General features: G+C 41.8%; 1 protein-coding gene across 1 annotated transcript; it reads left to right on the top strand.

Moving 5' to 3' along the window:
• The first annotated feature begins 13,105 nt into the window (after positions 1-13,105).
• LOC139159655 (alpha-2-macroglobulin-like) lies at positions 13,106-118,216 on the top strand. Its single transcript, XM_070736968.1, has 36 exons — positions 13,106-13,850; positions 20,498-20,684; positions 23,245-23,434; positions 25,129-25,181; positions 27,680-27,700; positions 39,779-39,947; positions 44,494-44,578; positions 45,801-45,918; positions 47,143-47,257; positions 50,953-51,062; positions 52,909-53,064; positions 54,723-54,938; positions 59,035-59,095; positions 61,405-61,550; positions 62,629-62,778; positions 67,307-67,462; positions 71,249-71,336; positions 75,479-75,641; positions 78,600-78,828; positions 80,510-80,636; positions 84,970-85,091; positions 88,229-88,280; positions 89,446-89,529; positions 93,025-93,201; positions 95,067-95,154; positions 97,560-97,716; positions 99,923-99,997; positions 102,722-102,887; positions 105,388-105,617; positions 106,236-106,448; positions 110,409-110,536; positions 111,777-111,867; positions 114,572-114,640; positions 116,548-116,650; positions 116,893-116,934; positions 117,943-118,216. The coding sequence occupies exons 1-36, from the start codon at positions 13,756-13,758 to the stop codon at positions 117,963-117,965; spliced, it is 4,455 nt and encodes a 1,484-aa protein (XP_070593069.1). The 5' UTR covers positions 13,106-13,755; the 3' UTR covers positions 117,966-118,216.
• The last annotated feature ends 3,680 nt before the right edge of the window (positions 118,217-121,896 follow it).

The following is a 121,896-nucleotide window of genomic DNA, read 5'->3' as shown; positions in this document are numbered from 1 at the left end:
TAAAAAACCCTTATTATAAAACCAAACATACATACAAACATACCATGAATAAAATTGTAAAGGCCTAGGGGGAAATAATATCTCAATTCCCGCATGCCTGGTGGCAGAGGTGGGTTTTAAGAAGCTTACAAAAGGCAAGGAGGGTGGGGGCAATTCTAATCTCTGGGGGGAGTTGGTTCCAGAGGGCCGGGGCTGCCATAGAGAAGGCTCTTCCCCTGGGTCCCTCCAAACGACATTGTTTAGTTGACTCTGTGGGACCTAACTGGTTGCTGGGATTCGTGCAGCAGAAGGCGGTCCCTGAGATATGGTTCCACATAAAGAGCTGATAGATAAGTTAGTGAAGATTGGACTTAATCCCTGGATAGTTCCGTTGATTTGCAGCTGGCTGAAGCGTAGACATCAGAGGGTTGTTGTTAACAGCGAGTATTCTGAGCAGTGACTGGTTACAAGCAGTGTGCCACAAGGGTCTGTTCTGGGTCCTATTCTTTTTAATATGTTTGTGAGTGATATAGGGGAAGGTTTGGTAGGAAAGGTTTGCCTATTTGCCAATGACTCTAAAGTGTGCAATAGGGTTGATATTCCTGGAGGTGTCTGCAATATGGCAAATGATTTAGCTTTACTAGATAAATGGTCAAAGCAATGGAAACTGCAGTTTAACGTTTCCAAATGTAAAATAATGCACTTGGGGAAAAGGAATCCTCAATCTGAGTATTGTATTTACAGTTCTGTGTTAGCAAAAACTTCAGAAGAGAAGGATTTAGGGGTAGCGATTTCTGACAGTCTCAAAATGGGCGAACAGTGTGGTCAAGCAGTAGGAAAAGCAAGTAGAATGCTTGGCCGCATAGCTAGAGGTATGACAAGCAGGAAGAGGGAGATTGTGATCCTGCTATATAAAGCGCTGGTGAGACCACATTTGGAATACTGTGTTCAGTTCTGGAGACCTCACCTACAAAAAGATATTGACAAAATTGAACGGGTCCAAAGATGGACTACAAGAATGGTGGAAGATCTTAAGCATGAAACCTATCAGGAAAGACTTAATGAACTCAATCTGTATAGTCTGGAGGATAGAAAGAAAAGGGGGAACATGATCGAAACATTTAAACATGTTAAGGGGTTAAATAAGGTTCAGGAGGGAAGTGTTTTTAAGGGGGCACAATCTGAGGTTAGTTGGGGGAAAGATCAGAAGCAACATGAGAAAATATTATTTTACTGAAAGAGTAGTAGATGCTTGGAACAAACTTCCAGCAGACGTGGTTGGTAAATCCAGAGTAACTGAATTTAAACATGCCTGGGATGTCATATATCCATCCTAAGATAAAATACAGGAAATAGTATAAGGGCAGACTAGATGGACCTCATCAATCTTCTATGTTTCTATGAAATGATGTAGTCAAAATGCAGGAAGTTTTGCATTCAGAAATTGGATTGTCTCAATCATTCTTGCTTTGGTTGAGTTTATCAGTTGGAATGTTGACAGGATGAAATGAGGAAAGTCAGTAAAGTGACAGCAAAGAAACTTTTTTAAAAAGAGGAACATGATAGACTTTTGTTTTATTGAAAAATTCTGATATATATATATACACACACACACACAGAGAGAGAGAGAGAGAGAGAGAGAGAGAGAGAGAGAGAGAGAGAGAGAGAGAGAGAGAGAGAGAGAGAGAGAGACCAGGCATCTGCAGATACTTTAATTGCTGTTCTGTTCGAAAAAAGTTACAAATCTTCTGTTCGGGTCACATACGACCCGGACCGAAAACTCTTCATTTGAAGTGCTTATGTTTGGTCAATTTGAAAACTTTTTTCACTTGGAAAGTAGTCTGAACATTTCTGCACACAATGATATGAAAATTGAACTGAGAAAATTAATCCTTATTGGTTTATTTTGCACATAAATGTGCCCCCCCCCCTCGGGTCTATTTGACCCGAACTGCAAATTGATCATTTTAGGTACTTATATTTGGTCTTTTTGAAAGCTGTTCACCTGGAAACAAGTTTGAACATTTCTGCACACAATGATATGAAAATTGAACTGAGAAAAGTAATCCTTATTGGTTTATTTTGCACATAAATGTGCCTCCCCCCCATTTCTGTGAAATAGTCTTCACTTTATGGATAGTTTTGCTAGCAGAATACATTCAATTTTGCTAAAGTTGGTGTGGGATTTGTAGCTTGAATATTTCTGAACATAATGATATGAAAATTGAACTGGAAAAATTGATGCATATTGGTTTATTTTGCACATAAAGTTATTTCAATTTATATAAAAATTATGCTGTTAATTTCAAACTTACATACTTTTTTTTAGTAAAATGGATTTCTTTCATAAAATTAGTTATCTGGCTACAATGTGGTTGATTTTCAAAAGGATATTCCAAATATTTCTAGACAAATATGTATAAACAGTGACAATAATGGCACATAGCAAGGCCGGGGGGGTGGCCCTTTTGTGGCAAAAATAAACCAATAAGAACCATTTTTTTCAGTTCATTTATATTTTTCTTATATTCAGAAATTTTCAATTTAGTATATCAAACCTTTTGGGGGAAAATTCCTTAGGGATTTGTAGCCTTAAAAAATAGAAATTGACACGAAATTCAAAAAGGATGGGGGGAGTGGATTTATGATCAAAATAAAAATATAAGTCTCAATTTTTCCAGTTCAATTTTCATATCATTATGTTCATAAATGTTCAAACTAGTTTTCCAGTTGAAAAAGTTTTCAAAAAGATCAAATTCAAGTACCTAAAAAAATTATTTTTGGTCCGGTCATATACGAACAGAAACAGACTCGAAGTTATGATTTTTTTTTGCCCAGAAAACAATTAGCCACCACCCCAAAAATATTTTTTGATGATCAGCATTGTTAAATTGAGTAAATGAATGCCTAAGATTTTAAAGAATATTTCGGATTTGGAGCATAAAAAAATAAAAAGTGAAAATGGTTGCAAGCAGCCAAGGGGGGGGGGAGGCCTTATTTCTGATGTTAAAAAACCAATAAGAATCATTTTTTTCAGTTCCTTTATATTTTTCTTATATTCAGAAATGTTCAAGCTACCAATCTCACACCAACTTTAGTAAAATAGAATGCATTTTGCAAGCAAAACTATCCATAAATTGAAAAAAATTTCACAAAAACGGGGGGGGGCGTGCATTATATCCGCAAAATAAACCAATAAGATTTACTTTTTTCATTTCAATTTTCATATCATTGTGTGCAGAAATGTTCAGACTACTTTCCAAGTGAAAAAAGCTTTCAAAAAGACCAAACATAAGCACTGCAAATGAAGAGTTTTCGGTCCGGGTCGTATGTGACCCGAACAGAAGATTTGTAACTTTTTTTGCCCAGCAAAAACTAAGCCCCCCACCCCCCCAAAAAAATTCTCATAGAGAGAACCCCTGAAATGATAAATAGTCATGAAATTTCAAGTTTCAGATATGCAGGGAAAATTTTTTACAGGGACTCAAACTTGGCTTCGGGTCACATACGACCCGAACAGAACAGCAGGGTTAAGAAATTCAGAATAAAGACTTGAAAATGTGTACAATAATAGAATAGAAAACAATTCTTTATTGGCCAAGTGTGCTTGGACATACAGTGTTCCCTCGATTTTCGTGGGTTCGAATTTTGCGGAAAGTCTATACCACGGTTTTTCCAAAATATTAATTAAAAAATACTTTGTGGGTTTTTTCCCTATACCACGGTTTTTCCCACCCGATGACGTCGTATGTCACCGCCAAACTTTTGTCTGCCTTTAATAAATTTTTTTTTAATAAACTTTAATAAATAAACATGGTGAGTAATAATTTGAATTGTTGCTAAGGGAATGGAAAATTGCAATTTAGGGGTTTAAAGTGTTAAGTGGAGGCTTGTGATACTGTTCATAGCCAAAAATAGTGTATTTACTTCCGCATCTCTACTTCGCGGAAATTCAACTTTCGCGGGCGGTCTCGGAGCGCATCCCCTGCGAAAAACGAGGGAACACTGTACAAGGAATTTAGCTTTGGTGCACATGCTCTCAGTGTACATAACAGATACATTATTCAAGAATCATGTGGTACAACACTTAATGATTGTCATAGGATTCAAGTAAGCAATCAGGAAACAATCAATATTAATATACTGTAAATCGTAAGGATGCAAGCAACAAGTTACAGTCATACAGTCAACATGGGAAGAAATGGGTGAAAGGAATTATGAGAAGACTAATAGTAATAGTAATGCAGCCTTAGTGAATAGTTTGACAGTGGTGATGGAATTATTTGTTTAGCAATTTTCCCTCCTTTTCTTTTTTACGACCCTGCAATCTCTTTAGAGGTAATCCTTTATTTACAACATTTCATTTAGTGACTGTTCGAAGTTACAATGGCACTGAAAAAGAATGACATGACTGTTTGTTTTTACACTTACGATTGTTGTAGCATCCCCATGGTCATAGGATCAAATTTCAGATGCTTGGCTCATATTCATGACAGTTGCATTGTCCTGGGAACATAGGATAACCATTTGTAACCTTCCCAGCTGGCTTCCAACAAGCAAAGTCAATGGGGGAAAATTAATTTAATGATTTAATGATTGCATAATTCGCTTAACAGATTGTCCCCCAAATCTCCAGTTTTTAATGCTTTTTTTTCGAAGAAACTAGAGTTTATTTATTTATTTATTTATTTATTTGTTCGTTTATTCATTAATTCATTAATTCATTAATTCATTAATTCATTAATTCATTAATTCATTAATTCATTAATTCATTAATTCATTAATTCATTAATTCATTAATTCATTAATTCATTAATTCATTAATTCATTTATTGGATTTGTATGCCGCCACTCTCCGTAGACTCGGGGCGGCTAACAACAGTAATAAAAACAGCATACAACAATCCAATATTAAAACAGTTAAAAACCCTTATTATAAAACCAAACATACATACAGACATACCATGCATAAAATTGTAAAGGCCTAGGGGGAAAGAGTATCTCAGTTCCCCCATGCCTGGTGGCAGAGGTGGGTTTTAAGAAGGTTACGAAAGGCAAGGAAGGTGGGAGCAATTCTAATCTCTGGGGGGAGTTGGTTCCAGAGGCCACCACAGAGAAGGCTCTTCCCCTGGGCCCCGTCAAGCAACATTGTTTAGTTGAAGGGACCCGGAGAAGACCCACTCTGTGGGACCTAACTGGTCGCTGGGATTCGTGCAGCAGAAGGTGGTACTGGAGATAATCTGGTCCGGTGCCATGAAGGGCTTTATAGGTCATAACCAACACTTTGAATTGTGACCGGAAACCGATCGGCAACCAGAGTTATGTGAGCAACAGGTCTGAAAATGCAAGATCTGAAAAAATAAATTGTCCCCACGTTTTTTGGCTGACACACAAGTGCGATCGGGAAATTGCTGGCTGGGGTTAGTCTTATTGATTTTAGCTGGCTTTAAAAATCAAAGAAAACCAAAGTCCATTCTTTCATTGCACCACCATTGCACATGCAGAGGGGGGAAAAGCCCTTCACAAAGTAGAGGGAATGGAGCACAGGCACCAAATGGGTTAAGGATCTTTGCTTACTGTGAAATGAAATGTCGCAGGTGACCTGGATAGACCCCTTGATCTTAGCATAAGCTGGTCACAGTTTAGAAACATAGAAACATAGAAGACTGACAGCAGAAAAAGATCTCATGATCCATCTAGTCTGCCCTTATACTATTTTTTGTACTTTATCTTAGGATTTATTTATTTTTATTTATTTATTTGTTTGTTTGTTTGTTTATTAAATTTGTATGCCGCCCCTCTCCATAGGATGGATATATGTTTCTCCCAGGCATGTTTAAATTCAGTTACTGTGGATTTACCAACCACATCTGCTAGAAGTTTGTTCCAAGGATCTACTACTCTTTCAGTAAAATATTATTTTCTCATGTTGCTTTTGATCTTTCCCCCAACTAACTTCAGATTGTGTCCCCTTGTTCTTGTGTTCACTTTCCTATTAAAAACACTTCCCTCCGGAACCTTATTTAATATTTAAATGTTTCGATCATGTCCCCCCTTTTCCTTCTGTCCTCCAGACTATACAGATTGAGTTCATTAAGTCTTTCCTGATTTTTATGCTTAAGACCTTTTTATGCTTAAGACCTTCCACCATTCTTGTAGCCCGTCTTTGGACCCGTTCAATTTTGTCAATATCTTTTTGTAGGTAAAGTTTCCAGAACTGATCACAGTATTCCAAATGTGGTCTCACCAGCGCTCTATATAGCAGGATCACAATCTCCTTCCTCACCCATTTTGAGACTGTCAAAAGTCACTTCCCCTAAATCCTTTTCTTCTGTGCCTTTTAAAACCTAACAGAAAAAGAGCCTCCTCATTCAGAAGGATTTTTTTAAAAGAAAAAAGCAAAGAGAAACAGCCTTTGTGCTGGTAAAATAGAGGGATATCTAGCTTGGATTAAGACAGTGATGGCGGACCAATGGCACAGGAGCCCTATCTGCTGGCAAGTGAGTGTTGTCCTAGCTCAGCTCCAATGTGCATGTGTGTGCCGGCCAGCTGATTTTTGGCTCACACAGAGGCTCTGGAGGGCATTTTGTGCTTCCAGAGAGGCTCTGGGAGGATGGGAGAGGGCGTTCTCACAGTCCCTCAGCTCCAAGGAAGCCTTTGACCCTGGGGAGGGTGAAACAGGAGCCTACTGTGCCCACCAGAAGTTGGGAAACTGGCCATTTCTGGCCTCCAGAGGACCTCAAGGGGGGGGCAGGGGGCAGGGAAAACTGTTTTTGCTCTTCCCAGGCATTGAATTATGGGTATGGACACTCAGGCATGGGCTCATGCCCACGTGAGAAAAAGGTTTGCCATCACTGGTTTAAGAGATGTTTCTTTAAGAGATTGCATTAGGGGTGAAGTAGCCAGAGATTGCACTCTGGGTTATGTAGCCCATGACATGTGATCATATCTGTGTGTTCTTATTGGCCATTGTCGAGCTATACCTTGGTTAATTGTGCAAGATTAGATTAGATTAGATTAATTGGATTTATATGCCGCCCCTCTCCGCAGACTCGGGGCGGCTCACAACAATGGTAAAAACAGTACATAGTGACACATCCAATACCCACCAATCCAATTACAATGTTAAGTTAAGAAATTCATAAAACAACCCCAATATATATAAAAACAAGCACACAATCAATCAAACACCAAAACAACATGGGCAAGGGGGAGATGTTTCAGTTCCCCCTTGCCTGACAACAGAGGTGGGTTTTAAGGAGTTTACGAAAGGCAAGGAGGGTGGGGGCAATCCTAATCTCAGGGGGGAGCTGGTTCCAGAGGGTCAGAGCCACCACAGAGAAGGCTCTTCCCCTGGATCCCGCCAGACAACATTGTTTAGTCGACGGGACCCGAAGAAGGCCGACTCTGTGGGACCTAACTGGTCGCTGGGATTCGTGCGGCAGAAGGCACACCAGAGGGCATTTTAAGTCCCAACAAAGGACTATGTGGCAGTGGGAAGATGGGAAGGAATGAATCTATTTTCACCTACATGTAATGGGACAGATTATGGACATAATGTCTGTTGTGGTTAGCTCTGGCCTAGCTCCTGCCCCAAGGAATGTGCAGGTGGATGTGGGAGAGGCATGTTTTGCTCCCGATGGAATCTGCTGATGAAGCCTCCTCTGACCGAGGCAGCATGAGTGACAGGGAAGAGGGGAGTTTGGCAGACAGCTCAGGAGGAGATCAATCATCTGAATCATCTTTGGATTCTGAACAAGAATTAATGACACATCCATGCATGCATAGAGTGATGCATAGGAGACAACAACTAAAGGATTATTACAAGAGAAAATGAGGCCACCTGTGGTTGGGTGGGGCTCCAGTAATTAGGGCTGCTGCTATAAATAACAGCATGTGGATTTGGTCGTTATGAAAGAGTATCTGATCGCAGTTCTTCAAGGATCGTGTGTTGCTGTTTTCTGGACTTTGTTTGTTGATTTTTTTCACGCCTTTGAAACCAAAGAAGAGCAACATGTATGTGTGCGTGTGTGTCTCACTTCGTTGGAAGAAGAAGGGGTGTGAAGTTTCTTCACAGCTGCTAGCTAAGTACTTAATGACTGCTTAAGGGACATTGTACAGACTACCTGGTTGTTTTGGGACGAGTGCTCTTTGCAATACAAAAAGAGCGCTTAGTTTATTTTGAATTTTGTGATAAAGAACATTGTTTTGAATTTTCAAACGTGTGTGTGTCTGCAATTTGTACCCTTGAATTTTCGGGAGGCTCCTACCAGAGAGAAAAATGTCTGAGGAATTTCATCTCTGACTAATTGATATGAAGATACCAGAGAAGAAATGTAATCTGTATGTTTTACCCATTTGCGTGGAGTTATATCTGACTGAGAGAAGCGCTAAGCTTGGGCCAGAACAGCTTTCCTAACTCCAAGGGTGACCAATGTGGCTTGAAGGCTGCAGAACAAGAAGTACAGTGTTCCCTCGATTTTCACGGGGAATGCGTTCCGAGACTGCCCGTGAAAGTCGAATTTCCGTGAAGTAGAGATGCGGAAGTAAATACACAATTTTTGGCTATGGACAGTATCACAAGCCCTCCCTTAACACTTTAAACCCCTAAATTACCATTTCCCATTCCCTTAACAACCATTTACTCACCATTATTGCTGGTACTCACCATTAAATAAGACACTTAGTGATCCTGATATTTATAAACATAATTATTTATTAACAATAATTTTTTTTTTGCGATAACAACGCTGATTGGCTGAGATTTCGGCCAATCGGCAATGGCAGACGAAAGCTTGGCGATGACATATGACGTCATCGGGTGGGAAAAACCGTGGTATAGAAAAAAACCCAGCAAAGTATTTTTTTAATTAATATTTTTTGAAAAACCGTGGTATAGGCTATTTGCGAAGTTTGAACCCGCGAAAATCGAGGGAACACTGTAATACTATATGTCAGAAGCACTGAGGAACTTCAGTGATGAAAAGGTTAGCCAGTTACATCACCGTTCCTTGGGGGATGCCCAGTTGGGGGTTCCTTTCATATGCCCATTAATAAGCCCATCAAAATGGTACCTATTTATCTATTCATGTTTGCCCACTTTTGAACAAATAAGTCGGCAGGAGCTGGAGAGAATGATGGGAGCTCATCTAGTCACACAGCAGCATTCAGGTCTCAAATATGGAACTGGGCATGGATAGTCTAGTAAAAAGAAGGGCTAGGGGGGACATGATAGCTGTATAAAGGTACTTAAGGGGTTGCCACGGAGAAGAGGGGGGCAAACCAGGGCACCAGAGGGCCGGTCGAGAAACAACGGTTGGAAGCTGACCAAGAATTTCCTGATGGTGAGAGTGATCAACCAGGGGCACGGCCTCCCAGCGGAGGTTGTGAACTCCCCAACTTTGGACATTGTCAAGAGGAGATTGGACTGTCATTTGGCTGGAATGCTGTAGGATTTCCTGCTCAAGCAGGGGGTTGAACTTTTATTTATTTTATTTATTGTTAGAGTTGAAAGGGACCATGAAGGCCATCGAGTTCAACCCTCTGCCCAAGCAGGAACCCTATAATACACCAGTCAAGTGGCTGTTCAATCTTCTCTTAAAAATGTCCAGAGTGTTGGAGTTCACAATGTCCACTGGTAGGTTGTTCCATTGGTTGATCGCTCTGACTGTCAGGAAGTGCCTCCTTATCTCCATGTTGAATCTCTCCTTGGTCAGCTTCCAGCCGTTGTTCCTTGTCCGGCCCTCTGGTGCACTGAAGAATAAAGTGATCCCCTCCTCTCTGTGACACCCCCTCGTATACTTGTAGACTGCTATCATGTCCGCTCTGGCCCTCCTTTTCTCTAGGCTATCCATGCCCAGTTCCATCAGTCTCTCTTTGTAAGTCTTGGTTTCCAATCCCTTAATCATCTTGGTTGCTCTTTTTTGCACCTTCTCCAGAGTTTCAATGTCTCTTTTGAAGTGTGGTGACCAGAACTGAATACAGTACTCCAGGTGTGGTCGGACCAGCGCGTAGTAGAGTAGTATTAAGACTTCCCTGGTCTTGGAGTGTATTCTCCTGTTGATGTAGCTTAGGATTGTGTTGGCTTGATGACCTGTAAGGTCCCTTTCAACTCTAATAATAAATAAAAAATAAATATGGGCTTGCAAATTGTCAATCCAACATCCTAACCATGTGAGTCACCACATTCTATTGAAAGAAGTTTAAAAACACTGTAATGATTTTTTTTAAAGAAAATCCTTTAGGTGGCAGTGGTCACTAGGAGAGACTTTGCACAACTTCCTGTTGTGTGCTAGTTGAACCCTTTCTAATTTCACAATTTACTACACTCAGTCACTCAAGCCCTAGTCATTTCTTGTTTGGATTACAGTAATGTTCTCTACATGGGGCTTGAATGTATTTGGAAGGTAGAGTTGGCCTAGAATGTGACTGCATGGGCAGTTCTGGGAACCTTAGGATGCTCTCTGTTCTGTCCCCGCCAAGAACATAACACAACAACCAGTTTGTATGCCCTTATTTAATTCAAACACCATTACTAATAGACATCTTAGCAATGAATATGTAAACCCCAAGCTACAAACAGTCCTTTTTTGGCAAGCAACCAGCTACTGATTAACCTTCATTAATAGCTGGTATCAGTTCAAAGAGTTTTAAAGCCAAGAAGAGCAATTAGGTTTTGATATCTTACGTATCTTCAGAGAGTTGGCAAAACGCCTAGAGGTAGTTTTTGATAACTGAAACGGCATCAGAGATAACAAAGCAGAAATCTTTCAGACACTATGATCAGATGGGTTTCACACAACAGATTCAAACTCAACACTAACCGCTCCAAACTTGACTGTAAAAAATATGACTTTAACAATCGAGTCGTTGAAGCGTGGAACTCATTACCGGACTCAATTATGTCAACCCCTAACCCCCAACATTTCTCCCTTAGACTCTCCACGATTGACCTCTCCAGGTTCCTAAGAGGTCAGTAAGGGGCGTACATAAGTGCACTGTTGTGCCTTTCGTCCCCTCTTCAATTGTCTTTCCCTTATCTCATATATCATATATATTTTCTTCCTTTCATATACCCTCTGCTCTATTTTTACATTTATCTCTATATATATTACTTCATGTCTATTCTCTTCCTATGTATTTGTGTATTGGACAAATGAAAAAATAAATAAATAAATAAATGAAATAAATAAACGTTGTTCTCTGCAATTGATGTCCTTAAGTAGACCAGGGGAATGGCCAATTAGTCCTCAGTCTTACTCCCGAGGAGACCTCCTCTGGAGTAACCTTTCCTGTCTCTGCGTGCTCTTGCATTAAGAAGAGTCTCCTCCTCTTCTTCCTCATCACTGCCAAGAGGTGCTGGAGGTTCCAAAGGCCCTGACTGAACCGCTGCCTCTGGCACCAAGTCCCTGCCAGCCCCCTCACTATCTGACTCAGGTGGCAGCTGCACCAAGTTGGTCTCCTCATGAGCAGGATCCACTATCAGCTGCATGGTAGCTGTTGGCGGGCCACGACACCCTATGTAATATCTCTTACACGAGCTGCTGTGGGTGGCAGTTTGCTTCCTAATGCAATTCAAGGTGTTGGTTATTACCTATAAAGCTCTTTATGGCATTTGTTTGTTTGTTTGTTTGTTTGTTTGTTTATTTATTTATTTATTTATTTATTTATTTATTTATTTATTTATTTATTTATTTATTTATTTATTTATTTATTTATTGTTAGAGTTGGAAGGGATCATGCGGGTCATCAAGTCCAGCCCCCTGCCTAAGCAGGAACCCTATAGCATCCTAGCCAAATGACAGTCCAATTTCCTCTTAAAAATGTCCAGAGTATTGGAGTTTACAATGTCCGCTGGTAGGTTGTTCCACTGGTTGATCGTTCTGACCGTCAGGAAGTTCTTCCTTATTTCCAGGTTGAATCTCTCCTTGGTCTAACTAACATTGACTAACAATCCTCGATCTAGAAAGCTTAGAACTACGGTGTCTAAAACACGATTTAAGTATTGCCCACAAGATCAGATGCTACAATGTCCTGCCTGTCAATGACTACTTCAGCTTTAACCGCAACAACACAAGAGCACGCAACAGATTCAAACTTAATATTAATCACTCCAAACTTGACTGTAAAAAATATGACTTTAGCTATCGAGTTGTCGAAGCGTGGAACACATTACCAGACTCAGTAGTGTCAACCCCTAACCCCCAACATTTCTCCCTTAGACTATCCACGATTGACCTCTCCAGGTTCCTAAGAGGTCAGTAAGGGGCGTACATAAGAGCACTAGTGTGCCTTTCGTCCCCTGTCCAATTGTCTCTCCTTATCTTATATATCATATATCTTTTCTTACTTTCATATATCTTCTCCTCTATTTTTATATCTTTTCTTCTATCCTTTTCTTTATATATAATACTTCATGTCTATTCTCTTCAATATATATTGTGTATTGGACAAAATAAATAAATAAAAATAAGGACCTGTCTCATTCTAATATTATTGGTCCACTCTACTCACATTGGTAGAAGGAGAATGCTATGGACCATATGGGCCAAGGAATTTCAGCTGATGGGGTCCAGGAAAACACAGTCCATAGACCACAGCCATCAGGTTGCTGGAGCTACCAAGAGTTAATGACCTTTTAGGCAGGGGTAGGTTCTAACTTACCTCGCTGCTGGTTCACTTTCTCCTGCACCACTTGGTTGTGTCTTATGGGTGTGCACATGCACAGTGACAAAAAAAATAACAAAAATTCCAACCCCTCCAAAACAAGATGTATCTCATGTAGGTGGGCAGTGGCACCTCTCATAATTGATTGCTTATCTAAGTCTGCTGATACTAAAGGGGCTATAAAATAACAGGGCTGGAAAGACAAGTCAAGTAGCAAACCAAACTTTATTGTGTCCCTGACCTGGGCATCTGAGGAGGTATTTTCCTAGGTGGCAGCAAACAAGGCCAGCTTGCCTCCAATAAGTGGGTCAGGGGCATTGTCACTTATGTCTGCAATGGTGCTCCCCCCTGAAAGGCCGCTTAAGGGACCAGCTCCAGTTGTTTCTATCTGAGGGGCCCTTATATCTGCCCCCATAACTTTAGGCATCTCTGGAGTAGGGAGGGGGTACTTGAGGGGGTTGCCACAGAGAGGAGGGGGACACACTGTTTTCCAGGGCACCAGAGGGCCAGACGAGGAACAACAGTTGGAAACTGACCAAGGAAAGATTCAACCTGGAGATAAGAAAGAATTTCCTGACAGTGAGAGCGATCAACCAGTGGAATGGCCTGCCAGCGGAGGTTGTGGACTCCCCAACTTTGGACACTTTCAAGAGGAGATTGGACTGCCATTTGGCTGGGGTGATGTAGGATTTCCTGCTCAGGCAGGGGGTTGAACTTGATGACCTGTAAGGTCCCTTTCAACTTTAATAATGGGTTTTAAAGGGTTACAGTTGGAAAATCATGACATGAAGTTAGTTAGAGGGCATGCACAGAAAGTGGGCAGTGTCGCTGCTAGGCAAATATGAGCTGGTTGGAAGGTAACCTACACAGCCAATTTCTCTAACTTTCACTTCTAAGGCATAGCAGCCGCTGGAAAAGAATTTGGCAATTTAGTTATCTCAATTTTATTCTCTTTTTTTTTCTCAGCAACCGGAAAGATCAATGAATGCAAACAGATATTGGCTGTTGCAATGTGTCTTATCTTCTCTGTTTGCAGATAGTCAGTATAAGTAGCAGCAGGGAGAATAGTCAGAGGCCTTTGCTTTGTACACCACCAGCCATCCAACCACCATGGAGAAGAGATGGATCTGGAGGGTTCCCAGCCTCCCCCTGCTGCTGCTATTGACTCTTCTTCCTCAGACGTCCTTGGCAGATAACACTGCACCGTAAGATGCTTGTTGGACTTTCTTTTTCTTTTTTATTTATTTATTCATTTGTCCAATACACAAATACATAGGAAGAGAATAGACATGAGAGAGATAAATGTAAAAATAGAGGAGAGGATATATGAAAGGAAGAAAATATATATCATATATGAGATAGATAAGGGAAAGACAATTGGACAGGGGACGAAAGGCACACCAGTGCACTTATGTACGCCCCTTACTGGCCTCTTAGGAACCTGGGGAGGTCAATCGTGGATAGTCTAAGGGAGAAATGTTGGGGGTTAGGGGTTGACACTATTGAGTCCGATAATGACTTCCACGCTTCGACAACTCGATTGTTAAAGTCATATTTTTTACAGTCAAGTTTGGAGCGGTTAATATTAAGTTTGAATCTGTTGCATGTTCTTGTGTTGTTGCAGTTGAAGCTATAGTAGTCATTGACCAGTAGGACGTTGCAGCATATGATCTTGTGGGCAATACTTAAATTGTGTTTTAGGCATCATAGTTCTAAGCTTTCTAGACCCAGGATTGTTAGTCTGTTTTCGTATGGTATTCTGTTGCGAGTGGAGGAGTGAAGGGCTCTTCTGGTGAAATATCTTGGGACGTTTTCAAGGGTGTTGATGTCCGAGATGTGGTATGGGTTCCAGACAGATGAGCTGTATTCAAGGATGGGTCTGGCAAAAGTTTTGTAGGCTCTTGTGAGCAGTGTGAGATTGCCGGAGCAGAAGCTACGTAGGATCAGGTTAACAACTCTAGAAGCCTTTTTGGCGATATTGTTGCAGTGGGCTTTAGCACTTAGGTCATTTGATATTAGTATTCCAAGGTCTTTTACTGAATGTGGGTTGGCTGTGAGAATTTGTTTATTCAATTTATATATGAGGTTTGGATTCTTTTTTGGATTCTTTGTCTTCCTTCTTTCTTCACTGACTCTTCACTTGCGGCTTTGTCCTTTCTTTCTTTTTATTTATTTGTTTGTTTGTTTGTTTGTTTGTCGAGGTTTGACTAGTGCAATGCTCTCTATATGGGGCTATCTCTGAAAAGTGTTCCGAAACTTCAGATCGTGCAGAATGCGGCCACGACAGCAATCTTGGGCTTCCCTAAATATGCCAATGTGTCATCAACACTCCGCGGCCTGCACTGGCTGCCGATTAGTTTCCAGTCACAATTCAAAGTGTTGGTTATGACCTATAAAGCCCTACATGGCATCAGACCGGAATACCTCCAGGACCGCCTTCTGCCACACGAATCCCAGCGGTCGGTTAGTCCCACAGAGTTGGTCTTCTCCGGGTCCCGTCGACGAAACAATGTCAGCTGGCCCAGGGGAAGAGCCTTCTCTGTGGTGGTCCCAGCCCTCTGGAATCAACTCCCTCCAGAGATTCAAACAGCCCCCATTCTCCTCACCTTCCATAAAATGCTGAAGACCCACCTTTGTCGCCAGGCGTGGGGATAATTACCACCACCCCTTTGTTATGTTTTCAACCTTTATTGTATGATGGACTGGGTTGAATGTGTATGATTGTGTAGTTAGGGCTTTTATTATGTTATTAATGTTTTAAATTGGTTTTAAATTTTTACTATTGGATTTGTAATGCATTGTGTTACTGTTATGTTGTGAACCGCCCCGAGTCTTTGGAGAGGGGCGGCAAACAAATCTAATAAATTATTATTATTATTATTATTATTATTATTATTATTATTATTATCAATACAACACAGCAAACAAGATCACTATGCTGGATTTCGTTTTTCATCACCAGTCGGGCACTTCCCAAGCACCTAGGACTGCGTGATGTAGCGGCGAATTATGTTTGCCGATCCCAGTAAAGCGGCCTTTTGCAATTGACAGGTGGAGATTTTGTCAATTCCGATGGTTTTCAAATGTCCGCTGAGATCCTTTGGCACTGCCCCCAGCGTGCCAAGAACCACTGGTAATAATAATGATAATGATGATGATGATGATGGTAATGATCATGATCATTATCATTATCTATCATTATTGTCAAAATGTGTAAAAGGTAATAGGTATGGTATAAACGGTGAAATATTTATACGTTCTGAAGAGAAACCAGAGTTTCTCTTCAGATCATATGAAAGAGGTATGTCATTAGACTGGTAGACTTATGTCCAATTACAAGATAAATACCAAAAAGATAAAAAAAGGTCAAAGTTTCCAAAGAGAAAGGAACGATCTCGACGGTATACTCATGGGTACCGAGGAAAAATTAATTGGTAAGTCTTACAAATTTTTAATTAGATATGAAACAGAAGAGAAGATAGTGAAGGACAATATGATTAGTTGGGCAAAAAATATCGGACATTCAATTGATTTAGATATGTGGGAAAAACTATGGACATTCAATTGGCAAATTAAAAAAAAATTATTTTATTATTTATTTATTTATTTATTTGTCCAATACACAATACATATTGAAGAGAATAGACATGCAGTAATATATATAAAGAAAAGGATAGAAGAAAAGATATAAAAATAGAGGAGAAGATATATGAAAGGAAGAAAAGATAAAGGAGATAAAGGACAGATAATTGGACAGGGGACGAAAGGCACACTGGTGCACTTATGTATGCCCCTTACTGACCTCTTAGGAACCTGGAGAGGTCAATCGTGGATAGACTAAGGGAAAAATGTTGGAGGTTAGGGGTTGACAGTACTGAGTCCTGTAATGAGTTCCACACTTTGACAACTCGATTGAAAAAGTCATATTTTTTATAGTCAAGTTTGGAGCTGTTAATATTAAGTTTGAATCTGTTGCTTGCTCTTGTGTTGTTGTGGTTGAAGCTGAAGTAGTCATTGAAAGGCAGGACGCTGCAGCATATGATCTTGTGGGCAATACTTAGATCGTGTTTTAGGCATCGTAGTTCTAAGCTTTCTAGACCCAGTATTCTTAGTCAGTTAAGAGATGGCTTGTGATACTGTTCATAGCCAAAAATGTTGTATTTACTTCCGCATCTCTACTTCGCGGATGACATCCCCCGCGAAAATCGAGGGAACACTGTATTACATTTCTGTTCACGCTCAAGGATATATTTGATGAGTAAGGATATATTGTTTGCATGATTGGTAGATGTACAGAAAGGTTGCCTATTTGCAAATCTGCAAAGAAGGTTCTGTACGTATGTACACAACCTTCTTTGCAGGTTTGCAAATAGGGAATTCATACAATCAACACTGGAGTCATTGTATAACAGTTGGCACCAGCATGGCAACAGCTGGTTTTGTACAGCACACAGAGAATTAGAGAAATTAATTGGAGATCTGTCCACAAACTCTGGGGCTAGAGAGATTGAGCTAGAGTTTTCATGATTTTTTAAAGAATAGAATCTGTCATCTGCACCTTTACAAATGCCCAAAAGACATTCAAGTTGGTCTTTGTAGGTCATCAAAAACTAGTTAGAGGAACCAGTGTGTTTTTTCATTAGGTTAAACAAACATTCCTCATGGGTTTGCTATGGCTATGCAATGCTCAACATTCAACGGCAAAAAGCTGGGAGTGATTGGGTATTAGATCAAGTCACATCTGCAACTCTTTAAAGTGGCCGTGTCTTTTTGCTGGATTCTGTTTGCAGATAGTACATTCCAAAGCCCCTTTGGGAATTTCAATCTCAAATGCTTCACACCTGCCTTATCTGATAGGATTTTATTCCAGAGCCCAATGTAAGGAGGAAGGTCTTTTTCCCTTCTATATGTTTAGACATTGGTGTTCATGCTTATTCTGCTTTACTCTGGGTAACTTTTAGAAACAAAGAGTTGAAGCATAATATTGCAAATGCTCTATGTATTTGTCATTTATTAATCACACAACAAGTGTTTACTTCTTCTGGTTTCTGTGGATATCCTTTATATTGATTGGTGTAACATATAAAATGATATCGATGTGCAAGACAACAATATAGGTATCATTACATTGGCTTATTACATTTATTTATTTATTTATTTATTTATTTATTTACTTACATACATACTTACTTACTTACTTAATAGGACTATTTATAGTCATTTACCTTATATCAAATTTTGGGTGGGTCCCATTCCACAATATGTTTACCACCTGCTACCGCACGAATCCCAGCGGCCGATAAGGTCCCACAGAGTTGGTCTTCTCCGGGTCCCGTTGACCAAACAATGTCGTTTGGCAGGCCCCAGGGGAAGAGCTTTCTCTGTGGCGGCCCCGGCCCTCTGGAATCAACTCCCCCCGGAGATTAGAACAGCTCCCACCCTCCTTGTCTTTCGCACATTACTCAAGACCCACCTATATCGCCAGGCATGGGGGAACTGAGACACCTCCCCCAGGCTTTTATATTTTATGTTTGGTATTTATGTGTTGTATGGTTTTAATATATGTTTTTTATGTTGGATCACCCTGGTATATTGAAGGAACGTCACAGCTCCTTTTTGCCTCTAGGCCCAACCCAGGACCATTTCAAGGCAGTTAATTTATTCATAGCTGACAACTATATTCTGTATGTTTCAGCTAAAAATATTTTATATATATGGGTATGGCTAGCTGATGAGGCCAAAATAAGGCCGAAATAGATCTTTCCTAGTCTCCCTTAATTTTCAAATTCAGCAAAAAAAACCATGTGACATATATTAATATTACACGGGGCAAAACCCGAACTCAGAACAATCTACATACATATACCCGTGAAAATCTACGAAAACGAATACAGTATATACATACATATATACATACATACATACATACATACATACATACATACATACATACATTCTTTTAATATTAGATTTGTTTCACTGCCATATTGTCTTTTATTATTGTTGTGAGCCGCCCCGAGTCTTCGGAGAGGGGCGGCATACAAATCTAATAAATTATTATTATTAATTATTATTATGATGGGGTGACTTAGTTTTGTAATAGCCGCCTCTAATTCAGTGTTAGTATTGCTCTAATTTCCCATGGTTGGCTGGGGAATTCTGGAAGTTGAATTTCACACATATGAAGTCCACCCACAGGTTGACAAACACAGCTGTAATCCAATTTGAGGAGGCAGCCTTAGATTAACTGTGTATACAGTGAAGGGCTATGAAAATTTTTACTACCACACTGTGGGCGTGGCTTATTGCAGGACACCCTGCATTTTCTTTCAACGTCTTTCAGTGCAAATTGGGTGCTCCATTTTTCGCTTCCCCACTGCATTCCTCCCCCATCCGGGCAGTAGCCCACCCCTGTGTGTATACCTAGAATAAAGAATTATATGTATAGATAAGGTACAAAAAACAATGAGCTTAGAAGGGACACCGAATTTAAAGATACGTGGGATTATATTATTAGTCTGTTAAACAAAAGATGAATTAGCATTAAAATCACTCGGGGAAGTTAAACAGGGAGAAAGAGGAAGTAGAAAGGGAAGGGAGAAGAGAAGGAGTGGAGGAAAGTAGGCAGGGGGAGAGAAAGAGTATGAAGATAGAGGGAGAAGATGAAGATAGAGGAAGGGGAGTGAAAAGAAAAGAAGAAAAACAAATGGATAAATAACAGCATAAAATAGGTGCCAAAATAGTATATTGATTTGTTCTGCCGGGATCTCTGGTAGGAGCCTCCCGAAAATTCAAGGGTACAAATTTCAGACGCGCACACATTTGAAAATTCAAAACAATGTTCTTTATCACTAGATGGACCATGAGGTCTTTTTCTGCCGTCAGACTTCTACGTTTCTATGTTTCTATCACAACATTGAAAATAAACTAAGCACTCTTTGTATTGCAAAGAGCACTCATTCCAAAACAACCTAGTAGTTTGTACAAGTCCCTTATCAGTCCTTAAATACTTAGCTTGCAGCTGTGAAGAAATGTCACAGCCCTTCTTCTTCCATGAAGTGAAACACACACACACTTTGCTCTGCTTTTGTTTCAATGGCATGAAAAATCAACAAACAAAGGCCAGAAAAACAGCAACACACAATTCCTGAAGAACTGCGATCAGATACTCTTCCACAAGGGCCAAACCCACATGCTGCTATTTATAGCAGCAGCCCTAATTACTGGAGCACAACCCAACCACAGGTGGCCTCATTTTCTCTTGTAATAATCCTTCAGTTGTTGTCTCCTATGCATCACTCTACGCATGCGTGGATGTGTCATTAATTCTTGTTCAGAATCCAAGGATGATACAGATGATTGATCTCCTCCTGGGCTGTCTGCCAAACTCCCCTCTTCCCTGTCACTCACGCTTCCTTGGTCAGAGGACGCTTTATCAGCAGATTCCATCGGGAGCAAAACAGGCCTGCGGCATGTGGGTGTTTCCGCCACATCCACCTGCACATTCCTTGGGGCAGGAGCTGAGCCAGAGCTAACCACAACATGATTCAGGACTGATGGGATAAAGAAGCAGAATTATGTATGTTATTGACATGTTTTAAAGTATATGCATTGATGTATAAATGGAAAATGTGGAGAAATTCCTTGTGTGTCCAATCACACTTGGCCAATAAAGAATTTTATTCTCTTCTGTTCTATTCTATTCCTTCCTTCCTTCTATAAAATTGATTAATCCATCTTGAAAATTATTTTAAATGCATGGATGGTAACTTTCTGTAGTGAAACCTGCCCCAGTTAAGCGGGCATCCATGTCACTCACTTGATAAATCCTTTTGACTTTCCCTATTTCCAGGCAATACTTGATCCTGGTGCCCGCTGTGATCCGCACAGAGACCTCGGAGAATGTTTGTGTCCAGATGATCCATTTGAATGAGACTGTGACTTTAAGCATCGAGTTAGAATTTGAGAACAAGAACATAAGCTTGGCTAAAGTGGATGTGGAAGCTGGAAAGGACATCTTCCAATGTGTTTCCTTCCAGGTAGGACTTCCTTATTTGTATGCATCATATAACAATGATGTACAGTATGTATTCCACTTTTCTTCCCAAAGTGGCTAAATAGGAGCCAGCAATGTGATATGGTTGCAAAACCAAAAACATTCAATGTTTTTATTTATTTATTTATTTGTTTATTTGTTTGTTTGTTTGTTTGTTTGTTTGTTTGTTTGTTTGTATGCTGCCCCTCTCCGTAGACTTGGGGCAGCTAACAACAGTGGTAAAAACAGCATGTAGAAATCCAATACTAAAACAGCTAAAAACCCTTATTATAAAAACCAATCATACATACAAACATACCATGCATAAATTGTAGCAGCCTAGGGGGAAAGAATTTATCAGTTCTCCCATGCCTGACGGCAGAGGTGGGTTTTAAGGAGCTTACGAAAGGCAAGGAGGGTGAGGGCTATTCTAATCTCTGGGGGGAGTTGGTTCCAGAGGGCTGGGGCTGCCACAGAGAAGGCTCTTCCCCTGGGTCCTGCCAAATGACATTGTTGACGGGACCCGGAGAAGGCTCCCTCTGTGGGACCTAACTGGTCGCTGGGATTCGTGCGGCAGAAGGCAGTCCCGTAGATAATCTGGTCCGGTGCCATGAAGGGCTTTATAGGTCATAACCAACACTTTGAATTGTGACCGGAAACTGATCAGCAACCAATGCAGACTGCGGAGTGTTGGTGTAACATGGGCTTTTAACTTCAGAATCATTTCAGAAGAAGCACAGAGAAATGCTGATTATTAATAGCAAATCAAATTTGGAAAAAATATAAAGTATAATTAAGTAGATATTAGAAAACACTAGCATAACAAAAATAAAACAACAAATTAGAGAAGATTAGCTGTAATAATCATGTACCAATTGTGGAAGGCTAAATCTAAGCTATTACAATTAGTGTTGTGCGAACCGAACTTGCAGTTTGGGTTCATACCGAACTTTGTGGTATTCGGCATGCCGAACCCGAACATTTTAAAAAGTTCGGGTTCGAGTTTGGCATTCATGCTGAACACCGCAAAGCGCCGCTGCCCAGCTGTCATCTGCTGAGAAGAGGAGGAGGAGCCGGGCGCCGGTGGCGGTGGAGGAAGCGAACACTGGGGAGCTGTTGGCTGATCGGGAGGCTGGGAGGGAGGCGCCTAAAGGAGGCGGGGAATCCCACGATGGGATTCCAAGGGCGGAGCTTTGATATCACAGAGACTTCTTCCTGGTGCGTGGCTTTATTTCGGCCGGCCAGGAAGAAGTATCCGTTACGTCAAAGCTCTGCCCCCAGAATCCCTTTATGGGATTCCCCACCTCCTTTTGCTTGCAGCGCCACTACGGTGTCCTTTTCCGTAAAAATAAAAGCCAAGTTTGGGTAAGTTTGCCGAACACAAACTTTGTTGGATTCGCCCAACACTAATTACAATCTATTGTAGAGAATATTCGTAGCTCGGGTTGTAGATTTAGGCAGAGGTTTGTCCTCAGAATTTACCGCTTGAATCCTGAATATTTTGTTACCCAACTAGATAACAACTTCAGCAGGATTTTAGGGGAAGTGTCTTATTCATTTATATAGGTCTCAGGCTGGTCTTGTGATGGTTGAATCATAAGACTCTGGTCTTGTGACTTCTGACTGGGGCAAAATCCAACTAGTGAGGTGATGGTCAGTTCTGTCTACAATTTGGATGGCCTGGTTCTAAGTCAATGTTTTTGTTAATGGACCCCTTGGTGAAATGCCAGGCTTTGATAAACTCGTATGTCTGACAGGTTTTGGTATGGCCGATTACTTCGGCTCATAGAAACATAGAAGACTGACGGCAGAAAAAGACCACATAGTACTGCCCTTATACTATTTCCTGTATAACAATGGATATATGTTTATCCCAGGCATTTTTAAATTCAGTTACTGTGGATTTACCAATCACGTCTTCTGGAAGTTTGTTCCAAGGATCTACTACTCTTTCAGTGAAATAATATTTTCTCATGTTGCTTTTGATCTTTCCCCCAACTAACTTCAGATTGTGTCCCCTTGTTGCGGCTCAGTCCCAGTTTTCAGCTTTGTCACCTAAAATGAGATTGCTACCTCATGTATTGAACCTGAAAAGGTAAACAAAGTGAAAGTGGTCATTTCTATGACCAGCTGTGCCTAATTTCCCCCTTGCTGTACATGTGTTCACAATAGCCTAGTAACACAACAATTAGAATGTAGTATTGCAGGCTAATGCTGCCGACTACCAGCTGCCAGCAGTTCGAGTTGATTCCTTCAAGCTCAAGCTTGGCTCAGCCTTTCATCCTTCCGAGGTTGGTAAATTGAGGACCCAGATTGTTGGGAACATGATTTTGTAAACCACTTAGAGAGAGCTGTAAAAGCACTGTGAGGTGGTATAATATAAGTCTAAGTGCTATTGCTAGTCAGATAAAAAAAGGGCAGGGCTTCAGTGGCATTGTGTCCTCCTTCTTGTCTTTTTTTTCCCTCCATGATTATTGACAAGGAAGTGAAACAAGAGATTATAGTTCCTTGCAATAGGAACTGTGGAAAATCCTCACACTGCTACCTTTGTTTCTTCTCCCAAGTTGAATCGTTCCTCAAGCAGTCCGCCAAGCCATTTGATAAGCCCTACAAACTCTCCTGTGGGTCTTCTCAGGGCGCTATTGAAGGGACAAACATTGAACATCAGGCAATACGATGTGGTCACGATCAGAAACCCACGTGACCTACTTTTTGTTCAGACGGACAAGCCCATCTACAAGGCAGGACAGGAAGGTAAGTGAGGTCCTTCCAGTGAAGAAATTGTAAAGAGAGAAATATGATCACAAATGAGATAAAAATTTCCATTGCTAAGCAAGTTAAGTGAGTTGTGCATGATTTTACTACATTTATTTATTTATTTATTCATTTATTTATTTATTTATTTATTTATTTGTTTATTTATTTGACTTATATGTCACCCCTCTTCCTGGACTCGGGGCGGCTTACAACATTTTGATAAAAAAGATACAATATATAAAACATTTCTAAGCCAATTAATAGAATAGTTAATTTAAAAATTATCTTAAAACCAATCATTTAAAAATTGAACAATCACATACATAGTGTCACATCCAATACATTTACTGGGCAGAGGCCGGGATCTAGTGACCCCAGGCTTGATGACATAAGTGCGTTTTCAAGTTTTTATGAAAGGCAAGGAGGGTGGGGGCAGTGTGAATTTCTGGGGGGAGTTGATTCCAGAGGGCCGGGGCCCCCACAGAGAAGGCTCTTCCCCTTGGACCCGCCAAACAACACTGCCTAATTGACGGGACCTGAAGAAGGCCAACTCTGTGGGACCTAACTGGACACTGGGATTCATGTGGCAGAAGGTGGTCCCGCAGGTAATCTGGTCCTATGCCTTATAGGGCTTTATAAGTCATAACCAACACTTTGAATTGGGTCCGGAAACCAATTGGCAGCCAATGCAGTTTTTTGTCATAGTTCTTAAGTGAATCACTGTAACTAGAGATAATCCTCAAGTTATGAATGTAATAGAGCCTGCCAATTATATTCATAACCTGAGAATTCATTTGATTGAATCATGTTAAATAAATGTGATCACTCTCAATGCGTTTGCTAATTGAATGCACATGTCACCAACGTGGTGTGAGAGGAAGCGAACCAACAGTTAGGTAAGTTAGAACTCACCACTGCAATAAACCGGACCCTTGGTGCCAGTTAATCTGCAGATTCCATTGTACTCATTAGGGGTCAGAATAAATGACTTCTCCCTTCATTCCAAGGCCATGAATGGATGATAGAAGTCCATCTGGCCACAAAGCCTATATATATATATATATATATATATATATATATATATATATATATATATATATATATGTGTGTGTGTGTGTGTGTGTGTGTGTGTGTGTGTGTGTGTGTGTATGCATTTATTTATTCATTCATTCATTCATTCATTCATTCATTCATTCATTCATTTATTGGATTTGTATGCTGCCCCTCTGCAGAGACTCGGGGCGGCTAACAGCAATAATAAGACAGCGTACAATAATAATCCAATACTAAAAACGATTAAAAACCCATTAATATAAAAACCAAACATACATACAGACATACCATGCATAAAATTGTAAAGGCCTAGGGGGAAAGAGTATCTCAATTCCCCCATGCCTGGCGGCAGAGGTGGGTTTTAAGTAGCTTACGAAGGACAAGGAGGGTTGGGGCAATTCTAATTTCTGGGGGGAGTTGGTTCCAGAGGGCCGGGGCTGCCACAGAGAAGGCTCTTCCCCTGGGTCCCGCCAAGCGGCATTGTTTAGTTGACGGGACCCGGAGAAGACCCACTCTGTGGGACCTAACTGGTCCCTGGGATTCGTGCAGCAGAAGGTGGTCCCTGAGGTAATCTGGTCCGGTGCCATGAAGGGCTTTATAGGTCATAACCAACAATATTGTCTCTCTTCCTTTCACAGTGAAATTTCGCATCGTTTGCCTGCATGAAGACTTCCGCCCTGCAGATACGAAGGTAGGCTGTGACCAAGTGCAATGGCTGCTCACCCCCTTCTCTTGGAGGTTACAGCCTTCACTGAGGCTTCACCTTGGCATAATAAGCAAATAAACCTTTCCTATGTTCATGTAATTCTTGCAGGCAGGAATAGTAAAAAAAATAGATAAATCAAGATGACATCTATGCCCATGAGAAAATCCTGGTCTACAACAATATCAAGAATTTGCACGCTCATCTTACACATATATAAACCCAATGATCTTCTGTGTCTGTAAAAGCCACAGCCACAAAAGCCACAAAGATGCAAGTAATACATTTAACACAAACCAAGTCCTTCAGTTTCTCACTGTGTTCCCTTTTCCATTATTTGTTAGCTTTGTACCTTGGCTTTGTACCAAAGCTCCCTCCTCCCATTTCCCCCCCCCCAGTGACAATCTTGTAAGGATAATAGAATACCTGAGTTGGAAGGGACCTTGGAGGTCTTCTAGTCCAACTCCCTGTTGAAACAGGAGACCCTGTACCAGTGATGGCGAACCTTTTTTGGTTCGTGTACCAAAAGGGGGGAGCATGGGGGTGTGTTTGCATGCATTTGTGCCCACATCCATAATTCCATGCAGGGCCCGCTGCATGCAAGCGAGTCTTTGGAGAGGGGCGGCATACAAATCTAATAAACTATGATGCCCTCCACTCCCGGCATGTGACAGCACCCTCATTTTTTACTCTCATTAAGAGTCTTCCTAGGGGTCTGGGGAGAGTGAAAATGGCCATTCCCACCCTCCTGGAGGTCCTCTGGAGCTCAGAAACAGCCCATTTGCCCACATCCATTTGGACTGGAAGTCCTGTTTTTTTTGCTCTCCCCAGGCTTCAGAGATCCTTTGGGTGGGCAAAAATGACCTCCCCCCCCCCGGAGAACATGTGGAGGCCAGAAATTGCCCATTTCCCAACTTGAAATGGGCCATTTCTGGCCTCTGGATGGCCTCCAGGAGTGAGGTGGGGAAGGCTGTTTTCGTCCTCCCCAGGCTCCTAGGAAAGCTCTGGAGCTTGGAGAGCAAAAAAATGAGTTTTCCCCACCTACTTCAATGGTTGGAAACAGCCTCTTTTCTGACTCCCAGTGGGCCCAGAAGGCCTGAAAATCAGCTGGCCGGTACACACACGCAAGCTGGAACCTGAGCTCACGTGCCCACCAATATGGCTCCACAAGCCATAGGTTCACCATCACTGCACCATACTATTTCAAACAAATGGCTGTCCGGTTCTTCTTAACAACTTCCAGTGATGGAGCATCCACAACTTCTGAAGGCAAGCCGTTCCACTGATTAATTGTTCTCACTGTCAGTACATTGGTTGGTTCTTTGATTAGACTCCTCCCAAAAATTCACAGGTACAAATTTCAGACACACACACGTTTGAAAATTCAAAACAATGTTCTTTATAATGAAAATTCACTTAAACCAAGCCCTCTTTTGGTATAGCAAAGAGCACTCGTCTCCAAACAAACTGGTAATTTGTACAAGTCCCTTATCAGTTCTGTGATACTTAGCTTGCAGCTGTGAGGCAATTCACAGTCCTTCTTCTTTCACAAAGTGACACACACTTTGCTCTGGCTTAGTTTCAAAGCAGGGGAAAATCAGCACACAAAAGGTCAAAGTCAGTAAATCAGTCATGAAATACAAGGATCAGATAATCCTCCACAATGGCCAAACCCACAGGCTGCTATTTATAGCAGCCTCACTAATTACCACAGCCCCACCCAACCACAGGTGGCCTCATTTTCTTTCATAATAATCTCTCAGTTGTTGTTGCCTATGCATCGCTCTCCGCATGCGTGGCTGTATCATTAACTCTTGTTCTGAATCCAAGGAGGAGCTAGATAATTGATCTCCTTCTGAGCTGTCTGCCACACTCTCATCCTCCCTGTCACTCATGTCCTCTTGGTCAGAGGAGCCTTCATCAGCAGATTCCATCGGGGGCAAAACAGGTTGCAGCATGTGGATGTCTCCCCCACATCCACAGTCCTTGGGGCAGGAGCTGGGCCAGAGCTAACCACAACAGATTAGTTTCCATCCATTGCTTCTTGTTCTGCCTTTAGAATAGAATGGAATGGAATGGAATAGAATAGAATTCTTTACTTATCCCCTCTTCTTTGTGGTAGCCCTTTAGATCTTGGAACACTACTATCATGTCAAACCTAGTTCTTCATTTCATTGAACTAGACATACCAAGTTCCTGCAACCGTTCATTTGTTTGATTCTCCAGTCCCCTAACCATTTTCAGATGGTTGAGTTGAGAGACAAGAACTGACCCAAAGTCTCCCAGAACGTTCCATGTCTGAGGAGGACCAAGATCTGACTTTCCTGCTCCTACTGCAGCAAATTTCCTACTCCCCACGAACAGCAGGGATTACCTGTAATATCACATATCTATATTTTCTGATTATGAATGTGTAGAAGATTATAATTCATTGTAATCTTGTAATTTGTGATTTCTCTCTTTCTTTTCTTTTTTACTCCTGTCAGATTCATTTAATTTACGTTGAGGTAAGTACTTATTTTTCCCCCTCTTACCATAGTAATAAGATGGCTGCCACTCCCCCAAATTATATTTGATGATATCAAAAGATAGATAGAAGATAGAATTCTTTATTGGCCAAGTGTGATTGGACCCCCAAGGAATTTGTCTTTCGTGCAGATGCTCTCAGTGTACATAAAAGAAAAAATATGTTTGTCAAGAATCATGAGATACAACACTTAATGATGGTCATGGCAGTGAAGGGCTACCAAAATTTTTACTACCACACTGTGGGCGTGGCTTATGTATTTTCTTTCAACATCTTTCAATGCAAATTGGGAGTTCTGGGGTGGAGCTCCATTTTCGCTACCCCACTGCTTTCCCCTCCCATCCAGGCAGTAGCCCACCCCTGGTAATGTTCCCCCAGTGGAACTATCTGTGCTAATCTAACCAATCATACAACCAGAAGATTGAACTTTTAAAATGAATAATAAGGATGGAAGAGGAATGCCCCCTCTTTATGCAGAATACTGTTTTGACTCCTGAATGAAGCCAATAGTCAGAGTTATTTATTAAAAGAAACATAGAAACATAGAAGATTGACGGCAGAAAAAGACCTCATGGTCCATCTAGTCTGCCCTTATACTATTTCTGTATTTTATCTTAGGGTGGATATATGTTTATCCCAGGCATGTTTCAATTCAGTTACTGTGGATTTATCTACCACATCTGCTGGAAGTTTGTTCCAAGGATCTACTACTCTTTCAGTGAAATAATATTTTCTCATGTTGCTTTTGATCTTTCCCCCAACTAACTTCAGATTGTGTCCCCTGTTCTTGTGTTCACTTTCCTATTAAAAACACTTCCCTCCTGGACCTTATTTAACCCTTTAATATATTTAAATGTTTCGATCATGTCCCCTCTTTTCCTTCTGTCCTCCAGACTATACAGATTGAGTTCATTAAGTCTTTCCTGATACGTTTTATGCTTAAGACCTTCCACCATTCTTGTGGTCCAAAGACGGGCTTTGAAGAAATTAAGAAATTAAATAAATAAATAATTAAATCAATTAAGCAATGAAGAAATAATATTAAAATCTTAAGGATACAATAGTGATGATGATGATGATGATGATGATAATAATAATAATAATTATTATTATTTGATTTGTATGCCGCCCCTCTCCAAAGACTCGCGTCAAGTTATAGTCATACAATTATAAGTGGGAGGAAATGGGTGATAGGAATGATGAGAAAAAACTAGTAGTAATATTTTTATTTATTTATTTATTTATTTATTTATTTATTTATTTATTTATTTATTTATTTATTTATTTATTTATTCATTCATTCATTCATTCATTCATTCATTCATTTATTTATTTATTTATTTGGATTTGTATGCCGCCCCTCTCTGAAGACTCGGGGTGGCTCACAGCAAGTAGTACAAATCATAAATAATCCAATCAGTTAAAATATTTAAAGCTTTAAAAAAACCCATATACTAACTAACAGACACACACACAAGCATACCATGTATAAATTAAACATGCCCAGGGGGAGATGTTTCAATTCCCCCATGCCTGACGGCAAAGGTGGGTTTTGAGGAGTTTACGGAAGGCAGGAAGAGTAGGGGCAGTCCTAATCTCCGGGGAGAGTTGCTTCCAGAGAGCCGGTGCCGCCACAGAGAAGGCTCTTCTCCTGGGGCCCGCCAACCGACATTGTTTAGTTGACGGGACCCGGAGAAGGCCCACTCTGTGGGACCTAATCGGTCGCTGGGATTCGTGCGGCAGGAGGCGGTCTCGGAGATATTCTGGCCCAATGCCATGAAGGGCTTTAAAGGTCATAACCAACACTTTGAATTGTGACCGGAAATTGATCGGCAGCCAATGCAGACTGCGGAGTGATGGTGCAACATGGGCATACCTAGGTAAGCCCATGACTGCTCTCGCAGCTGCGTTCTGCATGATCTGAAGTTTCCGAACACTTTTCAAAGGTAGCCCCATGTAGAGAGCATTACAGCAGTCGAACCTCGAGGTGATGAGGTCATGAGTGACTGTGAGCAATGAGTCCCGGTCCAGATAGGGCCGCAACTGGTGCACCAGGCGAACCTGGGCAAACGCCCCCCTCGCCACAGCTAAGAGATGGTTTTCTAATGTGAGCTGTGGATCGAGGAGGACGCCCAAGTTGCGGACCCTCTCTGAGGGGGTCAATAATTCCCCCCCCCAGGGTAATGGATGGACAGATGGGATTGTCCTTGGGAGGCAAAACCCACAGCCACTCCGTCTTATCCGGGTTGAGTTTGAGTCTGTTGACACCCATCCAGGCCCCAACAGCCTCCAGGCACCGGCACATCACTTCCACCGCTTCGTTGACTGGGCATGGGGTGGAGATGCAGAGCTGGGTATCATCAGCATATTGATGATACCTCACCTCATGTCCTTGGATGATCTCACCCAGCGGTTTCATGTAGATGTTAAATAGCAGGGGGGAGAGGACCGACCCCTGAGGCACCCCACAAGGGAGAGACCTCGGAGCCGACCTCTGACCCCCCACTAACACCGACTGCGACCGGCCAAAGAGGTAGGAGGAGAACCACTCTCTATCTCTCTATCTCTCTATCTTTCTTTTTTTCTATCTATCTATCTATCTATCTATCTATCTATCTATCTATCTATCTATCTATCTCTATCTATCTATCTATCTATCTATCTATCTATCTATCTATCTATCTACCTATCTACCTACCTACCTACCTACCTACCTATCTATTGGATTTATATGCCACCCCTCTCTGAGGACTTGTAGAATTATACTAGGAGAATAGATATTCTCCAAGTATAATTCTGTCATGCTCATCCTGGAATACCATTCTTTTAAAGCAGTGCTTCTCAATGTGTGTGTGTGTATGTGTCTGTTTGTGTATGTGTATGTATGTGCGTGTTTGTGTATGTGACCCTAGAGAACATGCTTTTTTTGCTGCAGGGAGTAGGACACTCATCCTACCTGACACTTGTACTGGTACATCCACTGTGTTCCTCGGCATTGTGTCCAGGGCAGCCTGTTCTAAAAGAAAACATCTCAAGAGTTCAAACTTCTCGAACTCATGAGACTTTTTCTTTAAGGACAGGCTGCCCCGGACACAATGCTGAGGAACCCTATGGACGTACCAGTACAAATATCAGGAAGGATGCGCATCTCAATGTGGGGCACAATTTGGGTACTCTTTATAGTTGCAGTAGAGAGTTTGTTTGTTTGTTCATTTATTTATTTATTTATTCCTGCCCAAGCAGGAACCCTATAGTACGCAAGTCATGTGGCAGTTCAATCTTCTCTTAAAAATGTCTAGAGTGTTGGAGTTCACAACGTCCGCTGGTAGGTTGTTCCATTGGTTGATCGCTCTGACCATCAGGAAGTTCCTCCTTATCTCCATGTTGAATCTCTCCTTGGTCAGCTTCCAGCCGTTGTTCCTCGTCCGGCCCTCTGGTGCCCTGGAGAATAAAGTGATCCCCTCCTCTCTGTGACATCCCCTTGTATACTTGTAGACTGCTATCATGTCCGCTCTGGCCCTCCTTTACTCTAGGCTGTCCATGCCCAGTTCCCTCAGTCTCTCTTCGTAAGTCTTGGTTTCCAATCCCCTAATCATCTTGGTTGCTCTTTTTTGCACCTTCTCCAGAGTTTCAATGTCTCTTTTGAAGTGTGGTGACCAGAACTGGATGCAGTACTCCAGATGTGGTCGGACCAGGGCATAGTACAGTGGTATTAAGACTTCCCTGGTCTTGGAGTGTATCCCTCTGTTGATGCAGCTTAGGATTGTGTTGGCTTTTTAAGCTGCTGCTGCACATTGTTGGCTGCAGAGTTGGGGGCACACAAAATGTTTAGTTCTCCCTAGGGGAAGCATAACAGAAAATAATTGAGAAGCACTGCTTTAAAGTGTTCTACAATAGTAAAAATGCGAAAATGATCACTTGAAGTCACCATTTTGATGGGCTTAACAGAGAATTTTGGAGTTCTCCTGCACTAGGCCTATCATTAGAAATGTAGCTGCTGACTGTGACGTTATGTGAATAGAGATAATTGATGGTATTTAATCATATCTTCTAGGACATCTAAGTATTTTGGCTGACCTTGATTTTCTCCCCCATCATGCTATGGTATCGGAGCATGAACTCTAAGTCATTGGAGCTTAAACACTAACCTTAAGTCAATGGAATTTAAGGACTCAGCAAAAACACTGAGGCATTTAGCAATGCCAATGTATTATCCTCGGGAAATGAAGAAATGTGGTGAGGGCTTTGGATAAACAGGGATGGACTTTTATCTGGCAGGGCTGTGAACTCAGCTCAGTTCCAAGAAGTTTTGTATTTAAGACATTGAATTTATATTTTTATAATTGGAATTCAAGTTTAATTTCTAGTTTATTGTACAAGTATATAATAATAATAATATATTAGATTTGTATGCCACCCCTCTCCGAAGACTCGGGGCGGCTCACAACAACGATAAAAACAATATTATATTGGCATAAATCTAATATTAAAAAACTAAAAACCAAACACACAGACATACCAAACATAAATTATAATAAGCCTGGGGGAAAGATGTCTCAAATCCCCCATGCCTGGCGGTATAGGTGGGTCTTAAGTAGTTTATGGAAGACAAGGAGGGTAGGAGCAGTTCTAATCTCAGGGGGGAGTTGATTCCAGAGGGCCGGGGGTGCCACAGAGAAGGCTCTTCCCCTGGGGCCCGCCAGACGACATTGCTTAGTCGACAGGACCCAGAGAAGGCCAATTCTGTGAGACCTTATCGGCCGCTGGGATTCGTGCGGTAGCAGGCGGTTCTGGAGGTACTCTGGTCCAATGCCATGTTGGGCTTTAAAGGTCATGACCAACACTTTGAATTGTGACTGGAAACTGATCGGCAGCCAATGCAGGCCACGGAGTGTTGTAGATACGTGGGCGAATCTGGGAAGCCCCACGATGGCTCTCGTGGCTGAGTTCTGCACAATCTGGAGTTTCCGAACACTTTTCAAAGGTAGCCCCATGTAGAGAGCGTTGCAGTATCGAACCTCGAGGTGACAAAGGCATGAGTGACTGTGAGTAATGACTCCCTGTCCAAATAGGGCCACAACTGGTGCACCAGGCAAACCTGTGCAAACGCCCTCCTTGTCACAGCCGAAAGATGATGTTCCAATGTCAGCTGTGGATCGAGGAGGATGCCCAAGTTGCGCACCCTCTCTGAGGGGGTCAATAGTTCCCCCCCAGGGTAATGGATGGACAGATGGAATTATCCTTGGGAGGCAAGACCCACAGCCACTCCGTCTTGTCTGGGTTGAGTTTGAGTTTGTTGACATATATTTTAGAGATGCTTCAGAATTTGATTTTTTCTCTCCAGAATGAATAGTTGTAATCTGATACCATCAACACCAGTGTTTTCCAACCTTGGCAACTTGAAGATATTTGGACTTCAACTCCCAGAATTCCCCAGCCAGCGAATGCTGGCTGGGGAATTCTGGGAGTTGAAGTCCAGATATCTCTAAGTTGCCAAGGTTGGGAAACACTGATCTACACAGATTGCAGCACCGTTATTCCCTTAGGTTTTCTAGAGCACATATTATTTACATGATTCATGACAGGGTGAGGAAATGGGAAGAAAGTTTTAAATATTAATCACCATTGCAATTTTTTTAATCAAGCGATATGGGAAGAAGTACTTTTCTTGGGGGGGGGAGAAGGGGGAGAACTATTCTGATTGGGGTGAAATAGGATTTCAAAATCCACCCACAACATCAGTTAATGATTGCGTGAAAGGATTTCAAAAAAAAAAAATGAATTAGGTTCTGGGAACTCGGCCATCCCAGTTCATTACTTTGGGTTCCAACTGGTTAGAAAAGAGAAGAGCAAACAAATTCCAGTTTCTTTCAGAAGGGCCTCTGTCCTCAATAGTTTCAATCAGAATAGAGCTGGGAGGGGCCTTCAGTGACCTCTAGTGACTAGTCCAACCCCCTGCTCAAGAATAGTAGATAATTTTTTATTGGCCAAGTGTGATTGGACAAACAAGGAATTTGTCTTGGTGCATATGCTACTCAGTGTACATAAAAGAAAAGTTCATCAAGAATCATAAGGTAGAATAGAATAGAATAGAATTTTATTGGCCAAGTGTGATTGGACACACAAGGAATTTGTCTTGGTGCATATGCTACACAGTGTACATAAAAGAAAAGTTCATCAAGAATCATAAGGTAGAATAGAATAGAATTTTATTGGCCAAGTATGATTGGACACACAAGGAATTTGTCTTGGTGCATATGCTACACAGTGTACATAAAAGAAAAGTTCATCAAGAATCATAAGGTAGAATAGAATAGAATAGAATTTTATTGGCCAAGTGTGATTGGCCACACAAGGAATTTGTCTTGGTGCATATGCTCTCAGTGTGCATAAAATAAAATATACATTTGTACAACACTTAATGATAATCTGGGTACAAATAAGCAATCAAATCATATTAGGAACCAGTCAATATAAATTGTAAAGACATAAGCCACAAAGTTACAGTCATTTGTGGAAGGAGATGGGTGATGGGAATGTTGAGATTAATAGTAATGCAGACTTTGTAAATAGTTTGACAGTGATGAGGGAATTATTTGTTTAGTAGAGTGATGGTATTCAGGAAAAAAAACCCTGTTCTTGTGTCCAGTTGTTCTGTGTGCACTGCTCTATAGCGTTGTTTTGACGGTAGGAGTTGAAACAGTTTATGTCCAGGATGTGAGGGGTCAGTAAATATTTTCCCCGCCCTCTTTTTGACTCGTGCAGTGTACAGGTCCTCAATGGAAGGCAGGTTGGCAGCAATTGTTTTTTCTGCAGTTCTGATTATCCTCTGAAGTCTGTGTCAGTCCTGTTGGGTTGCAGCACCAAACCAGACAGTTATAGAGGTGCAGATGATAGACTCAATGATTCTGCTCTATAGCCTTGTTTTGAGAGTAGGAGTTGAAGCAATTTGTGTCCAGGGTGTGAAATAAATATTTTCACAGTCATCTTTTTGACTTATGCAGTCTCCAATGGAGGGCAGATTGGTAGCAATTGGGTTTTATTCTGCAGTTCTAATTATCCTCTGGGGTCTATATCTGTCTTGCTGGGTTGCAGAACTAAACCATACTTCTATAGAGGTGCAGGTGACAAACTCAATTCCTCTGTAGAACTGTATCAGCAGGTCCTTGGGCAGTTTGGGTTTTCTTGGTTGGTGCAGAAAGAACATTCTTTGTTGTGCTTTTTTGATGTTATATGTTCATTTTAGATCTCGAGATATGGTAGAAGCTAAAAATATGAAGGTTTCTGCTGTTGATACTGTGTTGTTTAGTATTGTAAAAGGTGGAAGTATGGAAGGGTTTCTCTTAAAGTCTACCACCATTTCTACAGTTTGAGTGTGTTCAGTTCGATTGTTCTGCTCGCAGCATAAGGTTAGTTGTTCAACCACCCATCTGTATGCGGATTCATCATTTTATCTATGCTTAAATAAGTTGCCATGGGTCTTCTTCCAGATTTTTTAAAAATTCCTTGTCCATTTTAAGCTCAATGATTTCCTAGTGGTTTTCTTTCCAGAAACTAATCTGGTCCAACCCTGGATGGGTCCAGGTAGTTTTCTTGGCAGCAGTATGCACGTGGTTTCCTGGGATCTTTTTTCAGATATCTTAATCTAATGTATAGCCCTAAAATTTCCTACCAAGATAATTTCCAACTCAGCTAACATTAACAATACAAAAAAGATTTGCCATCAACTTTGCTCCAGGTGCTTTTTGGACTTTTTAGTCCAGTGAGATTCCCTGGTGGTCTCCCTTTCAAGTATTTCTTGTTGGATTAGGTGGCCATTTAATTTGATAATAAGAAAGAAAGAAAGAAAGAAAGAAAGAAAGAAAGAAAGAAAGAAAGAAAGAAAGAAAGAAAGAAAGAATGTTCTGGTCCAAGCCTAAGGTTTTTCTCAGTCAGATAAAACTCCACCCAAATGGGCAAATCATACAGATTACATTTCTTGTCTGGTATCTTCATATCACTTACTAAGTCTAAGAGATGAAATTCCTCAGATCTTATGTTCATAATCTGTCCCATTAAACGTAGGTGAAAAGAGATTCATTTCTCCCATCTGCAGGCTTTGCACAGTCCTTTGTTAAGACTTAAAAATGGCAGTTGGAGAGCATGACACAATTACTCAGCAGCCTAGGCATAGCTTAATGGCCAATAAGAACACACAGATAAGGTCACATGTCATGGACTACATTACCCAGAGCGCAATCTGTTACTACATCCCCCTAATGCAATCTCTTAACGAAACAGCTCTAAACTAAACTAAACACCACTTTAGTCTATCAGCACAAAGTAGGTAAGTAAGTAACCAATTGACCAAACAACCAATTAAGCAACCAATCCTAATATTCAATATCTCAGTGTTTCTCAATCTTGGACAATGTTGGCTGGCTGGGGAATTGCCCCGGAAGCGGAGTAAAGACGCTGAGACAGTGCATGGGTTAAATATAGGGTCACTTTATTAAATTAGCATAAATTTAAATAACATAACTTTAAATACATAAATATAAATATTCAAATTCAACTATAAACAAAGGACCTGCAGAGGCCAAAAAACTAACGGGGTGGAAATTCCTGCCAGAACCTTCCTGGGCAACATTGGGCTTAACTCCCTGCTGAACCAGGTAGCCACCTTCACCTGGATCCGAGCCACACCCTTCAGCATGTGGGAGGAGCTCACCCTCCAATCACCGAGGAAAATTGGATCCGGTGAGTCCCATGGGCATCCTCTCTCCAATCCCCGAAGTTGTAACAACCTATAGTTCATGGAGAGAGGCGGTCCATCATCCTTTTAAAAGATGCCCAAAGGAGCATGTGCAGTTGCTCCTACTGCCCATTTCCGCCCTAACCTGCCAACCCCAGTGACCAGAGGGAAGCCTAATTACTAATATCTATGTGCGCCGCACCCCCTAACCATTCCATCCTTACCGTCAGTGTGAAATAGGCGAAAAAATGGCCGCCTCTAAAGGGGAAGCCGCAAAAAATTCCTATTCGGCCCCAAAGCAACCTCATTAAGACACACTGTTGATAGCGGAGGGTGGGCGGGTGTTCGCTTCAGGATCCAAGCAGGGCAAGGAGGAGGTCCTGCTTGGACCGCCCTTAAATAGGGCGATCCAGGACCTCCCCCCAGGCCCTGCCTGCAGTGCGCCATCTTGGCGCGCTGCCAAAAGCCGAACTTTTGGTTTCTCTGGAAACTGAAAGTTCGGAGCTCCATGGAACTTGAAGCAGTGTCCCCCAGCTCTGGGGGCAATTTCGGCCGGTGGTTTAAGCCGCCGACCGGGCATTTCTGGGAGTTGGAGTCCGTATATCGTAAAATTGCTAAATACAATCTTACCTTCTCAAGAAAGGCTTACTTTTTGTCTGTATTATGATTGCCCCACAAATTTATACCTCTAAAGACTGCAAACCTGTTATTGCCTCTTCCTTAATGGGTCTTAAGAGTCCTTGTGAAGTTGAGCAGCATATAAATTAGACTAATAAGTAAATAAATTAAGCTGTTTTTGCCCCTCCACCAGCCACAGAGCCCTAATAAGTTTAACTTTACAATTAGAGGACTATCTTTTTTCTGTCTCTGTTGTGAAACCCAGAGAGAATGTCATTGACCAGTTAACGTTCTCTGATAAGATTGGTTACAAATTGACATGAAAGCTAGGGAAAGTGCCAAGAAGGAAGAGATGCTCTCAGGTTCCTGATAGGGAAGTGTGTGTTATTTTAAAAAATGAACCAGTTGACTTTGACAGAATAAAGGCAGAGTCCTGGATTATTATTATTATTATTATTATTATTATTATTATTATTATTATTATATTTGTTTGTTTGTTTGTTTGTTTGTTTGTTCGTTCGTTCGTTCGTTCATTCATTCATTCATTCATTCATTCATTCATTCATTCATTCATTCATTTATTTATTTATTTATTGGATTTGTATGCCGCCCCTCTCCGTAGACTCGGGGCGGCTAACAACAATGATAAAAACAGCATGTAACAATCCAATGCTAAAACAACTAAAAACCCTTATTATAAAACCAAACATACACACAAACATAAAATGCATAAATTGTAATGGCCTAGGGGGAAGGAATATCTCAGCTCCCCCATGCCTGGCAGTATAGGTGAGTCTTGAGTAGTTTACGAAAGACAGGGAGGGTGGGGGCTGTTCTAATCTCCGGGGAAGTTGGTTCCAGAGGGCCGGGGCCGCCACAGAGAACGCTCTTCCCCTGGGGCCCACCAAATGACATTGTTTAGTCTACGGGACCCAGAGAAGGCCAACTCTGTGGGATCTTATCGGTCACTGGGATTCGTGTGGTAGCAGGCAGTTCCGAAGGTAATCTGGTCCAATGCCATGTAGGGCTTTAAAGGTCATGAACAACACTTTGAATTGGGACTGGAAACTGATCGGCAGCCAATGCAGGCCACGGAGTGTTGAAGAGACGTGGGCGAATCTTGGAAGCCCCACGATGGCTCTCGCAGCTGCGTTCTGCACGATCTGAAGTTTCCAAACACTTTTCAAAGGTAGCCCCATGTAGAGAGCGTTGCAGTAATCGAACCTCGAGGTGATGAGGGCATGAGCGACTGTGAGCAATGACTCCCTGTCCAAATAGGGCCGCAACTGGTGCACCAGGCGAACCTGGGCAAACGCCCTCCTCGCCACAGCTGAAAGATGATGTTCCCCCCACACACACCATGCTTTGCCTGCTGTTGTGAAATCTGATTTTAATTTATACACATATGTACCCAGTGAAGGGCTATCAAAAGTTTTACTACCACACTGTGAGCGTGGCTTATGCATTTTCTTTCAACATCTTTCAATGCAAATTGGATGCTCTGGGGTGAAGCTCCATTTTCACTATCCCACTGTGCTACCCCCCCCCCCCCCACAGTCCGGGCAGTAACCCACCGCTGTATAGACCCCCTAAAACCATGGAAACGATGGTAGACTTTAGGAGAAACCTTTCCACCCTTCCACCTCTCACAATACTAGACAACACAGAATCAACAGTAGAGACCTTCAAATTTCTAGGTTCTATCATATCTCAAGACCTAAAATGGTCACCTAATATCAAAAACATCATCAAAAAAGCACAACAAAGAATGTTCTTTCTGCGCCAGCTCAGGAAGCTGAAACTGCCCAAGGAGCTGCTGATACAGTTCTGCAGAGGAATCATTGAGTCTGTCATCTGCACCTCTATAACTGTCTGGTTTGGTGCTGCAACCCAACAGGACCAACACAGACTCCAGAAGATAATCAGAACTGCAGAAAAAACAATTGCTGCCAACCTGCCTTCCATTGATGACTTGTACAGTGCACAAGTCAAAAAGAGGGTGGGGAAAATATTTACCGACCCCTCGTATCCTGGACATAAACTGTTTCAACTCCTACCCTCAAAACATCGCTACAGAGCACTGCACACAGAACAACTAGACACAAGAACAGTTTTCCCCTGAACGCCATCACTCTATTAAACAAATAATTCTCTCAACACTGTCAGACTTTTTACTAAATCTACTAGGTTTTCTCATCATTCCTATCATCCTTTTCCTCCCACTTAGGACTGTATGACCGTAACTTGTTGCTTGTAACCTAAGATTCTTATTAATATTGATTGTTTCTTCATTGCTTATTTGACCCCTATGACAATCATTGTGTTGTACCAAATGATTCTTGACAAATGTATCTTTTTCTTTTATGTACACTGAGAGCATATGCACCAAGACAAATTCCTTGTGTGTCCAATCACACTTGGCCAATCAAATTCTATTCTATTCTATTCTATTCTACTTTACTCTACTTTACTACCAGTGGGTCTGGTATCTTGGGCTTTAGAAAGAATTCATTTTCCCAACTACTTGACCAAGAGATCTTGTGTGAGGATTCCAAACATTATCAGCCCATGTGGGAATTATAATTCTGAAAAATTCTAAAAATTCCCCCTGAAAAATTGCGGGAAGATTGACCAAAAGATGGGATGGGGCATTATATGTGCTAACAACACCAAAAGCTCTCATGTTTGCATTTTTGTGACTGACAGGACCCCAAGAGGAACCGTCTGTTCCAGTGGAATGATGTTAAACTTAATGTGGGCTTCATCCAGCTGTCTTTCCCTCTGTCTTCCGAGCCTGCCTTAGGCACCTACATATTGGTGATAGAAAAACCCTTCAGTGATATTGTCCTGCGCACATTCGATGTGCAAGAATATGGTAAGAAGGATCAAGCCTACTTATGATCGAGGGTTGGGTTCTAACTTACCTTACTGCTGGTTTGCTCCTTTCCATGATGCGTGCACATGTACACAGTGGCAAAGAATTTACCCTCCCTTCCCCCAAAAGCCCAAAACAAGATGGCAACCACATCCACATTGCTGGAAACTTGGATTCAGTGCATGCGGAAAAGAAAAAAAAACCTGGGTTTTTTAAAAAATAAAAAATTCCAGCTCTTCCCCCAAAAGCTGAAAACAAATTGGCAGCTGCATGCATGTACAGAAGGAAAAAAAACCAGAAAAAATCCCCCCCAGACCAGCTCCAACCAAACTAGTTCCAAGACATCACCATGACATCAGCAGTGGGTTGCTACCAGTTCAACTGAACTGGTCCAAACCGGGAGGATCCCACCTCTGTTGTGAGCTGTGAGTAGAATTGGGTACTGACTGTATTCCTATCAATCTCTGTTTGAATGTTGTCATAAATGAAATGGAAGAAATATTTATGGATCTTCCACAGCATTCTTGGAATGAACTTGCGACCACAAGAGGGACTTCTACTTCAGATTCTTGTTGGGTTAAACAAGGCTCTTGGATTTTCAAGTACAGTGATACCTTGTTTTACAAACTTAATTGGTTCCGGGACGAGGTTCTTAAGGTGAAAAGTTTGTAAGGCAAAAGAATGTTTTCCATAGGAATCAATGGAAAAGCGATTAATGCGTGCAAGCCTAAAATTCAACCCTTTTGCAAGCCGAAGCGCCCATTTTTGCACTGCTGGGATTCCCCTGAGGCTCCCCTCCATGGGAAACCCCACCTCTGGACTTCTGTGTTTTTGCGATGCTGCAGGGGAATCCCAGCAGGGGAATCCCAGCATCGCAAAAATGAGTGCTTTGCTGGCAACGGAAGTCCGAAGGTGGGGTTTCCCATGGAGGGGAGCCTCAGGGGAATCTCAGCAGCACAAAAACGGGTGCTTCACTGGCAATGGAAGTCCGGACGTGGGGCATCCCAGTGGTGGCGGTGGGTTTGTAAGGTGAAAATAGTTTGTAAGAAGAGGCAAAAAAATCTTAAACCCCAGGTTTGTATCTCGAAAAGTTTGCATGATGAGGCAGTTGTAAGATGAGGTATCACTGTATTGGCTTAGGAGTCAGCAACCTACAGCTCCAGAGCCACATGCAGCTCTTTGGGCCCCCTGCTGTAGCTCCCTGTCCCATTAATAGCTGGTCTTACACTCCCCCCCGCTCACCTGACCTGAGAAGGTAAAGGCAACGGTGGGAATAGAGAAGCGGCTGGGGACAATTCTCCAGTGCTGCTTGAGGAACATAGCCATCCCTGGCAGAGGGTTTCCTTTGGGTGATTCTCCTCTCCCTCTCGTGACTCCCTGGCTGGCTGTGGCAGGGCCAGGAGGGTGCATATATCTGGAGAGACCCTCAATTGAGTGCCAAAGTATAGCAAAGGCACACACAGAGGGCGGGTGGCTGCTTGCTTTAGGGTCTTTAGAAGCAGCTTCTCTCCTGTCCTAAGGATCTGGCCATTGCCTTGCCATGTCCCTCCCCACTTCACCCATAGATGTTCAGCCGAGCTGGGTGGGCATAAGCTCCAAGCCAAAGTGGCAGGAAGCAAAAGCTGCCTTCGCTCCGGCAACCCTCCTCCCATTCCTTCTCCTTTCATGCGGGGTGGGTGGGGACATGGCAAGGCGATGTTTAGATCCTTAGGGCAAAAGAGAGGTGGCCCTGTAGCTGCCTTCCTGCCATATTTATGCATAAGGCAGGGTTCACTTCTTGCTGCTCCAGGCTGGAGCTTACACCTACCTCGCTTGGCTGAAGAACTGCAAACGGGGAGGGGGCAGGACATGGCAAGAAAAAAGACAGATTCTTAGGGCAGGAGAGAAGCCCACAGCCAGTCAGGGAGTCGTGAGAGGGGGAGGAGGGTTGTCCGAAGAGAAGCCTTCATTGGGGGTGTGATCATTCCTCAGCGTGCACAAAGGGGAGAGAGAGGGAGAAAGAGAGAGACGAGGGAGGGTAAGAGAGATGGGTGGGGAGGAAGGGAGAGATAATGATAATGATAATAATAATAATAATAATAATAATAATAATAATAATAATAATAATTCAATTTTTCAATTCAATTCAATTTATTAGATTTGTATGCCGCCCCTCTCGAAAGACTCGGGGCGGCTCACAACGACAATAAAAACAGTATAACAATGGAACAAATCTAATAATAAAATTACATTAAAAAACCCCAACAATTTAAAAACATACAACACATACATACCAAACATAAAATATAAGAAAGCCTGGGGGAGATGTCTTAATTCCCCCATGCCTGGTGATATAGGTGGGTCTTGAGTAACTTGCGAAAGACAAGGAGGGTGGGGGCCATTTAATCTCTGGGGGGAGTTGATTCCAGAGGGCAGGCGCCGCCACAGAGAAGGCTCTTCCCCTGGGGCCAGCCAAACGACATTGTTTGGTTGACGGGACCCAGAGAAGGCCAACTCTGTGGGACCTTATCAGCTGCTGGGATTCGTGCGGTAGAAGGCGGTTCCAGATAATAATAATAATAATAATAATAATAATAATAATAATAATAATAATAATAATTTATTAGACTTCTATGCCACCCCTCTCCAGAGACTCCGGGCGGAGATAATAATGGAGAAAGGGAAAGAGAGAAAAAAAGATGAGAGGGAGGGAGAGAGTTTGGAGAGTGAGAAAGAGATGGAGAGAGAGAAAGAGAGGGAAAAGAGAGAGATACCTGTTTCTCATAGGATAGAAAACATAGAGCCACAAAACCAGGGTAGGTGTACTGGGGGTTGTCATATGACTTGATGAGAGTGACATCAAGTTGGTTAGGCCCACTCAGATTTTGTGGCTCTGGTGTTTTGTTTTCTCTGGGAAACGCGTCAGAATGGCTCTTTGAGTTTTTAAGGTTGGCAACGCCTGGTTTAACAGAATATTTCTCAGTAAGGTAAGTAAGGGTAATAAGGTCAGTAAGGGGCATGCATAAGTGCACCAGCATGCCTTCTGTCCCCCGTCCTAATGTCTCTTTATGTTTTACTAGCTTCATGAATATGAACTCTATTATTCCCAATGATTATTTCTTCTATATTATTTCCAATGTTTTTCTAATCTTTTATTCATGTATATTATGTATATATCTTCACATACCTACATTATAAATAAAATAAAATAAAATTTTAAGATGTGTGAACTCCAGCTCCCAGTAATTTTCAGCCAGTACTTGAATATTCTCTAGACAACATCTGGCTCATTTGATTTGACTTTTTGATTTTGTAGCCAAGAAGTAGTTGAAATCATGAACATATGACTGCAATTGACTGTGACAGTCTTGGAACTGTTGTTATTTTGCTAAATTTCAATCCCACAATATAGGTCCTGCATTTTGGACACATTCTTTAAGTTAGTTCATTTAAAGTACATTGATTCAAATTTTATTTTTGCAATATGATGCATTGTTTTGCACATTGAAGATTATAAATAGAGAAAGAAACCAGAGGGTTTTTGTAATATATATGTTCTGCCGGCGTGTCCCAACCGCCCATAATTACAAGGTAATTAGTCCAGAAAGACACACACCACACGATAGAAGGAAAACCAAATGTCTTTATCAACAGAAAAACAGAAACAGCTCTCTTTTTAAATGTCAAAGGGATTTTCTGGTACACACAAGGCACAGGGTAAATGCAATCCAATTGCTCACCCAATAACTGGGAAATTGAGTCCAATTCTAAAGTCCAGAAAGTCCACACACAGTCTTGAACAGCAAAAAACATGATCTTGATGAAACTATGAATCAGATAAACTGCCATGAGGCTAAACCAGCAGGCTGCTCTTTTATCTGTAGCATTAATTACAGCAGCCCCACCCAACCACAGGTGGCCTCACTTGTCTCCTGTAATAATCCTTCAGTTGTTCTCTCCTATGCATCACTCTATGCATGCGTGGATGTGTCATAATTTCTTGTTCAGAATCCAGGGATGATAAGGATGATTGATCTCCTCCTGGGCTGTCTGCCAAACTCCCCTCTTCCAAGTCACCCCCACCTTCTTCTTCTTCTTCCGAGGAAACTTCACTACCTGACTCTGTTGGCAATAAAATAGGCATCTGACATGTTGATGTTTCCCCTGCATCCACCTCTACATTCCTTGGGGCAGGAGCTGGGCCAGAGCCCACCACAACAATATAGATGCTTAACTCCCAGACCTCCCTAGCCAGCATTTTAATATGTGTGGTGTGGGGAATTCTGGGAGTTGAAATCCACACATTTTAAAGTTGCTGAAACAGAAACATTACTTTAGCATCTGTATCTCCATTTTGCCTAGGAAGAGCTAGGCTTGCAGAAAAGACTCAGTACCTTTATAGGATATATGATTAGTTCTGATACTGGGTTAGCTCTTAGAGATGCTCAGAATTTTCAGCTAGGGTTCAACACCATTTTAATATTATAAGATACAAAACAAGACTTTGGATGGTTTGAAGAATATGTGAAGTTCTCCTTTAAGGTTGGCATTTTTCTCTTCTTTTTAGTATTACCCAAATTTGAAGTTTTGGTAACAGCACCGAAGAAAATCTCAGCTCTCAACACACAATTTGAAATGACCGTTTGTGGGAGGTGAGTTCTTTATTTTTCTTTATTTCTTTATTTTTATTTTTCTTATTTTGAGGGGAAAGGGAGAATGGAGGCCTTTTTCCTGGATCTCTTGTCTTATCACACTTTCCTTTGGGGTAGAAACATGAGGAGGGCATCAAAAGGTCAAGATGGTGACAAGAAAGACATAATAAATTTTTAGAAGCCATGTGTTGGGAAAGGTTGACTCAGCCTTCCATCCTTCCGAGGTGGGTAAAATGAGGACCCAGATTGTGGGGGCAATAGGGTGGCTCTGTTAAAAAGTGCTATTGTTAACATGTTGTAAGCCGCCCTGAGTCTAAGGAGAAAGACGGCATAAAAATCGAATAAATAAAATAAACAAAATAAAAATAAATAAATAAATTATTATAAGAAATTATTATTATTATTATTATTATTATTATTATTATTATTATTATTATTATTATTATTATTATTTATTGGATTTGTATGCCGCCCCTCTCGGCAGACTCGGGGCAGCTAACAACAATGATAAAAAACAACATGTAACAATCCAATTTAATAAAACAACTAAAAACTCTTATTATAAAAACCAAACATACACACAAACATACCATGCATAACTTGTAATGGCCTAAGGAAGGAATATCCTAACTCCCCCATGACTGGCAACAAAGGTGGGTCTTGAGTAATTTGCGAAAGACAAGGAGGGTGGGGGCCGTTCCAATCTCTGGGGGGAGTTGATTCCGGAGGGCTGGGGCCGCCATAGAGAAGGCTCTTCCCCTGGGCCCCGCCAAATGACATTGTTTGGTCGACGGGACCCGGAGAAGGCCAATTCTGTGGGACCTTATCGGTCGCTGGGATTCGTGTGGTAGCAGGCGGTTCTGGAGGTAATCTAGTTCAATGCCATGTAGGGCTTTAAAGGTCATGACCAACACTTTGAATTGTGACCGGAAACTGATCGGCAACCAATGCAGGCCACATAGTGTTGCAGAAACGTGGGCGAATCTAGGAAGCCCCACGATGGCTCTCGCAGCTGCGTTCTGCACGATCTGAAGTTTCCGAACACTTTTCAGAGGTAGCCCCATGTAGAGAGCGTTGCAGTAATTGAACAATCAGATGCAAACTACAGTACATTGTGCTCACAGCCTCCTACCTTGTACATGCTAAGAGCAAACGAAAACCTTTCGAGCTGTATAGATTGGGTTTTTTTAAAACTTTTTAATCTGTTTGGTTCTGGATGCAGGTATACCTATGGGAAACCTGTCCCTGGCCTGGTGAAAATAACCATCTGTCGTCGTTATCAGCAATATGATTCGTGTTCAGGAATAGACCCAAATCTGTGTGAAGAGTACAGTGGAGAGGTATGTTCTAGATCAAGGAAAATGTTCTAGATGAAATGTGGAATGTGTAGTTCATCAAAAATTCTTTAGTTTTAATTCCTGCTCATTTGAACCAGCATGGATGATTGGAAGGTGAGACCATTAGTCTGGCTAAAGAGGTTGACCATCATTGCTCTAGAACATTGTTTCCCAACCTTGGCAACTTGAAGATATCTGGACTTCAACTCCCAGAATTCTGGGAGTTGAAGTCCAAATATCTTCAAATTGCCAAGGTTGGAAAGCACTGCTCTAGAGCATGGATGGCGAATCTTGTTTTGCTTGGGTACCAAAAAGACACACATGAAAGCGTGTGAACACGGGCCCATACCCATAATGCAATGCCCTCCCTCCATGCATGTGTGCACAACACCCCTCCTGAGGCTAAAGGAAAGCCTCCGGAGCCTTTGGATGGCAAAAAATGATCCTAATGGACCTACTGGAAATTTGGAAATGAAATTGGGTAGGCCTGTTGGACCATTTTTTGCCTTCCCTAGGCTTTAGCAGGCTTTCCTGGGGAAGGCACAAACAGACATCCCCTGCCCTCTGGAAGGCTGAAAATCAGCTGGCCGGCTTGCACAAGCAAACTGGACCTGACAAAGAGTAACGTCTTACGTACTCGCAGCTTCTGCTCTACTCACAAGAGCCTACAAAACTTTTGCCAGACCCATCTTAGACTACAGCTCATCTGTCTGGAACCCATACCACATCTCGGACATCAACACTGTTGAAAACGTCCAAAGATATTTCACCAGAAGAGCCCTTCACTCTTCCATTCGAAACAGAATACCCTACGAAAATAGACTAACAATCCTGGGTCTGGAAAGCTTTGAACTATGGTGCCTAAAACACGATTTAAGTATTGCCCACAAGATCATAGGCTGCAACGTCCTACCGGTCAATGACTACTTCAGCTTCAACCGCAACAACACAAGAGCACGCAACAGATTCAAACTTAATATTAACAGCTCCAAACTTGACTGTAAAAAATATGACTTTAACAATCAGGTTTCTCTAGGCTATCCATGCCCAGTTCCCTCAGTCTCTCTTCGTAAGTCTTGGTTTCCAATCCCTTAATCATCTTGGTTTCTTTTTTTTGCACCTTCTCCAGAGTTTCAATGTGTCTTTTGAAGTGTGGTGACCAGAACTGAAAACTTAAAATCACTGGCTTCTTGGTTATTTTTGTTTTGTTTTTGTTTCCCCTTACAGGTGAACGGGCATGGGTGTTTTTCTCAGGTGGTAGAAACCAAGATGTTTCACCTGCAGCAAAGTGGTTTGGAAATGCACATTAAGGCAGAAAGCAAGATCACCGAGGAAGGCACAGGTAATCTTTCAGGAAGCAGCAGAGAAAGGGGCTTGGGCTAGACTGGTCCTTCTCAAATAATGGGGTGCGCCCTCCTGGGTGGGGTGTACGGCGATGCCAGGGGGGTGCCGGCAGTGGGTTCCTCTTAACTTTCTACCGGTGCGCTACATGCACATAGCACCATTTTGTCTTTGGTACATACACTCTCAGTGTACATAAAAGATGTTGGTTTGTCTCGGTATAGCTAGGCTATGAAACCTTCGACATCACCGAGCAGAGAATTTTAACAGAGCGTGGATGTGTGATAAAGCCAAGACACAGACTTAGTTAAATAAGTATTACAGTGGTACCTCATCTTACGAACGCCTCTTCTAACGAACTTTTCAAGATACGAACCCGGTGTTTAAGATTTTTTGCCTCTTCTTCCGAACTATTTTCACCTTACGAACCCAAGCTGCTGCTGCTGGGATGAAGGGGTTTATTCCCCCCCCTTTTTTTGAAGAAAGAAAAGGGAGGGGCAGCTTCGAAGGGGAAAAGACTCCATTTAAATAACTAGGAGAACAGCGTGTTTGCAAGCACTGAAAGGGTGTCTTTTGAAGAAACAAAAGGGAGGGGTGCCCCTCTTGCCTTTCTTCCTTCCCACTCACCCTTTAGCCTAGCCTTGCTTCTTCCACCCGCCCCCTTTAGCTGCTCCTCCCTGCCCTCTGTTCGCCTCTCTTCTAAAGTTTGGGATTTTCCTGAAGGAATTGCACTCATTATTTGCTTTTACATTGATTCCTATGGGAAACATTGTTTCATCTTACAAACTTTTCACCTTACGAACCTCCTCCTGGAACCAATTAAGTTCGTATCATGAGGTACCACTGTATTTACATATAAACAAAATATAAACAATCCAGAATAAGCACAAAGCAAATACAGGATAATAAGCACTGAGCAATTACAAGATTAGAAGCACAAAGCAAAACACAATATAGATAATAAGCACGAAGCTAGTACAAGAAGATACGCACAAAGTGTAAACACAACTCCCCCTCTCTCAGGCAAAAGTAAAGGAAGTGACTGAGCAGAATAATGAGCTTTTATAGCTTCAATGAGGAAGTGACGAAACAGCCTTGAATATTAACTCTTCAAGTACAAGTTAACTCTTTAAGTGCACATTAACTCTTTAAGTACAAGTTTGGTACAAGTGTACAATACGCAGTTTACAAAGGCAATCCCTAACAACCATGTACCCTGTACTAACAAAAGAAAAGACATGTTAATCAAGAACCATGAGGTACAGCACTTAAAGATTGTCATAGGGTATAAATAAGCAATCAGGAAACAATCAATATTAATATAAATCATAAGGATACAAGCAACAATTTACAGTAATGCAGTCATGGGGCTACCTTTGAAAAGTGTTTGGAAACTTCAGATCGTGCAGAATGCAGCTGCGAGAGCAATCATGGGCTGTCCCAAATATGCCCATGTTACTCCAACACTCCGCAGTCTGCATTGGTTGCTGATCAGTTTCTGGTCACAATTCAAAGTGTTGGTTATGACCTATAAAGCCCTTCATGGCACTGGACCAGACTATCTCAGGGACTGCCTTCTGCTGCACGAATCCCAGCGATCAGTAGAGGGGGTCTTCTCTGGGTCCCGTCAACTAAACAATGTTGCTTGGCGGGACCCAGGGGAAGAGCCTTCTCTGTGGCGGCCCCGACCCCCTGGAACCAACTCCCCCCAGAGATTAGAATTGCTCCCACCCTCCTTGCCTTTCGTAAGCTTCTTAAAACCCACCTCTGCCGCCAGGCATAGGGGAATTGAGATCCTCTTTCCCCCTAGGCCTTTACAATTTTAATGCATGGTATGTCTGTATGTATGTTTGGTTTTACAATAAGGGGTTTTAACTGTTTATATTGGATTGTCATATGTTGTTTACTACTATTGTTAGCCGCCCCGAGTCTATGGAGAGGGGCAGCATACAAATCCAATAAAATTAAATTAAATCAAATAAGTGGGAAGAGATGGTGAGAGGAATGATGAGTAATGCAGCCTTAGTGGATGATGTGATCCTGGTGAGGAAATTATTCATTTAGCAGAGTCAGTGAAGGGCTACCAAATTTTTTACTACCACACTGTGGGCGTGGCTTATGCAGGACACCCTGCATTTTCTTTCAATATCTTTCATGCAAATTGGGTGCTCTGGGGCGGAGCTCCATTTTTGCTACCCCACTGTGTTCTCCCCCATCAGGGCAGTAGCCCACCCCTGAGCAGAGTGATGGCATTTGGGGGAAAAAAACCCTTCTTGTGTCTAGTTGTCTTGCTGTGCAATACTCTATAGCGTCAATTTTAGAGTAGGAGAAATTTACCCTGTTTCCCCGAAAATAAGATGTACCCCAAAAGTAAGTCAGGTCAGAGGTTTTGCAGAATTTGCTAATTTAAGGCATCCCCCGAAAATAAGGCATAGTCAAGTTTACATACAGTATGGTGGAAAAACATACGGTACCATTCAAAGCTGTTCATAGCGGTACCGCAATAATGTGGCGTCCCCTGCTGGCCCCTTCCATCGCTTTGTACCGTCCAGTACAGCAGACACAGTCTGCTGCTGTCTCACCGCCATTACAGTCTCCACTACAGTGCATAAACTGTAGTTCCTCTGGTGGCCAGAAGCTGCAATAGCGGGAGTATACTGTTGAACCATATAAGTGCCGTCATTTGTGTGTGGGGGTGCCATACTGACAGGTACCGTACCGTAATCAGTGTACCATATGGTACACTTTCTTTGGGGGGATCAGATTTTCTGCCTATGAATTTGTCTTATTTGAGAAATATAAGGCACCCCCCAAAAATATGACGTAGCACAACTTTTGGAGCAAAAATTAATATAAGACAGTGTCTTATTTTCGGGGAAACACGGTAGAAGAATTTGCTAGGTAAACAACCACCCATCCATCAACAAACAAACAAACAAACAAACACTCACGTACACACACACACAAACAGTTTCCCCCCCGAATGCCATCACTCTACTAAACAAACAATTTCCTCAACATTGTCAAACTTTTTACTAAGTCTGCACTTCTATTTCTACTAGTTTTTTCTCATCATCCTTATCACCCTTTTCCTCCCACTTAGGACTGTATGACTGTAACTTGTTGCTTGTATCCTAAGATTTTTATTAATATTGATTGTTTCTTCATGGCTTATTTGACCCCTATGACAATCATTAAGTGTTGTACCACATGATTCTTGAGAAAACTATATTTTCTTTTATGTATACTGAGAGCATGTGCACCAAGACAAATTTCTTGTATGTCCAATCACACTCTAATGAGCCAATCATTAGAGAACTTTTCTCTCTTTAGAATATTGTCCATTAGTAGGAGTGCTGATTTACCACCAGCCTATCATGTACTTAGAAGCCACACTATGACATGAAATAAAATTAATGATTTAATAGCAGGAGTGGGTTCCAGTTACCTTTGCTACTGGTGTGCATCGCGATGTTTCACATGCACATGCCTGTTCTAATGTCTGGAGAGCAGTTCTGGTTTCTGGGTCCCTATTCCACCTATTTCCTGGAGGAGGAGCTTACTGTATACACCTGCAGCTAATTGAGAGTCTGTGGACTTCAATTGCATGGCAATGTCCCCTAAACACTGCACTGCCCATGCTGGCTTGCAGCCTCAACCTTTTCCGTCTCCTTCAATATTTCCTCTCTTTGACAGGGGTGGAAATGATGGAGGAGAACATCATAAGCATCACTTCAACAGTCAGCAAACTGAGCTTTGAAAACGCAGATCCTTATTATAAGCCTGGGATTCCACTTTTCCTGCAGGTAAGGCAGCAGAAAAGAGATGGGCATTGATTTTCAACTGGTTGCTCTTTGCCTAAGTCCAAGGAGATGGCATTCGAGGGGTCCTTGGTGCTCTCTGAACTTGGTTGTTTTCTTGCAGACCCAAACTAGGTAACACCATCAATGCTAGTCCTAACAGATGGCATTACTCAACAACCTCAGCTGCCATCTGTCCTTCCCCACCCAGAGTTCACAGAAGAGCTCTTAAATTCTCTAGTCAATATGGTAGGGATGAAGGATAGATCAAAGATCACACATAGCCTGCCACAATTTCTTTAGTGGCCTTCCCCAAGGGAATTTAGGACAATAATTTTAGCCTTTAATTATTTTTTTTTTGGGGGGGCGGTTATTTTTACAAATATTCCACCTACGTTAGCAGCCCCCTTCATGAAACCTGACTCTCCTCAGCTTGGGAGACGGATCCTTAAGAAGACCCACAAAGCTGTTAAGGCTCTTGAACAATGTATATTCATGGGTTCATATTTTTCAGAGTATAACAGGCACATACACCAAATATAGTCCCACCCAGCCAGCCCCACCCTTTGGCCTCTGCCTCCTAGCAATTTACCTCCTTGCAGCAAACAGAACAGATCCTGTTAAGCCAAACAACTGATCAACTTCCTGATCCTCAGCTAATTGAGGCTGCAGGCTTCACGTGCTAAAACTGAAAGTGAAACTAAAGCTGCAAGGAGGCAAATTGCTGGGAGGTAGAAGCAGAATTTTATTTTCTTGTGCTAATCAGTTGCTGAAACTTGATGCAAGGAAGTAAGTCAATAACTATAAATGTTTGTACAATGTTCCAATTATTAGATTTGTTTTTTAAAGATTGTTTTATTATTGTTCTAGACAACTTAACAAAACGAAGAAGCTTTTAAAAATAAATGCTTGATATGAAGAGGCCCAATGCTTTTGTGTCTTTTTTTAAATAGCAGAGAATAATGTATACTTCCAGAAATCCACATCAATTTTAAGAGCATATAGCCTGAAATGTAACAGTGTCCTCTTTTAGTATTAAGATAAGGCAGCTGAGTTAAATTAACTTTGGAATCAACTTCCTCCAGGGATTCATACCATCCCCAAACTCCTGGCCTTCTGCAAGGCCCAGGAGACTCGTTTTTGCCAGCAGGCTTGGGGCCGTTGAATCCTACTATCTAGCTCTGGACAATGTCATGAATGGGTAATTCAATAGGATGAACGTGGACGATTGCTTTTTATGAACCGGCGTTTTTAGGCTATTTTAATATTAGATTTCTTACATGCTTTACTTTGTATTTTGTATTTATTTCTTTTGTCAGCCTCCCTGAGGCTGCAGAGAAGGGCAGCATAGAAATTTTTTTAAAAAAAAATTAAAAAAAATTAAAAAAAATTAAATTAAATTAAATTAAATTAAATTAAATTAAAATAAAATAAAATAAAATAAAATAAAATAAAATAAAATAAAATAAAATAAAATAAAATAAAATAAAATAAAATAAAATAAAATAAAATAAAATAAAATAAAATAAAATAAAATAAAATAAAATAAAATAAAATAAAATAAAATAAAATAAAATAAAATAAAAGTAAAGTAAAGTAAAGTAAAGTAGAAAGTAAAGTAAAATAAAATAAAATAATAAAATAATAAAATAAAATAAAATAAAGTAAAGTAAAGTAAAGTAAAATAAAATAATAAAATAAAAATAAATAAATAAATAAATAAATAAATAAATAAAAATAAATAATAAAATAAAATAATAAAATAAAATATAAAGAAATCCTGATTTAGTCATGTTTGGATAATTCAAATCTAATATAATTGGATGTTGTTTGATCACCCCCCCATGTGTAGATGAAACTGGTAGATGGTATGGATGTGCCAATGGCTAATAAGAGCATTGAGATTACAGGACCTTCTGTGACAGCCGAGTACACAACCAATGAGGAAGGACGAATACAGTTTTCCATTGATACATCTAAGTTCGTAGAGGAGATCATCCATTTGCAGGTGAGTGTTTTGGAGTGGGAAACAACTTTCAATTCTGAATCCAAATTCTGCTAAGCATCATCTTGGAGAGAACTCACAAATGTCTCCCTCTGTGGGTTTTGCATTCATTCTTGTTATCCCTCCCTTTGTAATGGGGAACAATAGCAATGTTCTTCCAATTGTTCGACACAGATGCCATCTTCACATACATTCAACAAATTGCATAGCCATTCCATATGTAAATTGTATTAAAGTTTGTTGCAAAATCAAACCATAAGCACGCTCAGATGACTGATTCAGCTGGATTCAAATAACTTCGTTATAAACATAATAATATATGAATTTGTAAAACACAAGCAGCTTCTACTTCAGAGTTCAGACTGGAAGAGTAAAGAGTGGAGCCTGGAGCTACACCCAGCCTTAAGCTTAAATTTTGATTATCTGCACAGACTCAGAAGTGGTTAGCTCCTATTGGCTGACTGAGTTGCTATGCCTATTCATTGGATTACCTTGTTATCACTGGCTCTCCCAGTCATGAATATTCTAACAAATTGCCCATTTCATACTGGGACATTTATTCCGCTATTTACCATCTATGCCTGCACTCTCACCATTTTCTCATAGCTTTGAGAACTCCCCTCCTCCTTTTTTTGTAGGACACTCACGTTCATAGCATGTATTTCAGTTCTGTGCTTCATCACATAACAATTGTTTTGCTGGATGTATATTTCAGATGCACTTAACATACAAAGGTGTCATTCTTGTAAACCTTGGGGCTTTGCTGCAGGGTAAAGAAACACAGAAAAGTGTCTTTTTGGTTCCCTGTAACAGTGGCATAATGAAGGTGTCTAAAGAAGGGACCTGCCCTGCCATCTCAAACTTTTGCTGTAGATTTCCCTGCAATACTACTGATCTGAATTATCAAACATGTATATCTGTGTGTGTGTGTTTTCTGTCTCCCTTTATCAGCAAAAATATTTATTTTTTATTTTACTTATTCATTTGTCCAATACACAAATACATAGGAAGAAAAATAGACATGTAGTAATATATATAAGGGTAAAGTGAACTTAGAGGAGAGGATATATGAAAGAAAGAAAATATACATGATAAGTGAGAGAAAGGAAAGACAATTGGACAGGGGACAAAAGGCACACCAGTGCACTTATGTACGCCCCTTACTGGCCTCTTAGGAACCTGGAGAGGTCAATCGTGGAGAGTCTAAGGGAGAAATGTTAGGGGTTAGGGGTTGACACAATTGAGTCCGGTAATGAGTTCCACGCTTCGGTAACTCGATTGTTGAAATCATATTTTTTACAGTCAAGTTTGGAGCGGTTTGTATTAAGTTTGAATCTGTTGCGTGCTCTCGTGTTGTTGCGGTTGAAGCTGAAATAGTCATTGACCGGTAGGACGTTGCAGCATATGATCTTGTGGGCAATACTCAGATCGTGTTTTAGGCGCCGTAGTTCTAGGCTTTCTAGGCCAAGGATTGTTAGTCTATTTTCGTAGGATAGTTTGTTTCGAGTGGAGGAGTGAAGGGCTCTTCTGGTGAAATATCTTTGGACATTTGGACATAATATGTTACACATATATGTGTGTGTGTTTGTGTATGTATATGTATGTGTATATGCATATGCGTATCTTTAAGCAAAATGTTTTCTTTGCCTTTCTATGAACAGGGAGTTTACAAAAAAGATAATGAATGTGACTATATGGTCCGCATTCATCACGAAGCTGCATCTCACTATGTGAACCGGTTTTACTCACCAAGTCAAAGTTACCTCCACATTGAGCCTCTGCCACAAACGTTGAGCTGTGGTGACACAGCACATATTCGAGTGCATTTTATCCTGGATCCAAAGGCTGTGAAGGAGGAAACAATCTTTTATTATTTGGTGAGTTGGAAAGGAAAGATATTTTCTTTTTCTTTTTTTCTTTTGGTGTGTGGATACATTTTAGAAGTACATAATGTGAAGATAGGGCTTCTTGCCAAAACATCTGACTTCTGTCTTCACTCCTACCAGCTCTGGCCACTAATCCTTTTTTAAAAAAAATATTTTTTATTGATTTATTTATATTAAAAACAAAACATACAAAAACAAAACATTGAAAATACAACGTATATATGTACAAAAGAAAATGAAACGAACAACAAATAAAAAAAATGTATCAATTGGTTCATCATTTGGTACATCTCCATCAAACACATCTTATAATAACTATATTCCATGGCTAATACAGACGGTAATATGAAAAAAAGAATGATTTCGATTATTCACTCAATTCAGTATTTTGTTGTGATTTCGACCGCTTTCATTCGATTATAGGTATGTTAAAACAGTTCTAATATATCAAGTCATTTATAATTTATCCTGAAAAATTTAATAATTATAAAAAAATTATTCCTCTTTGCATAAATACAGTAATACCTCATCTTACGAACTTAATTGGTTCTGGGAAGAGGTTCGTAAGGTGAAAAGTTTGTAAGATGAAACAATGTTTCCCATAGGAATCAATGGAAAAGCCAATAATGCGTGCAAGCCAATTAGGAAAATCCAAAACATTAAGGCTTTTAAAAAAAAAGCAGGGGGGCAGACTAAGCTGAGGCAAACGGAGTGGGGGGAGGGACAGCGAGAGGTGGCAAGAGTGGCAGTCCCAACGAAGCAAGACGAAAAGAGCCTCTCTTGAGCTTCATGAGTCCCTCCCATTTTTGCTCACCCTGTTCTGCTCATTTTCCCAACACCTTTCTCCTCTCTTGAGCTCCATGAGTCTTTCCCTCCCGTTTTAGCCCACCCCATTCTGCTCTTTCTCCCACACCTTTCTCTTCTCTTGAGCTCCATGAGTCTTTTCCCCATGCAGTTTGGAAGAGGGGAGTTTGTCGCTAGGATTCAAAGCAGCACTGGCAAAAATGAAGGGAATCGAGGAGCCTCAGGTTCCTAAGGTGAAAATAGTTCGGAATAAGAGGCAAAAACATCTTAAACACTGGGTTCGTATCATGAAAAGTTCGTATGAAGAGGGGTTCGTAAGACGAGGTATCACTGTATTATCTATTCCATATAAACATTTCATTTTTATTTTTTCCTTGCTTCTAACCATTTGTAAAAGTCGTTCCATGTCTTATCATATTCAGAATCTTCTTTATTATTTATTTTATGCGTCATCATGTCAGCTTCGGCACAGTCCAAATTTTTTTTAATTAACATTGAGTCATCTGGGAGGTCTTTACTTTTCCAATATTATGCTATTGAAATTCTAGCCACTGTCAAAATATGCAGCTGATGCAGCTTAGGATTGTATTGGCTTTTTTGGCTGCTGCATATTTTGGCGTATTCAAAATTTTTATGCCAACTTTGAATATTTCCTTTTAAATTATAGCTCTGTGTTTTATACTTTAATAAAAAGCTGTATACTCTAGTAATCATTTTTTTTCCTGACCTAATATTATCAAATCCAACTCTGATTTCTTTTTTAATATTCCCCTCTTCCCTTTATCTTCATATTTTGCTTTTATTTGCATTAGTGGCCACCAATCAATTTTAATTCCTTCATTAACTAATTGTGTATTTGTTTCTTTCCCATCTTCTGATCCATAATGCCTAATAAAAATGTTTTGGGTTTTTTATTAATTTGAATTTTAGTCATTTCCTATATCCAATTATGTATTTTATTCCAAAGTTTCTTTATTTGTGGGCAGGTCCACCAAATGTGAAAATAGGTCCCTGCTTTCTCATTACATCTCCAGCAATTTGGCTTTAATAGGGGATACATTTGTGCCAGCCATGCTAGGGGGAGATGCCACCTATAGTACATTTTATAGATATTTTAATTGTAGGCGACCAATTTGATTAATTTATAATTCTTATTCCAAATTGTATCCCATTTATCTGGATCTATTTTATTTATTTATTGTTAGAGTTGGAGGGGACCATGCGGGTCATCAAGTCCAACCCCCTGCCTAAGCAGGAACCCTATAGTATCCCAGCCAAATGGCAGTCCAATTTCCTCTTAAAAATGTCCAGAGTATTGGAGTTCACAACATCCGCAGGTAGGTTGTTCCCACTGGTTGATCGTTCTGACCGTCAGGAAGTTCTCCTTGGTCAGCTTCCAGCCGTTGTTCTTCGTCCGGCCCTCCGGTGCCCTGGAGAATAAAGTGATCCCCTCCTCTCTGTGGCAAACCCTCGTATACCTGTAGACTGCTATCATGTCCGCTCTGGCCCTCCTTTTCTCTAGGCTATCCATGCCCAGTTCCCACAGTCTCTCTTCGTAAGTCTTGGTTTCTAGACCCCTGATCATTTTGGTTGCTCTTTTCTGCACCTTCTCCAGAGTTTCAATGTCTTTTTTGAAGTGTGGTGACCAGAACTGAACACAGTACCCCAGGTGTGGTCTGACCAGGGCGTAGTAGAGTGGTATTAAGACTTCCCTGGTCTTGGAGTGTATTCCCCTGTTGATGCAGCTTAGGATTATATTGGCTTTTTTGGCTGCTGCATATTTTGGCGTATTCAAAATTTTTATGCCAACTTTGAATATTTCCTTTTAAATTATAGCTCTGTGTTTTATACTTTAATAAAAAGCTGTATACTCTAGTAATCATTTTTTTCCTGACCTAATATTATCAAATCCAACTCTGATTTCTTTTTTAATATTCCCCTCTTCCCTTTATCTTCATATTTTGCTTTTATTTGCATTAGTGGCCACCAATCAATTTTAATTCCTTCATTAACTAATTGTGTATTTGTTTTTAATTCTCCCCTTTCATTTAGTAAATCATAGTAGGTAATTAATTTTTTAGTATCAATCGTATTGGGATGCATTATAGCTTCCATTGGTGAAAACCACCCAGGAACTTGAAGGTAATGTTGATTTTTAATTTTTGACCATGTCTCATTTATGACATTTCTAATTTTATGTGTTTTAAAATAAGAATTTTTAAAATATTTTCCATCCGTAATAAATGCGTGCCAGCCTAGATGTAAATTGTGTCCTTCAAGCAAGAGAAGTCTTCAGAGTTATCCATTCCTTGAGCCAAACTATTATTGCTGCTTGATGATAAAGTTGGAAATCAAACAAGCCACTTTAAAAGCGGCTTCCCTTAGAGTGGTGCTCATTCTGTTTTGCGCTACAGCTTGCTTTCCCAAATAAAGCAGTGAACAGTATGCTCACAGCAAACGAGATCAATATGCTGGATTTCATATTTCATCACCATCGGGTGCTTCCCAAGCACCTAGGACTGCGTGATGTAGCGGCGAATTATGTTTGTTGATCCCAGTAAAGCGGCCTTTTGCAATTGACAGATGGAGATTTTGTCAATTCCAATGATTTTCAAATGTCCGCTGAGATCCTTTGGTACTGCGCCCAGCGTGCCAAGTACCACTAGGACCACTTTCACTGGCTTATGCCAGAGTCATTGCAGCTCGATTTTTAGATCTTCGTATTTCACTAATTTCTCTAGCTGCTTCTCCTCAATTCTGCTGTCCCCTGGGATTGTGATGTCGATGATCCATACGTTCTTTTTCTCCACAATCAGGATGTCTGGTGTGTTATGCTTCAGAATTCGGTCAGTCGGAAGTCGGAAGTCCCACAATAGTTTTGCTTGCTCATTTTCGACCACTTTTTTGGGCTTATGATCCCACCAGTTCTTTGCCACTGGTAAATGGTAGTTCCGGCACAAGTTCCAGTGGATCATCTGTGCCACAGCACAGATTATTATTATTATTATTATTATTATTATTATTATTATTATTATTATTATTATTATTATTATCTGGAGAGGGCAGCATACAAATATAATAAATAATAATAATAATAATAATAATAATAATAATAATAATAATAAAATAATAATAATAATAATAATAATACTTATTATTATTATTATTATTATTATTATAGTCATCATCATCATCATCAAAATAAGAGGATAGCTACCACCATTCCATCAAAAACATGCCAGTTTTTGACTTGCATTGCAAGAATTGCTCTTTCGTTTTCCAGGTGATTGCTAAGGGAGACATCGTACGATCTGGGACACACACACAGCCAATGCAAGGAAAAGGTAAATACTCCACCCCACCCCACCCGCCAGCTTGCATTCCCCTCCATGCTTGGCAAAAAGCTTCCTTGGAATGTCCATCACTCCCATTTCAACTGCTGGCTTGAAGTGTTTTGATCTGTAGAGAATCCAGTTCTCCCTTGTTGAATGCTTGATGCCTGTTGCTCATCTGCAAAGTTTTGCCATTTGCAATTGGTTGCCATAGTTCCCTCTAAGCTGAGCAGTGAGCAATCGCTCACTTAAAAATCATCATCAACTCAGAGTTTTCCAAACCTGCCCAGAAGCCGAGAGGGAAATTTTATTATTATTTCTGTGCCGCCCAGTCCCGAAGGGACTGCCGCTCAGACACTATACTTTTCCGCTCACCCCCCAAAAAATTTAGAGAGAACACTGTTGGTTGCTATATCCTATTTCACACTGGCAGAGAATGGGATGTGGGTACATGCAGCCAACATTCCAAGTGAGCAGAGGAAAGGATGGGGATGGTGGGGGAGAATAAAGAGGCCATTCCTCCCAAATCTCTGCAGGCTCTTCCTTCATCCTGAGTTTTGGTTGCATGTCAAAGCGACATCTTCTTGCAGCCACCAGGCTGCCCAGTTGCCTGCTACCATTTCTTCTAGGACAAGTCCTCTTGGAGATCCACAGAGAGTCTCAGGGGTTCAGCCTCTGATAGCTACTACCTAGCATGCTAGATGTGACTTTGCTTTTGAGGAAAGCAAATGTATGAAAGGCAGAAGGAGGGAAGAGAGTGGAGTTCCCAACTTCCTAGCATGAAAATGGCTGCAAGTTCAATCCTTAGTAGTGCTTCACCAGGGGGCAGAAACCATGGAAAGGGACTACTACCATGTTTTCCTGAAAATACATAGAAGATAGATAGATAGATAGATAGATAGATAGATAGATAGATAGATAGATAGATAGATGATAGATGGGTGGGTGGGTGGATGGATGGATGGATAGATAGATAGATAGATAGATAGATGATAGATGGGTGGGTGGGTGGATGGATAGATAGATAGATAGATAGATAGATAGATGATAGATGGGTGGGTGGATGGATGGATGGATAGATAGATAGATAGATAGATAAGATCGATAGATAGATAGATAGATAGATAGATAGATAGATAGATAGATAGATAGATAGAAAGATAGGTCGATAGATAGATAGATAGATAGATAGATAGATAGATAGATAGATAGATAGATAGATAGATAGATAGATAGATAGATAGATATAATTCTTTATTGGCCAGGTGTGATTGGACACACAAGGAATTTGTCAAATTCAAATTTATTATTATTACAGTCATAGACCAAAACAAATGAGAACACTTAGTGAATACACAATCAAAAGTTGTAGGATAAAATGATAAATAACAGATAAAATCCATGATAAAATCCAGTCTATCAATTATGCATTGTCAATACTATTAAAATTACAATCCATAAGCTGTGAGGTCTATATTTAGTTTGATACTCTTAGGGAAAGGAATAAATAAGGTTGCCACATTTGTCGTATAAATTAGCTAAGGGGTATTAAGCACTTAAAAGCTGGCCACAAATGGTATACATACATAAACACACACACACATACACACATGCATATATATACACATATATACACACATACACACATACATACATACACACATACACACACATATACATACATACACATACATATATATAGACATATATACACACATACATACATATACACATACATACACACACATATACATACATACACACATATACACATACATACACACATACACACATATGTACATACATACACATACATACATATTACACATACAGCGGTACCTCATGATACGAACCCCTCGTGATACGAACCCCTCGTGATACGAACCCGGGGTTCAGAAATTTTTTGCCTCTTCTTACGAACTTTTTTCGGCTTACGAACCTACCACAGATCGCAAAATGGTGCTCCGCTGGGCGCCGCTGCCCGGCTGTCACCTTTTAAAACAGCCGAGGGGCTTCTCGGTGTTCTCCTGAATGCTGAACCCGGAAGTTCGGGTGCGGGTTCAGGTTCGGGAGGCCACCGAGAAGCGCCCGGCTGTTTCAGAAAGTTACAGCTGGGCGGCGCCGCTTGGATAAGTTGAGCCCATCACCTCTGAAGCAGAAGAGAGCAGCTGAAGTCCCCCAGCTCCTGATTCTTCAATGATCCACTTCTATCCCCCATTTCTCAGCCCGTTGTGGTGGCCTGATGTATCCCGACTGGAATTATTTCCTCCTAACTTCCCCCTTTTCAAACTCTCTCTCTCTTTCCTCCACCTGGGATTTAGAACACAAAGGGGACTTCCTTTTCAATCTCTTGGTGGACGTGGACATTGCTCCCATAGCCCGCTTGTTCCTCTACACCATTTTGCCCAGCGGAGAACTTGTTGCTCAATCAAAAGATTTCACTGTAGAAAAGTGCTTCTCCAACAAGGTAAGTGAAGAAACAAAATGTCCACTTTTAACCAAGTTTCAGTGAAATAGCATACTGATCATGTGGTTAATGTGAGATGTGTATCACAGAAACATAGAAGTCTGACGGCAGAAAAAGACCTCATGGTCCATGTAGTCTGCCCTTATACTATTTTCTGTATTTTATCTTACAATGGATATATGTTTATCCCAGGCATGTTTAAATTCAGTTACTGTGGTTTTACCAACCACGTCTGCTGAAAGTTTGTTCCAAGGATCTACTACTCTTTCAGTAAAATGATATTTTCTCATGTTGCTTTTGATCTTTCCCCCAACTAACTTCAGATTGTTTCCCCTTGTTCTTGTGTTCACTTTCCTATTAAAAACACTTCCCTCCTGGACCTTATTTAACCCTTTGACATATTTAAATGTTTCGATCATGTCCCCCCTTTTTCTTCTGTCCTCCAGACTATACAGATTGAGTTCATTAAGTCTTTCCTGATAGGTTTTGTGCTTAAGACCTTCCACCATTCTTGTATTTTATTTATTTATTTTATTTATTTATTTTGTCCAATACACAATTAGGGTTTTAGTGGGTATATAGGAGATATAGGATAGCAATAGGACAGGGGACGGAAGGCACTCTAGTGCACTTGTACTCGTCCCTTACTGACCTCTTAGGAATCTGGATAGGTCAACCGTAGATAATCTAAGGGTAAATAAAGTGTTGGGGGTTTGGGGATGACACTATGGAGTCCGGTAAAGCCCATCTTTGGACCCATTCAATTTTGTCAATATTTTTTTGTAGGTGAGGTCTCCAGAACTGAACACAGTATTCCAAATGTGGTCTCACCAGCACTCTATATAGTGGGATCATAATCTCCCTCTTCCTGCTTGTTATACCTCTTCTGATCTCAACCGGACTGAACAACAGAAAAGACAGCATAGATTTACAGCATTACAGAATAAAAAGGGATCTTGGAACACGGGGATGAACTAGAAGGCTTCCAGCTTTATTGGCCATTTACTTTGTTGGGCTCATTTCTTATTCCATTTATTAAAAGAAATGCCATTTTCAAAGATCTGGTTTATGTTCACAGGCCAAACTGTGGTTTTCTGATCAACAAGGCCAGCCTGGCCAGAAAACCCAACTCAATCTTGCTGCTTCCTCTGGCTCCCTCTGTGCTTTCCATGCGGTTGACCAAAGTATCTTTCTTTTGAAACCTGAAGCTGAGCTTTCCCCTGAGAAGGTGAGTCATATGGAGAACCTGTTAGTACAGGGTACATGGTTGTTAGGGATTGCCATTGTAAACTGCATATTGTACACTTGTACCAAACTTGTACTTAAAGAGTTAATGTGCACTGAAAGAGTTAAGTTGTACTTGAAGAGTTAATATTCAAGGCTGTTTCGTCACTTCCTCATTGAAGCTATAAAAGCTCATTATTCTGCTCAGTCACTTCCTTTACTTTTGCCTGAGATGGGGGAGTTGTGTTTAAGCTTCGTGCTTGTCTAAGCTTTGTGCTTATTATCTATATTGTGTTTTGCTTTGTGCTTCTATTTTGTAATAGCTCAGTGCTTATTATCCTGTATTTGCTTCGTGCTTATTCTGGATTGTTTATATTTTGTTTATATGTAAATAATACTTATTTAACTAAGTCTGTGTCTTGGCTTTATCACACATCCACGCTCTGTTAAAATTCTCTTCTTGGTGTTGTCGAAGGTTTCATAACCTAACCGAGACAAGCCAACAGAACCTATGAAGTCATATGTTCATATGAATGTATGAAGAACGGTTGCAGGTATGGCTAGTCTGAAGAAGAGAAGGGCTTAAGGGTGACATGATATAGCATCATGTGGCAGAACTGCGGACACATCATAGACAGCCCACAATCTGTTAAATGTCACGGTCCTCTTTGAACATGATGGATGAACATCATTTCAGTATTGAGTGGAGTGGCTGTGGGTCCTGCCTCCCAAGGACAATTCCATCTGTCTGTCCATTACCCTAAGGGAAGTTATTGACCTCCTCGGAGAGGTTCCGCAACTTGGGCCTCCTCCTCGATCCATAGCTAACATTAGAGCACCATCTTTTAGCTGTGGTGAGGAGGGCATTTGCCCAGGTCCACCTGGTGCACCAGTTGCGGCCCTATTTGGATCGGGAGTCACTGCTCATGGTCACTCATGCCCTCATCACCTCGAGCTTCGACTCCTGCAATGCTCTCCACATGGGGCTACCTTTGAAAAGTGTTCAGAAACTTCAGATCCTGCAGAATGCAGCCGCGAGAGCTATCGTGGGGCTTCCAAGATCTGCCCACGTTTCGCCAACACTCCGTGGCCTGCACTGGTTTCCGATCAGTTTCCGGTCACAATTCAAAGTGTTGGTAATGACCTATAAAGCCCTACATGGCATCTGACCAGAATACCTCCGGGACCACCTTCTGCCGCACGAATCCCAGCGGCCAATCAGATCCCACAGAGTTGGCCTTCTCTGGGTCCTGTTGACTAAACAATGCCGTCTGGCAGGACCCAGGGGAAGAGCCTTCTCTGTGGCGGCCCCGGCCCTCTGGAACCAACTCCCCCCAGAGATTCGAATTGCCCCTACTCTTCCTGCCTTCGGCAAGATGTTGAAGACCTATCTATGTCACCAGGCATGGGGGGAATAACTATCTCTTCCCCGCCCACCACCTTTTTTCCTGACTCTAATACATGAGAATGGTGTGATTGTGCAATAATGATTGTTTTTAATATCTATGAGTTTTAAATTTCGTTTTTAATTTATATTGGATTTGTACTCTGTATATTGTATTGTTGTTATTGTGAGCCGCCCCGAGTCTTTGGAGAGAGGCGGCATACAAATCTAATAAATAAATAAATTAAATAAATAAATAAATAAATTTGAAGGGCTGGCAGAAAGAAGAAGTGGTCAACTTATTTCCCAAAGCACTAAAAGGCAAAACGAGAAAAAATGGAGAGAAACAACCTGGAATTACAGAGAAACATCCTAACAATTAACCAGGTTTGCCTTCAGATGTTGTGGGTCCTTCATCACTGAATGTATTTAAGAAGACACTGGACAGTCACTTGTCTGGATTGCTATAGGGTCTCCTTCTTGAATAGAGAGTTGGACTAGAAGACCTCCAAGATCTTTTCCACCTCTATTCTGATTGATTGATGGACCGAGTCTTGGCTGCATTTGAATTAATAGAATTTAATAGAATAACTGGAGTTGGAAGGGACTGTTCAAGCAGTCATCCTACCCCAGTTCAGACAAATGGTTGCCCAGTCTCTTCATAAAAACCGCCAGGGTTGAAGTACACACAACTTATGGAGGCAAGTTCCATTCTGCTGATTAACTGTTCTCTCTCTCAGGAAATTAGCTGCCTAGAGTCCCAAGGGAGTTGAGTGGTATAAAAATTGAATGAATGAATGAATGAATGAATAAATAAATATTACTGGAATTCCTGGCTGTGGGCAGTGAGCCTACAATGCTGTTTTCTAACTACAGTAGTACCCCTAGATACGAGTATAATTGGTTCCAGAAGGGAGCTTGTATGTCGAGTAACTCGTATCTGGAACAAATGGCTTTAGACTTTGTTTTTCCCCTCTGAGATAACCAAAAGCAAGGATTCTTGTGCCACCTAGTGGACGCTTGGCTCGTATCCTGAATTTGAGCTCGGGTCTGGAACAGAAATTTCTCTCCCCTCGTGGCTCGTATCTTGAAATACTCGCATGTGGAGCAGCTCGTATCTAGAGGTACTACTGTATTGCACCACTATGACTCACGTTTAGTGACAACCATATTGAAAAAAGTAATTTATGATCGCTTTTCAAAGTTACAATTGTTGCAGCACCTCCATGGCCACATGATGAAAATTTGGAAATGGATCATATTTATGATGATTGCTGTACCCCGGGGTCATGTAATCACTTTTTGGTGATGAGCAAAGTAAATGGGGAAGCCATTTTCCTTAACTCTGTTACTGAAGTTATTTAATTAATGACTGTGGCAAGAAAGTTCATAAAATGGGACAAAACTCACTTAACTGTCTTGATTAGCAGCTGGAATTTTGGGGGGATCAGTTGTGGTCATAACACCACTTATTAAATTGCAAATGTAGTGAAATGTTAGTGGAAATAGTTGGGTATCCCCAACCAATCTGCATTGGTTGCTGATTGGTTTCCAGACACAATTCAAAGTGTTGGTAATGACCTATAAAGGCCTACATGGCATCGGACAAGATTACTTATGGGACCGCCTTCTGCCGCATACATCCAGCGGCCGATCAGGTCCCACAGAGTTGGCCTTCTTCAGGTCCCATCGACCAGACAATGTCATCTGGCAGGGGCTAGGAGAAGAGCCTTCTCTGTGGCAGCCCCGGCCCACTGGAATCAGCTTCCTCCAGAGATTCACACTGCCCCCACCCTCCTCGCCTTTCATAAGATCCTTAAGACTAATCTATGTCGCCATGCATGGGGCAGCTAGTACATGCCCCCACCTTCTGACCATTAAATGTTATGTATGGATATGATTGTGGAATATGGATTGTGTTTTAAGATAATGGGATTTTAGTCATAGTTTTAATTATTAGATTTGTACATATATTGTTTTGTATTGTATGTTGTGAGCCGCCCCGGGACTCCGGAGAGGGGCGGCATACAAGTCTAAATAATAATAATAATAATAATAATAATAATAATAATAATAATAATAATAACAACAACAACAACAACAATAATAATAGTAACAACAACAACAAAACAATAATAGTAATAATAATAATAATATTAATAATAATAAGAAGAATAAGAATATCTAAAAATCAAGCTGCAACGACTCTGGCATAAGCCAGTGAAATTGGTTCAAATTGGTACTTGGCACGCTGGGCGCAGTGCCAAAGGATCTCAGCGAACATTTGAAAACCATCGGAATTGACAAAATCTCCATCTGTCAATTGCAAAAGGCTGCTTTACTGGGATCAGCAAACATAATTCGCTGCTACATCATGCAGTCTTAGGTGCTTGGGAAGCGTCTGACTGGTGACGAAATACGAAATCCAGCATAGTGATCTCATTTGCTGTCTTGTATTGAAATAATAATAATAATAATAATAATAATAATAATAATAATAATAATAATAATAATAATAATAATAGTACTGTGGGACTTCCGACTTCAGACTGACCGAGTTCCGAAGCATAACACACCAGACATTGTGATCGTGGAGAAAAAGAAAGTATGGATCATCGACATCGCAATCCCAGGAGACAGCAGAATTGAGGAGAAGCAGCTAGAGAACTTAGTTAAAAATGAAGATCTAAAAATCGATCTGCAACGACTCTGGCATAAGCCAGTGATAGTGGTTCCTAGTGGTACTTGGCACGCTGGGCGCAGTGCCAAAGGATCTCAGCAGACATTTGAAAACCATCGGAATTGACAAAATCTCCACCTGTCAATTGCAAAAGGCCGCTTTACTGGGATCGGCAAACATAATTCGCCGCTACATCACGCAGTCCTAGGTGCTTGGGAAGCGCCCGACTGGTGATGAAATACGAAATCCAGCATAGTGATCTCTTTTGCTGTGTTGTACTGACACAATAATAGTAGTAATAATAATAATAATAATAATAATAATAATAATAATAATAATAATAATAATAATAATAATAATTTTAGCAAGCACAGAAAGGAAAAGGTTCCTCTCTATTGTTGAGTGAACTGGATTGGGGATCTGCATGAGGTGGGCAGCTTTACTGAATTGCAACATCTCTCTTTTCAGATCTATAAATTGCTCCCAGTCTCTCCACACAACACATACTATGAGAATCGATGGTATCAACCATGCATCAAAATGGAAAATATTGAAGTGGATGGTATCCAGTATAGCCCTGTTCCTTTTTCCCCTGGGGAAGCCGATGTTTCCCAAATTCTTACGGTGAGCTTCTCTGCTGCTTCTGGAAGGTGAAATTTCTGGTTTATTCTATTGGGCAGAGCTGGGTCACTCCCTCCTTCAAGCTCATTTTAGCCTTGAGATTTCTTGAGATTTCGACAGAAACCCTTAGCTCAGTTTCCTGATTTGAATAGAGACAGGCTAGCAATTGATAAGAACCAAACTGCTTAACTGAGCTTAACAAGTGAAGTATGTTTGGACTAGCTTAATAGGAAGCTAGAAATCTGGAGATTCAAGATTATAATTTAGGCCAGTGATGGCAAACCTCTTTTTACTCAGGTGCCAAGAGAATGTGCACATACACGATGATGCGATGACATGTGATATGCCCATAATGCAATGGCCTCACTTCATGCATGCGCACACAACTCCCCCGTATTGCCCCCATGTTTCTCAACTTCCGGTTGACCGGTTGGGCTGTTTTTATCCACCCATACAAGCTCTGGAGGCTTTCCTGAAGCCTGGGGAGGGCGAAAAACAGCCCAATGGGTGAAAACGGCTTCTCCCTCTGTCCAACAGAAAGCCAAAAATCAGCTGACCAGCTTGCACATGCATGCTGGAGTTGACATATGGCTAAAGTGACCACATTTTAGCATTGGTAAAGAGGGACGCCAATGATTGGGGGGTGGGTGGGTGGGGGTTAGGGTCTCTCTTTCTCTCTTCCTCCCTCCCTCTATCTTTCACTCTCTCTCCCTCCCTTTCTATTTATCTCTCTCTCTCTCTTTCTTTCTCTCTTTCTTTCTGTCTTTCTCTTTTTCTCTTCCTTCCTCTCTTTCTCTCTCTTTCTCTCTCCCTCCCTCCTTTTCTTTCTATTTCTCTCCCCCTCTCTCTTTCTTTTTCTCCCTCTCTCTTTTTTCTTTCTTTTTCTCCCTCTCTATTTCTCTTTCTTTCTCTCTCTCTCTCCCTCCCTCTTAATCTTTCTTCCTCCCTCTTCCTTCCTCTTCTCCCCTCCCTCCATAAGGGCCTCCCCCCCCATGAACCCAGCCCCCTCCAGCTCCTGGAAGAGAGAGATGCAAAGGCAGCCTGGTCCGGCCTCCCCCTCCTTACTTTTCCCCCCTTTGGACCAGGCCCTTCAGCGGGAGGCTCCTTCCTCCCAGGCACTCCCAGCTCCCCCCCGCTCCTTCAGGAAAACAGGGGCTACGAGGGTGGGGGGCAAATGGGGGGGCGAGGGGAGGATCCCGCCTCAGGATGCCCCTAAGCTCACACAGGCAGGCTCCGCCAGCTCCGAGGTGAGGGAAAGCAATGCTGTGCTTCCCACTCAGTGGATCCTGAGGTGCCCGGACAGATGTCGCTCTTGGGCTAGCCGTTGCCTCCAGAAGCGCTGAGGCAACAGAAGCTTTGCCAATGCCACCGTCTCCCCTGAGCAAGTGCGCACCTCAGCTGCCCCCGCCGCAGCGCCCCTTTACCTCGGTGGGCCCTCTCGCTCTTTCTTCCTTCCCGCAGAGACCTCCAGCCAAGCTGGGTTAGGGGCGGGGAGGGCGAGGCAGCAGCGGAGAGCCCGGAATCTCCTCCCTCCAGCCTCTTCCCAAGGGGCCTGGTTGGGAGGAAAAAAAGCGGGACATTTTTTAAACGGAGCGGGACGTGGGACAAATGATCATAAAGCGTGACTGTCCCGCTGAATGCAGGATGCCTGGTCACTTTACATATGGCAAAACCTTGGTATACTAATAACAAAAGATTTAAGTGCCAAAGCCCACTGCAACAATATAGCCAAGAAAGCTTCAAGAGTTGTAAACCTAATCCTACGTAGCTTCTGCTCTGGCAATCTCACACTACTTACCAGAGCTTACAAAACTTTTGCCAGACCCATCCTTGAATACAGCTCATCTGTTTGGAACCCATATCGCATCTCAGACATTAACACCCTTGAAAATGTCCAAAGATACTTCAGCAGAAGAGCCCTTCACTCCTCCACTCGAAATAGAATACCCTATGAGACTAGACTTTCAATCCTGGGCCTAGAAAGTTTAGAACTAAGACGCCTTAAACAAGATCTAAGTATTGCCCACAAGATCACATGCTGCAACGTCCTGCCTGTTGGCGACTACTTCAGCTTCAACCACAACAACACAAGAGCACACAACAGATTTAAACTTAATATTAACCGCTCCAAACTTGACTGTAAAAAATATGACTTCAGTAACCGAGTTGTCGAAGCGTGGAACTCATTACCGGACTCCATAGTGTCATCCCCAAACCCCGAACTCTTTACCCTTGGATTATCCACGGTTGACCTATCCAGATTCCTAAGAGGTCAGTAAGGAGCGAGTACAAGTGCACTAGAGTGCCTTCTGTCCCCTGTCCTATTGCTCTCCTATATCTCCTATACCTTTCCTCTATTCCTATATCTCTTCTTCTATTCTTTCATTGATATATTCTATTCCTATATCTTCTTTTCTATTATTTCTTAGATATATTTTACTATATCTCCTCTATAACCTTCATCATGTATTTTACTATGTGTATATTCATATACAGTGATCCCCCGCTCGTTGCGAGGGTTCCGTTCCAGGACCCCCCGCAACGAGCGGGTTTTCGTGAAGTAGCGCTGCGGAAGTAAAAACACCATCTGCGCATGTGCAGATGGTGTTTTTACTTCCGCAGCGCTAGCGAGGAGCCGAAGATTGGGGGCGGCGCGGCTGTTTTAAAACGTCGCCTCCGGCATGGGGGGCTTGCCAGCACCCCCCGGACCCCCAACCCGGGTTTGGGGGGCTGCTAGGAAGCCCCCCATGCCGGCGGCGATGTTTCAAAACAGCCGCGCCGCCCCCAATCTTCGGCTCCTCGCTAGCGGGCAGGCAGGCGGCGGACAAGCCGTTCGCTGGCGCCGCTCGCTCGCGCTTCCCAGCTGAGTCCTGAAGTGAATTCGCTTCAGGACTCAGGTGGAAAGCGGCGAGAATGAACGGCGTGGGCGCGGGATGCGCGAGCGGGCGGCGGACAAGCCGTTCGCTAGCGCTCGCTCTCGCCGCTTTCCACCTGAGTCCTGAAGCGAATTCGCTTCAGGACTCAGGTGGGAAGCGGCGAGAATGAACGGCGTGGGCGGGCGAAGGGCGGGCGGCAGCGAGGAGTTTGCGTGGGCGGTGGGGAAACTCCTTGCTGATGCCCGCCGCTCGCCCTCCCGCCAGCAAGAGGGGGAAGACCCAGGGAAGCCGCCCAGCAGCTGATCTGCCGGGCACCATCTACGCATGCGTGCCCATAGAAAAAAAGGGCACGCATGCGCAGATGGTGTTTTGACTTCCGGGTTCAAAAATCGCAAATTACCCTGTTTGCAATGGTCGGGGACGCAATAACCGGGGGATCACTGTATACCCACTAAAACCCTCATTGTGTATTGGACAAAATAAATAAATAAATAAAATAAAATATGGTGCCATAGGTTCACCATCACTGAGTTAGGCTGAAAAATCTTGATACAGGCGAGGATAAACTCCTTCCGTATGGTTTCCCAAATCACTTGATGGATGTCTCATCTCCAAACCCCCCCCCAAGAATTGAATTTGACGTAACCTTTGATTGGTTACGTAAAAATGAATTTAGGAGGCCACCAAGAAATCCCAGGATTGCAGACGAGTTGATTTACAGAAATAAATGATTTCCAGGCAGTTGCTGGAAAAGTCACAAGACTTGAGTTCAGCTGTAAGAAGATGGGCATTTTACCCCTAGCATTCACCTTGGGATTTAAATTTTGTTTAAAAATAAATAAATAAATCATTTGGGTTTGTTCAATTTTTTATTTAAAAATGTTTCACAGTGACTTCTTCATTCCTTTGACAGGTCTTGGGTTTAAGATTTTTTACTAGCACTAAAATACACAAGCCAAACATATGTCAGATGTATCACCCCAATGTTTACAGAACTTACGGTAAGCATTTGATCCACAGAGGGCTGAATTGGTAGGATATGCAGTCTGGAAATATAAAATAAAATAGAAACATAGAAACATAGAAGACTGACGGCAGAAAAAGACCTCATGGTCCATCTAGTCTGCCCTTATACTATTTCCTGTATTTTATCTTACAATGGATATATGTTTATCCCAGGCAGGTTTAAATTCATTTACTGTGGATTTACCAACCATGTCTGCTGGAAGTTTGTTCCAAGGATCTACTACTCTTTCAGTAAAATAATATTTTCTCATGTTGCCTTTGATCTTTCCTCCAACTAACTTCAGATTGTGTCCCCTTGTTCTTGTGTTCACTTTCCTATTAAAAACACTTCCCTCTGGAACCTTATTTAACCCTTTAACATATTTAAATGTTTCGATCATGTCCCCCCTTTTCCTTCTGCCCTCCAGACTATACAGATTGAGTTCACTAAGTCTTTCCTGATACGATTTATGCTTAAGACCTTCCACCATTCTTGTAGCCCGTCTTTGGACCCGTTCAATTTTGTCAATATCTTTTTGTAGGTGAGGTCTCCAGAACTGAACACAGTATTCCAAATGTGGTCTCACCAGCGCTCTATATAAGGGGATCACAGTCTCCCTCTTCCTGCTTGTTATACCTCTAGCTATGCAGCCAAGCATCCTACTTGCTTTTCCTACTGCCCGACCACACTGCTCACCCATTTTGAGACTGTCAGAAATCACTACCCCTAAATCCTTCCCTTCTGAAGTTTTTGCTAACACAGAACTGCCAATGCAATACTCAGATTGAGGATTCCTTTCCCCCAAGTGCATTATTTTACATTTGGAAACATTAAACTGCAGTTTCCATTGATTTGACCATTTATCTAGTAAAGCTAAAATACTCTTGTGGCTTTGCTATAATGGATGTGGAGCCTTCTTTGGAACTGTTGAAAGGATTGTGTTTTAGATTGGAAGTGGATGATTCCGTATCCCAATCTACAACACAGTCCTTTCAGCAGTTCCAAGAAGGGTCACCATCCATTTGCACCAGTGAGGTGACCCTGATGACACAGACAAACCTCCAGGTGACCTTAACAACCCACTAAAAAAAATGCAAATGTCCAGCTGTCTGCAAGGAGTATAAATCCTTTCATTTCCCAACATCCAGTCAAAGCTGAAGAAGCTTCTTGGATGGAAATGAGAAAAAACGCCTTCAAAGAAAAACCAGAAAGTCTAGTTATCTTTTTAAAAAATCACCTTTAGGACAACAAACAATTGTGTGTTGGATCATATCAACACAAAAAAGAGTAAAATCCTACACCTAGGTAAGAAAAACCAAAGACACACATACAAACTGGGTGAAACCACACTAAACAGCAATGACTGCGAGAGAGATATTTGAATCTTGGTGGACAACCAACTAAATATGAGCCAACAGTATGTAGCAATGGCCAAAAAGCCAATGCAATTCTAAGTTGCATCAACAGAGGTATACACTCTAAAACTAGGGAGGTACTAAAACTACTCTATAAAGCCCTAATTAGACCACACCTAGAGTACTGCATTCAGTTTTTGTTCCACACCACAAAAAAGACATCAAAATGCTGGAGAAGGTGCAAAAGAGAGCAACCAGGATGATAAGGGGACTAGAAACTAAAACATATGTAGAGAGGTTACAGGAACTGGCTATGATAGTCTAACGAAGAGAAGGACCAGGCGAGACATGATAGCAGTCTTCTAATACTTGAGGGGCTCCCACAGAGAGGAGGGGGTCAGGCTGTTTACCAAAGCACCAGACAAGGAACAACGGATGGAGCCTGACCAAAGAGAGATTTAACCTGGAAACAAAGAGGAACTTTCTAATGGTGAGAGTGATCAACCAGTGGAATGGCTTGTCTGTGGAGGTTGTGAGTGCTCCAACACTTGAGACTTTCAAGAAGAGATTGGACTGCCATTTGTCTGGGGTGGTGTAGGGTTCCTGCTCGAGCAGGGGGTTGGACTAGATGATGCACAAGGTCCCTTCCAACTCTGGTAAATAATTAAATAAATAAAATTAGAAACTGAGAAAGTGAAACATAGAAACATAGAAACATAGAAGTCTGACGGCAGAAAAAGACCTCATGGCCCATCGAGTCTGCCCTTATACTATTTTCTGTATTTTATCTTAGGATGGATATATGTTTATCCCAGGCATGTTTAAATTCAGTTACTGTGGATTTATCTACCACGTCTGCTGGAAGTTTGTTCCAAGGATCTACTACTCTTTCAGTAAAATAATATTTTCTCATGTTGCTCTTGATCTTTCCCCCAACTAACTTCAGATTGTGTCCCCTTGTTCTTGTGTATACTTTCCTATTAAAAACACTTTCCTCCTGGACCTTATTTAACCCTTTAATATATTTAAATGTTTCGATCATGTCCCCCCTTTTCCTTCTGTCTTCCAGACTATACAGATTGAGTTCATTAAGTCTTTCCTGATACGTTTTATGCTTAAGGCCTTCCACCATTCTTGTAGCCCGTCTTTGGACCCGTTCAATTTTGTCAATATCTTTTTGTAGGTGAGGTCTCCAGAACTGAACACAGTATTCCAAATGTGGTCTCACCAGCATTCTATATAGCGGGATCATAATCTCCCTCTTCCTGCTTGTTATACCTCTAGCTATGCAGCCAAGCATCCTACTTGCTTTCCCTACCGCCTGATTGCACTGTTCACCCATCCTTTTCTTTTGAAGTATTTGCTAACACAGAACTGCCAATACAATACTCAGATTGAGGATTCCTTTTCCCCAAGTGCATTATTTTACATTTGGAAACATTAAACATTAAACTGCAGTTTCCATTGCTTTGACCATTTATCTAGTAAAGCTAAATCATTTACCATATTACAGACGCCTCCAGGAATATCAACCCTATTGCACACTTTAGAGTCATTCTAAAGTGTGGGATCATTATCTTCGAGCTTTCTGCCAACTCAGAGCGAGTCAGTTAAATGAGAGCTGTGTGAGCAAAGAAAAAATATTTATTTATTGTTAGAGTTGAACGGGACCATAAGGCCATCGAGTTCAACCCCCTGCCCAAGCAGGAACTCTATAGTACACCAGTCAAGTGGCAGTTCAATCTTCTCTTAAAAATGTCCAGAGTGTTGGAGTTCACAACGTCCGCTGGTAGGTTGTTCCATTGGTTGATCGCTATGACATTCAGGAAGTTCCTCCTTATCTCCATGTTGAATCTCTCCTTGGTCAGCTTCCAGCCATTGTTCCTCGTCCGGCCCTCTGGTGCCCTGGAGAATAAAGTGATCCCCTCCTCTCTGTGACATCCCCTCGTATACTTGTAGAGTGCTATCATGTCCGCTCTGGCCCTCCTTTTCTCTAGGCTATCCATGCCCAGTTCCCTCAGTCTCTCTTCGTAAGTCTTGGTTTCCAATCCCTTAATCATCTTGGTTGCTCTTTTTTGCACCCTCTCCAGAGTTTCAATGTCTCTTTTGAAGTGTGGTGACCAGAACCGAATACAGTACTCCAGGTGTGGTCGGACCAGGGCGTAGTAGAGGGGTATTAAGACTTCCCTGGTCTTGGAGTGAATTCCCCTGTTGATGCAACTTAGGATTGTGTTGGCTTTTTAAGCTGTTGCTGCACATTGTTGGCTCATGTTTAGTTGATTGTCCACCAAGACTCCGAGGTCTCTTTCGCAGTCGCTATTGCTAAGAGGGGTTTCTCCCAGGTTGTATTCATGTCCAGGGTTTTTTCTGCCTAGGTGAAGGACTTTGCTCTTGTCGATGTTAAACATCATTTTGTTGGTGTGGGCCCACTGTGTTAGTCTGTCTAGTTTGATAGCTGATTTTGGACTATAATTAGCAGCTAATACAAAGCAGACATTCATTGCTTTGTTGCTGCATTTTAAAAATCTAAACCTCTCTACTTCTAAAATGTTAGTTTTACAAATCTTATAGAATTGGGGGGGGTATTTGTTGGGGGGGGGCTCGTCGCTGGGACAGAACAATTACCACTACCACTACCACTAACAAAAGACTTGGTCTTATTTTCGGGAAAACACAATATGTCTTCCAAAGAGATGAGATGATTTCCTGCAGGTCAGATATATCAAGATCTTTACAAATAAAGTGGAATATATGTAAATTCTCTCGTATTCTTTCCCTCTAGGTTATGGCTATGGACTACAAATACCTGGCATGGCACCGATGGCTTATTCAGTTGCTTCCATCCAACATAGTCCTCCTCCTCCTTTCCGTATCACTGAAACACCTGTTGAGACTGTCAGAACGCAATTCCCTGAAACATGGTTGTGGGGTTTGGCGACAATAGAGTAAGTGGTGATGTCAGGCTGTGAAAGAACAGGCCGTTCATTGATTAAAGCTTTTCTGAAAATATTGTTCCAAAGTACAAGTGGGTTTGTTTGGGGAGGGGTGGGGTGGGCAGAGAGATGCTACAGATTTCACTTCCAGGCTCAAAAAAGTAGGAAACTTTTTCCCCATATCAACTATGGTTGGAAAATTATGGAAACTGTCACAAAAAGATATATTAGAAACATAGAAGAAACATAGAAGATTGATGACAGAAAAAGACCCCCATGGTCCATCTAGTCTGCCCTTATACTATTTCCTGTATTTTATCTTAGGATGGATATATGTTTATCCCAGGCATGTTTAAATTCAGTTACTGTGGATTTACATCTGCTGGAAGTTTGTTCCAAGCATCTACTACTCTTCAGTAAAATAATATTTTTTCACGTTGCTTTGATCTTTCCCCCAACTAACCTCAGATTGTGCCCCCTTGCTCTTTTTGGGCTTGAAATACCAATTATAATTTAAGTGAACCAATTTACTTATGGACTTAGAGAAGACTCTTGAGAATACCATGTACAGTAAAAAAAAAACAACTGATAGATCATCCAAAAAAATTGTAGATAAGTTGCCTCAGACAGTTTTCTTAAAACAGAGCTCTCATAAAATTGAACATTAAGTAATATGCTAATTTACATTTCCATACTTTGAACCAGAGGAATCAGCAAATGTATGATACTTTAGTGACTAGACTAACTTTTAGTAAGGTATTTTAGTATATTCCACTGCTAGTTGGCATTTATATACAAATTAACATGCAAAGAATTCCATGTGGTTACTAAAAGTTCATGTGAATCTGATTGTGCATAATCAATAAACCAATTAACCATATAAGCCTGTGATGGTAAATGTATGGCACTGTGCCACAGCTGGCATGCAGAGCCATATGTGAGGCCACACAATAACTCGTCCTACAAAACCTGCATTGAGCATGAATCTGGTCTCCACATTTCCAGATACAAGCAGAAGAAGCTGGTCATCTGGAAACAGAAGCAACTGGTCAGTTCCATAAGCAGCCAAATACAGTGATACCTTGTCTTACGAACTTAATTGGTTCCGGGACGAGGTTCATAAGGCGAAAAGTTCATAAGATGAAACAATGTTTCCCATAGGAATCAATGGAAAAGTGATAAATGTGTGCAAGCCCCTTTTGCTTTAAGCTGCTGGGAATCCCCACCTCCAGACTTATGTTGTCAGCCAAAGTGCCCGTTTTTGCACTGCTGTGATTCTCCTAAGGCTCCACTCCATGGGAAACCCCAACTCCAGACGTCCGTGTTTTTGCGATGCTGCAATTTTGATGAGGCTCACCTCACTGGGAAACCCCACCTCCAGACTTCCGTTGCAAGTGAAGCACCCATTTTTGTGCTGCTAAGATTCCCCTGCTGGGATTCCCCTGTAGCATCGCAAAAACACGGAAGTCCAGAGGTGGGGTTTCCCAGGGAGGGGAGCCTCAGGGGAGTACCAGCAGCGCAAAAATGGGTGCTTCGCTGGCAATGGAAGTGCAGAGGTAGGGTTTCCCAGCGAGGAATGTGCCTTGTGGTCTCTCTCTTGCTTGACAACCAGTGCTTTACAGAATAATGGAGTTGAAGAGAGAGAGTTGGAGGTCTTCTAGTCCAAGCCCTGGTCAAGCAGGGTATGGTGTAGAACCTATACAATTTCAGGCAAATGGTTGTCCAATCACTTCTTAAAAAAACATTGATGCTGGAGCACCCACGATTGCTGAAGGCAAGACACTCCACGGTTCTCACTGTCAGGAATTTCTCCTTATTTCTAGGTTGGTTCTTTCCTTGATTAGTGTCCATGCATTGCTTCTTTGTACTGCTTTCAGATGGTTTGGAGAATAGGTTGTCTGTCTCCCTCTTCTTTGTGGTAGCCACTTAGATATTGGAAGACGGTGATCATGTAGGTTACCATGTAGCATAGCATGAAACATAGAAACATAGAAGACTGACGGCAGAAAAAGACCTCATGGTCCATCTAGTCTGCCCTTATACTATTTCCTGTATTTCATGTTACAATGGATGTTTATCCCAGGCATGTTTAAATTCAGTTACTGTGGATTTACCAACCACATCTGCTGGAAGTTTGTTCCAAGGATCTACTACTCTTTCAGTGAAATAATATTTTCTCATGTTGCTTTTGATCTTTCCCCAAGTAACTTCAGATTGTGTCCCCTTGTTCTTGTGTTCACTTTCCTATTAAAACACTTCCCTCCTGAACCTTATTTAACCCTTTAACATATTTAAATGTTTCGATCATGTCCCCCCTTTTCCTTCTGTCCTCCAGACTATACAGATTGAGTTCATTAAGTCTTTCCTGATACATTTTATGCTTAAGACCTTCCACCATTCTGGTAGCCCGTCTTTGGACCCGTTCAATTTTGTCAATATCTTTTTGTAGGTGAGGTCTCCAGAACTGAACACAGTATTCCAAATGTGGTCTCACCAGCACTCTATATAAGGGGATCACAGTCTCCCTCTTCCTGCTTGTTATATCTCTAGCTATGCAGCCAAGCATCCTACTTGCTTTTCCTACTGCCCAACCATACTGCTCACCTATTTTGAGACTGTCAGAAATCACTACCCCTAAATCCTTCTCTTCTGAAGTTTTTGCTGAATATACACTATCATGTATTTGATAGGGAAGCTCGTAGGACACAGATGATTACCCGTTTATATCATGCTTACCAAAGGCATGGGATTCGCTTAATGAAGGAAAGCAGAACTGATGTCACTGAATGATGCAGCGACATGACATTATGTTTTAAAACCACATTGTTTAGTGATGGAAATTGGGGTCCCGTTGCTGTTGTTAATTATGGATTATCTGTCATTGAGATGCTATGTATTGACTCTGCATAAATTTTCTCACTGCAAGGATTTTGGTATCCTTCTCACTTGCTGATCTCTTCTGTCTTTCAGGGATTCTAAAAACCTGTCTATTCCTGTGACCATCCCAGACACCATCACGGAATGGAAAGCTGGAGCTTTCTGTCTTTCAGCAGACACAGGATTCGGCCTGGCCCAGCCCACTTCTTTTAAGGCCTTCCAGACATTCTTTGTTGACCTCACCTTGCCGTACTCCTTGGTGCGAGACGAAACGTTCCTACTCAAAGCCACTGCCTTCTCCTACCAGCCTCACAGCATCCGGGTAAGGGGTCCTTAACAGTTGTGGGTTGCAAAATCACTGAAGGTTTATAAGAAGAGATTGGACAACCACAGGTCTGAAATTATGGGTGCTCCATCACTGGAGGTTTTTTTTAAAAAAATGAAATCAGACAGCTATTTGTTTAAAATAGTATAGATACAGAGAACTTCAATAAAGAAGAAATATATTTGATTGTGACTGCAGCTAAAATTGCATATGCTCAAAACTGGAAACTGAATAAGTTGAATAAGATACCAATTGAAAGGGAAATTTTAAGGAAAATTTTAGAATGTGCAGAAATGAATAGACTTACTTTGATACTTAAGGATAGAAACATAGAAACATAGAAGACTGGCGGCAGAAAAAGACCTCATGGTCCATCTAGTCTGCCCTTATACTGTTTCCTATATTTCATCTTACAATGGATATATGTTTATCCCAGGCATGTTTAAATTCAGTTACTGTGGATTTACCAACCACGTCTCCTGGAAGTTTGTTCCAAGGATCTACTACTCTTTCAGTGAAATAATATTTTCTCATGTTGCTTTTGATCTTTCCCCCAACTAACTTCAGATTTTGTCCCCTTGTTCTTGTGTTCACTTTCCTACTAAAAACACTTCCCTCCTGAACCTTATTTAACCCTTTAACATATTTAAATGTTTCGATCATGTCCCCCCTGTTCCTTCTGTCCTCCAGACTATAAAGAAGAGTGTGATATTATAAAGTCTGGGGAAGATTTTATGAATGGATGGAAATTAAAAACAATTAAAATTTAAAGCTATTTTTGAAGGAATATATGACATTTAGACTTGAAAGAGAAAAAGACCTTGATGATGAAAAAAGGAAGGTTGGCAGCACTAGTTAAATGATACAACACAGATATGAATAGTTTAGTTTAAGTAGAGAGAAGTGATAATCATAGGCTATAAATTTTGTTTAGAATAAAACTAATAAGAAGGTTGGAGTAAGCGAACTTCAACACACCTTAACACAGTTGGGGTGGCACAGCAGGTAGAGTGCTGTACTGCAGGCCACTGAAGCTGACTGCTAGATCTGTAAGTCAGCGGTTCAAATCTCATCACCGGCTCAAGGCTGACTCAGCCTTCCATCCTTCTGAGGTGGGTAAAATGAGGACCCGGATTGGGGGGGGGCAATATGCTGGCTCTGTTAAAAAGTGCTATTGCTAACATGTTGTAAGCCACCTTGAGTGTAAGGAGAAGAGCGGCATAAAAATTGAATGAATGAATGAATGAATGAATGAATGAATGAATGAATGATTTGTAAGGAAAATAGGGTTTAAGCTATTTGTAACAAGCTTAAACAGGTAACAAGACGAAGCACTGAGGAAAGGAGCCCCCCAAAGCTGCCAGGATTGCAGCCGCCCCAAACCTTTCCTGCAGCTTGGAGTGCTTATAGAGCTCCTCATATTTTTTATCCCATAGGAAATAAAGAAAATAGATTTAATTGGTTCCCAGCAAGTTAACAGGGGCTGGGAACCAATTAAATCCATTTCCATTATTTCCTATGGGATAAATAAATTCGGTACTCGACCAAATCGGTTCTCGACCACACTTCTGGAACGAATTGTGGTCGAGAACCGAGGTACCACTGTACTTCCCTGGAGGGGTACCACTCAAGAGATGCCACATAGCTTTCTCATTGTCATCTTATTCTTTATGACCAGGTCGCAATATCTCTGGCTCCATCTTCTGACTTTGAGGTGACTTCTGTGGAAAAGGAGGAAGAATCTTACTGCATTTATGCAAATGAGAGGAAAACAGTGTCTTGGATGGTGACTCCCAAATCACTTGGTACGTAGTAAATGTTTTCTCACCTTTAATTATTTATAAAAAAATAATAAAAATGAGATAGCAATAGCACTTAGACTTATGTTCTGTCGGGCTCTCTGGTAGAATCCTCCCAAAAATTCACAGGTACAAATTTCAGACACACACACGTTTGAAGATTCAAAACAATGTTCCTTATAATGAAAATTCACTTAAACTAAGCCCTCTTTTGGTATAGCAAAGAGCACTCATCTCCAAAGAAACTGGTAATTTATACAAGTCCCTTATCAGTTCTGTGATACTTAGCTTGCAGCTGTGAGGCAATTCACAGTCCTTCTTTCACAAAGTGAAACACACTTTGCTCTGGTTTAGTTTCAAAGCAGGGAAAAATCAGCACACAAAAAGTCAGTCAGTAAAGCAGTCATGAAACACAATGATCAGATAATCCTCCACAATGGTCAAACCCACAGGCTGCTATTTATAGCAGCCTCACTAATTACCACAGCCCCACCCAACCACAGGTGGCCTCATTTTCTTTGATAATAATCTCTCAGTTGTTGTTGCCTATGCATCGGTCTCCGCATGCGTGGCTGTATCATTAACTCTTGTTCTGAATCCAAGGAGGAGCTAGATAATTGATCTCCTTCTGAGCTGTCTGCCACACTCTCCTCCTCCCTGTCACTCATGTCTTCTTGGTCAGAGGAGCCTTCATCTTCAGATTCCACCGGGGGCAAACCAGGCCTACAGCATGTGGATGTCTCCCCCACATCCACAGTCCTTGGGGCAGGAGCTGGGCCAGAGCTAACCACAACAGACATATATTGCTTCACAGTGCTTTACAGCCCTCTCTAAGCAGTTTACAGAGTCAGCATATTGCCCTCAACAATCTGGGTCCTCGTTTTACTGACCACAAAAGAATGGAAGGCGCAGTCACCCTTGAGCTGGTCAGAATCAAACTGCCAAAGTGCTGGCAGCTGGCAGCTGGCAGTCAGCAGACATAGCCTGCAGTATTGCAGTATAACCACTGTGCCACTACGGTTCTTATAAAGGTATAAATAAAGTTGAAAGAGTCAATTAGGGTTGGGGGCTGAGAGGAAGAGGAGTCATTTTTATTTCCATAGAACATGGTTTTGAATATCTTGGACCGAGAGAAGTTTTAAGAGATCAGTAATGTTTTCACCATGTTATCCCTTCTTGTAAAATTGAAGAGGAGGATAATGGAGATGGTGATTGTAGTTTAAACTTGCATGTCACAGAACTTTCAAAATTCATGGTGGCTTACAAAGACAACAATTTTTAATCATTTTAAAAAGATGTATGGAGAAATCAAATTGGAGATGAGCAGGCATTCTTGAATAGACTACTTGTTTCAGATAATGACAAAATTGTGCTAGCACATTTAACAAAGTCAGAGAAGGTTCAAAATTGTGATCAGGAATTCAACAACCCAGTAATTCTTCCCTGCTCACTTAATCCTCCAATGAACACACATGGAAATGAAGAATAGCTGAAAAATGCAAGGTGCTCTGGAATAAAAATGACTACCAAGAGATTGATTGATTGATTGATTCATTCATTCATTCATCCATTCATTCCATTTTTATGCCACCCTTCTCCTTAGACTCAGCGCGGCTTACAACATGTTAGCAATAGCACTTTTTAACAGAGCCAGCATATTGCCCCCACAATCCGGGTCCTCATTTTACCCACCTCAGAAGGATGGAAGGCTGAGTCAACCTGGAGCCGGTGCTGAGATTTGAACCGCTGACCTTCAGATCTACAGTCAGCTTCAGTGGCCTGCAGTACAGCACACTACCTGCTGCGCCACCCCGGCTCTGTAGCTAGCAGTCCAAGTACGGTAATTGCTTTCAAAAACAAATTGGCTAGGATACTCAAACCAGGCCAATGGGTGCTGCCTGACTGATAGGGAAAGGACTTTGATGACCCAAAAGCTTATGGAATAAATACCAAGTAAGACTGGAAGAAGTAGTTCAGATTAAAGCTCAATAATTAGAAACATAGAAACATAGAAACATAGAAGACTGACGGCAGAAAAAGACCTCATGGTCCATCTAGTCTGCCCTTATACTATTTCCTGTGTTTTATCTTAGGATGGATATATGTTTATCCCAGGCATGTTTAAATTCAGTTACTGTGGATTTACCAACCATGTCTGCTGAAAGTTTGTTCCAAGGATCTACTACTCTTTCAGTGAAATAATATTTCCTCACGTTGCTTTTGATCTTTCCCCCAACAATTCCTCAAAATGATCAATCTTTTGACTTATGGTTGTGTTGCTAGATCTCAGTTCTTCCTGGATTATCAATTGACTGTGTGAAGAAAGGTTTTTGGATAAGAAAGTTGTGTGCAAATAATCTTCTAAAACTCTATCTGGGAATTGCACAGCAGGTATCCAAATGGAGTCAAGAGATGCTGACATAAACTTGTAGTTTTATATAAATAAATATATTTAACACCTTTCTTGATAGCAAACAAGATAATCAGGCACATCACTACATTGTGAGGTAAATCATTAGGGCACAGAAGAAAAAATGGTGGGGAATGACCGATTTAGTAGACGAATTATAGCCCGCGTGGACTACAATAAATCAAATCTGAGAGTCGATGGATTAAAGTAGAGAAACAGCTTTCAAACGAAGTTACTTTTATTAGAAAATAAGAAAATATATCTAATGCCTAATGAAGGCATCTTCTATGCGTGCTACATCTTTAGAGACAAAAGAAAGAAGATGGATTCTTCGGAGAAGAAAGTAAATGATGCAAGTATGACAGGCAGGATTTTACATCATAATGGGTGGAGCTAACTAACATACACACAGTTAACTATTTAATTACTGAATGTCTCTGAATGTCTCTGGGGCTGGCAATACACAGCGTGACAGGGAAAAAGGGAAAAGCCCACCCACAACCCACAGCAGCCAATCACAGTGGAGATTGCCTCACACAGGAGCCGGGACAAACAATCAACTATAACTGTGTTTGTTGGTTTGTTGATCAAATTTATAGGCCGCCCTTCTCCTAGCGGACTCAGGGGGGCTTACAGAAATAAATTGTATGCTCTGGTTCATTGTACAGCACCACTGTTTTCAACTACTAAATGTAAACCTTAACAAACCTTCCCAAAGAAGAGATCTACAAACACACAATATTCAAAAGGCTAGACATAACCCTATCAGACTTTTTGGTAAATTCCTATCTACAATGGGCAATTACTTAAGGTAGAAAATTACTATAATTTATAGGTAGACCCTGGGTTCCATTCTGTAAATCAGTGTCTGACAGAAATTCGTGTTGAAGTAGGAACTCGTGCTTACAAATGGATTGTCTGTTCCTAAATATGGCGGATGGCACTGTCCTTCTTCCAAAGCGGTGAAATGCTGAAGATTCACAATGCTTCCAGGATCTGTTGAAAACTAGCTGTATATTAAAATGCATAGCTTCAGTGCTTAATCAGCTCATGAAAAGAGAATACGGTGTGCCCTTTTTAACAATCGGGAGACTATGGATAATAATAATAATAATAATAATAATAATAATAATAATAATAATAATAATAACAACAACAGATGAAATAATCGATCACATACTCAGCTACTGCAAAAAGATTGCACAGACTGACTACAAGCATAGACATGATGCTGTGGCACAGATGATCCACTGGAACTTGTGCCGGAACTACCATTTGCCAGTGGCAAAGAACTGATGGGATCATAAGCCCAAAAAAGTGGTCGAAAATGAGCAAGCAAAACTACTGTGGGACTTCCGACTTCAGACTGACCGAATTCTGAACCAGACATTGTGATTGTGGAGAAAAAGAAAGTATGGATCATCGACATCGCAATCCCAGGAGACAGCAGAATTGAGGAGAAGCAGCTAGAGAAATTAGTGAAATACGAAGATCTAAAAATCGAGCTGCAATGACTCTGGCATAAGCCAGTGAAAGTGGTCCCAGTGGTACTTGGCACACTGGGTGCAGTGCCAAAGGATCTCAGCGGACATTTGAAAACCATCGGAATTGACAAACTCTCCATCTGTCAATTGCAAAAGGCCGCTTTACTGGGATCGGCAAACATAATTCGCCGCTACATCACGCAGTCCTAGGTGCTTGGCAAGTGCCCGACTGGTGATGAAATATGAAATCCAGCATAGTGATTTCGTTTGCTGTGTTGTATCAACATAATAATAATAATAATAATAATAATAATAATAATAATAATAATAATAATTTGTTAGATTTTTATGCGGCCCCTCTCCGAGGACTTTAGGTATCCTTAAGTTGGATGTCCTTAACTGCATTGTATAACAGATTTGTGACCAGGTGACTTTTTTGTCCTAGGTGAAGTGAATTTCACTGTCACTGCCGAGACTGTGAGCTCAGATCAGCTTTGTGGGAATGAAGTGGTGGAAATACCCAGCCTAAAGCAAAAAGATGTTGTGATCAAAACACTTTTAGTTGAGGTAGGTGGGATGGTTTAATCGTGAACTGGGCATAGTGAAGAACATGCAAAAAATGCACAAAAGCAATACAGTGGTACCTCTACTTAAGAACTTAATTTGTTCCATGACCAGGTTCTTAAGTAGAAAAGTTTGAAAGTAGAAGCAATTTTTCCCATAGGAATCAATGTAAAAGCAAATAACGTGTGCAAACCCATTCGGAAAGAAATAAAAGTTCGGAATTTAGGTGGGAGGATGAGGAGGAAGAAGAGGAGGAGGATAGACGCTGTCCAGAGCGAAGGGAGCGTTTCTTTTCTCTGGGCACTGGCAGAGGTTTATTCCCTCTCCAAGCGCCCAGAAAAACTTTCTTTGCTCTGGATTGCCAAAGCCTCCTTAAGTACCATCAAAAGGCTCCTCTGGCAGCCCCAGAAAAGCCCGAGATGGCCATGATTAAAGGGGGAACGACAGGAAACTGGCCGGGCCGTCGTACTGCTCTCAAATTTCCTAGGAAATTTTTCTGGGCTCAGGTTCTTAAATAGAAAAGAGTTCTTAAGAAGAGGCAAATAAATCTTGAACACCCAGTTTTATATCTAGAAAAGTTCTTAAGTAGAGGCATTTTTAATTAGAGGTACCACTGTATTCTTGTTTTCAAATGCATCCAATTTTAAACTGGTCTACTCCTGAAAATTAATTTGGGTCACCAATCCATCTTTCTATTACATGATTTTCATTTTCCTAGAGTTATCACTTTCTGTTTCTTCTCAATCCCTAATAATAATTAAACTACTTGGTATTTCTCAATCTTGGCAACTTTAAGATGGGTGAACCCTCTCAAAATTCCCCAGCCATCATGCAGCATAGCAACTCAGATTGGGGAATTCTGGGACTCAAAGTCCATGCTATGTAAAATTGAGAAACACTAGTCTACAGAATTTAAAAAAATCAAATCAATAGTGCATCTAGCCTGTCAGTTCCTAGATTGTTATATAACTTACCCAGATTTTATCAGCTGTGGATCCTTTTTTGCTTAGCTCTCTGTCCTTGGAAAGATGAAAACAAACACTGAAAACAACATGAAGCTGTTCCTCTTTTTAATAACTTAATCTTTAGCAATAACAATTGCAGTTAGACATATAGTCAGTATTTGGCTACTCCCGGTATGCCCAGAATGCCGATCCATTAGCGGAAATGCATCCCCACCATGCCACACGTGCTCCCATGCTCCCCCCGTGCAAGAATATGCCTCAGCAAAAATCGGCAATTTTTGGCCTTTCTTTGCTTTTGTGCATGCCGAAATCTCACACGTGTGAACTGTCACGATGGTTGTGATTAACGTCCGTTTGAACACTAACCCATCGCGGAGGTGATGGACTGAGAGCCCAGTCATTTGTTCTCAAAGCAAGATTTCTTTTTATTATAAAAGTACAAAACAAATATGTCACAAGGGACAAAGTAAAAATACACCTTCACATGATGGAAGCTAGAACAGGAATGGAGAATAAAAGAACAACAGAGCATAAAGAAGGATATGAGGTATGATGATGTGGCAGGATATTACATCATAATAGGTGGATCTTAAAGAAACACACACATTTAACTATTTAATTACTAAATCTCTCTGAATGTCTCTGGGGCTGTCAATATTCAGTGTGATATGAACGTCCTCCTGCAAGATTTTGGCAATTTTTGCCAATTTTCACCCAATTCTTACATGGGTTGTGTTTGCATGCCCGCCACCGCTCCCGTGCACACCTCGTCGGCCTCCAGGACTGATCCGATAGGGAAAGGAAAATGTGGCACTTCACTGTTCATAGTGCTTTACATCCATTTTAAGCAGTTTTACAATGTCTCCTTATTCCCCCACGCTGAGGTTTTATCCAGAGATCAGTAAAATGAGAATCTAGGTTCTCATTTTATCGACCTCAGAAGGATGGAAGGTTCAGTTGAACTGCTAGCAGTTGGCAGAACTAACTACTAACTAACTACCAGAGCTTACAAAACTTTCGCCAGACCCATCCTAGAATACAGCTCATCTGTTTGTCACCCATACCGCATCTCGGACATTAACACCCTCGAAAATGTCCAAAGATACTTCACCGGAACAGCCCTTCACTCCTCTACCCATAACAGAACACCCTACGAAACTAGACTCACTATCCTGGGTCTAGAAAGCTTACAACTACGACGCCTTAAACATGATCTAAGTATTGTCCACAAGATCATATGCGGCAACGTCCTGCCTGTCAACGACTACTTCAGCTTCAACCACAACAACACAAAAGCACACAACAGATACAAGCTTAATATTAACCGCTCTAAATTGGACTGTAAAAAATACAACTTTAGTAATCAAGTTGTCGAAGCATGGAACACATTACTGGACTCTGTAGTATCTTCCCCTAACCCACAACATTTTACCCTCAGACTATTCACAGTTGACCTCTTCAGATTCCTAAGAGGTCAGTAAGGGGTGTGCATAAGTGCACTAGTGTGCCTCGCGTCCCCTGTCCTATTGTCTCTCCTATATCTCATATATCATATCTACTATTCTTCTATTCTAATCTTCTTATACTACCCTCATATTATCCTTCTATTCTCTATTTGATATATTCTATTCCTAAATTTTCAATTCTATTCTTTCTCTAATATATTTTACTCGAGTATAACCTCTATAAACTTCATTGGATATTGTTGTGTATTGGACAAAATAAATAAATAAAATAAATAAATAAACTAACCTGCAATACTGAATTCTAACCACTGTGCCACCATTTAAGCTGACCTGACAAAGGGAATCTTCAATCTCTCAGCTGGTACTTCAGAATTTTACTTTCATAAACTTCAAATATCTCTCCATATTTTGGGGGAGATGTTGGGCAGTAAATTCAGATACTCTTTTAATTATTTTGGGGTATAAGACAAGTTCCAGAAATACTGCTTATATTTAGAAGGTCCTCCTGTGTTACTGATATAGAGAAATCACATCTCATTGGCAAACTATCATAGTTGATTATAAGGTTGTCTAGATTCTAATTTATCTTCACCACTCTTCCCTTTGTCGTCCTTTGCATGTAATTCTGCAGGGTTTGGGGTTTTTTTTAGTTTCCAGTACTCATCCCTAACTTTCCCTTTTTTTCTTCTTTTCTGTCTGTCTGGTGAAGCCGGAAGGGATCGAGAAAGAGGTGGCCTTCAACTCTCTTCTCTGTTCACATGGTATGACACCACAGCATTAAATGGATGAGGATGATTTGTTTTAGAGCCGAGGGTACCAAAATCTAGCCCCCTTTCTGGTAACGTGGAGGAATTTTAAAGTTTCTTTAAGCGAGCTGTAAACCTTAACCAAGTTAATATTTACTAAATAGTTAATACAGTGGTGAGATTCAAAATATTTCATTGCCAGTTCTGTGGGCATGGCTTGGTGGACATGGCAAGGGAATGGTACTTCCATTTCCACTCCACAGGAAGGATACTGTAAAATCTCCCTTCCTTCCCAATCAGCTGGAACCTGGGAGGCAGAGAATAGATGGGGACTGGGCCAGTCAGAAGTGGTATTTACTGGTTCTCCGAACTCATCAAAATTTCCGGTACCATTTCTCCAGAACTTGTCAGAACCTGCTGAAACCCATGTCTGGTTAATAGTTAAATGGTTAAAGAAGGTTGCTTTCCTAGCTAGTCTAAAAAGTGAGAATAATTAACCAGTGAAACAACTTGCCTTTAGTGCTATATCACTGGAGGTTTTTAAGAAGAGCGTAGACAGCCATTTCTCCAGAATGTCAGAGGGTGTTCTGCTTGAGCAGGAGGTTAAACTAGAATAGGTGTCTCCAACTCCATTTAACAGGATAGAACAAGAAGCAATGGGTGGAAACTAAACAAGGAGAGAAGCAACTTAGAACTAAGGAAAAAATTCCTGACAGTTAGAACAATTAATCATGGAACAGCTTGGCTCCAGAAGTTGCAAATACTCCAACACAAGAAGATGTTGGATAACCATTTGTCTGAAATGATGTAGGTTTTCCTGCCTAAGCAGGGGATTGGACTAGAAGACCTCCAAAGTCCCTTCCAATTCTGTTATTCGATGTTCTAAGGAATTTGCTGTGGGGTGGGAAAGCATTTATGGAACACCCCCCAAATTTAATGCATTTGACAGTCAGGAGGAAAAGCTTGAGATTGAAATCAGGAGACCCAGTAATGGAAAAGCCACTTTTAATTTGTAGGGCGGGGGTGGGGTTAGAGGATTTGAGGGCGGAGTGATTAGACCCTGGAGTTTCTAACCATAATGTCAATGTAGGATTTGATCTCCTTTTGTTCTGAATACTCCAGCTGAGAAAAAAAAACTCTGAAGGCCAGCCATCACCATCTATGTTCTGTTTTCTTCCAGGAGATACACAGTCAACACCTCTTTCTTTGAAGTTGCCAGAAAACATTGTGGAAGGGTCTGCCAGGGCGACATTTTGTGTGCTTGGTAAGCATAGCACATTTGGACAGGGAGCTCACAGTCACTCATGCCCTCATCACCTCGAGGTTCGATTACTGCAACGCTCTCTACATGGGGCTACCTTTGAAAAGTGTTCGGAAACTTCAGATCGTGCAGAATGCAGCCGCGAGAGCCATCGTGGGGCTTCCTAGATTTGCCCACATTTCTGCAACACTCCGCAGCCTGCACTGGCTGCCGATCGGTTTCCGGTCACAATTCAAAGTGTTGGTAATGACTTTTAAAGCCCTACATGGCATTGGGCCAGAATACATCCGGAACTGCCTTCTACCGCACGAATCCCAGCGGCCGATAAGGTCCCACAGAGTTGGCCTTCTCCGGGTCCCGTCGACCAAACAATGTCGTTTGGCAGGCCCCACGGGAAGAGCCTTCTCTGTGGCGGCCCCGGCCCTCTGGAATCAACTCCCCCCAGAGATTAGAATGGCCCTCACCCCCCTTGTCTTTCACAAATTACTCAAGACCCACCTTTGTCGCCAGGCATGGGGGAGTTAGGATATTTTTGTGAGTGACATAGGGGAAGGTTTGGTAGGGAAGGTTTGCCTATTTGCCGATGACTCTAAAGTGTGCAATAGGGTTGATATTCCTGGGTTGATATTCCTGGTAAATGATTTAGCTTTACTAGATAAATGGTCAAAGCAATGGAAACTGCAGTTTAATGTTTCCAAATGTAAAATAATGCACTTGGGGAAAAGGAAAAGGAATCCTCAATCTGAGTATTGTATCGGCAGTTCTGTGTTAGCAAATAGTTCAGAAGAAAAGGATTTAGGGGTAGTGATTTCTGACAGTCTCAAAATGGGTGAACAGTGCAGTCAGGCGGTAGGGAAAGCAAGTAGGATGCTTGGCTGCATAGCTAGAGGTATAACAAGCAGGAAGAGAGAGATTATGATCCCGCTATATAGAATGCTGGTGAGACCACATTTGGAATACTGTGTTCAGTTCTGGAGACCTCACCTACAAAAAGATATTGACAAAATTGAACGGGTCCAAAGACGGGCTACAAGAATGGTGGAAGGTCTTAAGCATAAAACGTATCAGGAAAGACTTAATGAACTCAATCTGTATAGTCTGGAGGACAGAAGGAAAAGGGGGGACATGATCGAAACATTTAAATATGTTAAAGGGTTAAATAAGGTCCAGGAGGGAAGTGTTTTTAATAGGAAAGTGAACATAAGAACAAGGGGACACAATCTGAAGTTAGTTGGGGGAAAGATCAAAAGCAACGTGAGAAAATATTATTTCACTGAAAGAGTAGTAGATCCTTGGAACAAACTTCCAGCAGATGTGGTTGATAAATCCACAGTAACTGAATTTAAACATGCCTGGGATAAACATATATCCATTGTAAGATAAAATACAGGAAATAGTATAAGGGCAGACTAGATGGACCATGAGGTCTTTTTCTGCCGTCAGTCTTCTATGTTTCTATGTTTCTATATTCCTTCCCCTAGGCCATTACAAGTTATGTATGGTATGTTTTGTGTGTATGTTTGGTTTTTATAATAAGGGTTCTTAGTTGTTCTATTCAATTGGATTGTTACATGTTGTTTTACTATTGTTGTTAGCCGTCCCGACTCTGTGGAGAGGGGCGGCATACAAATCCAATAAATAAATAATAATAATAATAAAAATAGCAACTCTCATCCTAGCTCTTCAAAGCCCCTTCCTTTCTTTTTTTCTCTAATCTACTTTTTTGATTCCAGACATCATGTTTGTACATCTTTTGCCTTATTAAATCATAAAATTGAACGTGATAGCATGTGGAACCATGTCTGAGGGCACCCAAGACATTGCCCTGTATCAGCTCCAATGCGTGCCAATGATTTTGGGCTCTGTTTTTGGCTGTTTTCACTCTCCCCAGGCTTTAAGAAACCCTCCTGAGTCTTGGGGACAGTGAAAAAAACCCAATGACCCAATCAGAAGTTCATTTGGGCCATTTTCGCTGTCCCCAGGGTTTAGGAAACCCCCCTGAAGCCTGGGGAGAGCAAAAAACAGCCCAAAGAGCTAACAGGAAGTTCAGAAACAAACTTCCGGTTGGGCTGTTGGGCCATTTCAGGAGGCTTTCCTGGGAATGGCAAAAAATGGTCCAACGGGCCTAATGGAAGTTCATTTCTGAAGTTCTGATTGGACCATTTTTCACCATCCCCAGGTTTCAGGAGGCTTTCTCAGGAGGAGCAAAAAACAGCTCAATGTGCGTACCGGAAGTCCGGAGGGTTCACTGAGGCCTGTGCACATATGATGTGGGGAGGGATTTTTTGTGCATGCGCTAGGGGACAGTGCAGGGGTTGTGTGCATGCATGGGGGAGGGTATTGCATTCTGGGTGTAGGCATTGGCACGGATGCTATTGCATGCTATTGGCATACAAATCTAATAAATAATAATAATAATAATGTGCAAGCAGCCTTTTGGCACCTGAACCAAAAAATGATTTGATTTGAGTTTATTGGATTTGTATGCCGCCCCTCTCCATAGACTCAGGGTGGCTAACAACAGTAGTAAACAGCATATGACAATCCAATAAAAAGTTAAAAACCCTTATTGTAAAACCAAACATACATACAGATATACCATGCATAAAGTTGTAAAGGCCTAGGGGGAAAGAGTATCTCAATTCCCCCATGCCTGGCAGCAGAGGTGGGTTTTAAGGAGCTTACGAAAGGCGAGGAGGGTGGGAACAATTCTAATCTCTGGGGGGATTTGGTTCCAGAGGGCCAGGGCCGCCACAGAGAAGGCTCTTCCCCTGGGTCCCGCCAAGTGACATTGTTTGGTTGACGGGACCCGGAGAAGACCCACTCTGTGGGACCTAACTGGTCGCTGGGATTCGTGCAGCAGAAGGCGGTCCCTGAGATAGTCTGGTCCGGTGCTATGAAGGGCTTTATAAGTCATAACCAACACTTTGAATTGTGACTGGAAACTGATCGGCAACCAATGCAGACTGCGGAGTCTTCATCATCATTGGTATAGGGTCTCTTGCCTGAGCAGGGGGTTGGGCTAGGAGACCTCTGAGGTCCCTTCCAACTCTGTCATTCTGTTATTCTACAAAATGAAACTTTGCTGATTAAAACGCCAGAGGTTATCAGCTTCTGCTTATTTGTCCACCATTGGACAGGTTGATGAACTGGATGGTCCTTGGCTTGATCATCTTAGAAACATTCTACCTGGGGATTCTCAGTTTTGGTAATTTAGAGATGAGCAACACAAGCTCTCTCATAGGGTCAGGCTTAAATGTCTTTTGCCATCTCTCCACAAGCAATGTCAGCAGTATCATTTAAACTGCTTCTGCCTTGGGAAGAGACGCACAGAGACATCCTCCTAAATGTCCATTCTTCTACAGCTCTACTGTGTCATTTTCTTCCAGAATTATCTGGTCTTCATTGGTTCTGGACTTGAGCTTCCCGACCCGCAACACACCCATTCCAAAATCTTCTAATGACCCCTATTTTCCATTCCATTTTTCTCTATTGCAGGAGACATTCTAGGGGGAGCGATACAGAACATCCATCAGCTTCTCAAGATGCCTTATGGCTGTGGGGAGCAGAACATGGCCCTCTTTGCCCCCAATATCTACATCCTGAACTATCTCAATAAGACTGGACAACTGACTGAGGAGATCAAATCCAAGGCCATTGGATATTTAGTTACAGGTGAGAAGCATCCCATGTGATATCTCCCTTCTTCATTTTCTTACAGAGGTTAGGTACTTTCAAAGACTTAATCCACAGATTGATCACTGGTATTGATTAAGGAAGGGGCACAGTGGCCTAGTGGTTAAGTTTTTGAGCTTAGAAGGCTGGTAGTTTGAGACCCATATATAATGTGATGCAGGGGTGGGTTCTAAATTACTTCACTGCCAGTTAGTTTTCTCCTACACTGCGTGGCTGCGTCTCATGCGCACGTACATGTGCAGTATTGATTTTTTTAAAAAATATCCAAAAGAAAAAAAGTGAAAACTAAATGGTGATGCATGCACTGTGCTGGAAACTCAGCTTCTGCACATGCTCAGAAGAAAAAAAATAAAGAAAAAAAAATCAAAAAAAATAATTAAAAAAGAGTAGTAGTAGAATTGGGGAAATATACTAAACATAAAGTAGAAACCTTTAAGTGCTTGCGAGGGTATGTCTAGGTGGAGTTGTGTCGGCTTTCTGGCAATTTTTTTTTCTGGCAACCCATTGATTTGGGTGTATGTAAGAGAACCCTTGACAAATGGTGCCGGTAGGATATCCATAAAGCAAGGTGGATATCCAAAGAAGGGGATATTCATTACAAGGGGGCAGTCAAACTGAAGTGGCTTAAACTCAAGCAGTTTAATATGTTCTATGAAGAAAACAAGCCTTGGTTAAAAAGGAGGCTATGAAAAGGGAGCTTTGGTCCTTGCAAAGCCCAGACCTTGTAGAAATGATCAAGCCAACAATCCTGGTTAAGGAAAGCAAAGCCCATACCAGACCTTAACACCAAACATACTAACATGGGGGGGGGGGGGGAGGAGGGGTTATCTGTGGAGTTGATAGTATTGCAAGACCTGCTCTGTGTGCCAGTCAGTAAAGCTAAAAAAAGGAATAGAGCCTTCCACATATGGAAATAAAAATATTTTAGCCCCATTTCTTTATCTAAAGAAGTCATGGATATCGTAGGTCCTTTGCCACAATCTAATAAAGACAATGAGTGTAAAAAAGAAAGAAAGATGGCAGCACCCATGAAACAATTGGTTCCATGACATCATCATGATGTCACTAGTGGGTCTCTACAATTTCGGGTGAACTGGTCCGAACCAAGAGGAGCCCACCTCTGGCATGACAGGATGAGCTCCCATTCCTGCTCCAGATCCTGCTGACGTAACACTTTGAGAGCATGCAACTGTGAGTAGATAAACAGGCAGCACTTTGGTGGGAAGAGTAGCAATGAAAGAGCTTGGGTACATTAACAGCACCTGGTTAGAGTGGGAAAGAAATATCTGGAGCAAGTAAAGCAATGAACAAAAAACCCTACAAAGGCAGGATTTGGAATACATTAATTGTCAGCATCTGATTAGGGCTGGAAAGAAACATTTGGAGCAAATAGAGAATGAAAAAAAAATCAAAGACAAGGTTTGGGAAACATTCCTCGCAGAGTGTAACAATGAAAGAGCTTGCAAGCTGGTAAGAGCTGGGAACATTGTTAGCACCTGGTTAGGGGTGGAAAGAAACTTACTCAGAGCAAGTTAGAGTAATGAAACAAACAGGGCTTGGAAAACATTCTTAGCAGAGAGAAACAATGAAAGAGCCTGCACGGTAAGAGTTGGGAAGATCGTTAACAGCTAGGTAGGGCTGGAAAAAAAACTACATTCAGAGTATAAGATGCACCCTAATTATCAGCCTTTTAGGGAGGGAAAAGGTGTGTCTTATACACAGAAAATACAGTTGTTGAATCCCATTTCAGAATCAAATTGACTGAGAAACTTGAGCAGGATCTTTGAATTGGATTTTTTCTGCATGGCTCTCTGTCCACTATTCATGTTAGTTTTCTGCTTTAGGCTATCAGAGGCAACTAAACTACAAGCATCTGGATGGTTCCTACAGCACCTTTGGAGAAAGTTACTTCCCAACAATGGGAAATACCTGGTGAGATTTCTTTGTTCTATGGAAAAACAATGCTAAATGTGACTGTTCCCTTTCCACTAGCAGCAAAAAGATGCTGTGCTTTTCTATATATAAGACACTATTTTTCTTTAAAATAGTTACTTGAAAATGGAGGGGGGCTTTATATGCAGAAGGCTGAGAGGAGAAAGCCGCAGGTGCCGCTCTATTGTTCCTCTCTATTGTAGTTGTTTCCTGTATCACATTGCCACACTAGGTTTCATCTCTATTGTTCCTGTGCTGTATTTCCTGTCCTTGTATTACTCACTCTATAATAATATGGCTTCTGCACAGTGATGACTTATAGTATGCTTACTGTTCTACCCTGCACAGCAGCCAATTAGCCCCAAAAATAGAAACACAAACACACACAATTTTTTAAAACAAAACAAAGTCTCTGCCTTTGCCAAAATCCGGGCATGAGGCCAAATTGACAAGAGAACGACTCACACACTCTTGCTTCTCAGCGGACAGTCACTGACAAGAATTTAGCTCTATAACTGACCAGCAATTAATCCAAGTTTGTCAAACAAAATACGCTTGACAAGCTGTTTCTCTTCCGAAGTCTCGAATGTTGACTCCTTGCAAAGAGCACTCTCAAAACCCTTCCCCTTAAATACTCTTGGGGAATGTGTATTATGCACAGCTGTACACAGCTGTCTTCTTCCTGATCTTCCTCAACTGCTCCTGTTGGCCCCTCATTCTTCTTACCTGAACATTCAGGATCGGTTCCCTTATTTCCTCATCCTCAGACCCGGGCAAAGCCCCAGTTGGGGGCTGCACATCTCCAGTTGGGGGATCTATAGCCTCTGTAGGCTCCTCACCTCCAGAAACATAGAAACATAGAAGACTGACGGCAGAAAAAGACCTCATGGTCCATCTAGTCTGCCCTTATGCTATTTTCTGTATTTTATCTTAGGATGGATATATGTTTATCCCAGGCATGTTTAAATTCATTTACTGTGGATTTATCAACCACGTCTGCTGGAAGTTTATTCCAAGGATCTACTACTCTTTCAGTAAAATAATATTTTCTCATGTTGCTTTTGATCTTTCCCCCAACTAACTTCAGATTGTGTCCCCTTGTTCTTGTTTTCACTTTCCTATTAAAAAAACACTTCCCTCCTGAACCTTATTTAACCCTTTGACACATTTAAATGTTTCGATCATGTCCCCCCCTTTTCCTTCTGTCCTCCAGACTACACAGATTGAGTTCATTAAGTCTTTCCTGATACGTTTTATGTTTAAGACCTTCCACCATTCTTGTAGCCCGTCTTTGGACCCGTTCAATTTTGACAATATCTTTTTGTAGGTGAGGTCTCCAGAACTGAACACAGTATTCCAAATGTGGTCTCACCAGCGTTCTACATAGCAGGATCACAATCTCCCTCTTTCTGTTTGTCATACCTCTAGCTATGCAGCCAAGCATTCTACTCGCTTTCCCTACCGCCTGACTGCACTGCTCACCCATTTTGAGACTGTCAGAAATCAATACCCCTAAATCCTTCTCTTCTGAAGTTTTTGCTAACACAAATCTGCCAATACAATACTCAGATTAAGGATTCCTTTTCCCCAAGTGCATTATTTTACATTTGGAAACATTAAACTTCAGTTTCCATTGCTTTGACCATTTATCTAGTAAAGCTAAATAATTTACCATATTACAGACGCCTCCAGGAATATCAACCCTATTGCACACTTTAGAGTCATTGGCAAACAGCAAACCTTCCCTACCAGACCTTCCCCTATGTCACTCACAAACATATTAAAAAGAATAGGACCCAGAACAGACCTTTGTGGCACACCGCTTGTAACCTGTCTCTGCTCAGAATACTCGCCATTAACAATAACTCTCTGATGCCTAGGCTTCACTCTTGTCTCACCCCCTTATATTAATCCAAGACAAGGGAGGCCATTTCTCTTTTCTAAAATCATTTTTTAATCATTTTTTAATCTTTAAACATCATTTTTACAGATCTACATCTTAAATTTCATGCTTTGATAATTAAATATCTATTTACAATGCATCATATCTTTCCATCATCCCGATTCCACATTGTCACACTGTCTTTCTCTTATATTTTTTTCATCCAGTTGTACCATTTAGTCCAAACCTTATAATAATCCGACCCATTTTGTCCTTTTAATTCTATTGTCAATTTGTCCATTTTGTCCAATGACAAGAGAAGCCATTTCTAAGGCTCATGAAAAAGTTCCGTCTCAGAAGTTCAGTAAGTTGTCAGATCTTCCAGGATGGTCCCCCGGGAATCGTTTTCCTTATTCTGTGTGAAGAAAACAATTCTTTGTGGATCAAGAATCTGAAGAAGACCTCACACCAGAAGATTTGATACAAGGAAATAATGAAAACTCTCCTATATCCTATCTTGTAGGTTGACCACTTTTGTGCTGAAGAGTTTCACTCAGGCGGCGGCCTTCATTTCCGTGGACCAAAGACATATCACTGATGCTCAGCTTTTCCTGGCACTCAAGCAGTTGGGAGACGGTTCCTTCCTAAATATAGGCTCTCTGTTGAACAACGCACTAAAGGTACTGAGGGGGGAATATTTGTTGGGTGATAGTTTTGAGTATGATTTTGTTGGAAGTAAGCTCAGGGTCAAGCTTCTTTCAGACCAAAAACAAGACGGAGTGGCTGTGGGTACTGTCTCCCAAGGATATGTCCATCTGTCCATCCATTACCGGTGGGGGGATTGTTGATCCCCTCTGAGATGGTTCGCAACTTGGATGTCCTCCTCGATCCAAAGCTGACTTTAGAACACCATCTTTCGGCTGTGATGAGGGAGCGTTTGCCTAGGTCCACCTGTTGCACCAGTTGTGGGCCTATTTGGACAGGGAGTCTTTACTCACAGTCACTCATGCCCTTATCACCTCGAGGTTCACTACTGCAATGCTCTCTACATGGGGCTACCTCTGAAGAACGTTCGGAAACTGCAAATTGTGCAGAATGCAGCCACGCGAGCACTCATGGTCTTACCCAGACATCTACATATCTCTCCAACACTCCGCGGACTGCATTGGCTGCCAATTGGTTTTAGGACACAATTCAAAGTGCTGGTTATGACCTATAAAGCCCTACACGGCATCGGATCAGGATACCTACGGGACCACCTTCTGCCACATGAATCCCAGCGACCGGTTAGGTCCCACAGTATTGGCCTTCTCCCGGTCCCGTCAACTAGACAATGTCGGTTGGCGGGGCCTATGGGAAGAGCCTTCTCTGTGGGGGCTCCGGCCCTTTGGAATCAACTCCCCCTAGAGATTCATACTGTCCCCACCCTCCTTGCCTTCCACAAGAGTCTCAAGACTCACTTATATCACCAGGCTTGGAGCTATTAGGTTCTTTGGCCAATGAATGGACTGAGAGAAATTGATTGAATGGGAATGACTGGATTTTTTAATGGGTTTTAGTTTTAGATTTAATTAATCTAATTAATCAGCATTCCTTAGATAACAAAGTCCATTTATCATTTAAACATATGGATTTTGTTCACTGGAGTCCTGGCAACTAGTGTTGGGTGAACCGAACCCGCACAATTCAGGTCCATACTGAATTTTGTGGTGTTCGGCATGCCGGACCCGAACCTGAATTTTTTAAAAAATTCATGCTTTAGTTCGGCGTTTGTGCCGAACACTGCGAAAGCCACCACTCGGCTGTCATCTGCTGAGAAGAGGAGGAGGAGCCAGGTGCCGGTGGTGGCGGAGGAAGGCGAACACCGGGGAGCTGTCAGCCGGTCGGGAGGCTGGGAGGGAGGCACAAAAGGAGCTGGGGAATACCACGAAGAGATTCCGGGGGTGGAGCTTTGACGTCACGTATACCGGCAGGTTGCTAAGGATGTCAAAGTGATCACTTCCTGGATTCCATGGCCGCAGCGGTGCTGCAAGCAAAGGAAGGTCTTTTCACGTGAAAATAAAAGTTTTTATTTTCACGTGAAAGGACCTCCCTTTGCTTGTGGTGCTGCTGTGGCACCCTTTAAAGGAGGTGGGGAACCCCTCCCATGAAGGGATTCCGGGGGCGGAGCTTTGGCACCACGAACCGTTCGGGTTCGGGTTCAGCCGAATTTTGCGTGAAGTTCGTCCGAACTTGCTGAACCCGAACACTGTTGGGTTTGCCCATCACTACTGGCAACAAACATCCAGGAGAGAATGCCTTTTATTGAGGAAAAAATCATGGTTTTAAAGCCTTGTTCAATCACACCCTCAGTCTCACATTTCTTCCATTGAACGACTTTGAAACTCCACACCCAATTTCCCAAGATCCTTTGCATTTATACGCCTGGAAGTGAAATCACACTCCAAAGAAGCTAAGTCAGTACACTAACTCTAACTAAGTCTGTACACTAACTCCTCTCGCCTTCTCAGCAATCTTCTATAGTGAGGGTCAATCCTCAGACTGTTCCACTCTAATGTCTTCCTCATCCTCTGACTGGGACCACTCCTCCATTGTCATATCAGCCCCCTCTAGTGGTTCCTCAGGCTCACCCAGGTCACTTTCTCCCTCATTCTCACTCTCTGCATCAGCTGGCCACCTCCCTGGCCCAGGAAATCCAGTGTGCCTGGCTCATCCTCCTCAGAATCTGATGTGATCTAAGGTGGACAAGGAGCACTCACAACATGCATAGGCCCGGGGATGGGGGTGGGATGTTGCTTTTGTGTGAGTGTGATGGGATATTGATCTTGGAAAGAGGACTAGAAAGATGGCAGAAGAGCTTAAAACTGCTTGTCTCCCTTCTTCCAGGGTGGAGTTGATGACAGGATTTCTCTTACAGCCTATATCACCATAGGTTTGCTGGAATTGCCTATGTCTCACACGGTAAGGAAACATCCTCTAAGTTAGTTCTGAGCAAACCACTACTATCTTGTGGCCAAGAAAATTATTATTATTTGTTGAATTTATTTGCCATGTGACTCACTGGGGATCTATTCTTAGCAGCTTCCAACAATAAAAAGGAAAGCTTGAAAAGAGTATGAACAGGACAGAAGTAAGATATGAGGGGTCCTTGGTGCTTGCTTGTTTTCTTGCTAACTTTTTATTAGCCAACCTTGGTAACATTATCAGTGCTAATAAGTGTTGTGGTTAGCTCTGGCCCAGCTCCTGCCCCAAGGACTGAGGAGGTGGATGTGAGGGAAACATCAATATGTCATAGACCTGTTTTGCTGCTGACAGAGTCAGACGGTGAATTGTCCACTGCAGAAGGAAGTGACGGTGAGATGGAGGAGGGGGCTTGGAAGACAGCCCAGGAAGAAGTCAATCATCCTTATCTTCCTTAGATTCGGATGAGGAAATAATGATAGACCCATGCATGCGTAGAGCTATGCATAGGAGAGAACAGCTTCAAAAGTATTATAAGAGATAATGGAGTCCGCCTGTGGTTGGGTGGGGTTCAAGTAAATAGGGCTGCTGTTAAATTGGCAGCGTGCTGACCTCGCAGTGTGGAGATTATCTGATCGTACCGGTTTGGACTGTGACTTGCTGTTTCAGGACTCTGTTGATTTTTCAAGACTTTGAAACCAAGGCAGAGCAAAGCGTATGTGTTTCAACTCGTGGAAGAAAGAGGGCTGTGACGTTTCTTCACAGCTGCTAGCTAAGTACTTAAGGACTGTTTAAGGGGTTTTTACAGCCTACAAGTTTGTTTTGGGAAGAGTGCTCTTTGCCATATAAAAGGGGTGCTTTGTTTCTTTTGAATTTTGTGATAAAAAACATTGTCTTTGAATTTTCAACTGTGTGTGTGCCTGAATTTTTTACCCTTGAATTTTCAGGAGGCTCATACCATAGAGCCCAGCTGAACAATAAGGAGTGCAGTCTTCTGTCAGTTTATATTCTAGTGGTTTGCCTGTCAGTGTTGGTGGGGGAGATCTTAGAGATTCTTTAGTTGGACTGTTTGCTGTTGGCTTCTTTGTCAATTTTGTGCCTGGGATGTTGTTTACTTGATTGCTGGTCTGCAGAAAACAAGCAAGCTCAGAGAGCAACCCCGAGCTACAAATATTCTCCTGTACTAGAAATAATGAAAAATAATTAACTAATTAAGATTTGTAGCTGAGGAATTCTGGGAATTGGCGTCCACAAGTCTTGAAGTTGCCAAAATTGGAGACTTCTGAAATAAACCATGAAATGCTCTGACTGAACTTGATTTCTGCAGAACGATTGCTTAAGAATGAGCCAGCATTGTGTGGCAGCAGCCAAAAAAGCTCATACCAAAGCTAATATAAACACAGGCATAGAACCCAAATCACGTGAAGCATTAGTACCACTTTATAAAGACTTAGTAGGACCACATCTGTTATACTGCATCCAGTTTTGGTCAGCATATTACAAAAAAGATGTTGAGACTTTGGAAAAAATGCAACGAAGAGCAACTAAAATGATTAAATCCTCAATCTGAGTATTGTATTGACAGTTCTGTGTTAGCAAAAAATTCAGAAGAGAAGGATTTAGGGCTAGTGATTTCTGACAGTCTCAAAATGGGTGAACAGTGTGGTCAGGCAGTAGGAAAAGCAAATAGGATGCTTGGCTGCATAGCTAGATGTATAACAAGCAGGAAGAGGGAGATTATGATCCCGCTATATAGAATGCTGGTGAGACCACATTTGGAATACTGTGTTCAGTTCTGGAGACCTCACCTACAAAAAGATATTGACAAAATTGAACGGGTCCAAAGACGGGCTACAAGAATGGTGGAAGGTCATAAGCATAAAACGTATCAGGAAAGACTTAATGAACTCAATCTGTATAGTCTGGAGGACAGAAGGAAAAGGGGGGACATGATCGAAACATTTAAATATGTTAAAGGGTTAAATAAGGCCCAGGAGGGAAGTGTTTTTAATAGGAAAGTGAACACAAGAACAAGGGGACACAATCTGAAGTTAGTTGGGGGAAGATCAAAAGCAACATGAGAAAATATTATTTTACTGAAAGAGTAGTAGATCCTTGGAATAAACTTCCAGCAGACGTGACTGATAAATCCACAGTAACTGAATTTAAACATGCATGGGATAAACATATATCCATCCTAAGATAAAATACAGAAAATAGTATAAGTGCAGACTAGATGGATCATGAGGCCTTTTTCTGCCATTGGTCTTCTATGTTTCTATTAAAGGCCTGGAGACTAAAACATAGGAAGAATGCTCGCAGGATTTGGGTTTAGCTAGTTTAGAAAAAAGAAGCACTAGAAGGGACACCATAGCAGGTTTCCAGTGTTTGAAAGGCAGCCACAAAGAGGAGGGGGTCAATTTATTTTCCAAAGCACCAGAGGGCAGAACAAGAACAATGGATGGAAACTAATCCAGGATAGAAGCCTCAGATATGGCTCCATGCGCCAGCTGTAGCACATGTGCTATAGGTTCGCCATCCCGGGTATAGGATTTCCCGCTTGAGCAGAAGTTTGGACTAGAAGACCTTTAAGGTTCCTTCAAACTCTATTCTGATTGAATTACGGGTGGGGAATGAGAAAGATCTGGAATCAAACAAACCAATTTTGGGGAACCCATCTGGTTTTTGTAAATTGCCTGCCTCATGTTTTTTCCCCCTTGGCAGGGCATTATGGTACACAGCGCCTTGCATTTCTTGGAGATGGAGGCCGAGAAGGAAGAGATCCATGTTTACCTCCGGGCTCTGATGGCATATGCCTTTACCCTGGCGGGGAATGAGGAAAAGAGGCAAGAAATGTTGGACTCCCTTCAGAAACTAGCTGTGAAGGAGGGTAAGGGGCTTGATATAAGTTGGATGTGATGTGCGATGTTCAGGCTGTTGTGCGGAATGCTTGATAGACCTTTGTCAGTCCTCTTGCATTCTCTGGTGGATGTTTGTGGAGTTCGTTTTCTTCTAATGCTCCACTGCTTATTTATTCAATGTATATAGCTGCCCGTTTCACATACAAGCAGTTCTCGACTTAACCATTCCGCTAGTGACTGTTAGAAGTTACAATGGGGATGAAAAAAAGTGAAATTACGATCGTATTGCACCTTTGTCAAACCAATCCTAGAATACAGCTCACCTGTATGGAACCCACATTGCATATCTGACATCAACACACTTGAGAGAGTCCAGAAATATTTCACAAGAAGAGTCCTTCACTCCTCTTCTCACAACAAAATACATTACTCCGCCACGCTTGAAATTCTTGGTTTAGACAACTTACAACTCCATCGTCTCCGTTCTGACTTAATTATAGTTCATAAAATCATATACCAAAATGTCCTGTTAACGACTACTTCACCTTCAACCGCAACAACACACAAGCACGAAATCAATTTAAACTAAAAGTCAACCGCTCCAAACCTGACTGCAAAGAATACGACTTCAGCAACAGAATAATCAACGCCTGGAATGCACTACCTGATGCTGTGGTTTCTACTCCTAACCCCAAAACCGAGTCTATGGAGAGGGGCGGCATACAAATTTAATAAATAAATTTAATTTAAAAAATTTGTAGTTATAGTTAGTTAATTAGATTTTTATGCCGCCCCTTTCCGGAGACTTTAACCTTAGACTATCTACAATTGACCTCTCCCCCTTTCTAAGAGGTCTGTAAGGGACGTGCATAAGTGCACCACTGTGCCTACCATCTCTGTCCTATTATCTTCTTTTGTTACTTTTTATCATTACTTATCTAATGTTTTATTTGTACAAATTATCACCCTATAATTGTTTGACAAAATAAAAAAAACAATGGGATGAAAAAAGTGAAATTACGATCATATTGCACATTTAAAACTCTTGCAACTTCCGCTTGGTCACATGATCAAAATTTGGACTCTTGGCTACTGGGTTATATTATGACAGTTGTGGTATTGCTGTGATCCTGGGATCAGAGGTGGACTCTTGAAGGTTTGGCAGGGTCCGGGCAATCCTCTAGCTAATAATCACCAAGGTTGGCAAACCACAGTGATGGGCTGCCAGAATTTTTACTGCCACATTGTGGGCATGGCTTATTTTGTGGGTGTGGCTTGATGGTTATGTGACCGGGTAGGACTGGCTTGCCAGCCATATGACCAGGTGGGAGTGGCTTGACAATCATGTGACTGGGTGGTGGCTTAAAGGTTATGGGACTGGGTGGGAGTGGCTTACCAACCAAGATAAGTTTTCAAATAGGTGTTTTCAGTTTCACTTTTTCAGTTGATTAAATCACATTACAGTGGTACCTCATCTTACAAATGCCTCTTCTAATGAACTTTTCAAGATATGAACCCGGTGTTTAAGATTTTTTTGCCTCTTCTTCCGAACTATTTTCACCTTACGAACCCAAGCCGCTGCTGCTGGGATGAAGGGATTTCTTTTTTTCCCCTTTTTTGAAGAAAGAAAAGGGAGGGGCGGCTTGGAGGGGGAAAGAGTTTGCATTAACAAAAGTAGGAGAACAGCAAGCTTGCAGAGGCACTGAAAGGGTGTCTTTTGAAGAAAGAAAAGGGAGGGGCGCCCCCTTGCCTTTCTTCCTTCCCACTCACCCTTTAGCCTAGCCTTGCTTCTTCCACCCACCCCCTTTAGCTGCTCCTCCCTGCCCTCTGTTCGCCTCCCTTCTAAAGTTTGGGATTTTCCTGAAGGATTTGCACACATTATTTGCTTTTACATTGATTCCTATGGGAAATATTGTTTCATCTTACGAACGTTTCACCTTACGAACCTTGTCCTGGAACCAATTAAGTTCGTAAGACAAGGTATCACTGTATTTGAATAGCCACAAAAAGGGCAAATGATAGACAGCATTATTTGTTGAGGAGTACAGTAACGTTTTAAGGTTTTGTACTGAACCCACAAGGTTCAGTATGATAACAGATTAGGCAAGTAGCTCAATTTTCTTTAAAATGGTTTATGACAGTGGTGAAATCCAGTTTTTTTTACTAGCGGTTCTGTGGGCATGGCTTGGTGGGCATGGTGGACCTGGCAGGAGAAGGACACTGTAAAATCCCCATTACCACCCCATTCTGGGGCCAGCCAGCAGTGGTATTGGTGGGTTCTCCAAACTATTCACAATTTCCGCTATGGGTTCTCCAGAACCTGTCAGCAGGATTTCACCGCTGATATAGTAGTTCCTACTTGAGCAATGGTTTAGACTAGAAGTCCTCCAAGGTCCCTTCACTCTGCTATTCTGTTAAGTGCAATACAATATCCTGGAGAAGCCAAAGATGCTTGGTCAATGTTGGAGGCCTCTGGTGCTGCCTGAATGGGGCAACCCAATGCTAAAACCCTTCATTCTCTTTCTGAAGAGGATGGCTCCATCCACTGGGAGAGACCTGAGAAGCAAAAGAAGACCCTCGATCTTCCATACTACTACCCCAGGGCACCCTCTGCTGAGGTAGAGATGACCTCCTACATTCTCCTTGCTTACGTGGCCAAACAACCGTCCCCATCCCAGGAAGAATTGGTGACAGCAACTGCCATTGTCAAATGGTTGAGCAACCAACAGAATCCCAACGGAGGATTCTCTTCTACGCAGGTACGTTGTCTCCCCACAGATTCTCAGAGGATACTTGGAAGACTATCTGAGGGACCGCCTTCTGCTGCACAAATCCCAGCGACGAGTTAGGTCCCACAGAGTGGGTCTTCTCCAGGTCCCGTCAACTAAACAATGTCGCTTGGCGGGACCCAGGGGAAGAGCCTTCTCTGTGGCAGCCCCGTCCCTCTGGAACCAACTCCCCCCAGAGATTAGAATTGCTCCCACCCTCCTTGCCTTTCGTAAGCTTCTTAAAACCCACCTCTGCTGCCAGGCATGGGGGAACTGAGATACTCTTTCCCCCTAGGTCTTTACAATTTTATGCATGGTGTGTCTGTCTGTATGTTTGGTTTTACAATAAGGGCTTTTAACTGTTTTAATATTGGATTGTCATATGTTGTTTTACTACTGTTGTTAGCCGCCCTGAGTCTGCGGAGAGGGGTGGCATACAAATCCAATAAAATAAAATAAAATCAAGATGCTCTAATACTCCCTGCATCAACTTGGAGGACCTGACGTTATCTCCGTTGTGTCTTCCAGTTGTGCTGAGTCTTAGTTCCCAGAATTCCAGCTGTGATGAGTCATCGAAGAAAGATGTACTAGCTTTGTGTTCTCTTGCAGGATACAGTGGTGGCTCTCCAGGCCCTCTGCCAGTACAGAACAATTACTTATTCCAAGGATGGAGTTGATGCCGGAGTGACCTTGAGCTCTGGAAGTACTGTCCTGACACAATTCCATGTAGACAGCACCAACTCTTTATTGCTTCAGTGCCATGATCTGCCCCAAGTGCCAGGGGACTACACAGCTGAGGTGACCGGTTGCATCTTTATGCAGGTGAGTCTCCTGAGAATAGAATAGAATAGAATAGAGTTTTATTGGCCAAGTGGATACACAAGGAATTTGTCTTGGTGCATTTGCTATCAGTGTACATAAAAGAAAAGATAAATTCGTCAAGAATCATAAGGTACAAAACTTAATGATAGTCTGGGTACAAATAAGCAATCAAATCATATTAGGAACCAGTCAACATAAATTATAAGGATACAAGCAACAAAGTTACAGCCATACAGTTATTTGTAGGAGAAGATGGGTGATGGGAACGATGAGAAGATTAATAGAAGTGCAGAATTAGAAAATAGTTTGACAGTGTTGAGGGAATTATTTGTTTAGCAGAGTGATGGCATTCGGGGGGAAATTGTCCTTGTGTCTAGTTGTCTTGGTGTGCAGTGCTCTGCAACGACGTTTTGAGGGTAGGAGTTGAAACAATTTGTGTTCAGGATGTGATGGGTCAGTAAATATTTTAAATGCCCTCTTTTTGACTTGTGCAGTATACAGATCCTCAATGGAAGGCAGGTTGGCAGCAATTGTTTTTTCTGCAGTTCTGATTCTCCTCTGAAGTCTGTGTCGATCTTGTTGGGTTGCAGAACCGAACCGGACAGTTATAGAGGTGCAGATGACAGACTCAATAATTCCTCTGTAGAACTATATCAGCAGCTCCTTGGGTAGTTTGAACTTTCTGAGTTGGTGTAGAAAGAATATTCTTTGTTATGCTTTTTTTACAATGTTTTTGATATTAGGTGTCCATTTTAGATCTTGCAATATGGTTGAACCTAAAGATTTGAAGGTCTTTACTGTTGATACTGTATTGAGCCAGCTATTGAGGAAGAAAATCTTTGTAAAGATTGCTTGGACAGAGTGAAAAGTTATACAAGTGGTCCTCGCCTTACAAACATTCAGTTAGCAACCATTTGAAATTACAAAAGCATTGAAAAATGTACTTATGACCGCTTTTCACACTTATAATCATTGCAGCTTCCCCATAGTCATGTGATCAAAATTCAGCAACTGGTTCACATTTATGACCATTTGCAATGTCCCAGGGTCATGTGATCATCTTTTGCAACCTTCTCACAAGCAAAGTCAATGGGGAAGCCAGGTTCACTTCATGACCATGTTGCTAACTTAACAACTTCACTAATTCATTTAATAACTGTGGCAATTAAGGTCGTGAAATTGGGCATCGTTCATTTAACAACTGTCTTGCTTATCCATAGAAATGTGGGGCTCAGTTGTGGTTGTAAGTCAAGGACTATCTGTGTAAATGATCTGAATAAGGCATCAATACAGAAGATTTTGTACTGGAAGGAGATATAGCAACAGCAATGGCACTTAGACTTATATATTGCTTCACAGTGCTTTACAGGCCTCTCTAAGCGGTTTAAAGAGTCAGCCTATTGCCCCCAATAATATGGGCCCTCATTTTACCAATCTTGGAAGGATGGAAGGCTGAATCAACCTTGAGCCAATGAGAATCGAACTGCAGGCAGTCAGCAGAGTTAGCCTGCTGACCAGAGTTAGCATTCTAACCACTGTGCCACCATGGCACTGATATGAATGTTCTTGGATAGCCTTCAGGTTCCCCACAATCCTATCCAGAAAGTGGAGCTTGAAGACACAGCCCTTTTGTAGGATATCTCCAAGTTTATTTATTTGTTTATTTATTCATTTGTCCAATACACAAATACATAGGAAGAAAATAGACATGTAGTAATATATATAAGGGTAAAAGTGAACTTAGAGGAGAGGATATATGAAAGGAAGAGAATCTATATGATAGGTGAAAGAAAGGAAAGACAATTGGACAGGGGACGAAAGGCACACCTGTGCACTTATCTACGCCCCTTACTGGCCTCTTAGGAACCTGGAGAGGTCAATCATGGAGAGTCTAAGGGAGAAATTTTGGGGGTTAGGGGTTGACACAATTGAGTCCGGTAATGAGTTCCACGCTTCGATAACTCGATTGTTGAAATCATATTTTTTACAGTCAAGTTTGGAGCGGTTCGTATTAACTTGAATCTGTTGCGTGCTTTTGTGTTATTGCGGTTGAAGCTGAAGTAGTCATTGACCGGTAGGACGTTGCAGCATATGATCTTGTGGGCAATACTCAAATCGTGTTTTAGGCGCCGTAGTTCTAGGCTTTCTAGGCCCAGGATTGTTAGTCTATTTTCATAGGATATTCTGTTTCGAGTCGAGGAGTGAAGGGCTCTTCTAGTGAAATATCTTTGGACATTTTCAAGGGTGTTGATGTCTGAGATATGGTATGGGTTCCAGACAGATGAGCAGTAGTCTAAGATGGGTCTGGCAAAAGTTTTGTAGGCTCTTGTTAGTATTGTGAGATTGCCTGAGCAGAAGCTGCATAGGATCAGGTTAACAACTCTAGAAGCTTTTTTGGTGATGGGCCAGTGGCCTGTGCAGCTGGCATCCAAGTCAGACAGTGAGTAGATGGGCAAGGACTCAGTGCAGAGGCAGAGGTTCATCCAGGGCCTTCAGAACCTCCAGTATCTCTTGGCAGGGATGAGAAAGAAGAGGCTTCTCCTCTTCTTAATGCAAGAGTATGCAAAGCTGCCAAGAAGCAGGAGTGATTACTCCAGAGGAGGTCTCCTCGGGAGTAAGACTTGGGGCTAATTGGCCACTCCCATAGTCTACTTAAGGACAGCAGAGGTAGCTGAAAGGCTGCAGGAAACAACATTTTAGAATTGTGTATCCTGCCTGAGTTTCTTGTGAATTTATTTGTTTGTTTATTTGTTTGTTTGTTTGTTTGTTTGTTTGTTTGTTTGTTTATTTGTTTATTTGTTTATTTGTTTATTTGTTTATTTGTTTATTTGTTTATTTGTTTATTTGTTTATTTGTTTATTTGTTTATTTGTTTATTTGTTTATTTGTTTATTTGTTTATTTGTTTATTTGTTTATTTGTTTATTTGTTTATTTGTTTATTTGTTTATTTGTTTATTTGTTTGTTTGTTTGTTTGTTTGTTTGTTTGTTTATTTGTTTATTTGTTTATTTGTTTATTTGTTTGTTTGTTTGTTTGTTTGTTTGTTTGTTTGTTTATTTGTTTATTTGTTTATTTATTTATTTATTTATTTGTTTGTTTGTTTGTTTAGTTAGTTAGTCCAATACACAATGAGGATTTTAGTGGGTATATATCTATATACACATAGTAAAATGCATGATGAAGGTTATAGAGGAGATACTCATAGTAAAATATATCTAAGAAAGAATAGAAAAGAAGGTATAGTAATAGAACATATCAATGAAAGAATAGAAGAAGAGATATAGGAATAGAAGAAAGGTATAGGAGATATAGTAGAGCAATAGGACAGGGGACGGAAGGCACTCTAGTGCACTTGTACTCGCCCCTTACTGACCTCTTAGGAATCTGGATAGGTCAACCGTAGATAATCTAAGGGTAAAGTGTTGGGGGTTTGGGGATGACACTATGGAGCAAGGAAGGCTTGTAGGCATTTTGCAAAGCCTTTGAAACTTCATGAGAAAATAATTGTGTTGCTCTGATTTAAAACTTGATGAACCTATGCCAGCTGCTAATGACGATTGGTTAGCAGCTGAGTTGTTTGTAAGAAAAGATTGCTTTTAGATTTGTGTGTATGTGTCTCTACTACTGCCAGGTATTAATAGTGGTTTATTAATTAAATTAAGTTCGTTCAAACTGTATGTTTGTTAACATTTGTAACTGGGGCAGAACAGAAACTGTATCCCCTGATGCCCTTGACAGTAAAGAACATCTGTCTCTTGGTGACTCAATTTAGAGGATTAACTTCAGACAAATTCCAGTGGTGCTTGCTGTAGGTTGAACAGTCCCTGATCTCTGTTCCTTGCCTCTGTGAAGTGATGGCTTCTCCCCCTCTATGGCCCCTTCTGCATTTACATCTCATCCATGCATCTCACTCACAGCAGGTATTCAGAGACAAGACGTGAATGTGCTGCTTCCTTTTCAGACCAGCTTGAGGTACAACATCCAGCCAGCCCAGGAGGAGGCACCATTCAAATTGCAAGTGCAGACGATTCCCCAAAATTGCACAGGACCCAAAGCCCACCAGACCTTTGACATTGCTATCAACGTCAGGTAATGAGTCAATGCTGAATATATGGGGCATCTGCATGAGGGAAAGGGAACCTCTTCTTGCTATCTAGTCAGTACTTGTCTTCCAGGGATGGGCAATTTCTTTTTTCTTTTTTTATATATACTTTATTAATTTTTTCATAAACATTGACATACACACAAATACACATTTAACATAAAATTGGGGTTGCAATTACCCCTCTTGTTCTAGAAGTCAAATTACATTACAGAAAGAAGAATACATTATTAATACCTTAAGTCAACATATTAATTTCAGTGAAAAGAAGAAATTTTGTTTAACCTTATATAAAAAACCTTCATATATAGACAAAATAACAACTCAAAATTTAAATCATAACAATCAATTCTCACCTAGCTTTAACTTTTACTTCTTCTTCTTATCTATCCATATATACACTTTGTTCCAAATCTCATAAAATTCTGATTCTTCTTGGTTATTTAACCATCTTGTCATCATAGCCATTTCAGTGCAATCTAATATTTTCTTAATAACCTCTTCCTCTTTGGGAATACCAAAGGGATGGGCAATTTCTAAGGGTTCGAGGGCCACAACACAGCTCTGCCACCTTCTGAAAAGCCAATATTCTGCACTCCAGAAGTTCCATTCAATGGCAGCATGGGAAGGATGGACACACCCAAACTTTTGTGAACTGGCACCATTTTGCCCTTAAGTCTTTTAGAACATTCATGAGCTGGGAAAGCCAATGGTAACAAGGTCAGCCAATGAATAAATATACCAACTAAATCAGCTAATGGGAGCTAAACACATCTGAGTCTGTGCAGAGAATCAAAACTGAAGCTAGAAGGATGGGCATGGCTCAGCCCACTCTGTACTCTCAATCCACTCTGAACTCTGAAATGAAACTTACTGTTCTCTCCTGCCTGTGTGTTTGCTTGTAGAATAATCTACATTGGTATTGTCTGTCTGCCTGCCTGTCTGCCTGTCTATCTATTATTTGAATTGATTTTTTTAAAAAATGACTATCAGAGGGGTTCATGTACACATGCACGGGAGATGGGGTTGATTAGGATTAAAACATATCCGGGTCATCAGCTTGTTCTTGTATATAAAGAAGTTTCTTATTTAAATGAATCCTGCTGCATTAGACTGCCTGTGTGTGCATTCTGGATTTAATTTTCTGCAACAAATTCTGACAAAATTGTGCACTTTTGCTTTTTAAAAAAATGTGACATAGCATCTTTCTTTTTTCTGATTTACCAGTTACACTGGCCAACGCGTGGTTTCCAACATGGCAATTGTCCAGATTAAGATGCTCTCTGGATACATTCCGGTGAAATCAACCGTAAAGTTGGTAATGACCTTTTTCTTTTTTTCTTTTAAATAAAATTTATTAATTAACAAGGGATAAATGGGGGGAAGGAAAAAGGGGGGGTACATAAATTCAAAATGGGTAAGGGTATTTATCACATGATATTATATTTCATAATATATGTAATAAAATGGAACAGAATTTCAATATTCACATTTGTATCTTATTACTATAAATAATTCATTTATCTATCTTACCGTATTAATTAAAGCTCATAAGAATAATAAGTATTAGTAAGAGTAGTAAAAGACTTATTTGTAGAAAGGTAAGTAGAAAAATAAGATTAGATTTATATGAAATATTGCGCAGAGGAAAGGTATATATATATATATAAAGTTAAATAAGTGGGGGGAAATGAAGAGGGAATCTGCATAGGTAGCAGAGATTATCAGAAAATATGACTAGGTGTATCAATATATTATTGGGTGTATCAGTAATATTTCGGTAGAAAAAAAAGAAAAAGGGAAAAGGAGTAAATAGAGAAAATAAGATATATTTATATCTATGCCGTAAGTGTTGAAAAAGAAAAGAGGTATAGCTAAATTAAGGTAATGACCTTTTTCATTGCTCTAAAGAATTTTGGTTCTTGGCAAACTGGACATTAAGAGATTTAATATTCTATGAAAAATAGTTGTTGCCATTGCTATATCTTGAAGCATCAAATCAGTATGTGGGATTCATGAGCCCTGGCATTCAGATTGACATCAAACAATTTTGTTTCAGCCTTCAAAGACACAGCAGGAAGACTTATTAGCCTCATTCAGCCCAGCCCACAGCAATATATCCATAGTCTTTGGAGTGTCAGTAAAAATGTAGAACTTAATAAAGTTTTAATATTCTTTTTAAAATGTTTGTGAGTGACATAGGAGAAGGTTTGGTAGGGAAGATTTGCCTATTTGCCAATGACAATAGGGTTGATATTCCTGGAGGCGTCTGTAATATGGTAAATGATTTAGCTTTACTAGATAAATGGTCAAAGCAATGGAAACTGCAGTTTAATGTTTCCAAATGTAAAATAATGCACTTGGGGAAAAGGAATCCTCAATATGAGTATTGTATTGGCAGTTCTGTGTTAGCAAAAACTTCAGAAGAAAAGGATTTAGGGGTAGTGATTTCTGACAGTCTCAAAATGGGTGAACAGTGCAGTCAGGCGGTAGGGAAAGCAAGTAGGATGCTCGGCTGCATAGCTAGAGGTATAACAAGCAGGAAGAGGGAGATTATGATCCCGCTATATAGAGTGCTGGTGAGACCACATTTGGAATACTGTGTTCAGTTCTGGAGACCTCACCTACAAAAAGATACAGTGATCTCTCGATTATCGCGAGGGTTCCGTTCCAAGACCCCTCGTGATAATCGATTTTTCGCGATGTAGGGTTGTGGAAGTAAAAACACCATCTGCGCATGCGCGCCCTTTTTTTCATGACCGTGCATGCGCAGATGGTGGAGTTTTCGTGGGCGGTGGGGAAGACCCAGGGAAGGTTCCTTCGGCCGCCCAGCAGCTGATCTGCTCGGTAGCGCAGCAGCAGCGAGGAGCCGAATCGGGCTTTCCCCTTTGCGTGGGCGGCGGGGAAACCCCGATCTTCGTCTGCTCGCTGCTGCTGCGGCCGCCCAGCAGCTGATCTGCTCGGTAGCGCAGCAGCAGCGAGCAGACGAAGATCGGGGTTTCCCCGCCGCCCACACAAAGGGGAAAGCCCGATTCGGCTCCTCGCTGCTGCTGCGCTACCGAGCAGATCAGCTGCTGGGCGGCCGAACGCTGATGCCCCCGCTCGCCCGCCCGCCCGCCAGCAAGAGGGGGAGAGATAGAGAAAGAGAGAGAAGGAAAGAAAGAGATGAGAGAGGGAGGAAGAGAGTGTGAGAGAGGAAGAAGCAAGAGAGAGAAAGAGAGAGAGAGAGAAAGATGAGAAAGGAAGGAAGAGAGTGACGTCATCGGGTGGAAAAATCACGATATAGCGTTTCGCGAAGATCGAGATCGTGAAACTCGAGGAATCACTGTATTGACAAAATTGAACGGGTCCAAAGAAGGGATACAAAAATGGTGGAAGGTCTTAAGCATAAAATGTATCAGGAAAGACTTAATGAACTCAATCTGTATAGTCTGGAGGACAGAAGGAAAAGGGGGGACATGATCAAAACATTTCAATATGTTAAAGGGTTAAATAAGGTTCAGGAGGGAAGTGTTTTTAATAGGAAAGTGAACACAAGAACAGGGGGACACAATCTGAAGTTAGTTGGGGGAAAGATCAAAAGCAACATGACAAAATATTATTTCACTGAAAGAGTAGTAGATCCTTGGAACAAACTTCCAGCAGACGTGGTAGATAAATCCACAGTAACTGAATTTAAACATGCCTGGGATAAACATATATCCATCCTAAGATAGAATACAGAAAATAGTATAAGGGCAGACTAGATGGGCCATGAGGTCTTTTTCAGCCGTCAGACTTCTATGTTTCTATGTTTCTAAGTTCAGGATTTTGATCCTGGCAGTGGGCAGAATTAGTCTGCAATAGTGCATTCCAATTCCTACGTCTCTTAAGTTCTTCATTTTGAGAGAAAGTCCCTTCCCCTTCCATATGGATAATGCCAGGTGTGGTTTGGTAGTCCTCCACGAGGTCTCCCCTTCCTTTTCTTCTTTCCGAGCCAGAAAGTTTGAATTATGACATCAGCTTTTCCCTTTCTTCACTAGCTGAAAGGACGTTTTTTGGTCCAGAGGACTGAAATTGCAACCAACCAGGTCCTCCTGTATTTGTCAGAGGTGAGTGGGGCTGGCATGTGAGAACTGGGGTGGTGGAACCTTCCTCCCTGCAAGAAGATGGGGCTCGTGTGACAAAATTAGTTTTGGTTGCCATGATATTAAAGAGATGATGAGACTCCTGAAAGAAGAGCAACAAAGATAATTAGGGGACAGGAAGCTAAAGCATATGACGAACAGGTGCAGGAGTTGGGTGTGTCTAATTTAATGAAAAGAAGGACTAATGGTGACACGATAACAATACTTTACTTTATAGTCATTGCACCTTGTACAACAAAATTAAATTTTATTTATTTATTTATTTGGATTTATATGCGCCCCTCTTTGAAGACTCGGGACGGCTTACAACACATAAAAAGAACAATATAATATAGTTGTCTAACTCTAATTAATTTAACACTAAATGTAGTAATCTATAAAACCCATTATTATTTAAAAAAAACCAATCATACCCACTCAAACAACAATCATACGTAACATTCATCGGTCAGGGGGCTAAGGTCTAATTGCCCCAAGCCTGGCGGCATTAATGAGTCTTAAGACTCTTGCAGAAGGCGAGGAGGGTGGAGACAGTACAACTCTCCGGGGGGAGCTGATTTCAGGTCAGGGCCGGAACCCTCATTTTCAGTGTACATAATGACTATAAAAATAAAACAGAAGCACACATCCTTCATATTCTGTACGATTGAACTGAAAACCCCTAATAGCAAGAGCACATAGACTTATAGACCACTTACAGGACTTTACAGCACTCTCTAAGCAGTCTACAGAGTCGGCATATTGCCTCCAACACTTTGGGTCCTCATTTTACGCACCTTGGTAGGATGGAAGACTGAGTCAACCTTGAGCTTGGTGAGATTCAAACTGCCAAACTGCAGTCATCTGGTAGTCAGCAGAAGTAGCCTGCAGTACTGCACTCTAACCACTGCACCACTGAGGTGCAGCCAGTGTTCCAAAATCTTAAGTGCTGCTACAAAGAAGAGAGGGTCAAGCTATTCTCCAAAACAGCTGAAGGCAGGACAAGGAGCAATGGATGGGAACTAATCAAGCAGAGAACTAACCTACAACTAAGGAGAAACTTCCCAGTAGTTAGAAGAATTAATCAGTGGAACGACCGGCCTCCAGAAGTTGTAGGTACTCCATTACTGGTGGTTTTTAAAAAGAGATCAGACAACAGTTTGTCTGAAATTATATAGGATCTCCTGCTTGAGCATTTGATAAAATGGAGAAACCCTTCTCTAGGCCTTCCCTTTCAGCATGGGAGGTTTGTGGCTTCTCTGAGGGACATTCCCAGGAGAGAGCTGAGGCTAGCTAAGAAGGAGTCAGCTAATCAGAGCTCTTCTATGGCAGTGTTTCCCAACCTTGGCAACTTGAAGGTATTTGGACTTCAACTCCCAGAATTCCACAGCCAGCAAATGCTGGCTGGGGAATTCTGGGAGGTGAAGTCCAGAGATCTTCAAGTTGCCAAGGTTGGGAAACACTGCTCTATGGACATGGCCAAAATATTCCCTTGGCATTAGTGGGATTCAAAAAAGTTTATTACTGGTTCTGTGGGTGTGGTTTGAGGAGCATGGCAGGTGAAGGATACTGCAAAATCTCCATTTCATCTCGATCTTCTGGGACTTAGGGGGCAGAGAATAGATGGGGGTGGGGCCAGTCAGAGGTGGCATTTACTGGTTCTCTAAACTACTCAAAATTTCTGCTACCTGTTCTCCTGAATTGGTCAGAATCTGCTGAAACCCACCTTGGGTCTTTAGTCTTACAATATCAGGTGACTAGAGAACTTGGAAATACCCTGGAAGTGGAAGGTCCCCATTAATTCTCTATGCATAGTTACATGCTTCAGAGAAGACACTTTTTTCCAGCCTGGCCACCTCTTGAATAGTCCTGTTATCTATCTCGGGTTGCAGGTCAGCAGTCGAAGCCAGAGTTACTCCTTCACGGTTGAGCTGGAGACTCCTGTCCAGGGCCTGAAGCCTGCATTGGTGAAAGTCTACGATTATTATGAAACTGGTAAGAAAGGAATCCCAGTGGGGAGAGGCCTAATCAGTATGTTTAATTCTATTATTATTTTTTCAACATCCATCTCCTTTTTCCAAGTTTACCCCAAACTTCAAAGGCATTGTCAAAGTGATAAGGGTGCTGCCACCAGTTCTTGAAAACAATCTAATGAACCATGAGGACTAGTGACCCAGATGCCTATTGACCAAATTAAGTGAGGCACTCTGACAGTTCTTCCTCTTTTGTGTTTCTAGATGATTTTGCCATATCGGAGTACACCACCCCCTGCAGTACAGGTGGAGTATAAACAGCAATAAATTCTTGTCAAAATTCCCAATGCCAGGCATATCTTTCCTCCTTCAAAACTCCAATCTTATCAGTAGAGGTAGTCCTCGACTTACCGATCACAATTAAGCCCAACATTTATTTTGTTAAGTGAGAAATTTGTTAAGTGGGGTTCGCTCCACTTTACAACTTTTCTTGCTACTGTTGTTAAGTGAATCCGTGGTTGTCACACGGTTATGAGAAGGTTGCAAAAGGGAATCGCATGACCCCAGCACACGGAAGCCATCGTAAATGTGAGTCAGTTGTCAAGTATACAAATGTAAATCACATGACCAGAGGGACACTACAATGGTTGAAAGTGTTCAGTTCTGGAGACCTCACCTACAAAAAGATATTGACAAAATTGAACGGGTCTAAAGACGGGCTACAAGAATGCTGGAAGGTCTTAAGCATAAAACATATCAGGAAAGACTTAATGAACTCAATCTGTATAGTCTGGAGGACAGAAGGAAAAGGGGGGACATGATTGAAACATTTAAATATATTAAAGGGTTAAATAAGGTCCAGGAAGGAAGTGTTTTTTATAGGAAAGTGAACACAAGAACAAGGGGACACAATCTGAAGTTAGTTGGGGGAAAGATCAAAAGCAACATGAGAAAATATTATTTTACTGAAAGAGTAGTAGATCTTTGGAACAAACTTCCAGCAGACGTGGTAGATAAATCCACAGTAACTAAATTTAAACATGCCTGGGATAAACATATACCCATCCTAAGACAAAATACAGAAAATAGTATAAGGGCAGACTAGATGGACCATGAGGTCTTTTTCTGCCGTCAGACTTCTATGTTTCTAAGTGTGAAAAATAGTCATAATGCACTCTTTTCAGTGCCTTTCTAACTTTGAACAGTCACTAAATGAACTGTTGTAAGTTGAGGACTACCTGTAGAGACAATCCTTGGCTGTAGAATGTGGCCTGAATCTTGTTTCTAACAATTTGCATGCTTTTTCTTCAACAGACGAAGATTTCCAAAAACATTAAACAAGAAAATCTCCAGCCAGACCACATCTATTGACCAAGGAAGAGAATCAAAGAAGAATCAACCCCTTTTTTTCCTAAACAAAACCCCACTATATATATGTGCCCAACTTACACCATCTTGCTGCCTACATTTTCACTGGTGATGGTAACAGAAGACTGGGCTGCAGATTGCCAGTGGAGATCCAGAGCAGAAATATTTTATTTTCTTTCTCCAATCATTGGATGAAATAAAACAAGATTTTTCTATTCCATCAGGGTTTCTCAAGGGAATCTTTAACCTGAGGGTGTGGTGAGCAGTGATGGGTTGCTGCCTGTTAAGGCTGGTTCTTTAGAACAGGTAGCTCTGATTCCAAGCCACACAGGGATGGGTTTCTTTTACATTTGCCACGAGTTTGCATTGTGACATTACCAGGGATGGGTTACTGCTTGGATGGGGGGGAATGCAGTTGGGTAGTGAAAATGGAGTTCAATCTTCTGGTTGTATGATTGGTTTTTATTTATTTATTTATTATTTAGATTTGTATGCTGCCCCTCTCCGCGGACTCGGGGCGGCTCACAACAAGGCATAAACAAATCGTAACAAATCCAAATAAATTTAAATATTTAAAAAAGTTTAAAAAGAACCCCAATATACTAGCAAGCACACACACAAACATACCATACATAAATTGTACATGCCCGGGGGAGATGTTTCAGTTCCCCCATGCCTGATGACAGAGGTGGGTTTTAAGAACTTTACGGAAGGCAGGGAGAGTAGGGGCAGTTCTAATCTCTGGGGGGAATTGGTTCCAGAGAGTTGGGGCCGCCACAGAGAAGGCTCTTCCCCTGGGGCCCGCCAACCGACATTGTTTAGTTGACGGGACCCGGAGAAGGCCCACTCTGTGGGACCTAATCGGTCGCTGGGATTCGTGCGGCAGGAGGCGGTCTCGGAGGTATTCTGGTCCAATGCCATGAAGGGCTTTATAGGTCATAACCAACACTTTGAATTGTGACCGGACATTGATCGGCAACCAATGCAGACTGCGGAATGATGGCGAAACATGGGCATACCTAGGTAAGCCCATGACTGCTCTCGCAGCTGCATTCTGCACGATCTGAAGTTTCCAAACACTTTTCAAAGGTAGCCCCATGTAGAGAGTGTTACAGTAGTCGAACCTTGAGGTGATGAGGGCATGAGTGACTGTGAGCAATGAGTCCCCGTCCAGATAGGGCCGCAACTGGTGCACCAGGTGAACCTGGGCAAACGCCCCCCTCGCCACAGCTGAAAGATGGTTCTCTAATGTGAGCTGTGGATCGAGGAGGACGCCCAAGTTGCGGACCCTCTCTGAGGGGGGTCAATAATTCCCCCCCCCCAGGGTAATGGACGGACAGATGGAATTGTCCTTGGGAGGCAGGACCCACAGCCACTCCGTCTTATCCGGGTTGAGTTTGAGTCTGTTGACACCCATCCAGGCCCCAACAGCCTCCAGACACTGGCACATCATTCCGCTGCTTCGTTGACTGGACATGGGGTGGAGATGTAAAGCTGGGTATCATCAGCATACTGATGATACCTCACCCCATGCCCTCGGATGATCTCACCCAGCGGTTTCATGTAGATATTAAATAGCAGGAGGGAGAGGACCAACTCCTGAGGCACCCCACAAGGGAGAGACCTCGGAGTCGACCACTGACCCCCCACTAACACCGACTGCGACCGGCCAGAGAGGTAGGGGGAGAACCACTGAAGAACAGTGCCCCCCACTCCCAACCCCTCCAGCCGGTGCAGAAGGATACCATGGTCGATGGTATCGAAAGCCGCTGAGAAGTCAAGGAGCACCAGGACAGAGGATAAACCCCTGTCCCGGGCCTGCCAGAGATCATCCATCAACGCGACCAAAGCAGTTTCCGTGCTGTAACCGGGTCTGAAACCCAACTGCTGGGGACCTAGATAATCGGCTTCTTCCAAGGAGCGTTGGAGCTGATTAAGAAGGGAGCGGGTCACCCTAAACAGAGCGGCCGGGAGGGATTCCGCTGATGCAATCAAGGCGGCATGGTATGCGCATCTTGCCGCCTTGAGCGTCACTTTGTAAGTCTTAATAAAAGCTCTTACAAGTATTCGATCAGATTCAGACCTACTCTTCCTCCATCGCTTCTCTAGACATCTCTTCTGGCGTTTCAACTCCCAGAGCTCCTCGTTGAACCATGGAGCTCTACGGGGTCTAGCGCCACGGAGAGGTCGCAAAGGCGCAATCCGGTCGAGAGCCTCCACTGCGGCCTTGTTCCAGGCTTCCGCAAGAGACTCTGCTGAACTGTGGACAAGTGCCTCTGGTATAACCCCAAGTGCCGTCTGAAAGCCCTCTGGGTCCATCTGGCGTCTGGGGCAGAACATCTTAATTGGTTCCGCCTCCCTGTGGGGAAGGATTGGAGCCAGGAAGTCAAGCCGTAGTAGAAAATGGTCTGACCATGACAAAGGCAATGCTTCTAAGCCCCTTAGTCTCAGACCATTACTCAGTTGCTCGGAAAGGAATACCATGTCAGGTGCGTGCCCTCCCTCGTGAGTCGGACCCTGTACTACTTGAGTCAGGTCCATGGCTGTCATGGTGGCCATGAACTCCTGTGCCCACCCAGAGGTTTCGCCGAGTGACGGCAGGTTGAAGTCCCCCAGGACAATAAGTCCGGGGAACTCCACCGCCAACCCGGCTACCTCCTCGAGTAGCACAGGCAGGGCTTTTGACACGCAGCTGGGAGGCAGGTACGTGAGAAATAAGCCCACCTGAACCCCTAAGTCCAACTTCATCAAGAGAGACTCACAACCCGCAATTTCTGGAGCAATGAGTCTACGTAGGCAAAGGCTCTCCCTGGCTATAATATCCACTCCTCCCCCCCTTCCCTGGGGTCGAGGTTGATGCCATATCTGAAACCCGGCTGGGCAAATTTCAGAGAGAGGAACACCTCTCTCTGGGCCCAGCCAGGTTTCAGTAATACATGCCAGGTCAGCCTCCTCATCCAGGATCAAATCCCGGATGAGGAGAGCTTTATTTACCACCAACCTGGCATTGAGTAGCAGCAACCTGAGCCCAGGGCCAGAGTTACACTCATCACCAGTACCCAAGATTGGGCTCACGGAGCCAGAACAAGGGATCGTTATTAAGCAACGATCCCTCGTTCCCCTGGAACGGCTAACTCCGTGGCCCCCACCATATCTGCCTCTCCCCAGCAACACTGGAATATTCCGACCCTCTGCCACCCCAGAGTTCGGTGCCCCTTCCTCTCCCGCCTCTCGAGCGTCAGGTGGGCCAGCATTCACACTATTCACATTGTTCATATACCTAGCATCCCATCCACCCCACTCATTAATTTCATACATAGCAGCCATTCCACCCCAATCTTCCAACCTTGACCCTCCCCCCTCATTCCATTCATATATACCATTCCCACCATTCCACCCTTGCCATTCATCCATCCTTAAAATCCCCACAATAATTCAATTAAAAATTAATTAATTAATATAAAACTAGTATTAAAATATATATAATTATAAAAATATAGGTAAAAAATATTCCAACTGGTCAATTAATTAATCAATTCAGCCAAGTTCATATAGATAACATCTGATCTAAAAAGTGAGTTCAAAGGATGTAAAATAGGACAAAGTCTGAATCCTGGGTATAAGCTCTGTCCTCCCAGGCTTTTTGGTAATGGCCGGTATCGTTGGCCAAATCTGTCTCTTTGCCGCTGTCATTGTTGTCATCTTCTCAGTGCTGGACATATCCACAGACCAGCACTTTAAAGGTTCTGTCTCTTTACCTCGGTTGGAAGTGTCTCCTGTTCTTCTTTCTCTGTGGGAACTCCAATTCACGCACTAACCTTCAGTCCCGCCCGCCCTTCGTATCCCCGCACAGACTGTACAACTGCAAGTCGCCCCTAGATAGTCCTCACACAATCCCAG

Source organism: Erythrolamprus reginae, chromosome 2, assembly GCF_031021105.1.
Source record: "Erythrolamprus reginae isolate rEryReg1 chromosome 2, rEryReg1.hap1, whole genome shotgun sequence".
Classification (NCBI taxonomy): domain Eukaryota; kingdom Metazoa; phylum Chordata; class Lepidosauria; order Squamata; family Dipsadidae; genus Erythrolamprus; species Erythrolamprus reginae.
This window is presented reverse-complemented; position numbering and strand designations above follow the sequence as displayed.

Excerpts from the sequence above, each read along its gene's own strand:
- LOC139159655 (XM_070736968.1), top strand. The coding sequence starts at position 13,756 with ATGGAGAAGAGATGGATCTGGAGGGTTCCCAGCCTCCCCCTGCTGCTG. Across the intron at positions 59,096-61,404 it reads ACAGCCAATGCAAGGAAAAG|AACACAAAGGGGACTTCCTT; the intron begins GTAAATACTCCA and ends CCTGGGATTTAG. Across the intron at positions 97,717-99,922 it reads TGTTGAACAACGCACTAAAG|GGTGGAGTTGATGACAGGAT; the intron begins GTACTGAGGGGG and ends CCCTTCTTCCAG.